Consider the following 139989-nt stretch of genomic DNA (forward strand, 5'->3'; position numbering starts at 1 on the left):
GAGAGTTCAGTGTCAAACATCGTGTGTTTGATTTCATCTCCTCAGTGTCTTTTTTCAGCCGCTGTACGCTGCTTCAGTTCATTTATAAAATGGAAGCACTGACTCAAATGTTCTTTTTTTTCCTCACAGCCAAAACTGCACCATTAAGTGTGCCTGCCTTACAAGCCACTACGAGGGAGCCAGCTCTGCTCAGTCCAAGACTGAGGCAACAGGACTCAAATGTGTGTGTGTGTGTGTGTGAGTGTTTTGTCTACCGAGCGAACGCTCCAGTACGAGTGTGTGTGTGTGTGTGTGTGTGTGACGAGTCAGTGCGGTGTGGATGTGTGAACGTGTCGTCTGGATGAATGTCTGAGGGGAGGATGGGATGAAATTCAGAGAATGGATTTAGATATACCTCAAGACCATCCGGTTATGCTGCTAAATTAAATATGTTTGTTTATGAAAATTGATTAAAAAAATGTCCTTTACACTCGGTTTCTGTGGCTACATTCTTAACATCCATTTAAACTCTTCAAATGTTCAATCTTGTATTTGTTGACTCCACGTGTCCATTAAGACGGCGTCTCCGTCCTTCTCTTTAACAAAACCTCGATCTTAAAAGATGCTGAGTGAAATGTCTGAAGCCCAACAGATCGTATCTGATTCTCACAAACGGCACAACGCAAAAATGAATTTCCACTCGAGGTTCATTGATCCTCTGCCGGCTTCACCATCTATTACAAAAATAAGATAACCGACCTGCTGATAATAATAGCCGATATATATTTTTTAGATTAGATATCTGATAGTTCCAGATTTATTCACCAGTCATATTTTATTTAATTTGAGTTTCATTGTATTTCACAAGCTGTTCACTGTCACCAGCAGAGGGCGCTGTACAAGTATCTTCAGAGTGTCGAGCGGTGACGCACGTTCATGCTTGGGTGGCCATCTTGTCTTTCTGTCGATATATCTGTATCCGATTTTCTCCCTAATATTGGTGTCGACCCCAGATCTCCCTCGGGCCGACAAATGAGGTTTTGTAAGCGATCATTTGTTGAGCTGATGTTAAAAAACGTACTGTTAGCCTAATCCGAGATGTTTTGGTGTTTGAACTAAAGGTGCGTGTTATTTTCCCTTTTTTCCACATGTAGACCTGGTTCAGTTTATTTAACACAGGGCATGTACAACACAAACTGTTGGGTTGGGTTAGTTTTCTATAAAGTTAACATTCAAAAACAAAAAAAATAAAATCAAAATAGAAGCAGTGAAGTGGTCCAACATGAAGGCGAGGAGAGAAATAAAGATGTTCACACGAGTCAAAGACAATCTGAGCCAGGCTCGTTTTAAACTTGACCAACGCCGAGCAATTTAAACTTGTGCAAGCTCGCCCTGATTGGTTCAGACTTGATAACTCAATACAAAAGAGGGCACGTGCTGCATTCAGGTGCTGACAGCCAGCGTGGTCCACTTGTCAGAGTCGGGAAGTCTTCACTGTGATTTCACTTCGGAAAGTCTGAATGTTTTTTTTTTTCAAAAACACATCGTGGATGCTCAGAAGACGGTCAGTGAAATGGAAGTCACCCTCGTAGGATCTTCGTTTTTCAGTCACACCCAGGGTCTTCGGGTCAATTTGACCCGGCTCATGGTCAACCATTCTAAAGAAGTTATAAACCCAAAAAATCCTACTAATCATAGTTCTTCATTACTAACAAGATTACTAACAATTCAATCAACATTTTTTATTTAATTGTGTGTATTTCAGGCGGACAAATGTGGCTTTGTGGCTACCACTCATACACCATTAATAAAGAGCTCCTGAAGTTGAAGTATTTATTGATTCAAGAAAACATATCTATTTGTTTTGAACATAGAAAAAAAAACTTCAGGGTTGAAAAAAACAAGTTAAATGTAGGATTGTTGCAATTCACTAAACTCACAATATGATATTGGGTTCACGATACAATTCTCTCACGATATATTTTACAAAATGAGACTATAGAGAAATGATGAGTGTATCAGAATATTTGCACCGTTTTTGTCTTGTCTGTTCTCATCTCACCTCTTTTATTTTCTGTCTCGCAGAAGCCAAAATGTTTTCACACCTCCCATTTAAAAGACGTTGGTGCGTTTTTCAAAATCCTGCTCTAGAGTTGCTGAAACTCACCATATTATTGTACTTAATTTTTCAGAGTATTTCAATTGCTAAAACACTAAACCCTATTGTCTAAATCCATTGCCTGGACCAGGGGCGTCACTAGGTTTTAAGGACAGGGGAGGCTTAGCCCCCAAGAGATGCACAGGATGTGAGAAAACGTAGCACGCGAACGCATTTCACAAAGACTGAGAAATTAATTATTAGTAATCATAATTTACACAAGCATATATATATATATATATATATATATATATATATATATATATATATATAAAATCATTACTCTCCTTAATATAAACTTTAAAAAGTTAAATAAGTCTTATATGGTGCACCTTGAGTTTCATATTCATATTGAGTTCTATGATATTCAAAGACTGTCTGCATCACCTTCAGACTCACCTTTCCAGTAGAGATCTCTCCCCTCTCACTCCCTGTGCTCCTCTGTCCTGACTCCTACAGGTCAATGGGGTGGTGGAGTGATCATTATTATTATTTGTGTATTTTTATCAATATTATTATTATTGTTGTTATTATCCAGTGATGATAATCATAGTGAATGACCTCAGCTCCTGTTTCAGGTGTGTTTCCATGGATAAAGTGAGAAACACAGCTGATGCTCCAGAAGGAAGGAAATCATCCCAAAGATAGTATATGGTAAAGAGAGTGCACACTTAGCTCTATAAACAACCAGGGCCTTCACAATGCATTTCACACTAACGAGCTAGCTAAGTAGCAGAATTGTTTTAGAGCTGGAAACAACGTGAGACGTGCATACTGTGCAAGCTAGGTTTCTATTTGTTAAACAGGGAGCACTTGGTTCATTACATGGGACTTTCTGCTGTTAGCTGGGGGCTAACTAATTATTACTACCAGCAGAGAAGAATACTTACTTTCTTGAAAAACTTTCTTATATCCATTCTGCATTCACGTCCTTCTCCTAACGCTGCTCTAGTCGCTCTGTGTGTACTTCATCTTACACAAACACGCTGCAGGAGTGCAAGCTAGGTCGCAGGGAAAACGCGGACTGGATTTTCAGTCACGTGGGCGGTCTCTATATGAACAAGTGGAATGGATTGGATAAGGACGCGCTGAAGGGCCTCTCTACCTGACACGATGAAGTGAAGGGAAACTGACAGATTCATGATCATAATGAAGTAAATAATGACAGGTTATATGATAATTTATTTAAGCTCATATTCTGACCACTTTATATTGAATTTGTCAGCACGTTTTATTAAAAAATTAAAATAAAAACACCAAATTATGTAGGGGGGCTTCAATTAGATATAAAATAATACATGCTGTCTTTCATTATGTGCTGTGTTAATTAAAGGCTTGTTAAAGAGGGACACATTTGAAATGTCTCTTCTCTGTATTTTAAAGTTGTGTGTGTGTGTGTGTGTGTGTTTTTTTTAAATGACTTCCTGTCTTGGATAAAAATCCTTTAGAGTCACTGAGAAGGAAAAATGGAGGGAACGTTTTCAGTTTTATAGAAGAAAAGCCCATTAGCTAAATGAAAAATGTATTACAGTTATTTAATCTGTCCTTTTATTCTGTTTTGGATATTCACATGGGCCTCTTTCAGTGTACTTTGAAAGATTTCTGTTCCATGTTGCTTGGATTTGCATTCTTGATAAATAAATAAAAGATATCAAGCGCCGACTAAACAGGAAAAACAGGAACTGAAACATCTTGCCTCCGTCATACGTGTCTGACGTCACACCAGGAAGTGAAATCAAAACACGAGCAGTCAAAGGAAGTTGCATGTTTGCAGTCTTAGCAGTTCGACCGACTGATTTTCTCTGTCACGGCTTGCAGTGATTTATTTCACTTTAAATCTGTTTGTGGTTTTTTTTTTCAACATAAGGAACCAACGGAAGGAAGAAAAATAAGATTAACTGTGAGAATAGACCAATGGTCAGCCAGCTATGAAGAGGTCTATTTTAATCCATAATCGGATTTTATTCTCCTTCAGAAGGGTTTAATCAGCACTTTAATCTTTTTCTTCAAGTCTTTGAGGGAAAAAAAAGCGTACTACCAACACCAGGAAATAATCACTTTATCTGTGATAAGAAACAACCTTTTAAAGACAGTTGTCATGGAGACCAAATTACACGATGGTGGAAACGTAAGTTATTATTATTTTCAAATTAATAAAATAATAAACAACAAAGACATTTAGCCTGTAAAATAAAATTTCTGTATTTCTAAAAAATATACACCAGAAGATCTGGGTATCAGCAGCTGTCCGGTGTTTCGGATCAGAGTGTGACCGTGTCATCTGGTGATTTTCAGCCCAAACTCTGAGGTTATCCTAACAACGTCTGATAAATATAAACAAGTCTTCGAGAATAACTAACATAACTAACCCTATATCAGATTAGTGTTTGTTTGGCATGATGATGGAAAAAGAAGCTTTTATGGGGACTATGGACTCATCCGGGTGACAGTCAAGGATTAACACGGTCACTTTTTTAACCGATACACCGGTTGTTCCTGAACTAAGGTTGTCACCATTTTTAACACTAAGACACTTATAATACCACGTGTTTAAACGATACACTGCCATTTTCTTGACTGAAATGATCGTAAAATCTTCAAACATATTTCCAACCGAAAGCTGTTATTTTGTGACTTTATTCTATAAATATACCAATATTTATTTTATGTATATTTCGATATGAGTGTCTTGGAAGTTTAACCTTCTGTTATTGTTCAAACCCTGATCTGCACAGGTCTCACTTTCTGCCTGAATGATTATGGATCTCGTGCAGTGTTCCTTTAGCGCGCGTGCCGCCTCTCCCCATTTCAGGACACCTGCGCGTGCAGTCGGCAGGTAGCCCCGCAGCCAGGTGAAGGTGAAGCGGTGCGTTAGTTGGAGCAGCATGCGGTCTGATGTGGAGTACAGCCCGGTGGGAGAGGGCCTGGGGATGCGGGACTTCTGGCTGTACGTGTGGCTGCGGAGGGCGGCGGTGATCGCGGCTCATGTCACCGGTCTGGGACTGACCCTCATCATCTCCCTGCTGTCCAGACCCGGAACCAGTGAGTTCTTCTGTTGTGTGTTATAGTCCTTTACGGACAGGCACACATAAGCAGGGCAAAATAAAATGTGTAATAGCCAGATTAACCTCTTCCACTTATCTGTGAACAATTTGAGTCTTAAGAAATCAGAAGAGTTGTCAATTGTAATTTATTCAGTTTGTTTTGTTATGAACAAAATCATAAAGACAGAATATAGTTATAGTTATAACTATGTAACATACTAAGTATTAAATAATCTATATTGTGATTTATTAAGTTAAAAATAAACACATTTAATAAATATAGTTATAACTATGTAAATATTACAGTCAAAGTTGTATACATTATGTTTAAAGGTTATTTTGGTATAGATCATGAAATGGTGAATACATTCTCCTCCAACATGTGTCAAGGTTAAATTTTAGTCTTTTTACGTCTTTAGAGATAAGACAGAGGAAAGAGTCAGAGAGAGAGAGATAGCCACAGGTTGGATTCAAACCCAGCCCGCCCGCTGTAGCCTCCGCTCACACACCGGTGCTAACGGCGTCCCACACTAAATGAACTGATAGTAGAAACTCCTCTCTGTCCCTCATTAGGACCATCCTTATCTCCTCCTCGTGTGTCCATCGTCACATCCTCGACACTTGGTCAGTGTGAGGTTCAGTTCACTCAATAAAAAGAAGGAAGCCACAACACTCACATCTTTTGTTAATGAACATATCAGTTTGGGTTTATTGAAGGTAGCCTCGTTTATTCATCACATGTCGGACCGACTTCGTTTGTCTCCTGAAACATTCTCAGCTCGCTCGGTCTCACTTTGAAGACGCGCACACTGATGTGTAAGAAGGGTCCAGGAGTCGTCTCCATGACAACGCTCAGACCAGCCTTCTAATACCTCTATGATAAAATATTCTGTTAATTTGAAAGTCGTGACAGTCGTCGCTGCTTCCTGTTTGTATGTGAAGAAGTTCAGATCCATTTGGGATCTCTTAAAGATGTATGCACTTTTATTTATAATAAGAATATACCAACACACACACACACACACACACACACACACACACACAACAAAATAATCAATGTTAAAAAACAATCAGAATCAGTTTTAGTACATTTATAAATGTGTCTGTTTTTTGTTCCAGGTCTGTTTTCCTGGCACCCAGTGTGTATGTCCTTTGCAGTAAGTCCACACACACACACACACACACACACACACACACATTTTTAATCAAGTTGATTAAGTTTGATTAAGCTAATTAACTCGTTAATCTGAAATAAAAATGACTCTTTTTCCGAGCGAAGCACTCGAACGTGTGAATTACAGCTTCCCACCTGGGAAGTACGACATTTCAGGGGAGAACGCGAACGCAGCACGACATCACTGAGTGACTGAGAGGCAGCATCATTGTTATTATTGGGAACATCACCATGGTTACCGAACTGTTGATTTAATGTGTTTCTACAGACAGGTCAGCTGGGTCAGAAAACAGCTTTCTCGTATTTCTCTGTTTGAATATGAACTCTCTCTCTCTCTCTCTTTAAGGACACGAGTACATTCAGACGCTCCGCTCTCTGTGTCTCCGTCTTCTTTCCGCTGTAAATAATAGAAGAGCTGAGCGAGGGAAGTGCTAATGCTAACTAGCAGTGTCGGGTATAATGTCACACACACAGACAGCCGGCCGGTCAGTGGGAGCAGCTCTCGGCCTTCTTCCCGTCGTCATGGTGACGCAGCGTGATCCATCAGTCCTCACAGTCGGTCACGCCTCCTCCTGTCAGAAACACGTCTACACTACGAACCCCGAGCGTTTGATTGATGCATCCATTAAGTGTCCACAACAACAGAATCCTATTAATGACTCACTGCTGTATTAAACACACACACACACACACAAACACACACACACACACACACACACACACACACACACTCATTTAAATCATTCATGATTGATGTCAAAGACAGTTCCTGGAAGATAATAAAGAGCAGAATATAAAGACTTTTACTTTGTTAACCATCAAAAGAAATCTGTCGTCTGAAGAGAGCGTCATGTCGCGTTTAGTTGATTTTGCAGCCTCGTCTTTTCTTTCTTTCTTTTTTTTTTTTTTGATCGCCATGGCAGCGGATGCATTTGTAGGCTCACTAAGTTTTCACTCAATCATGAATAGGATGAGTCGCTTTACTTCTCAAAGATCCTCCACTTCATGAACATTATTGAGATATGTCAGGAAGCCCTTGGAGCCCTGGATTCACCCGGCGGTTAAAGTCCCGGGACAGACTGCTCATGACGGACGAACAATGAGGAAGGTTTCTTTAAAATAAATAATTGTGCCAACGTTTAACAAACTAGTCCGACGTGCTGGTGACCTTTCATCAGGGTCGTGTCAGGGAGGGTTACGACATTTTCCACAAGGCTGGTGAACAAGGTTTCACAGGTGTCCAGTCCTTACCAGTAACCAGGATGTTAACCATGTAAGCACATCAAAGTCATGAGCAGTAAAGGACAAACTGACATTCAGAGGAAAGCTTTATTCATCATTCAGACGCCGGACATGAGAGATGAATATTTGAATGTTTGCTCCTAACTGAACTGATGTTGTCTCTGTCCGTCCCTCCTCCTGCAGTACTGTCTCTGCATGACTGAAGGCATCCTCCTCTTCTCCGCCGAAGGCTCCCCATTCTGCTGCAAATCTCGTAAGAATAAAGTCTGTCTCCACTGGTTCTGTCAGGCTCTGGTTCTGATAGCTGCCGCCACCGGGCTGGGCTTCATGGTGGCCAGCAAGAACGTGTCCGAGCTCCCCCACCTGGTCTCCTGGCACAGCCTGCTGGGCGTCAGCACCCTGGCTGCCTCCGTGCTCCAGGCCGCGTTTGGTATCTGCGTGAAGTTCCCCCAGCTGCTGCGTCTCTCCTCGCCGCCGCCGAGGCTGAAGCTGTACCACGCCACCTGCGGCCTGGTGGTCTACCTGCTGGCCACCTTCACCGTGGTGACAGCCATGTTCTCAGACTGGTTCCAGGCCACAGTCAGAGGCGTGGCCTGGTGGGCCTTCCTGCTGCTGCCCCTCTTCCCCGCCCTGGTGGTGATGAACCAGATCACTAACGCCTACCTGCCCCGCAAGAAGATCACCAGCTAGGCAGCACATGGCATGAGGGGCACGGCGGACATATTGGATTCACTCTGTACTCTGAAATCAGAAGATTCAGAGTCCTCCACTAAACCTCTAAAGATGAAATTCAACTTTACCTGCTGCTACACGCGTCAGTTACTGAAGCCAGAGAAGAGCGTCTGAGTGAAGCCATAGACTGAATATGAGAAGTGGGCGTTACCACGGTGACGCCATCCAGTGGCTACTTCGTATTTTTGACGTCGCCATGAGTGATTAAAAAAGTCTCTGTCATCCCCTGAATGATAGCGACAGATATATAAACACAATGTCGACATATTTAAAGCTGATTAAAAAATCTCTTTAGCTTTGGCTTCACTCGTCCGACACTGAGGCTCCGTCCACTTCTTATATACTGTATGTGCTTAAAGCTGACCTCTAGTGGCCAGTAGAAGAACTGCAGCTTTGGCATCTTTTTATGTCTTCATGCTCTGACTGAAGCGAGAAGCACAAGGACTTTTTTAGAGACAGATTTTAAAGGTGGAGATACAATAAGAGATTACTGAGTGATGAAGAGGGTTTTTGTCGATGTAAACAGACCTCTTCTTTGTTTGCACAGATTTAGCCTTTATTTTTGCAGAGGTTAACAGAGGGCTGCTTTTTCTAAACATACAACTTAAGACGAGAATATTTAACATGACTGAACTCTGTCCATCGCTGCTGCATTTTTCTCCTTCTTACAAATGGACTATGAGTTAGCTTGATGCTAACCCTTGCCAGTAACAGGCTTAGCAACTGTGGTCATTTTAATGTACTCACTGAAGTCGTGTCATTGGTCAGAAGTCGGTGGGCTCTGGGCAGAGTTAGTGACACCTGACACTACAGAGTGAATGAAGAGGATGATTGACCGGACCGCCGCCCGCCTTGTTTTAATGCTCTGATATGAGCTGAGCGCCCTCTACTGACCAGACCCAAGATTCAGTATGTCTGCGTTAAATGTCCAGTAAAAATCAGAGTTTTCCTCTCAGCACATGAGGTGAACCTTATCTAATATCTATTTGTTATTGATCATATCAGCTTCTGTCCCTTTGATCCCCCGTTTATTTGGCCTTTTGGCCCCCTGTTCCTTTGGCCCCCTGTCCCTTTGCCCCCCCTGTCCTTTTCGCCCCTCGTCTCTTTGCCCCCCCTGTCCTTTTGCCCCCCCTGTCCTTTTGGCCCCTCGTCTCTTTGCCCCCCCTGTCCTTTTGGCCCCCCGTCTCTTTGCCCCACCTGTCCCTTTGCCCCCCTGTCCTTTTGGCCCCTGTCTCTTTGGCCCCCTGTCCCTTTGCCCCGTCCCCCCGTCTCTTTCGCCCCCCTGTTTCTTTGCCCCCCTGTCTCTTTCGCCCCCCTGTTTCTTTGCCCCCCTGTCTCTTTCGCCCCCTGTCCCTTATGATGCCTGATGCGTCCACATGTGAAACAGGACTCAGCAGGTTCCTGATATCCTGACAGACTACTGAGAGCCGGTTCATGTTTGGAGCCGGTTCATGTTTCTGAGTGTCGTCTCTTCACAGAAATTAAAAAAGCAACGAATAAGACGGACGTGAATAACTTCATGTAGCACCTCTGACTCCTGAGCTGTCAGCGTGGAAGTGACTCTCCGTTCTCTTGTTTTAGCTTCTCCTTTGTGAGATGTGCTACTTGTGTTTTTAAGTTAATGTTCAACTACTTCTGTATCGCATCATCAGAAAAGGACGACTCGCTATCATGTAAACCCCCCCGTCATGTTAGCTTTATAATGGAGCTGGACTGATTAATCAACCAGCCGATATTAACTTATCCAGTGATCTCTGAAATGCATCGATCTTCCTCAATTCATTCACCAGTCAATCAGCATTTCATTGTGTTATTTTTTATTGTGTTACACTCGCAGTTCTAGCGTATCTATTTCTATCACACAGATTCAGCTGATAAATCCGAATCCGATTTATTTTCTTCCAGATATCAATAACGGTATTGGATAAAAACATAAAAACATATGAGTTGGACCCTACTTGATAAATTTCTGGGGATGTATATCTGCAAAATAATGAAATAACAAGATCATCATACTTTTTTTTAATTAGATATCAAACTTCTGTTACAGAAATCTAGAGTCACATTCTTCAGAACGTCAGGTCATCAAACTCTCTCTCTCTCTCCGGATGATAAATAGTTCATGTAAACATAAATGTGTTATGAAATCTGAATTTAGCTGGAGAAGGTTCATCTAAAAACCATCTGACTTTATTTTCAGAAAACAAACTTTAAACATGAGAAACCTGAGGTTACACACGTTTTCTTTCCCCCCCCGACTCATCGTTCAGCGTCTTAAAAAAAACAAACATGAAGCGTCAAATTACAAAAGTGGAAATGATAAATCCCTCAAGACTGAAAGAGTGAAACTCAGCATGAATGGATGAGGTGTGTGTCGACCTCAGAATGTATTTCTCCCCTGATGAAATGTTTTGATTTGTGTGCAGCTTGTTTCTCAGGACTCTGAATGTGTTTATTACATCTGTGTCTACCTGTAATAAACAGAACAAAAGAGAGAGTATTGTTTGACTGAATTATTGTCAGAACTCAGAGCTCCTCTTGAAGCTGTTCGGATGGTTTTGATACGGTGGCTGTGAAGGGAAAAAAAGTACAAGTCCAAGCCGGGCAGCCGTCAAACCAACAGGACTTGAAACAAGACCGACTGGACTCGGTCCCAACATCATTCACTTTGATTTCTTTTCCCCTGATAACAGTCCGTCTAAGAGAGGGACGCGCCCTGCACACACAACGTTTCACATTGAGATTTATTCATGGTCCTGGTCTTGACTCAGTCTCAGTCTTGGTCTTGATCTCGGAGCATTCTGGTCTCGGGTAAAGCTTGGTCTCTGTTAGTGAGGAACAACACTACCATGAGCACTGATTCAAAGAAGGAGGGGGCGGGGAAAACAACTCTTGTCAATGTTATTAATTCATAGACTGCAGTACCTGTTTCAAACACTAGGTGTCAGAGCTACATACTGCTCCTTTAAAAACAAAACAAGTTTCCTCTGCTCTGTGTTTGGTGTCTTTAAACCGACCTTATCTGAACTCAACTCCAACACTCGTTCACCACATTTATTAAAACTGCACATCAGCTCCAGGAGAGAGAAGCTTCAGCACAAACAGTCCAGAGTCTCCGTGGCAGGTTTAGGGTAGAGCGTCGGGTCCTGACGCTTTGTCCTCACAGATGAAGGTGACTGAACTGTTCAGCAGGTCAAACATGTTCACCTCCACCACCTCCGCTGACGACCCGCCTCCTCCTCCTGCCAGAGCCACGAACATCTGCTGGGCAGCTGCCAGCTGTGCCTGCCCCTCAGAGATCCCTGACTCCGCCTCCTCGCTTCCTGATGGATCGGCTGACATCACCTGATTGGACAGAGAGGTCGTGTGTTACTTTTTATGAACCAACCTGCTCTGCTGCTCTCTAATGGAGGAAACCTTTAATGTTGTACCAACACGTCGATCTGGGCTGTTTGTCTGCAGTGACATCACAGATAGGGGCGTGGCCAGCTTGCCCGGATAAAACAGCATTTACTAAACATCTAAAAGAACACACACATTACTTATGATCCATTTACTTCGAACTCGTACGAACGCAACGACGGGACTTTTCCCCCCCGACTTCAAACTGGCAGACAGTCTGAAGTCGCCATAGCAACAGCAGGCATGCCTGTTGAATCTGTCCTCCTCCTCCGATCATGACAGAAACTCTGGCAGAAATATCTGCAGAACCTCCAGCTGACAGGCGATATTTGTTATGATTTAGCTGCTCGTTAGCTTCTGTTTACTGGTGATGCAGGCGAGAGCGAGCGAGAGAGAGCGAGAGAGAGAGAGAGAGAGAGAGAGAGAGAGAGTGTGTATTTGAGCTCTCCCATGGCCGTCTTTATTTATAGGTGTGAAAAGAGCTGAAGTCACCTCCTGCAGTGTGTTCAGTGACGGTGCAGCAGCACTGTGTTGGACCTCTTTCTGAGATCACACACTCACATGTCAGACACACACAGACATCAGGAGTTCACTGCACACGCTCAGTGTGTCTCTGCCTGTTTGATGCAGATTGAAAGGTTTTCAGGGAGGGTCTAACTCCTTGTTAAATCAAGAACGAGAGTTTGATCTGTCACATGTTGGTTAAACAGCAGAGCGGCCGTGAGAAGAGGATTACATGCAGTTCATAAACTCATCGTTAGACATACTGATGTATGTTTTTATGTATTGCAATGTTCAGGTGTGTATGTTCAGGAGATGTGGGAGGGTTTGTGCGACCCTTGAGTATTCAAACAGATACATTGAAGGCGCAGCGAGCAGGAAGCACGGTGGACGGTGTTTCCTGCGTGACTGCAGAGCGTTCGCGGCGCTCCTCACCGTGTGGGAGGTGGAGGCCTGCTCCTCCGTGGCCTCCATGTGGAGGGAGAGCAGGTGCTCCTGCAGCTCCAGCTGGGAGGGGCAGATCAGCGAGCAGAGTGGGCAGCGGTACGCCTCGCTGCTCTGACTGGCGTGTTGGCTGCTGATGTGCTCGTGCAGCTCCTCCTCCCCGCCCAACACGGACGGGCAGTGCGGACATCGCACCGCCGACGCCTCCGAGCCTGCCAGGATAAACACAGCGATTTATTTATGAGGTGATTTTCACTCAGGCGAACATGTAGACGAACAAAGAGAACACGCAGGACATGTTGAATCTTTGAACACGCCGTAACAAACTGCAGTCGTCATCCAGAAATGAGATGGTCACGGTTTAAATCAAAGAGTTGATTAGCACTGACTTTAACACTCTTTAAAGGACGACTTAAACCATTGACATGCTCAAAGGGTTTAATCAACAGTATAACAGCTGTTTCACTTTAACATTTTACAATACTTTAATTTAAAGGTCACAGATTATTATTTATAATTCTCTTCTCCATGTTCGTCTAACTCTAACATGTCTCTATCTGTCCACAAACCCCCCAATGATGAGAAAAGTCCATCCTCTCCGTCTTCAGCCTGCTCCACTTTTCAGAAAATGTGTGCTCAAATAGGCCCTTTGGAGATGTTCCCTGACATGACATCACAAAGGGCAGTAGCCCCTCCCCCAGGTGGGTGACACTCCCACAGCTAGGTGTTTGTTCTGCCCTCTGAGTCTGCCTTTTCACCGTAAACAATAGGACATGGAGCCAGAAAGCACCGAGTACACCCGAGCCCTTCCAGAGAGGGGGCGTGGCCAGACACAGCTCATTTACATATTTAAAGCTACAGACACAGAAACAGCCTGTTCTGAGCAGGGCTGAAATAGAGGGGTTTATAGATATGATCAAATACAGGATCAGAGTGGATTTACAACAACACACTTCACACACATGATGAAGAGGAGCTCTGACACTTATTTAGACTGAAGAGGAGGGGGTCATGTGACCTTTAATGATTTAATTCTACGTCAGCACTGGGAGCTGTTCAAACTGTTTCTCATCGTGAAGAACAAAACAAAGACTTGTTAGAATTTTTTTACAGGAGGATTTCAAATTGAATCTAAATAATTTAATCTCACTTTAGGTTCCTGAAACAAACCTTGAAGTTAAGACTGAGCCAAAGTTTCCCACTTTTTATCGACAGGTTCTGATAAGCGAGCGAGGCGAATCGTTGTGCGCTGCTCTCACCTTGGTGCTCTGCCGCCTGGTGCTTGGCCACGCTGGCAGCGCTGGGGAAGAACTTGAAGCAGACGTCACACTGGACCAGAGTCTTGAGCTGCCGGGTTTGGTTAGCGAACACATCGGGGTGGGTCGTCCTGTTGTGGTACCACAGACCCGACAGTTGCTGTGAAACCAGAGGGACGGGTCAGGTGACACAGCCGGTCTGTTGTGAGGGTCAGGAGGGGAGGGATGTTGCATTTACCAACCTGGTAGGACTTGTTGCAGATGTCACAGCTGAAGGGTTTGGATCCCATGTGTGTGCTCTTGTGTTTTTCCAGCAGGGCCGCGCTGGTGAACACCTTGCTGCAGGTGGAACACTTGTGGTACTCCTTCGGGTGGAAGTCTTGGATGTGCTGGCGATGCTCGTCCAGCGAGGAGAAGCTGAGGCAACACTTCTGACAGTCGTGAGGCTCCGAAAGGTCTGACAGAAAACAAGACAGCGTTAAGGTCATTTTAATTAGCATCCAAACTCAAGCTAGCAATACCTGAAGTGACATTTACGGTCCAAACTACGGGCTCTGTTTTGGTTTTCTCTGCCATCAGTGTGTTTGAAGCTCAGGAGCTCTCGTCCCTGCAGCAGAAGCTGTGATCTCAAGTGGGCGGAGCTCCCCCGCCTTTCACTGTGTCGCCCCCTCATCCATGCACGGCCCGCTCCGACCTCCACAGAGGAAGAGTGGACGACAGGAACGAGAGGAATCCTTCCAGCTAGCTCCCACTATCACATCTATGGTAACGATGAGTATGGTCTCTGATTCCAGGACTCTGACTAAGCTGACTCACATCTTTGATCATGTGCTACGTCATTATACTCTATGTGTGCACAGCTGTGAGTACAGGGTCGATGTGTGGTTTGCTGTTTACTTACTGTGGAAGGTGTGCAGGTGAACGGTGAGTCCGCTGGCCTGGCTGTAGCCTTTGCCACATTCTCGACACACGTAAGGCCGATCGCCGGTGTGTGTCCGCACGTGACGCGTCAGCTCGATGGACTGGGCGAAGGTGGCCTTACAGTACTGACACACGTACATCTTCCCTGAACACACGGGAGGCAGAGCGAGTGAGCACAGAGCGACGTGCCTGAGCGTGATCAGAGGTTTAGAGAGTGTGTGCGTTACCCTCCGAGTGTTTCTTCTTCGTGTGGTAGGCGAGCGCGGCGGCCACGCTGAAGGTCATGTCGCAGTGTTTGCAGCTGAACGGTTTCTCCCCCGTGTGCAGCCTCATGTGGTTCTTCAGAGACGAGTTGGCGCCGAATTTTGCGCCGCAGTCCTCACAGGCGAAGGGTTTCTCGTCAAAGTGCTCGGTGCGCTTGTGGTAGATCATCCCTGAGACACAAGACAGGAAGTAAACACACCAGACTCTTTTATCCAATCAGGATCAGGATCCACAACTTCTACACTGAGGTTTTTAAAAGAAGGCGGGCTTCAGCTTGGACATTTCTCTTCCGTCCAATGAGATCGCTGTGTACTATCTCACCTGACGGGTGAGCGAAGGTCCGTCCGCAGAGCTCACAGGCCACCTTCTTCTTCACTCGTGCGTTGTTACGGTGCGCCTCGGCCCGGTGGCGCTGCAGAGCTCGCTGATTGGGCAGCTTTTTGGGACACTGCGGACACTGCTGCTCACACTCCCGGGACAGCGGGCAGCGCTTCACGTGCGCCAGCATCCGACACTTGTAGGCAAAGGCTTTTTTACACCAGCAGCAGGCGTACGGTTTGGAGGCGGAGGGAGAAGAGGAAGAGGCGGGAGGGGAGGAAGAGGCCTTCTCTTCCTCCTCCGTCTCCTCCTTACTGTTGTCTTCCTCTTCCTCTTCCTCCTGCTCTTCACTTTTGGTGCCGTTCTGCTTCTCTGAAAAATAAAAGAGTCTTCGATCAATCCCACTGATTAACGACCGACGTGGCCAAATAACAGATGGACGATATCCAAGCACAGAGTTAAGCGTTTAGAGCGAGGTTTTCACGGTGCAAGAATTTTAAACTCGGTTACAATTCTTGTCGTCTTTCGTTACCAAGGCGACAAAAACAAAAGTCCCAGGCCCCCAGTATTGTTCCGTTTTACTAAACTGCACAGATACATGAACGCTGCTGAGTCACAGGAGGGTTCTTGGTTACCTCCGCTCTGGTTCTCCTCGGCCTCCTGCAGCAGAGCGAGCAGCGGTGCGGGGAAGGAGGACGGCGCTTCCTGCTGAACGGAGCGCAGCAGCGCGACGAGAGACGCCTCGCTGAGCCGTCCCTCCTTCGCTCCGCTCGTCAGCTTCTCCAACGCTGAGCTCGGCTCGGCCTCCTCGCAGCACTCACACACCACCTGGCAGGAAGTGAAGAAGCACCGCTGTAAGGAGGGAACGACGGCGGCTCAACATCCGGCCATGAAGGTCAGAGAACACTTGAAACATCTCTCGGAGATTCAGGATTTCTCCTGGTGAACATCAAGTCTTGACCTTTAAAGGCCGAGGCTCTACCTGTCTCTGGTCGTCCTGCAGGCTGCTCTGCGCTGCCTGGCTCAGCAGCTCCAGGACAGACGACATGCTGGAGAGGAGCTCGACACGCTGACAGAAGCGATCCAGGAAAGTGAAGGCCGGTCTTCTTTCGGATGTGGCGTCTTCTGTCTGGTTGCTTTTTTCCGCTACATGTTCCGAGGATTTGTCCTCTTCAGGCTCTGAGGAAACAAAGAAACAACGACATGCAGTGAAGTCCTGATTGGTCGACTTTAAACTTGGACGTGCTGAGGACCTTAAACTGACCTGGGGACTCGGGGAGCTCGGCACAGGCTTTCTTACAGGGCGGTTCTGCTGCGTCCTCGTCTTCGCCCTCGCACTCTCTCTCCGCCTTCAGCTCCAGCGTTCCCGGCGTTCCATCGTCCGTGTCGGGCGCAGCCGATCCCTCGTCGTTGGCGCTCTTCATTTTGTTAATCACAGTCAGGCTCGGGGTCTGCGGAGAAGAGGTCGTCGGTTGCTGGCTGACGAGACTCGACAGGACGTTCTTGAAACCGACGGCCACGTCGAACATCTGCAGGCTGTCGGCGGCGGCGACGATGCGGCTCACGTTGTGCTTGCCTATGGGGAGCTTTCCCGTGTAGACCATGTCGAGCAGACAGCTGAACTCCTGCGAGGACACCATGCTGGTGTCGATGGAGATGGTGTCAGAGCTGTCCAGCAGAGACCTGACACACACGAGACAATTCAACCTTCAGGCGTTAAAGTGATGTCATGGCGTGCTCTCACAGATAACGTGTGTGTGTGTGTGTGTGTGTGTGTGTGTGTGTGTGTGTGTGTGTGTGTGTGTGTGTGAGTTAACATGCAGGGGAGTGGACGAGCGTCTGCAGCCCGTTGAAGAGACAACTTCAGCGTTACGGTGATTTTCTGCAGCTGGTAAAGCTGCGAAACACGAGACGGCGATGACACCGATAACGATACAGGCTTTACGTTACGTTTTAATCTGCAGCGACTCACACGGTGCCATGAACGCTCCGTGGACACGTTATAGACCCTGATCTGCCTGTGGAAAGTTGTTGCACTATAACATGGACTCATTTAAAGGTGGAGAGGTCACGCAGCGTTGCTTTATAATCCCCTGAATGCTTGGAATGGAAGGGCGGCGGCGGTAGCGGCGGCGGTACCTGAAGAGCATGCTGGAGGCGGCCAGCACCAGCTTGTGAGCGCGGTGGGGGCTGTCTCCCACCAGGATGGTGCAGTCACAGAAGAGACCCTCCTTCCTCAGCGCCCACAGCTGCTGCATCAGCTGGCTGCTGTAGTTGGGTAACTCCATCATTTTGGCCCCGGCGGACGAGGAGGGCAGAAGGATCTGCTCCTCTCTGTGTGGGGAAGACGTCACGTCAGACTCAGACTGAAACCAGTCACAACACAGAGAATAAAAGCCTCGTCCACTTTCAGACACACAGACAAACGACATGGAGTGTTTCAGTCTTTTCTACGCTTCATTTAAAGGATTAAATCATTTAAATTACTTCGGAGTCACAAAGGTATTTTTGCTCCGTATCAGACTCTTTGTTTTATCTTTAAACGTTAAAAATAGATGATTTATAAAATACACACTCATGTCCATAACCATCAGAGTCTCAGGTCGTGATAGAATCATTTCTTACGGTGAGTAGAGTGTGACGTTAATGCAGTGTGTGTCGACTGTTACCGTGGAAACAGGTGGAAAACAAGACCGTTGTGTTTGTGCTGAGCTCTCGTTGTTTTAATGAACACAAGTGATTAAAAAAAAATGACTCATGTATTTGATGCTCAGGAGACGAAGGAAGACGTAAACAGTCACAACAGTGTGAAGTGTATTTTACATGTGACACAATGTAATATGAACAAGTATGTGAATTATAACTGTGCTGCTGTAACATGTGAACTATTGGTAAAACAACTAGTGTTCTTAGGGTTAGAGCTTGGTTTAACATTAAAGACAATGAAGGGCTTTATTAGGGGTATAAATACTCTATAAATACTAGTGTCTTTCTTTATTCGTGAGAGATCACATTTGGCTGGTGACTCTCCCAGGTGCCATGGCTAACCTGGACTGATGCTGTCTCTTGATTTTGTAAATGAATTTCTTACATTACAAGCAAGTCAGTGTCAGCGGATATTTCTTCATCATCCACACATCATCGTCAAGGACTTGAGAAACTATAGGGGATGCCCTGGAGATCTATGTGTGTCGTAAAGGATTAGAGACAGACATGACAGACGTCAATATGAGAGAAAGATTTGTTTTTTCTCATCATGCACTTCAAGAAAAAGTCCAAATGTGAAGAAATAAACAAGGAGATAAAATCCAAATGTGGTGCATAAAGTCAGAATATTAAGAATAAAAATCAAGTAAACAATCTCGTTTCCACCAAACGGTTCGGTTCAGATGTATTGGCATTTCCACTGTATACATTTGGGAATAGTTCCAAAAGAAGAGGTCCCACTTTTTTGGTACCCTTGTGTCGGGGTACCAAGGGTACCTATAAGACCCTAAAGGATCCTTTGTTTACTGTGTCCCCCTTTTCTTCTTCTCCACTGAACTTAATGAAGCTGACTGGCACTGCTCTGTGTTTGGACTCCGTTTAAGAAATAAGACCCGGGTTTAACGTGCCAAACTGAACCGGACCAGACCGCCTTGATGGAAACAGGCCTAAAAGCGTTGAGATAAAGGTCATAAAATAAAAGTCCAGATTTTCCACAGTTCTGGAATAAACTCAAAATGTTGGAGAGAGTATTTAGAAAATGTATTTTACTTTTTTCAACTTTCTCAAAGTGAACAAAAACAACAGTCCTCGTGCTCTCTGCTGCACCGTTACCATGGTAACGAAACATTGTATTGATGCAGTCACATCTTTACAGTCATACTGCAGGTTTTTAAACCCTCTGGTATCCTGATGAAAGTGAATATCTATTAATAATAAACAGAACATGATAAACATTGATGTTTTAAGCGGACAGCTGACTTTACCGGGAAGCAAACCGAGTGTCTTTAACGGACTCCGGTTTAATGTGAACATGACAAGAAATGCACGGATACAAGTTATTGTGTGCCTCATCATTTCCACACTACCAAACTTTACATCCCATCTTAAATGTTTTTTCCTGCACAATTTAAAAATACTTCAGAGTCCAAACTCAGTCTGCAGGTCATTTACAAGTCTTCTCCCGAGTCTCCTGAACAATAAGGACACTTCACATTAAGTATACATTTAATTCACTTTGTTATCAAAGATTGAAGCCCCAAATATACTGTTTCTTTTAACACATACTGGGATGCATTTCTCGGCGTAACACCGAGTCAAACATGCTATCTGTTAGCTGTGGATGCTAATGTAACCTCTCTGCGGTGACGTCATTTAAATTCAGTGTTTAAATAATAACAGCAGATTATTAGTATAATTATCAGGATAATAATAAAACACTCTGAAGGCTGCACACAACAAGCAGCTTCCGGTCAATGTCTAGTGTTTACCTTGGATTATTCAAACGATCCGTTTCTTTATTTAAACGCCTCTGTCGAACAACTTTGCGCAATAAAGCTTTGGCCCTTTTGAAAATGGAGAGCTTCTTCTTCTTCTTCGATGCGCTTCTTATTTCCTCGACGCAGTGCTGCCCTCTACAGGTCAGGAGGGAGCATAGCAGTTTGTGTTTTTCATTCATTTGACTCAGAGGCTCCAAAACTTATAAATAACCGATTTATGGAGGTCTAGAAACTGAATTTACTGAAATTAATACATTTTAGTATTCATTTAAATTATACAATTAATCCCGTCAACCACAATATATGTATTTAACTCAGGTTATTATTATTATGGTGTAGTATTATTATTAAGATGACCTACATTTTTAAAAAGGTTTATTTGAATAGGGACAGATACAAAAGTGTCTGTCGACACTTGTCCCTCTAGGGCTTTTAGTTAAGAAATAACAATACTGATTAACATGATTAAAAAATAGTTAAAAATAACAATTAACTGAGATAAAATTGGAAAATGAAAAATGGAAGTATGAAGATAATACAGAGAGAGCACAATATAAAACACAGAGAGCAAAGTGTGAGAACTAAACATGAGAGCAAGATTGTTGCTGAATTAGCAAAGTTTTAGTTTTCATCCCCAACATGTGAGAAATAATCCAACAACATATTTTTGTTACGTAGTTACTCATGTTTTGGGCGAGACAAGAATTATTCAGTCTTCTATAATAGCGGCGAGTGCTGTCAGATGGGGCCAATCTGCAAAACTCTGCAGAACCTCTGCTGTGGTTTAAAGTCCATCAACCCTCGCAGGGCAACTAAATGAAAGACTGAGATCAGTAGATTCAACGTACAGTACGGAGCATTTCACGTTTTTGAGAATTAAATTAAAAAATTGCATTTAAAAATATCAGTTTATAATCTCAGGGATTCATTTTAACTCATGAACCTGGTGTTGTAGTCAAGACCACAGTAACCGATACCAGGACATACAAGAGGACCAAGTGCTCAGACTGTGACACCAAGACATGACCAAGACCGACTCAAAACCAAATGCATAACATGGAGAAATTCTTGTGTGCAGCATGTCACTCAGACCGTGACACCGTTGTTGCCACAACCAGGAGACAAAAATCCAACCACAAATGAATTAAAGTTGTGTTGATTTGGAAAGAGGACTTCCTGTCAGTGGTGGTCTTAATTTAAAATCTGGAGTCTGAGAAAATGATTACGACTCCAAATCAAGACTGAGACCTTCAGAAAGCGGTCTAGAGATCGGTTTGAAGAAACAAGACCACTACCAGAGACCATTACGCACCAGAGACCAGAATGCTCCGAGACCGAGTCTATAAATATCAACCGAGTACAAAGACTTTTAATTCTGAGACGAGCGAGCACTCTCCATACCAAGACAGTCAGTTTGAGGTCGTAATAAGAAACAGTGAGGTCAGGCTGCTTTGAAAATAACTTTATTGTCCATAAGAAATAACAGTGAAAAGAACAGGACACACCACCGTCTGCACTCTGCTTCCCACTTCCAACTCTTTGAGGTTTGCTCGGCTGAAACTCCTGCAGGAATCAGCTGACGTACACACTGTGTAGCTATGTATCTCTAAAATGCCACAGGGGGATATGGATATAGACTTGCTGTAGAGGTAATACATGTTCTAACATTTAAGAGCAGTTATATTTGTAATATAGTTACTCGTGCATTCTTTTGACAAACCTGAAATCTGTGCAGACAAAAAAAGCTTCTGCATGATGGAAGGAGAGAACATCGTGTGGCAGTTTTCTCCCGTCATAATTTAAAAAGAACGAAGCATGGGTTCTTGATTCACGTAACTGAAGGCGATCCCTCAGTTAACCAACAGATCCACTTTTCTTACACGACCTTTTTTCCCCCAGGAGTCAGGCAGAAGAAGAAGAAGAAGACACAGCCCCTCAGAATGATTAGGAAGTTTAAATATCAAAGGCCAGCTCACCTTATGGAGAGAAAAAACAGCGGCTTCGCAACAGAGTCACAGTTTTATTAAAGAAAGCCTACTCAGAACGTAAAAATAAAAAAAAATTAAAGCACTTATTTATATATGGACACTTGACAAATTCAAGCTTTTTTTTTTTCTTAAAAATTCCCCATCCCCGTCGTCTGACTTGATCGAGTGTTGCTACAGCACGGCTTCCCTCAGTGCCCGAGAAGACCCGTTCCTGCAAAGAGGGACAAACGACAAGTCAGGACCAAAAACACACAATTATAATAAGAACACAAATCCTTATTAGAGTTTCACATTCATGAACAGCTGCTTTGATTTAGAAAAATATCTGATAATCAGGTTTAGCATTAAAGGAGCAGTACGCAACTCGGACACCTAGTGTTTGAAATGGGTACTGCAGTTTAAATTAAAAACATTGGAGAGCTGTCCTCACTCTCTCTTTCGAGTGGATGGTAGAGTCAAACGGTACAGATACGGGCCAACTGGCTCGTGGCGTGCAGAGAACCGCGACCGGAGCGCTCTGTCTGTAGACGCTGCGCCGCACTGTTAGATCGACGGCCCAGCACAGTTTAATCTCACTCCCTTAACTTTGTGAACGATAAATTTTAAAATGATGTTAACCGGGCTGACGTGTCTACTTTTACAGGAAAAAGTCGCAGAGAAGGTTGGGGGCCGTTGCCAGGGGATACGAATCAGTGTTTGTTTTAGAAAGAGGCATCTTCATTGAGTTGAAAATCGTTGAGAGAAAAAAAATCGCTGTTGTCATCACTGACATTTTTTTCTTTTCTTTCCAGATGTGAGATGTCGCCCCCCGTACGTTCGCCGCCTACAGATCGTGTCACACATCCTGAGATGAATTCAGTGACGATAACGATTTTGAGTTTTTTCAGCCTTAATTTATCTATAAAAAACAAACTACAATAAAATCCTTTCCGGGTGACACGAGTATAGAAGCGCTCACCTTTGAATCCCTCTTCAGGCATTCTCACTGTTAAAGACAGGAAACTGAATTAACATCACGCCACACTTTATATGATGGAGAAGCAGCTGAGATGAAGACGAGACCACGTACCCTGATAGACGTCATCCATCGCAGCGTAATCTGCGATCGGTTCATCGGCCTGGAAGGAGACAGAGCAGGAAGTGCGTTCAGAGTCAGAGAGGGTTGAGGGTTCGAGCGCAGTGATGCCGAGTCAGGCAGTCAAAGCTGCAGGTACCTTTAGACAGATGATGCTCTCGGGGATGACGCCGAGGCTGCCCAGTGTGGCCGAGTCGTCCGTCAGACTTTTTCCATCGATGGAGAGATTCTGGTCAAACGGCGCCACGGAGAAGGCGTGCATAATCTGCAGAATCAGTCACACAGGTTGAAAACACATCGATGAAAAGATGCATCTTTAAAACAGCAGACTGTACAGTTATCTTCTCCCTCACCTGTATTTTCAGCTCTTTGAGTGTCTGATTGGCTGAAACAATCAGTGCTTTCTCTCCTCGGAGTTTCCTGTGCCGGGTGCTTCTTCTGATTCCGCCCACTTTGGTCACGTTTGTCGTCGGATTAGACGACGACGACGACGACGACGCAGCGCTGCCGTCGCTCAGCTTCAGCCGCTTCGTACCGTCTTCTGACTGAGGAAGAGGAAAGCGATCATGTTGACACACGAGAGGACACAATTCCCTGCAGACGACTCCTCCATCTCTCGAGAAATCCAAGTTTGAACTCAAACTAAATGTACTCAAACATGGAGGTCACACTTCTATCAGTTCTCTCTCTCATCCAGGTCTCCACTCCCTCCCGCCCACTTCACCCTCTGCCAATGAAAGACGTCTGATCCAGCCTCTAACTAGACTCCTCTCCTCTGTCGCCCCCTGGTGGTGGAACAACATTCGGTCTGCAGAGTCCCTTTGCACCTTTAAGAAAAAGCTAAAGACCCAGCTCTTTATGAACACCTCAGCACCTGTGTGTCTGTTTGTTTGCCGTTCCTGACCTTGTTTCCTCCTCCTGTAGATCCTCGCTTGATTGGTTCAAACTCTCACTTGGGATTAAAGCGTCTGCTAAGTGATAATCCCCCCTCTTACGAGCTAGTTTAAGGCCTGGTTCACACGGCAGGATAATTACACCGATTTTGTCCCCGATTCTCCCCTTCCTATAATCTTAAGGACGCCCCGATCATCATAAGATAATCTTATAAGATCATCCTGCCGTGTGTGGTGTGTTCAGACCGTTCTCGTCTGGTCAGAAGAATGTCGGGACCGCTCCGATCTCAAATCGGGGATATTCAACATGTTGGATTGTTTTGGCCCGATCTCTCATCATGTTTGTGTTTCCCCCCCCCCGAGGGGAAACGAGCACGAGCCTGTTGAATGTGACGCGTAGCCAATCAGAAAGCGAGGTGACGTAGTGACGAGGAAACACCAGGAGCAAAACAACAACAACTACTCGCCTCCATATCATCATGTATCAAGTACAGCTCATGCTCCCGTCGTCTCCGCTCCTTTGACCGACGCCTCTTTTTAAAACGTGTTTTCAGATAAAAACAGCACAAACGATCCCTGTTACATCCTCTCTGTCCGTTTGTTGACTCTGGAATCACGTTTGATCTCGAGAGGTTTTAGGAGATTTCCCGTCTGATCGGGGGACGTTGGCGAGTGAAATCGGTTGGTGTGTGGTGTGTTGATGTTGCCGTGTGGCCGCACACCACACACTGTACGACCAAAACTGTAAAACTTCTGATTATTTATCGCCATGTGTGTGGTCTCTAAAGTTTGGGAAATCTAAAATCCTGCCGTGTGAACCAGCCTTTAGCTGCAGTGGATGCGAAACAAAGACAGACGACATCTTAAAAAAAGATGCAAACAAAGGACGTGATCAGAAACAAGATGGTGGCACGTTCTTCTGCAGGGAATCTAAAGATGGTTGAGACGTGTAAGAGTCTGAGGCGGGTACACGTCCAGGTTTACAGCTGCAGCGTTGTTCTGGACTCACCTGGCTGAAGTCCGGGTCTCTCTCTCCGTCCGGCTTTGGATGTTCTTCCCTCTCCTCCTCGGCCTCAGAGCTGCTGGCGTTCAGCTCGGGAGCCGCCTCCTTCACCATCTGAAGATGAAAACACAAAGAGTGCGTGTGAACACTGAACGATATTTGTGATTTTAGACCCGATGTTACGGTTTTGTTTCCTACCCTCTTGTCTTCGATCACTTTGCGGATGTAGATGGTGGCCTGCGTGTACTCTCTGAGGTCTCTCTGCTGCTGGAAAAGGAAGCTCTCTCTGCACTCCCAACACAGATCTGAAGAGGAAGAAAAATCACACACACTCCATGGATCTGCACAGGTGAGTTTTTTCTAAGAGCTGCATTTGTGTTTTCAGGAGAGAATCTTTTGCAGTCAGAATTTTTCTTCCGTCTCACTTTGTAAAATAAACCCTGGAAGAATCGTTTCGGGAGCTGAGTGTTTACATACACAGGGAATTTGTCTTAAGTAACGACAAGGCTAAAATAACGAGTACTAAAATTAAAAAATGAGAAAAAAATTATCAATACAATATCATTTAAAATGTGTCAAATATAAAGAATAATAAAAAACATGAAATCTAATCAAAAATATAACAATACATTTTCACATCCCTACAAAATAGGGCCAATATATATCAACAGAGTGCATTTTGATTGACTGCCTCACCAGGCTGAGTGGTGTACTGAGCGGAGGGGCCGCTGGCTGTGGGCTGCTCGAAGCAGTGGATGGAGATCGGCTGGTCCACCATGAAGAGCCTGCTGATCACTTCCCATTCGCTCGGCCAAAGCAGAGCTATACTGTGCAGGACAAACGGCACGACATGAGACCAAACGCAGAGCCAATGCCGTCATGCATCACTTCAGGGTGAAGGCTTTAAGTAAAAGCTGAAAATCCTTTATGAGTTTGATTTGCGTTTCATGAAGAATTAGCGGCCGAGTTCGTCTGACGGTGAAACTTCAACAAGGAGAAACGCTGCAAATTTAAAATCACATGCAAACGTCCTGCGAGCCCCCACAGACCTACAGCACTTCTCTTGTCATGTTTGCATTTACAGCGTTTTCCTTTTGTTGAATTTGTCATGTTTCTATGTCTGCAGAGTTCTTTCAGCGGGCGTGCAGCAAGTTTCCTAACTTCATTTTTGCAGCCTATTTCTCCCGACAGAAACTGTAGATGGACACAAAGCTTCCTCGCTTTAGTACAAGAGGGGACAGTCAAATGCAAATACAGCTGTGTCATGGAAACACAAATTACTGAAAATATTTGGAGGGTAAAAAAACAGATTATTGTTTCGTTAAATCAGCAGAACTCACTGTTGAGCGTCTCCGTTGATCAAAGAGTCGTAGGTAAACATGAAGCCTCCGTGGGGACATAGCAGCAGCGTGTTGCCTACGTTAGACACCGGAGAGCATTTGGTAGGTCTCCTGCAAAACACACACACATTGAAATGTTGGTAAGCCCTGTTCATCATCCTCATCACGAGATATCGGCCAGTTCAGAACGGAAAAAGTCAAACTAAATGCAAACTGGTTCAAATCAAAAGAGTTTTAAAGGTCACATTTTCTCTTCCTCTTCTTTTTTAAATAAGTTTAAATAAGTGTCAGAGCTCCTCTTCATCATGTGTGAAGTGTGTTGTTGTAAATCCACTCTGATCCTGTATTTGATCATGTCTATAAACCCCTCTATTTCAGCCCTGCTCAGAACAGGCTGTTTCTGTGTCTGTAGCTTTAAATATGTAAATGAGCTGTGTCTGGCCACGCCCCCTCTCTGGAAGGGCTCGGGTGTACTCGCTGCTTTCTGGCTCCATGTCCTATTGTTTACGGTGAGAAGGCAGACTCAGAGGGCAGAACAAACACCTAGCTGTGGGAGTGTCACCCACCTGGGGGAGGGGCTACTGCCCTTTGTGATGTCACACATTTTCTGAAAAGTGGATCAGGCAGAAGAAGGGAGACACTGGGGGGTTTGGAGACAGACTAGAGACACCTGTTAGTGTTAGAGAAAATATTTTGGATCGTATGTGACCTTTAGCTGCTTTAACAGACGTCACATATTCATGCTGAACACTTCGGACAGACACGTTATCGAGTGTTTTTAAAACACACGATGAAGCCAAATAAAGTTTTTTAAATCTATATTGGCCTGTACGCTTCACAATCTGTGCACGTCTGAGAAACGTGTTCACTGGAACAAACTTACCTGATGAATTTTCTCCACTCATCCACGAAGAAAAGAGGAACTATGTAAAGAATGTCTGTGCCCTGTGACGAGAAAAAATAAATACAGGATTTAACCCTTTCTTCACCGAGATGACATGAACACTATATGTTCGCTCTATTCCTCCAGAGAGACCGTCGTCCGACACGCTCTCACGCGTACCTGAGGCCACTTTGAGAGCACCGGCCGGTTCTTCTCGTGGAAGAGGTTGAGCAGCTGGTTCTTCTGGTCCTGAGCCATCATCTTACTGACCGCCTCGTTGTCCTTTTCTTCCTGCTCCAAAGTCTGGAGGAGGATAAGTAGTAGAAGAAGTAGAAGTAGAAATAGAAGTAGAAATAGTAGAAGAAGAAGAAGTAGAAGAAGAAGAAGAAGAAGAAGAAATTACTGAAAAGGTCGCCGTACACAACTGCAGAGAAAACTCAAATTGGGAATCGTCACACGGACGGACACTTTAAACTTTTCTCTCTCTGAGAAACAACCACAAACAGCGGTGCGATTTATACTCAAAGGCCTTCCAAAATAAGAATCCTCAGCGTGTTGTCGACTCACCACACACTGCTGACAGGGCTCCTGGTTCTTGGTAAATTCTAACGCTTTGGGGAAGTACTTCCTCAGTTTAGTCCAGACTTCAGATGAAACCAGCTTACGTTCAGTCTCGAGGATGCTCAGGCCGCCTGCAGAAGAAACACAGCAGGGTCAAAAAAAAAGAGGACTATTTCAGGGTTTAAAGAGGGTTAGGATGGATGACTGCACCGTGACCGCAGACGATGTCTTCATTGAAAGTCTTCATGTCATCCTCGTTGCCCTCCGAGAGCTCCGAGCTGAAATCTACGATCAACAAGCTGAAGGTCATTCATCTCCACAAACACGGCAGCTGCTCGCTGTCAGAATAAGACAGGCCGACTCCTCCTACCTTTGCTGTTATTCGTGTGTGGTCCCTGTCCGTTGGTCTGTCCGTTACTGTGTTTGGTTTCCTGTTCGTCCTCCTCCAGCTGATCCAAAGCCAGCTGCCTCCAGCTACGCAGAGACGCCTTACCCACCCAGAAGCCGTCATCGCTGAGAACAGAAAACACGGATGGAGGTGAAGAGGTTTTTAAAACGACCTCGGAGCTCAGGGGACGACTCCCACTGTTCCCGACTCACGAGACAGAGGTGAGACAGGAAAGTCCAGTCCGACATGTGATGATGATGATGATGAAGGTTTGTTTACCTGAGTGTTCGTTTGACCAGGTTGGAGACCTCCTTGAAGTCTTCATTGAGCTGGTTCTTTAGCCGCAGCACTCGGCACCGCTGACTCACACACTCTGTGCACAGAGACGAATCTGAACGAACACACACAAGAAAGAAAAAGACTTTAGTATTGAAGCAGAAGACAAACAAAGCGTATCTGATACCTGCACGGCGACAACAGGCGGAGCATCACGTCTCTTTATCAACCTCACAAATAAACTCTGAGCTGCGTGATCTGCCGTCTCTTCACAGGACGACTAAACTCAACGCTTCTTTGCTCGTCAGCCGTCAGCGTTACCCAGCATGCACGGGGACAAAATCTACCTCTGGTAACTGAGCGCCTGCCTCGAGCATCATGTGACGTTTACAGACAGGAGACGCAGACACTCTGTGATCTGACAGAGAGTCGCACACCGACTTCTCTGTTCGCTTTATTTGTGACAAAGTTTTGAATCAGGATTAACGCCCTCAGCCTCGAGCTCGACTCACCGTCCAGCCTCGGCCCTCCGCCGTAGCGCTCGTACAGAAGCTTTGCCGCCTGCATGGAAACCCTCTTGGAGTCTCCCACCTTGTCTGGGTGCAGCTTGCCGTGAGAGCACAGGAACATGGTGTTGTCGATCTCCTTCGTGGCGGTGGAGTCGTCCAGCCACTTCTTCAACCACTCGAGGGGGATAAATTCATAGGGCTCACCTGAGCATGAAAGAGCGAGGAGACACACTCAGCAGGAAGTCACAACAAAACAAGCTTCCTGTTTGGGTTCATTCTGTTTGCGTGCGTCATCAGGGAATGTTTTTACCGACCGTCTTTTGCAGGTAAAAGCTCGTACAGCTCCTTCACCTCCTCGTGCTTGGCTTTGCCTTTATCCACGCTCTGCTTTCTCATGTCGGCCATCTCGTTGCACCACTCGTCAAATTTGCGGTTGTCTTGGTCCACCAGCCTCTGAAGGAAGGCTGGGAGGAAGAGCGAGGGTAAGACAAACCATCAGACTGTCGGCTAAATGAGCTCTCTTATTTATTAATCTATTAAAATCCTACGACTCACTTGGCACCTCGACGTTGGTCGTTGGCGGAGCTGAGCCCTCCTCTTGTTGGATCTTATACACCAGCATGTAGGCGTTTCTGGAGCAGTGGTAGCCTTTACTGCACTTTGGCTTCCGCGTTTGGGATTTTACCGTCTCAGCTAAAAAATAAAATAAAATAAAGACAAGAGGTGGACGAGAGAAAAACAGTTAAACATCAGAAAAATATTGGACGCAAGTTCAAACATAAAATGTCAGACTCAGCAGTTCTGTAAAAACGGGATAAGGAGCTACGTGTGGCAAAGCAGAATCTCAACAAACTTGTGTTTGCATGGACTTTAGTATCCGGGTTATGAGCCTGATCCGGATTTAGATTAGCTTCGAGACAAAGTGTTTACATGCACACCTGCTGATTCATATCCCTGTATGCATGATCAGTCCCACTACCCCAGTTCCTGATTACTGCATCTTATTTGCGCCTGTGGTGTTAATCTTCTCACCGTCCTTCAGTCACGACCTTTCTGCTGATTTATCACTTGTCGGTGGCTGCGCAGCCGCAGGTAGTCAGCAGTTGCCAGAAGCCGGATCGAGGCGTATACGTGCGTCAGTATCCCGTTTTCTTTCAGAGTTCTTTTGGTGACAAAATCTCATTTCTGAAAATCTGGCGCTCATCCCAGTGTCTGAACGTGATGATTTAACGCACAAACTCAAAGACGGGAGTTTAAAAACAAAATGTATACGCACTCAAATGACAGCTTAGAAAACCTCTGCGTGTTCATCTTATGTTTTGCATTGTGTTGACGGGTGTCAGAGGAACATTACTGACCGTGAGCACCAGGTAGTAATATTCAAAGCACAGTGACTACATGAGCGATTAGTGATGAGCCGCCTGTGAACACGTTCAGCACGACTCACCGATGTCCTCCTCGATGCCGAGCTGAAGCTTCTTGCCTTCCATCTTTTCGATTTCCTCGTCGTTGAATTTGTACCAGTCCCCGGTGCGCGCGTCCTTCACATGCGCGATGTAGTGTCCCGAGTAGGCGCTGATGCCCCGATGGATCAGCACCGCGCTCAGCTCGTACTTATGATCTGCAGAACACAAACAAAAACAGATGTTAATTTTATTTTAAAAGTGTGCTCTGACTGCCATGTAGATTGTGTGTGTGTGTGTGTGTGTGTGTGTGTGTGTGTGTGTGTGTGTGTGTGTGTGTGAGAGATAGAGATTCATGACTTTAGGCACCTTGTAGTCCTTCCATGAAAGGCCCCATTTCCAGCTGCTCAGGAAAACTGATAAAGGTGTTGAGCTTCTTCTTGTGTCCCGTTTGTCTGAAGACGAAGACGAAGACGAAGACGAAGAGAAGAGACAATTAAATCAATAAATTAAAAAGCACCCTGAAAGAGACGTCAGTCCGAGGCACACCTGTCGAAGACGAAGCGCATGAGCTGCAGGTTGAGTGTCGGCGGGAGGCTGTGCAGTCGGATCCTCCGGGTAGCGTTTTGTTTACTCTGACAGGTCTCGCAGAAGTATCTGTTTTCTCCTTCCAGCTTCTCCTCCTGAGAGAGGCACGAGGAAAAGCAAAAGGTTAACCATGAGTCCACCGAGCGGCATAGATTTAGGTAGCCTGCCGCGAAACCGCTTTTTGCACGGCCTATTTTAAAAAAACACGGCCTTGAAATTATTGCACGGCTTGACCTAGGCCGTGCAAATATCTACATTTAATAGACGTGCTTACTACACAGGTTTCTATACGGTGCGCTAAATATCTGATTAGGCTACGTTCTAATTCTGGCAAAGAATATGTTTGCCGAATACCGGTACTGAAAAGCTTAAACCCGATCCTGTTTACGTTTCTACAGCCACCCGTGTCCTATTTGGTAGACGGCGTGTCAGCCAGATGATGATAGCCGCTATGTAAATAGCGTCATATGATAGCATCTAACCGCTGACAGCTAACCGCTAACTAATGAATTCAACAAAAGGAGAAAAACGCTACACAAACAAAACCAACGAAGAAGACATCCAGTAGTTCATCCACTTTGTCATTGGCATGTGACTGTTTATTACAAGAACTCAATCAAGCTTTGTTTCAGAGAAGGCTGTGAGCGGCGAGGAGAAATACACACGTAAACAATCAGCTGTGTTACAGTCAATGCTTTAAACACGGCGGAGTTTTGTTTACCGACGTAACACGGGAAGTGACGATTTTTTCAACCAATCAACGGACTGCAGTGTTTAGCTCCACCTTTTCGGGTCAGCGCCACATTCGAATATGCTGACAGATGATTGACTTATCAAGGTCTAGGGATCTATTATTACTGGATGACACATGTAATATTATGAATTTATTTGTTTGTTGTTTGTTTTTTAAAGAAAGTGCAGATAGAAGCAGTGGGCCAACAAAGGGACAACATGAACCAAGTGAGTCAAATGATGAAGGGGTGTGTCAGGGCAGGGGCTGTACAGTAAATCAACATTATCAAGCTTGGGAAAACTAAAATGTGTAACAATGCATCTTATTGAACAGAATGCACAATTTAGAGACTTATTCAGTTTTCTTCAAAACCAGTGTGTTAGTGAGCACATAACCTCCGCTCCGCCGTGAGTGACACTGAAAAAAATTTGCACCCCCTGTATTTTTTTTTTGCATCCCGTTTTCCCATTTCTGCCTAAATCACTGCCGAGCGGTCCAGCTCGCTTTGTTTGGGTACGATGCGCCTTAACTGGTGTTTCTACTGTCAGAAGTTTGTAATGGACGAAATAACTCATCCCTATCGTCCTCCTTCTTTGCTATCCTCCTGAAGGCTGCGGTGAGACACAGACAGTGTCGCCATGTTTATACATCCTGGGATTTCAAGAGGCTGTAATGTCAGCGTGTAGCATGTACGAGCACGGAGCTGCAGACGTTCTTCTCATTTGTTTAGTTTATGAAGTGACGTCACACTTAAGATGCAGACGCGCCCTCACCACCCAGCTCACACCTCGTCTATCGAGTCAGGGGACGAGTTGGCTGAGGAGCCAGATCAGTGCTAACCGAACCAAACTGTAAACGGACCGCTCGGTAAAAACACAAAAACACACACGAGAGGGCATTCTCAGGTCCGTTATTTTACTTTAGGATGAACAAAAACACGTGGAGGAAATCATGATTCATCAAACTGCACAGATGAATTATGTTCATGTGATGTGAAACGAGGTAAATCCCCACAGCGTTTCATAACAGTTCATTAAGCAAAGCCAGGAAGTGATTCACTCTGCTGTCCGTCCAGTTTTAACACCACTGACGCTGTGTGGCGTGTGGAGGTTACCTTCAGGAACTCTGTGACACACTCGTTGAGGTTCTTGTGGCCCTGGATGTTCAGCTCCAGCTCGTAGAATCGGGACAGCAGCGCAGACGATCGTCCACACTGGTTACAGCTGGGACACAAAAAGAAGAGTCCAAACTGTTTTACACATTTGACCGCAGCCGAACAAGGCTCCTGACGCCTTCACGTTTTAAAAAGTCACACTGTTTGGAAATAAATCAGCTGTGCTGCCAGTCAGAGGGGAAACACTTTTCAAGAAGATATCGGACCTGTTGGCGTCTTTGTAATGACAGCTGGACATTTTATACTAACACAAGGTTTTAAGTAGTGACTGGACTTACACAGTGACGTAGGAGAACTGTCCACAGAACTGCTGCTGGATGACGTTCTGCAGGCTGGGGCTCTTCTGCTTGGACAGCGTGTCCTCCAGCAGAGACATGAAGAGCTTTGAAAACTCCTGAGCATCCTGAAAAGAAACCAAGACTTCACTTTCCTTTCCATTTTCACCATTTCAATATCATTAAGGGCGTCTTGGAGAAAAAAACAGATTTCTCACATATAAAAGTGTGATTTATGTCAAATACAAATGCAGAGCAGTGGCAGTTATAACTTAGAAACTAGCCACTCATCTGCAGGGCGTGATTTACCTGCTGCTGTCCCGTGTCCAGGCCCAGCGCTTTGACCAGCCCTGAAGGGTCGATGTACTTCCTGTTGCTGTTCTGCAGGAGTGCAAACAGATACTGCAGGTGCTCACAGATGGACTGAGGCTCGTAATCTGAAAAAAGACGGAGGCAGTGTATTTTGCATTAATTTGTACACTGAGCACAAGGAGAGAGAGCCTACATGTAACAGGTGGTGACAGTGAAACCAGCAGGTTAGTACCAGTAGCTGTTGGTTCATTCACTCCTTTTTAAATGGTTTAGTAAAAAGGGGAATTTGTCCAAAAAACCCCCCAAAAAAACCCATGAAGAGTGAAACTAGGAAAACAAAATAAAACTCAATATTTGGTTTTGGGGATGTACCGGATTCAGAGTTGTGTTCCTGGGCTCTGGAGTTGTGGCACTGATAAAGGCTCCCTCGCAGCACCAGGTTGTGGAACCACACTTGCAGGAATGTGTTGACATAGCACGTGGCGCCCAGGTTGGTCAGGCCAACAAAAGTGTTCTACGAAGAGAACGGAGACGAAAAACAAGAGAGGCATTTTAGATATAATTCTCCCATCACCGGTCACACACTGATGAATCCGACAGATGCCGTCATTGCTTGGTGGTTTGATCGCCCTGAAAAAGATGTTGATAAGTACATAAAAGAGGTCCTTCAGTCACAGGCCCTCGCCTCCTCTGTCCGATTATCAGAGCGTGCAGTCCACAACAACATGAGCCAAGTCGACATACCTTGTCTCGACGCTCTGAATTTGGGTCGTCGATGTTGTGGAAAGCGTTTTCATCAATCTCCCCGAGCCACGCCTGCTCACCGATACCCACCAAACAGCTGGGATTCCCTTTGCAGTTCCTCCTGCAGAAACAAAGCATGAAGGACACCATGAACACACCAACTTCATGTCATTTTAAAAGGTCACACACGTTGATGTTAACGGATCAGGTTGGATTTAACCCTGCACAGGTTAATGTACAACTTTGAACTTATATTTAAACGTTGTTTTTCAGAGTTAGAGGAGAGAGACATCCTGATGAAACTGTGAGCTTGAACAACAATAAAAGAGCACGTTAACTAGAAATCAGCGAGGATGAGGTTTGAAGAATGAAATCAAAATAAGCAAAAACACAATTCTGTTCAAGAAATTTGAAAAAAATGTTGTTTTTAAAAAGGTGAATGAGGAGACATTTATTGAATTGTGCATTTTTTGTACTCTGTGGTGTTGACACTGGGCAGATGTTTTAGCTGTAAATGTTTAATTAAGACATCTTTAACTATACATCTGACAAATACACTTTGTAATATTGGTGTTTTTATTTATTGTCAGCGTGTTTGATTGAAAAATAAACTAAAGTGAAACAGTCCACTAGTTTTAAACACGTGTTGCTGATATTCTTAAATGATAAATATAAAGACTTAAAGAGGTTTGTTTGGTGTTTTTGTACCTGCAGGCTCCTCTCTTGCAGGCCGGGAGATTGACTCGGTATGCTAGCTCGATGTGTTCCCGTCTGATCTCTTCTGGTTTCACCGACTCCACCCAGCGCCAAGCCGCCTTCTCCAGCTGTAAGCGGGGCGCCATGCTCCTACGAGATCAACAGCCAGAAGGAAGAGTCGTGAAAAAGAAGCAGTGGGGTCCTAAAGGTTAACTCAGCTGTGTCCAGGAATGCTAACATAGTCGGCTAACTGAGGGCTAACATTCCGCTAGCCGCGTCGCGCTAACACACCTAGCCTGCCGCTTATTAGCAGAGTTATTCCTTCACTGTCCTGTTGAACTCATTCGTGTTGAACCCTTAAATCACAGAGTCGCCACAGAAACACACACAGCACTGAAAAACACTTTGGGACGAGAAGCCGTTTTTTGCGCAGTCACATCTGAAGCAACAACTAGCCCCTATGCTAATGCTAACTAGCTAGCCGGCAGCGTTAGCAAGTTTTTCTTTTTTTTTCGCTTCCTGACGCGACGTAACGAATTTATTTTTGTTAAAGTAGAATATTTTTCTAACCTTTCATGCGTACAGCTGCTTCACACCCCCACAAAAAAATATTTTTTATGAATTTTCACATTTTATTCACGATTTATTTTAGATTTAGCGCCCTTACGTCAGTTTATAAATATATTATTTCTTCCGCTCAAAATCAACACGACGTCAACGTGTGACGTCATCGACGTCTCCTTTGTGTTTTTTTGGGACCGGACACGCGCGGAACATGTAAGGTCGCCTTCAGAGACTGTCCGGAAATAACAAGTCAAACTAATCAAACGTTTTTCTATTCATTCATTTTTTTTTTATTTTTTTTTTTACATTTGAATGAACCACACTGCGATTTCTATCTTAAACGTCAATAGGCCTACTCCCCTTATAATTATGGAGGATCAAATAGACTCATTTTGGCTTTTTTATTAAATTAATTTTCTATATATTAAAAACATATTCATTTAAGCACAATAGAATATTAACTTCCACTCAAATCACATACTGATTTAGACTTTCTTTATTGTAATGTTAAATTTGATTGCATCAGCTCATTGTAGTGCAGGATAAAAAAGCAGTATCAGGTATGGTATCAAAGTAAGGTGCAGATATAAATAGATATAAAAACAAAAGCAATGTATGAGATTACTACACAATATATTGCACATTGTTTTATATATGCTATATTGTCTTTTTTACAGACCAATTTAATTCAATTATTTTAAATATTAGTTGTTATTGTAGGCTAATAGTTTTTCAAAATGACATTAAAGGTGCACAAACTGTCCTCAGAGGTAAATTTGGTCCCTGTAACATTGTTTGGAGATAATATTGTACGAAAGAAGTTATGGTGAAAGTGAAACCGTAACTGTCCTGAGGCCTATATGACGAAGCAGGATTTGAGCTTAGCGAGGTAACTTCAGGGTTAACTCTGGGTTTTCAGTCCTACGAGGGTCGATTACTTTTTACCTGGGTATATCACCATGGTAACTGATGCTGAACACCTGACCTGCTCCGGAGCAGGTTATGTTGGAGATAAGAGATCAACCTGTGAAAAGCTCCGCCCACTGACCAATCAGATCTTTAGATGGTGGAGCTCCCGGAGCTGATGGAGAGGAGGGAGGACACTTCATGTGTCCCGCATGATTTTACATTAGACTATAGTCCGTTTAGTTAATGATTATGTTTCACTGATATCCTTAAACAGAGACTGAAGAAAGCGCCGGAACATTTTAGTTTTTAAGATGTACAATTACGAATATTTTCTTGTGGCTTTGAATTGCTATATTAGTTTTAAGTCTAACTGCTAATGCTAACTGAACAGGTTTAACATATAATTATGTTTATTCTTAGTCACATAGGGGCTGCTATATCTTGTTTGGGGGATTTTGTATACAGAGGGGAGGGGGGACAGCGGGTGTGTATTGTAACTAATGTCTTGTGTCCTGCCTGTCTGTATACTGCTACTGGATGCCTTGAATTTCCCTCGGGATCAATAAAGTATCTATCTATCTATCTATCTATCTTGTATTTACATTAAAGTAGAATCTGTCCATGCTGCTCTGTTTGTGATGGTCAGAGCTGCAGTTTACATATAACTTCTAAAACTGTTTTACTCTCCGCTTTAAAGAGTCAGAGCAACACATTCAGATCAGAGAAGAAACAAGTTATTATAGTCAGTTCTAAGGTGAACTAACCATGGGACAAATACAAATATTTTTTCCTTTTTTTTGTTCTTCCTGCATTTATTCCTGCATTCTCTTTGCAGCCTGTTTGTCTTAACGTATTTATATCGTTAATGTAGTTTTTAGTTTTTATAAATTTTATAAATATGATGTGATATATGTAATATAATGCGATCTGCTGACGGCAGACGCGGTGAAGACTGTGATTGGTTAAATGACGCTAACTCCGCCCCTTTTACGTGAACGCGCTCTTGGCAACCCTGGGTTGACGGATCAGGTTGATAACCTGCATCGTAGGACTGATAATCACGATCTCGTATGTCAGGGTTTGTCAAGCCAGATAACCCAAAGAGACCCTGGATATGTTGAACTCGCTTCGTAGAATAGTCCTCTGGTCGCCTTTTAGCTCCAAACAATGTGAATGAATAAAGTTTGTTTATTTACTTCTGAAAATAAAGCATAGAATTATTTCACTTCTCCAACTTTTTCCACAACCAAAAAAAACACAGTGCACCTTTAAGTAACATCTAGGCAGGTTTCTGCATTTATCCTGTTGCTGGACCTGAATAGAGCTTTAACATGTTGTCTGTAAAAAACAAGGCACAACTCACACGCATCACAACTATAGCTGCCAGAATAACAGCTCTCCCCACCAAACCTCACAGAACTCAACAACACGGCCATAACACGCATTGCAATCTCAATAGAACAGGACATCACACACCCACTGAACACTCTCCTCACCCCTCTTCCCCCTGAGCGGAGCTACAGAGCAATGAGGTGCAGAAAGGCTCGCCTCGGGGGGAGCCTGATCCTGGCTGTAATAACGGCCCTGAACTTTTGTTATATTCTCTGTTTTGAACATGTGTGTTCTTTGGTGGGACTTGTCTGTCTGGATAGTAAGTGGTGCTTCCCCGAGGGGACATCAAATTTAATTCATTCATTCATGGTTTAACTTTCTGCTTGAATTTCCCTTGGGATCAATAAAGTATCTATCTATCTATCTATCTATCTTTGTCTTCTTTGTCATCCAGATGTTGCCACATATTGTTTGGGGTATTTCTCTTTGTTGTCACTGTTTTCAGCCGCCCTCTTTTCATGTTTAATTATTGCTACAACCTCTGTAATAATGTGAATACTACATCATCTACCTCCCGTGTAATCTGATGCACACCAGTATTTATCTTTGCACTGTTGTCTTCTTCAAGATCAGTCTTTGTTTTCACGTATCAACACTTTTAATTTGTATGTATACAATCGGCCTGTACATTTTATTTAATGTTTCTTATACTTGAGTACTGTGTGTTTGTGCTCCTTTGTTTACCGTGTCTTTGTTTTTAAGTCTAGTATATCATGGCCAATTAAAATAAATTCTGATATACACCTCACCTGTTTGTCCTTTATGCATCACTTTATTCATTGGATATTAGTGTTTCATACATCTCCTGTTTCTACCTTTATTGCACTTTTGTCATCTTCTTGTATGCATCTCTGTTTACATATTTTGTTAGTCCTCTTACTGTTCACTTATATTAGTCAGCTTAGTTTATCTTATTTAAAATCAAATTAATTGCATACAGTTTAGTTTTAATCTACATTTTTAAAACACCATAAATGACATATTTTACATTTTTAGTTTTCCCTGTTTTTGTTCTCATGTTTCTGTGGGCCTTTAAATTACCCACAGGTCTAACAAATTTGACTTTGATGTTTGCATTAATAATACGTTGTGTTTAATCTCTGCTCTGCACTCACATGCATGGTGTTGGTATAGATTCATCTAAGAAGGACAACTCATGATGAGGTTGTTTAAGTTCAGGTGACTTTATTTGTACCTGTAGGTCGATTTGGTTGCAGGGAGAGTGACATACTTAGACAATACATAAAACATCTAAAGTGCACATGTACGGTACATGGGTAAAAGTGTGCAGGTGCAGAAAGTGTGCAGGTACAAATCTTAGGGCCGAAGCCATCTTGTTTCCATTAGCTGCTGATATAACCAGCTTAGCCGTGCCATCATTACCTTCCCTGCTTTAGCTTGTGTGAGTGAAGCACTTAAAGTTTGGACTGCATGTGGGGGAATCCAAATAGTGCCATTTCCAAGGTTATACTAGTGCTGAAGCAAAATGGAAACAGTTTGCACATCTAAAACTTGTCAGACTTCAGAACATGCTTACACAGAGGTGGTGATCAGCTGAGCAGCTGTCACTGCAGAGACAGGCACATAAACAGTCCTCATTGTTTTGAGAGGCTTAGCTGGAGAGTTATTTGCCATATGTTGAGATGTTCTAGTATGACAGACTGCATGTGTGTGAGCTAATCACACTGGCACTCAGCACGTTTGTTCTCATGCTGTGAACATCTAAATGTATGTTGACACACAGTGAAAAACAGTTTTAAAGCAGACCGACCAAGATTTGAATAAATTCACTTTTCTCTTGTTATCAATTTAATCCCTGCTGGATTTTTTATCTAGATTTCTTTATGGAGACTATGCATCAGATATTTTGACTAAATTGAGTTTAAAGATTATTTCTAGTACTCTTCTAATTGGCTGAGCTGGTTATCCAAAACACCTAAGAGGGTTTTAGACTTAGTAAGTGAGTGAGATTCTATTTAAAGTAACTTTTGGCTCTGTGAGCTTCAAGAAAAGTTTGTTTTTAAATGAAACAAAACGATGATTTGCTAAATTGAAAGTGTTTTTATTAATAACAGATTGCGACACAAGAAGCATCAATCTGCAGCTCAGTTCAAATCAACATCTTCAAATCTGACAGAACTTTCTGGTGTATTTACAATCTGTTGCAAAGAACATGCAAGCCTGGCCCTATGTAATCAGAGGTGCTGCTTGTCACCTGGCAAGGCAGGTCACTGCTTGGGGCCCCTGACCAGTAGGGGCCCCCCCGAGGACTGCCAAACTTTAGACCATAGCCATGACACAAAATGATCAAATTTCACAATAACAGAAGTAAACGTCTCTAAGATGGCAGCCGATGTTGTTGTGCTGCTCGACGCTCCGATCGTCCTGAAACTTAAGTTGGTCACTTAAAGTCCCCGCTGGTGTCAGATTACTTTGAACATAAAGCAAATTAATTATGTGAATTTTACCCCAACAGACTGTAGATTCACCCGTGTATATAATTTGACACAGCTTGATATATTTAATTTGCATAAGGAGATTTTCAAAATAAAAGGCATCTTTTTCAGAGAGCCACTCAGGACCCTTGAGTGTTTTAAATCCACGCTGAATACTTATCTCTGCTTTTAGGATTTCATAACTACACTGTATATTCATATGTCTCGTTTTAACACAGTAGATGTTTTTATTTTCAGATTATTTGAAACTTTTTACTCTGTAAAGCACTTTGGTCTGCCTTGGTTGTTTAAAATGTGCTGTGTTAATAAAGCTGACATGACAAGAAGAGACTCACTTTGTTGTTGAAAGAAAAGATTTTTGCACATATGTCCAGGTGAAATGAAACTCTCAGATACAATACACACAAAAAAAATTAAGAGACATCACAAGAAAGGAAGAGTTTTGTTTTCCCTCATAGTTTAAATCAGCTGTTTTGTGACATGCAGCACTTCAAGTGTCCTTGAATGCAACACGTTGAGTGACTGCTGAGCATGGATGTACAGTATTATAGAAGCTGCTGAGACTAATGAATGGACGAGGCTCCGCCCACCGCTGATCCTGAACCGCTGCGGCTCCCTTGAAGCTGCCAGGTACATGCAAGGATACCTCAGCTCAACCAGCTCTCCACCGCTCCTCAGGTAAAGAACATCAAACTACCTTTATTTTTTAACATGTCGCTCTTTAGTTTCAGACATTATTATTGTTGGCATGTTGAAGCTGTATGAACGTGTTTGTCTTTGTTCAGATGGATTTTCTCTCTTTGTGAGTTTAAGATGTTAAAAAAAGGCTCGACCTCTCCCTCTGCTGCACTCTCCTCTCCTCAGATTATATCCTTCAGGACGACTTCTTAAAAGTCTCATGTTGTGCTATCCTCATATTCATGCATTTAACACTGCAGCAGAGGTGGATATGTTTCTGATTTTGGGATCACTTAAGGGACAAAGACGGCTTAAAAAAACCCCTCAGAAGCAGATTTGTTTATGTACTTAGACTGTTTGATTCAGAGGTGCTTAATTTGAACTTTGTTTCCTTTTCATGTAAACGTCTCACCTATTTTGAAGGGTTTTCAAAACAAATCAATAATTGCCACTGATGGACAATTAATGTTAAAATGGAGACAGTACTGGTAGCCTATTCCATTGAAGGAACTGTACAAGTTGAATATCTGTTGTCTTAAAACTGTGGCAATGGGCAGTGTGTGAAAAAGATGTGAAAAGACATCTTAGTTAAAACCTGTTAATGGGTTTTCCTCCTGTTAGGAAATGGACTGAGGTCACTTGAGAATGTGTCCTGATGATCTTAACTGGCTAAAAACTAAATTAGAGAAAGGTGCCAATGGTTTCCTGAGTCTGTAATGAATGTCATAAATGTTTAAAATCACTTTAAACCTGATGTGGTTTTTTACCTGTCTCTGGACAGCCAGAGTTCATCGACCCGTCAAGGCCAAGATTAGAAAATGACCCAGTTTTGTGTCCTGTTAAAGACTCGCCTGCTAATCTGTTCCCACAGCAGACTCAAGGAAGGAGTACATGAGACGAGAAGGAGGGAGGGAGTGCTGCAGATTAGCTAACACAGGCCTTTAACTCACTAATCCGCTGCTTTTCTGAGTCTTGTGTAACTGATAGGTACAAACGGGCTTTAGCCTGCCGAGCGAGGGCTGACCTCAGTCGTGAACATGCTACTGTTTATGTAACCAGAAGAGGAAGGGAAACGTCTTTAAGGGTACACAGAGGAAAGTGAGGTTCAGAAAACGTTCCCTCTGGGATCACTGGGGTTCAGGCCGTGGCCAGGATTAAAGAAAAGCTGAGACCATCGGACCAGAACGTATAAAATCGACTTCTCTGTTTCCATAAAGTTACACTAACAGTACTGCTCATTACCAATTTCTCTCCAAACAAGTTTTCTGAAGCCTTTTTTTGCACTTTTGAAAACTAGATATGAGACTTTTTAGACCAACAATGTTAGAGGGGAAAAAATAAAATCAGATACCGATATATCAGCCGCCATCTTTCTTAGATCTCTGATGACTTGAAAGCAGCAGATGCTGAGAAACAAATAAGCCAGAACATGTTTTTTCAGATATATTTTTGGGACCTTTTCAGATATGGGACAGGGGAGAGAGGTGAAAATCAGGGAGAGAGAAAGTGTGGGGAATGATCAGGTCAGATTCGAAACCACAGTCTCCGCACATGGGAGGTGTGCACCAAACACTACGCTTCTATTTAACCTTCCTTTAACCAGGAAATCCAATTTTCCAGTGCATCCAGGCTCCGACAGTCAACAGCAGATACAAACAAATACATCATCAAAGACACAAATGACACATTGAAACAGAAAATGTTTGAGCAGATGGTCAGGGAGAGCATCTACAGCCAGATGTTTCCGCCTCCAATCATTACACATCCTCTTAAAAATCATCCAATGAGAGCGGCTCGTTAAGTCTGAGCTTAATATGTGAGTCAGAGGCTGAGATCAGCACTGAACAGGATCTAACAAACCACACGACACATGGCAGAGGCCGGAGGAGCTACATTTTACATACAAAATTGTGTCTTGTCCAAGAAACAATTTGAGACCTGAAATAAAATGAGAAATTAGAAAAAGAAAGGAAATGCTCACTTTAAGACTCTGGAAGTGTGAGGGAAACAACGAGTGCAAGGATAATCACCACATTTAGATCATTCTGCCGCTACTGGAGACTTCCCTCTCATGAAAGACAAATCCGTGATTTAATTGAACCCTTAAAGGGGACTTATTCTCTGCCTTCTTCACCTTTTCAAACAGTCCCCCTGTGCTCGAAATGAAACATCTGTGCTGTGCTTTGGTCCAAATACAACACGAATCAAGCAGCAGAGGAGGTTTGTGAGCCTGTAGAAACCAGCTCTCTCTGAACGCTCCGTTTTGGTGTGTGTCTCTTTAAATGCAATAAGCCCCGCCCCCTGAGTTTTCCCCGTAGACATCACTCCTCTGTAGCGAGAATAAAAATGGCGGACCTGCACTAAAGTTTTGCTCTAGGCTGGAGGTGGAGTCCATGGGTGGAAATCCAAGGGGAGGGGATTTTTATAACCAGAATCCCACTGTGACATCACAAAGAGAGCACATTAGAAACGGAGCATTTTTCTCTGTCAGACTTCTGCAGATGACAAACAAAGGAGTGGAGGGATTTATTTCACGTGTTTTGAGTCTGTAGATACTCAGGCTACCCAAATAGAAGTGGATTTTTATTTCTATACGTCCCCTTTAAGGAATGTTAATCATTTGTCGTGTTTTCCTCAGGAGTCTACGGCAACGTCAGAGCCGAGATGGGGCGGAAAGAGATTATCTGCAGCTGGAAGAAAAGCACGAGTAACATCAAGGATGTGTTTGAGTTCTTGGGGAAGATGGGATCGTAAGTACCGATGATGAAAAGACAGACATGAGAAAGTGTGTGTGTGTGTTTAAGAAGAGAAGGACTTACTCTGCATACAAGTGTCACGTTTTACTGAAGGCCATCTTCAGCTTGGAAGGTTTTCAATAACTTGAAGATAATTGCAAAACAGTGGTGCATTTAGAGACACTCAGTTTGTAATTCCAGACAAAAATGCTCCATGGAGAACAAATTAAGGGAAGAATCTTCTATTGGAAAAGTGAGATTGAAGAATTGATTTCATTATTGAGTTTACTTCAGCACCATTTCCACCAAGCAGCCCGGTTCAGGTCAGCTGTGCCGTCTGATCCTCCGGGTGGCCTTTTGTTTTTCTCTGACAGTTCTCACAGGAGTATTGGTTTTCTTATTCCAGCTCCTCTTTCTGAGAACGACTTCATTTCCACCTAGCGATCCACTTCAGTGTGTTTTGGTACGGTATGCATTATATTGGCATTTCACAGTCAAATTGTGGGAACGGTACCAAAAAAAAAAAAAAAGATCCGTACCATCCTGCTTTTTTAATACCCTTCGTTTATTTAACCAGAAACAAAAACTCATTGAGATTTAAAATCTCTTTTTTTATGAGTGTCCTGGACAAAACAAGCAGCCAACAATACAAACAAAAATAAATCTACAAGTAATTAAAAGACACAAAAAACAGATCTGAGCAGCAAATGTTTGTCAGGTTCGTCCACCAACATATCATGGAGAACATCTACAGCCAGACGTCTCTGCCTTCAAGTCATTTAACTTCCTCTTAAAAACGTCCAACGAGAAAGTTTGTTATGTTTCATCAGCTTCATTTTGTAATTTGTTCCAAGTAAAGGAAGCAGCAAATTTAAACGCCTATTTTTTCCGAGCTCCATTCTGACTTTTGGAACAGACAATAATCCCCTTCTGATGGGGAGCCAAGACTATCGATTCCACCCTGAAGGCTGCTGATTGGCTGAAAAATCGGCACTCGCCAGGCTAATCTGTGGAGAAGAAAGCAAGATCAGGGTTTACTTTACCAAACTGACCCAAACAAGACCGCTTAACAGAACCTATTTTAAGACTGTTGAGGCACACTTTGGACTGTTGTGTCATGGCGTGCGTGTCAAATGTGGTCACACTGTTAGCTGCTGGTGCGGCGCCTTTTCGTCTTTATAGGTGCGAGGAGGATGTCGCGGCAGGAAGTCAAATCAGAGAGAAAAGAGAGCATGAATTGTCTGTAACTTCTGTTTTTTAAGTCAAGCGACGGACTTGAACCCACGTCAGACGCTTCCTATGATCTGAGCTTTTTTGCTTTTTGAAGGTGAAGCATCAGATGTTTAGCACCGTGTGCACCAATACAAAACTTTCCATCATGGCCGATCCCTCGCCTTCCCCTTCCTAAACTGGTTTAAAAGGATTTACATGTCACTCACACAGATTCACGCTCCACATCTCTGCACAACGGGGCGCAGACCTGCCTTTTGATTTTTAGCTCTCATCGTAGGTTACTTATAATCATTCCACACCCCTTCGTGTTCCTGCAGGTTTTACCACCACAACCTTCATGGCCTCATATTGTTCACTTCTCCTGGGCTCCTCACGTCCCTGAAGAAGACGTTTCATGATTTTAATATCTGTATGAAGGAATCGTTAAAAAAGGAAGGCTTGACATTGTGTATATCCTGCCGTCTGTGTTGTTGGAATAAAAACAGAATATTGTCTTATTCAGCTTCAAATTTTACTTTGGGAGATTTTGCAAGAAACGTCAACCTGCCAAAAAAACCCACAACACTGGAAATCAATCCTGAGCGGTGCACTGAGGAGGAGCTCCAGTCACGTTAACTAGCAGTGATTAAAGGCAGCCAGCTGGGCTCCGTCCAGCACGGATCAAAACAAAGCACGGACGCTTCAGAGGCAATTCGGAAAGACTTAGTGGCGCTTATTGAGGAGAGGAGAGTTCCTGAGGATGACTTAACATAGCAGATCGGTTTCCTGGTTGAAAGTGCGACTGTCACTGGTTTAGGCTGGGCTGCGTACCACCACCGTACTGGCCTGCTGTCCCTCCTGGTGATCAGTATCAGGAGCACTGATCAGTGACTTGAATGATTTAGTCAGCTGCACAAAAAGAAGCCCCTGTGCTTTTTAACACATGTATTTATCTTATTTAAGTTCAGAGGGCTGTGACTCAACACGGTGAGGTTAATCGTTTCATTCGCTCGCTGAGATGTTGTTTTGTCAATGGAGCCTCTCACTCTGTCTGTGTAATTCAGTCAGAGCTGATCCTGCTAATCAGGGACGTGACATCTTTAAGTGTTTGGAGACAGTCACACAGTGCTGAAAATGTCCAAACTACATGATGTGATTTAAACTAATCAACAGAAATCTGGGAGGGTCAGTAATCCAGTTTGTATGTCTTTTATCTCGAGTGTGAAATCTGAAAAGATTTTTCTCCTCAAATTGAGAAGATCAGTATGAAGTCAAAGTAATTTGAGGTTTCTCCATCACGTAGAGAAAAGTATTCACCTCAGCTTTATCTCACTGATCAGTCAGTACGATGGCCTGCAAAGTGTGTGTGTGTGTGTGTGTGTGTGTGTGTGTGTGTGTGTGTTAACCGAAGGTGTTGCTTACACAGCCAAAGCTACTTAAAGTTCTCTGTCTTTGACTGGCTGTGAATGTGTGTGTGCATGTGTGCGTGTGCATGAGAAGGTTTCTGGGAACTGACGTCAGTCAGCAGTGAGCGCAGGAACATCCTAGCACCACTTCGTTAAAGGATTAAGAGTCTGACTGTCTATATTGGTGTGTGGGAGTGCTGGATGAAGTGTGTGTGTGTGTGTGTGTGTGTGATATAAGCAGGTACAGGTGTGTGTTAGCACAAGAAACAGACTTATTTACATCTGTTGCTTTACTGTATATAAATGCAGGTCGGTATTCAGTTTTTAAAATCATTTCATGAGCTCGTGTTTGTCACAGGATGCTTCCATTGTTTTTCTGTTCTGCAGAGTTTCAAAATAAAACATAAATCACGCACTTATGATCCATAAAGACTTTTAAATCAGAAAATGTTGTCCTGCTTTTTAAACGATGAATAGCTTGTGAATAATCAGTTTTAACTATAAATGAAATGCAAAGCTTGAGATTAATTTATATTTTATTGAACAAGATTGCAAGATAAAAATAAACGTTTACCAAGGACGAAACAAATTACATAAATTTAGATTAATTTTTTTGAGATGCAAAACACTTTTTACGAGCGCTGAGATGTATCTACGAACTGGCAGGACACTTATACCAGTCACAAACAAATCTGGCTGGAAAGGGAATATACCAAAGGCTGGATCTTTGGATCACCATAAACTCTGTGTCACAAATTTTGTCTTCACGCCAAATCAAAGTAATCTCTCAGGTCACTTCTGCATCTGGTACATTCACTTTCCCACGCTGAGTGTGATGTGCCGCTTGTAAAGGTGTTTCATATCTTGTAAATCTTAAATATAGATTTGTTTTGTCCGTGGGTCAAAATGTTTCCCAGAAGGTCTCAAGCTTTGTAAAAAGGGTTTCACTCGTTGTAACTTTGGTTTGCACTTCCCAGCCACCGTAGATCTCCGTTCAAGATGCTTTTCCAGGACAAAATAAAGTTGCACAACAACACATGTAAGCCGGAGCACTCAGTGAGAGCCTAAAGAAAGACACACTGTGGTGAACCCGAACTAAGACTTCTCTGACCTGCGGAGGTCACACGGTGTTAAAGTGAAGAGTCTTTAACTGAAGGCTGTTTGGGATCAACATCAGTTTAAAAAAAAACACTCATAAGTCATGTATAAAATAAAGCCTGCATTAACAAATATAACACCAGTCTGATAAGAAACTGATGCAGTTCAGATTTTAAACCACGTTGGAGTTTTATTCATCTGAAAGATCAGAGTCTTGATGGTCTCTGCAATTTCTGTTTGTTTCATTTTCACCAGGATTAAAACTCGTTAAGATTAAAGATCGTCCTGTTCGAGACCGGCAGCTGAGACGCAGACAAATAGGATTAAGACACTTAATTATTCAACTTTAAAAGTCGCAAAATGACAAATCTAAACAGCAAGTGTTTGATGAGACACATCAGGGAGAACATCCTGCTCCAAATCACTGAACAGAGTAAAGGGAGCAGCAAACTTCAACCCAGCTCAGTTCTGAGCTCAGAAAAGGTCCTGAGGTCAAAGGTCACAAGTCCCTGTACTCGTCTGACTGATGGAGGTGAGAAGGTCTAAAGGAAGCTTTATAAAACATAAACACCAATCTGTTCCTGAATCTAATTTAAGCATCTCATGAAGTTTATAGTATCCTAGGGACCTAGGCCAACAAGTTAAGATTGAGCAGATACAGATACTCGTGTTTGAGCATCTCTGATACGTCACTATGAAAGCCGACTGATTCCATGTGTCTAACTTTAACGTTGTTGTTGTTGTTGTTGTTTGTGTGCAGGGGGACATTTTCAGACGTGTTCATGGTGAGAGAGAAGAAGACCGGCGAGCTGTACGCCCTGAAATGTCTGAAGAAGAAACATCTCACCCACAGCAATCTGGAAAACGAAATCAATGTCCTGAGAAGGTAAATAAACACACGTACACACACACACACACACACACACACACACACACACACACACAAGACTGGAGAACAGAGGGAAAGGAAATGTGGGAGGAGCCAGTTGGGGATGGCATGCACACGGTCTAATTTAAAGGCCCTGCAGGTGCATAACAGGTGAGGCCGGATTCAAACCCACAACCTCAGCGACAGGACTGCAGCCTCTGTCCACGGGGTGCGCGACATCACCAGAACTCCACAGAAGGACCACCGAGGTTTCAGTTCTCTAGTCGAGCTGCCCAACACGATGTTGAAGCTCTCACATCGGATCGTTTGGAAGCTGAGGGACTCGTCTGTGATCTGTGGTCGTGTAACCGCTGCTGCCTCTTCTCGATGGGTCTATTCTGAGTCTGTTCTGGCTCTCTGTCACATCTCCTGTTGAGCTAAATATATCAAATTAGGAGAGGCTTAATCCCGAGGTGCAGAACAAAGCGGTACAAGAATAGTTCCTGCTGCTCTCGCTGACCTGAACGAGCTGAAGTCATATTTATATCTTAAACTTATTTTTATCCTGGCTGAAGAAATTATTCCTTTATTTGTGTTTTTATTGATCTGATTGGTTGAGACGGCGCTCTCCTCTGTGCCCTGATTGGTGGAACCTCGAGCACTTTTATCATTTTTGTCAGGTTTAAGTCCGTTTTATAATCGTTGTCTGATGTGTCGCCCCTTGTTACATCAACTTTGTAATCGGTCTGTCGTCCTGGATGTCGATCTTGCTCGCTGCAAACAAATCAACCTAAAGGTACAAAAAGGTCACCTGAACCTAAACCTGAACTCAAACCTGAACCTGAACTCAAACCTGAACCTGAACTCAAACCTGAACCTGAACTCAAACCTGAACCTGAACTCAAACCTGAACCTGAACTCAAACCTGAACCTAAACCTGAACTCAAACCTGAACTTAAACCTGAACTCAAACCTGAACTCAAACCTGAACTCAAACCTGAACTTAAACCTGAACTTAAACCTGAACTCAAACCTGAACTCAAACCTCTACCTGAACTCAAACCTCAACCTGAACTCAAACCTCAACCTGAACTCAAACCTGAACCTGAACTCAAACCTGAACCTGAACCTGAACCTGAACCTAAACCTGAACCTGAACCTAAACCTGAACCTAAACCTGAACCTAAACCTGAACCTGAACCTGAGTGAACAGTGATTTAACACAGAAACAGAAAAAACAGAAAATGATCGATGTCTTTGGCGATGAATATCCATCGTGATATCTTGGTACTTTTGGAAGTACGTTAGCAGGATGTGATTCAGAGAGGATTTCTGAGAAGCCGGTCCTGGACTCTGTTGAGATGGAACGGAGGTGACGGAGAGTCGCATCGATCAAACTGAAACTGACAGCGAAGGAGAAAAGTTCAGTTCGATATGGTTGGCGGCCGAAACTGGTTGGTCAACAGCCTAAAGAGCGAACGACCTCACCTGATTCCTCAAACATCTTTATTTCTGTTTCAGGATAAAGCACGAGAACGTGATTGGACTGGAGGATTTCTACGAGAGCCGGACGCACTATTACCTGGTCATGCAACTGTAAGTGTGCTCTTCATCATCAAAAGATCAATATCACACAGTTTGTTTTGTTCGGGCATTATGTGCACGCATCTTTGCAAAATTCAGCTCGGCGTACAATCTGAGATCTGCACTAAATTTAAAATCTCTGAGAGTACGTTTGGAGGTAATGTTGGACGGCACTGATGATTTATGTTGTGTGTTTTTGTGTGTTTTCAGGGTTTCGGGAGGGGAACTGTTTGATCGCATTTTAGACAAGGGGGTTTACACCGAAAAGGACGCCAGCACGGTGATCCGACAGGTGCTGGAGGCCGTCAGCTACCTGCACGAAAACAGCATCGTACACAGAGACCTAAAGGTGACACAGAGAGAAAAACTAAACAAAACGCCTTTAATGTCATTATACAAATGTACAACGAAATGATTTGGCTTCACCTTAAAGTGCACATGCCTAAAAACAATAAACAACAGAAGAAGAATATAAAAAAGTATCTGTAATTAAGGTAAGATGGGCTATGTATGGTAATTCACAGGCAGCAGTCTAGTAAATTATGAATAGATATGCTGCCACAACAATCTGTTTCCTGTATTTAAGAAAAACTGACAAAAACTGACAACGTCAAATTCATCTGCAGAGTTTCTTCACTAAAACATCTCTGTTGAGTTTGTGCATTTTGTGCATCCTAAATAGGAAGATAACAAATAGATATGGGGTGCCTTGGATCGCCGTGGTATCGATATTGTCCGATCGTTTACTGCGGTGTCATATCTGAATTCTGCCATCGTTAGTACCCGAACACTGACTGAATGACTCATGGATATTGTCCTCTCTCTCTCTTTGTGCGTCTGTGGTAGCCTGAGAACCTGCTGTACTACAACACAGATGAGAATGCAAAGATCATGGTCAGTGACTTTGGGCTGTCTAAAACGTTGGAGCACGGCGTGATGTCGACCGCCTGCGGTACACCCGGATATGTCGGTGAGTAAACCCCGGATACGTGTGCATACTTTTACTTTCTCCTGCCTGCAACACCTGATGTCACACTGTAGCTTTAAAGCTTAAAATAAATTCATCTTGAATGTATACTCTAATCACAGAAAGGTGGTTTCATGTGGTTACCATAACAACGGTGCACAGTGCTGCTCTCCATTACGCTCTGTCATGCCGTGCTTGTTGATGTGTTTCGGCAGATTAGCTTGTTGTAACTTTTTTTAACGTTCCTCATTGTGTGTCCTTCTGCAGCCCCTGAGGTTTTGGCCCAGAGACCCTACAGCAAAACAGTCGACTGCTGGTCAATTGGAGTTATCACATACATCCTGTGAGTACTTTTTAAACGCTGGGTAGCAATCGGAGCATCTCCGTCCAATAATCCAAAACTTGATTTAATTTGTCAGTGTGAGGGATTTACGATATGTCTGGGGATTTTTTCCCGCTGAGTTCACTTTGCTGTTTCTGCGTTGCAGGCTCTGCGGCTACCCTCCGTTCTTTGAAGACAACGAGACTCGACTGTTTTCGAAGATCATGAGAGCCGAGTACGCCTTTCATTCACCCTTCTGGGACGACATCTCGGAGTCAGGTGCGACAACATCTGAGATACTTCATCAAAACAAGTGTCAGTCACTTTAAGGCATCGACTCCCTGCTGATTGGCTGTCTTGGTCCGAGTGGTACTAAGATTTGAGAGACTCTCCAACGTTTTAAATTTGGACTGCAGAACCCGTATCAAACGCTAGTGTCTCAGCTACGTATTGCTCCTTTAATGGTGACTATCATCCAACATAATGCCTTGTCTTAGCACCTTGGTGCAAGGTGTTAGTTTGGATTTCGGGATCATAACTAAAGGAGAACTTGCGTGTTGTTGGTGCAACAGGCTGCTGTCATGAAATGTGACCAATGAAGACTCATTACTTTAGCAAACCTCAGCGCACGCTAATTATAGATCAGGATTTGTTATCCTTTCGGCTTAACCTTATTCCAACTTGAATACCTGCTTACATCACCTCACCTCTTAAAGGCAGCCTTAGAGGTTTGACCTGCTTGGATTAGGTCAGATATGGTTACAGAGGATGATAAGAAGGGAAAGTACAGATCCTGCGTGCCTGAGGTATTAGCGTAGCATGGCAGTAAAGACTTCTTAACCTAAAGAGAACATGTAGGATAGATGTCTCCAGAGACCTGAGAAATAATAAAGGACAGAAACACCTCAGGTCTCTTTTCGTGCTGTTTGTGACTGAATGTGTCCGTGCGTAGAGGTCATACTGCTGGATTTCAATCAGTTGTTTCTGTTTGTTTCAACAGCCAAAGACTTCATCAGGAACATGATGGAGAAGAACCCGCAAAAACGCTTCCTGACAGAGCAGGCCCTCAGACACCCCTGGTTAGTATAAGATAAGATGCCCGAGGGGGGAAATTCGGATGTTGAAGCAACAATTTATAAATAAAAAAACTGAAAACAGAATAGAATAGTAACATAAACACAAACGTGAAAAATAGTACGAGTAGATATATACAGAAGATTTTGTGATTAGTGATGATTTAAAGTGACGTGTGTTCAGAGGTAAACAGAAGTATGATATAACAAAGTGTAATAAATACAATATTCAGTAAAATACTGCTGTGCAATGTGTAGAATATAAATAAATATAATAACACTAGTATGATAACAGTATACTATGCATCGTATATAATAAAGATATAAATATAGATCTGTCTTCGTTCCAGCCACCGACACAACAAACCAACACAATCTCTTTCTTCTTCTTTTCTAATTTAACTCGTATTGTTGACTCGTTTGCAGGATTGCTGAAAACGCAGCGAAGGACGTCGACATATATCAGTCGGTCTGTGAACAGCTGGAGAAGAACTTTGCCAAATCAAAGTGGAAGGTATTCAATAGCTTATTATGAGAGCAACTTAGATGTTAAGGTGTCTCTTTCCACATCCAAAACAGGAATGTCTAACGTTGTATTGGCAGCATCGGTACAGTTATCTTTTTTTTTTTGTGAATGACCCAACAGCAAGCGTTCAACGCGGCCTCAGCGATCAGTCACATGAAGAAACTGTCCCAGAGTGATTCCTCACCCTCACCTTGCTCCACGCCCGACATCCTTGACCAGTCGGCCTCCCAGGACGACATCGAGGTGCTGGAAACTTGCTTTGACGAGGTCGACGCCCTGGACCCCAACGGGAATCCTGTGGGACCGCGCAGTGATCTGAGAGACGAGGGCTCGAGAGAGGCCGATTCAGGGAGTGATGATTCTGGGTGAGAACTCACTGCTACAGGTTTTTACTGAGGCTAATTAAAGTTTAAATAACACCGCTGTGATTCAGATGAATAAGGTTCAATGGAGCGGTTGTTGTTTTTGTCTTCTCTGAGAGTTAGCGATCAAATAGTATCCTTGAAAACGTTAGCTATATTCTTTACCCCACATCTTAGTTTAGAATAAATATGAGTATGGACATGTGTTGGTTAAATAGAGAGATTGGTATTATCTGAAAAAAAAAAAAAATCAGTTACATATATGTTACTGAGAAAGAGGTGTGGTCCAAGAATGGCGCCTTGGGGTATCCCACAAATACATATACGGTAACACTTTATATTAAGGTACACCTGTTCACCTTTAATTAGTTGTATAACAAGGCCATGCAGAATAAAGTGTTAATAAAGACTTAATTATAATGCCTAATTAAGAGCCCATATGTTACTAATTTGCACGCTAATAAGCAACTAATTAATGGTGAATAGATGTACCTTAATATGAGGTGTTATCAAATATGCTGCATGTCCCCTGTCACAGGTGGGCTTTTAAACAGTAACAGATTATAATTATTAATAAAAAACATCTTCCAAACATCTGTTTCTTACACACAGTACAACTTTAAGCTTAATTAATCTTATGTCATTATATGTGTCATAATATTAATCGTATTATGTCATTTGAGTTAACCCTGGTTGTGTGCTATGTTGCAGTCTGACTGCTGTGGCTGAGAGTAAGGACCAGCAGCTCCAGTCTGGAGTGTGTTCTGTCATGTGATTGGCTGGCTGACCTGAGATAAACATCATACAGGTAAAGAGACAAACTAAATTTAGACGTCGAATATAAAAATGACATTTTTTTGGTTTTGTTTTTAACGCTCCCTCTCTCGTCTTTTTCAGTTAATCTCGGATTCCCCGGCACTCATCTGTCTTGGTACTGTAAGAAGGCGTTGAAATATCTGCGGCTCAGCTTTTTCATATCCGACCTACGTGGTTGTCCTCTGCACAGAAAAGCCCACCTTGGGTCTACACACACACACAGACTGTCTTTGTGCAGCGAACGCCACGTTTAACAGGAATTCACTTTCTTAAGAAGCGCTGTTCCAAAGATTTAACCCTTTTTTTCCCTCACAATATGCATTGTATATAACAGTGAACATGCTTACACCACCATATATACGCTCCATGTATTTATTTGTAATAGAGTTATCTGACATTGTTAATGTTAAAGCTAATTAAGTCTATTTTGGGATGTTTTTTTGAGATTGTCATGGCCGCACACTGTCATATGTACGCTCTGTTTTAAGATGTTTTATGTTTGTTGACTGCTTGAAACTGTGACATAATCTGGGGGATGGGAATTCTTTCTGTTTGTTCATGAGATTAAACTTTACTGTGAGGTGGGAGACGCTGACAGGCAGCGACAGGGCGCCTGCTGCTGCGTTTTTTTCCCCGTGATGCATCGTGCACACAAGCTGCTCTTTTGTTACCCAACTGAACTCATTAAGTGCCACAATCTGATGTGAAGATGCTGCAACACTGATGTCATGTATGAGTCTGAATTCACACATGTAGTGACAGATATGTGTGTGTGTGGGGGTTTTTTTTGTTTGGGAGGTGGGGTGGGGGGGGATGTGATATATTCTGCAAAAAGTGATTTCCAGCTTTGTGTTGTGTTGTGTGAACATCTGTGACAACGACGCAGGATTCAGGAAGTTTTGACAGGATTTTATTTAAATACTGTGGACTCTGCACAAACGACATAAGCAAATAAATAATGTAACATTCAGCCGCTCTGCACAACTAACAAATAAACATAACCTGGTGCAACATTCACAGTGTGTCGAGTCTTTGACGGGACGTGACAGAGTCCGAAGCCTTTGGTGGTATTTTTCCACATGTAATACTAAATCATAAAAACAACAGAGCAACGATACAACATCTCGAAGTTTGGATCCATATCTAAGGCTGCTTGAGCTGGTGATTCAAAAGGTGCTTTTAATGCTACATAAAGAAAGGAAAACAATTTCATCGTTTTGAATTTGGGATAAGTACGGGAAAAACGATGTTTACAGGAAAATATTTGTGTTCAGACTTTCCTCATTTCTTTGCATTAGCAGGATAGATTTGAAGCCTTTCTGCACATTTATGATTTTTGCAATAATATCAGTTCTATTTCGTTCTTCCTGACCACAAGGGGCAGATCTAAACACTGGGTAATATCAGTCTTGTGCACGCACAGGCTGAGTATTTAATATCAACAAAGTCATGTGACCTGGGGTGTCGCTTGATGTAGCTTACTGTCAGACGGCGTAAGAGACTACGTCACCTTTTAAAGGTTTATAAGGCAACATATTTTTGCTCCCTCTTTTCTTAATGGCACCAGGTACATTCTTGTTGTTTTCACACGTTCACAGGTTGATAACGCTGGTTTCTACATGATAATGACATAACGTACTTTATGTAAAGAGTTGGATTTTCATTTAATCTATTAAGGCTACGTGGGGAAAGAAAAAATAAATCTTTGCACGTTGGTTTTAAATATTCTCTGAAAATCTACAAAGAGACCTGGAAATGTAAATCTGTAAAGTCGAGGAGTTTTGATTTATGTCTCCCTGAACCTTTCTACGACTCAGTCCATGAAAACCGTTTCGCTATTTCTACATTTAAAAACAAACACGAGACAAGAGTTGCAATGTTCCAGAGAAGAGTTATAGCGCTAAAGAAAACACTTTTTTTTTCCAACAGCAGATGTTGTTGAAGGTTGGTGTGAAATGATGATTCATCGACTGACTCTCAGGCCACGCAGGTGCTCAGTTCTTTGGCTCTGTCGTTAAGTTTTGCCAACAGGTCTTTCAGCTTATCTTCCAGTCCTGTGAGGTTTTTTGACTTCTCGATGATCTTGTCCTGCAGGGCCCTCAGGGAATCTGCTTTACCTGGAAAAAAGACAGAGAGAGAGAGAGAGAGAGAGAGAGGGGTCAGTGAGTGACAAAAACCCATTCATGGACTCGTGAGAGTTATGAAATTCAATCAAAGCTTAAAGCTGATCACGATGCACGAGCTAATGCACCTGCAGCTAATGTGGATTTCTGACACACTTCATTATTTAGTTTAAGTAAATGTGTTCATGGCTCTTCATTTCATGTTTTTAACTTTAAATCAGTGTCTCAGTCTGTGATTTTCAACAACTAACGCCAAACAAGAGACGCCTGATAGCGCCCTCTGCTGCTTAAAAAAGATCATAGCAGTATATTTTTTTTCTTCATTGATTTAAATTGCTCCTTATTTTTCATGCTTTTTAATTATTTAGTGTTCACACGCAGCTCAAGAACACCAAGAATTAGTAAGATAAGAAAGAGGGAGATAAAAAGAAACCCTCAAACTGAGAAATCCAAAATAATAAAAACTATTCGACAGAGGGGCAGACAAAAGCAGATTAAGTGGAAATGTGACTCCTGCTGTGTTGAGTTTTTTTGCTGTTTTACCTTCCAGAGAGTCCAAAATGTCGTCCGTTGTGTTGGCCAGAAGTCCTGCGTCATTCTTCAGGTTGGTCAGTTCTTCCGTGACATCTCCAGGCGGAGCGCCGTCTGTCTTGTCCTTGAGACGTCCGAGCTGATCCTCCAACGTCGACAGGTCCTGCAAACACACATTTTCGTTAATCTGTGAAACCTCAAAGGCTTCGACGGCGTGAATTCATCCGACCTTAAAGAAATCATCACGCTACAAAAAGCTGTGATGCATTTTGTTTTAGAGTTTCGGTGGAAAAGATGGAGTCAAACTGGAGTTAGCCCCAAATGGCCCGAGGCGTTCTGAGCATGCTCCACAGTTCCTCGTCGGGTATTGAACCAGAAGTCAAACAGCGTAAATGAGGCACGACGGATGGCGTGCAGCTCATTTGCATCAAAATTGAAATCTGGAGTTTGTGAGAAATGCTCAACCAGTTTGCTGCTTGCTATACTGTTTTCTCGATTGTTTGCTGTGTGACATAACGTGCCAGCAGGTCCAACAATAACGAGCATGAAAAGGTGCATATTGCCACCACTTCCATTGATAGGTCCATTCCCGTTCTGTGACCGGAGGACAGGACAGCAGTCCAATTAAACATCCTAATGGAGCTGTAACTGTAACTCCACGCACACGAGCATGTCAACATACTGAGTGAAGCAGCTTTTTAATTGGCCCAGGTCTTCAGAACTGTCTCCAAACCAACAGGTCTCTCACCTCCTTTCCATCGTCGGCGTCCACCACCGCCTTGTCAGCGTCGTCCTGGGCTTCTTTGGCCTTCTTTCTCGCGTCGTCGAGCAGTTTTTTAATCTCGTCCAGCTGAGGTTTTATCGGCTTTATTTGAGCTTTTATATCGTCCAGTGTCTTCTCTGCTGGAGTCAGCTTGTCCTTAGTCTGCATGAAGAGAAGCACGTTGCAGCTCAGTGAAAGCGATGCAAGCAGAAGGTCACAATGGCATTGAACTGTTTTAAAGTCTTCCTACCTTGGTTATGGTGTCGTTCAGGTTGTCTATGTCGTCCATGCTGTCCTGCAATTTGTCCTCCAGGTCAGAAATGGAGTTCTCCACTGTGCCCAAACCTGACAGCAACCCGTCCACGTCATCCTTCACTCCCTGTGCTGTGTCCCTGTGGATATGAAAAAACATCTTTGAATACGTGTGGCGCTAAAAAGATCCACAGAGCAATCAGACATCAGAGAGGATGGAGGAGGACGGAGCGGCTCGACGATATTCAAGACGCACCGAGGCGTAGAAATCTGAATGCAATGGAAAGAGAGCACACCTGGCATCCTTGGCATCCTCCAGCAGTTTCTTGGCTTTGTCCAGCTGTGGCTGGGCGTCCTGCAACACGGACGTGCTGTCCGGAAGATTGTCCGCCAGATCCTTCAGCTCGTCCTGCTTCCTCTTCAGATCGGCGAAAATCGGAGGAAGTTTGGTTTTCAGGATCCAGTCGCTCACCTCCTTGATGTGTTTCGGGTTGGAGCTTGGGTCTGTGAAGATACACCCAAATGTTCAGGCTTATTTTCTTCAAATAAATCCATAAAAAAAAATTCTAAGAAGTAAACTTTCTTCATTAACCCGTTCTACACTAAAACGGCGTTTACCTGACAGGAAGTCTTTGAGCTCTTGCACGACGTCACGCGTCTCCTGCAAGTCTCCCTCTATGTCGTCTCGGGTCTTTTTCATCTTGTCGGACAGCTTCTCTGACGTTTCTCTCACCTGATTGGTCGTCTCCTGTGCATCCTGGAGCTGTAAAAAAAAAAAGATTGAAAAAGAAATAAGTAAAAGCTGCAGCTGGATGTTTGAAAGCGGTTGAATCAACACGGACGAGAGCGTGTTTTCACCTTCTCTGCAGCGTCGGTGATCTTCTCCGTCAGCTTGTTCAACTTGTCTTTCACGTCTTCGGCGTCGACGTCGGCCTTCTTGCCCAGAGGCAGAGCGCCCACGCACTTCTCGCCCTTCTTGCACGGCGGTGCGCCCTCCGGTGGGCACAAGTCGCCACCCTCACACTTCAGAGGGGTGCACGGCTCTGTGCGGTCACTCCCACACACCTGAAAAGACACAGCCAATGAACACAGGGTTTTTTTTTTTTTTTTTGGTGATTATCTCTGGCACATGGGTTTGTAAGATTTACCTGTTTGGCTACAGGAGTGAGGTCCGGTGAGGAGGCCATGCTCTGGTTCAGTTTGTTCAGGTCTTTGGTGTTGGCTGGCTGCACTTTGTTATACAGATCTTTGGTCTGGTCTCTGTTATCAGCCGACTCCTGCACCGTGTCTTCGGCGTCATCTGCTTTCGTCTCTGCGTCTGTCGACTCGTCGTAGGCGTCCTTGATCACTTTGAATGCGCCTGAACAGGACAGAAAGACTCGACGTAAGTATATTTTACGCTCCTAACAATTCAACATGTCTGTTAGAGGACAATGTTGACAGAATGACAGTGAATCCATGATTCATGTGTGTGACTAATGAGCCTGTGTTGCTGACCTGAATTGTCAGGACTGGTGGTATTGTCTAAGACTTTTTTCTTGTCTCTATATTCCACGTTGAGACGGTCCAGGAGAGCCTTAAGTTGTTCCAGCTCCGAGTCCAAACCAGGAGTTCTGGTCAGGGGGGGAAGGTCTTCATCAATCTTGTCCAACTGGTCCCTGTGAGACAAAAAAAAAAAAAAAAGCTTGTTATGCGTCTGAGAAAAAGAAAGTGGGAATCCATCTTGGAGAAATTAGACGCAAAAATGTCAGAGAAACATTTTTAACAACAATGAAAAGCTTTTCAAACAGGTGATTATTGTGGGGAGATTGAGTGGTCCCTCACCGGAGCTTGTCCAGTTCGGTCAGAGCATCATCGATCTGTTCGGCGCTGACGGGTGGCAGGATTAAGGAGTCCTTGATCTGGTTCAGACTGGTCTCCAGGGCACGGATACGGGACAGATAGTCTGCAGGATCAACCACGGGAGGAAGGGGGAAACCAGGAGAGAGTTTTTCCAAAGCTAAGCTGTAGTTCTTTCGCTGAGCGTCCAAGGTGAAGAAGCAGGAAGGACAGGTGTCACAGGAGGGGAACGAGTCACAGTGTCCTCTGCTGCACGAGTCACAGCGAGTCCCCGTGACGCCCGGCCGACACAGACAGGCTCCCGTCTTCTTGTCGCACATATCTGGAAGGGTTCCTTCAGGGTCGCACTTGCACACTGCGGAGGGAGGGGCAACGAGATCAGCGACCAACGGGAATAAGCCACGAAAATGACGAGCACACAACAAGCGAATTGAGGGATTACGACAACCATTCCCTCTTTCTGTGATGTAAGACGCAACGCTCTGTTTTATGACAATCAATGGAGGAGCGATCGCAGAAGGTTGACTTACCTTGACAGCCGACTAGAGGGTTTCCATACGAGTTGGCAGGACACGAGGTGCATGTTCTGCCTCCAAAGCGCGGCCTGCACTCACACTGACCCGTCACCTGGACAGAAATAAAGCAAAGTGATATCAGGGCTTTTTTTTTTTTTTTTTTTTACTGAGGATGAAAACACAAAATAAATCTGTGCATCAGAAATGTTTCTGTGTCCCCTTTTGTCTAAAACTTACGATGTTGTTTTGATGCTAAAAGCTAAATGCTCATCATTATGAGTGTGATGAGTTTGATGATTGTGTTACTTTCCTATCCCGGCCTTCTTACCTGGTCGCAGGTGCCGCCATAGGAGCGGGTGGGGTCACAGCCGCAGGGCTCACAGGGTCCTGACGGGGACGGCTTCCAGTAGCCTTTTGAGCAAACGTCACAGGTGCGTCCGTGGAAGTGAGGACGGCAGAGACACTGTCCGGTCAACGGGTCACAAGCGTCCGACAACGAGCCGCCTGCAGAACAGGAACACTCTGGAGAGCAAAGGTCACATGCAGGTTAGGAGAAGGTCGTCTTTGTTTTTCAGCAGTAACATAAAGAAGGTTTCATCTCGTAGCTTGGTGATAAAATGCGATTCATGTCCCAAAACATGCAGTCAGAGAGTTGGAGGACTCACTGGAGCAGCCCAGAGGGTTGAATTCACTCAGGCTGTAGTATCCTCTCTTACAGCGGTCACAGCGGGGTCCTTCAACGTTGGCTTTGCACAGGCAGGAGCCGGAGCTGTCGTCACACTGACCCCCGTTTATCGAGCCCTCGGCGCTGCAGATACAACCTGGAGGCAACACGAACATCACACGCTCATCAGACGTTGGATCAACATCAAATCCTTTTTTTTTTTTTGTGCACATTTTAGAAGCTCTCAACGTACGAATGCAGGCGTCGGGGCGGTCCATTCGGCTGCGGGGGTTCGGCTGGTATCCTGGGGCGCACTGGTCGCACTTCGGTCCTGTCGTGTGGTGCAAGCACGCCTCACACACACCTCCACTCCTCCGCCCGCTGGCCTCGTACACGGCCGGGTCGAAGTGACAGCGCTGGGCGTGGTTGTTACACTCACAGCCTAAAGGAGAGAAATCATCATGTATTGTTAGCCATGCATCTCTAAGTGTCGTTATACTTATTATTCTGTTTTGTCACATTTCTTTATTTGGGGATTTATTTTGTTTAAGAGAGCAGTCTGAAGCTGGGGGATAAACGTCACAAACCCCCTCCCACTCGCTCGAGGTGAAGTCTGCTGTGTTTTCTCATCAGGCTCACTTCGACTGTCTTTGGAAAATATACGAAGGAGCAGGCGGGAGAAAAATCGGCTGTTTGTGTTTACACCTGCAGCTCCTCCTGCAGCTATCAGGAGATTTTCAGGAGTTTTGTGTGTGTGTGTGTGTGAAGCTCCTCTGAGTCTTCCCATGAGGTGACGTGACAGCCTCAGGTGTGAGGGGAAGTCTTACGTTGGCAGGCATGAGGGTTGTTCTCCTCCGCGTGTCTCCAGGGCAGATCATTGTAGAGATCAGCACAACGCTCACAGTTCATACCGGCTGTGTTGTGCTGGCAGTCACACTGAGGATTTACCTGCAGAAGACACACATGCTCGTGAATAGAGGTTAAATGCATTCAGATGAAGGACTGTGGGGATAGGTCAGATACGTAACCGCACAATAAATTCAAGGGAGAAGAAAAAGTGCTCCCTGGTTCATGTAGCAGTGACCGCTGTCATCCAGGAAGTATATTTGTTGTGTACATCAGGAAAAAAGGTCAAATAACTTCTCCACAGCTGAATGTGAAACGTCTTGAACACGCGTGTACATACCTGGATACCGTAGCTGTAAGCCTCTGGCAGACATCTGTTGGCGTGTCCGTGGCACATGCAGCTGCCCATCACCCTCATGTCCTTCAGGGCGAAGAACTTACTGAGAGCTCTGCCTGGCAGACGAGGAACATCTCCGAGCTCCAGCAGCTTCACTCTGAGCCCGGTTATCCCTGACACGTCTGTAATGAGAGACAGCCGTCACTCAGACACCGGCTTGTTTCTAATGAGCACTCTCTCAGCATATTTCACGGCCGACATGGCTTACCTTCAATTTTTTGGCTGTTGGGAATTGGTACGTAAGCGTACTGCCGCAGAGGGCTGAACTGGAGCTGAGGAAGAGAAACAAACATGTCGTTTCTGTCTTTCCATCACAGACAGTAGAAAACTGGAGCGACTGAATTGAAGTTGAATTTTTTTTTTTAAACAGAGCTCCTCTTACTGTGTGGTCTTGGTAGGGGTTGTCTCCAGTAGGGGGCAGTGTGTAACAGTAGGTCTGGTCCAGGTCAACAGGACTTGCTGTCGGGATGCCAGGAAAAGAATTCCGACAGTCTTTAGCCAAGTACAGAGTAGGCTGCCACGTTTTGCCCTTGTCCTGAGTCCTCTCTATGACAAAGGCACTGGGACGAGGACCCTGCAGAGAGAGAGAGAGAGAGAGAGAGAGAGAGAGAGAGAGAGAGAGAGAGAGAGAGAGAGAGAGAGAGAGAGAGAGAGAGTTAAATAAATAAAATACTTCAGGTTTAAATGAGTATATATTGCAGGATGTAAGAGATGAGTTGTTTGTCACATTATTAAATCATATTGAAAAAAGAAGATGCATGTGCAGAGTCCTCCAAGCATCCACTGTCATATCTGTATAACAAAGGCATACAAGCAACCATGTCTCACCTTGAAACTGAGCACCAGGTTGTCGAGCTGAAACAGGTTGTCGAGGTCCAACTCGATAGTGACGGGTTCCACCTCTGCAAGACAAAAAAAAAAAGAAAGAAAACATTTATCATTCTCCAAAATAATCTTTGGACTAAGACTCATTGATTTGTTTGATCAGAGAAATACAGCAGTCATTTCAGGAAGATGTCCTTTGTGTATCATGTAGAGAGAGGGCGCTGTTGAGCTCTATTACAGATTACAGGGAGCCTTGATTTTGTGGACAACACAGCTCAGAGGAAGTGTAAAAAAGAATCAAGACGTTTACAGGAATCACAAAGACCAATTCTCCAGATGTACTCTGACTCTTCAACGAGCTGCAGGTCTTGTTTATTCTCCACAGGGAATATTTCACTGATATCTCATACGAGCAGAACGGGACAAATAAATGTTGTTCATGATGAGTCTCGTTCCAGGAACTAACTCTGACAATTTCTGCCAAATGGACAAAATGGACTGTTCTTGACCACTCCAAGTGTCTTTACATGCTGTCATATTCACTCACACTATTGTGCACTGATGGCAAAGGATGCTGTGTAAAGGGCCCATCAGTATATTGACATGTATTTATCCAAGTGTCATTTTTGAGAGTCACTGTCTCTAGTCTGTCTACAAATTCCCTCAGTGATGAGAAAAGTCCATCCTCTCCGTCTTCAGCCTGCTCCACTTTTCAGAAAATGTGTGCTCAAACAGGCCGTTTGGAGATGTTCCCTTCATGACATCACAAAGGGCAGTAGCCCCTCCCCCAAGTGGGTGACACTCCCACAGCTAGGTGTTTGTTCTGCGCTCTGAGTCTGCCTTTTCACCGTAAACAATAGGACATGGAGCCAGAAAGCAGCGAGTACACCCGAGCCCTTCCAGAGAGGGGGCGTGGTCAGACACAGCTCATTTACATATTTAAAGCTACAGACACAGAAACAGCCTGTTCTGAGCAGGGCTGAAATAGAGGGGTTTATAGATATGATCAAATACAGGATCAGAGTGGATTTACAACAACACACTTCACACACATGTTGAAGAGGAGCTCTCAGACTTATTTAACCTGGTTGAAGCGGAGGATCATTTTGTTTCTTTCTGGTTCTTTCTTAGTGTCGTTCTCTTTCTGAACCTTTCTGTCTTTGTATCTCTCCCTACCTTTCTTGGACTGCCACCATCTGTCTTGTCCCGATGTAGCGAGTACATCCTTCAGGGTGTGGGCCAGTGGACCATCTGGGTTCCTGGAGTCGCAGGGGCAACACTTCATCCTCCTCTGTAAAGAGAAAAAAAAACAATCCCAAATCAGGTCTAATGGTACATTTGATTTCATTTACTGGTGTTGATGTGAAGTTACGTCACTGCAGTTTCCTGAAACTGACCATGGACCTAAGGCCAACTTCTAAATCTGTCTCTTTGCCCCGTCTCTGAGTCAGGTAGATAAGCGGACTCACTGGCAGGTTAAAATGATGGACAGAGAGACAAATCAATAATGGTCTGATTATATCTTCAGGGTTGTGAAATGAACACAATTTGATCGAGCTGGTCAACAACACGGGGAACTTTACCCAAATTTCACAAAGACCAAAGTTTGAATCATTTCATGCTTTTATTTAGATTTCATTTTCGTTCAAACAACAGAGCTTGACTTGGAGTTAAAATTCATGGACAAAAACTGCTCCCTCGGGACGCTGTCGGCGCAGCGGCTAGTGCACGCGTCCTATTTATGGAGGTTATAGTCCACAACGCGGGTGGCCTAGATTTAAATCCAACCTGTGGCTACTTTCCCGCACGTCACTCACGTCCCCTCTCTCTCTCTCCCTGGTTTTTGTCTCGATCCACGGTCCTATTTCTCCAATAAAGGCACAAAAAGACCAAAAATAAATCTTGCACAGCTCCAATTTGACCTTTTACACTGAATAAAAAGATTCTAATGAATTTCACTCGTTTGAAAAAAAGAAAGAAATAATAAGGAAATAATCGTGGCCCAAGAATCTGTCGAATCCACTTTAGACTTTATTAATAAATGTGAGCAGATAAAGTCAAACATTTCCCTTATTTTTAGTAATTGAGCTGTTTTTCTTCTACTTAGGCCACCTTGGTTGTTTTTAGAAAGGCGAACGCACCGACAGCTGGTGTGCCCTCTACGCTGGGTCCTCTGGACGTTTCTGCCACCTTGCCACACAGAACCGTGGCTGCTCTCCCATTAGGGGAAAGTTCACTCCAGTTTACTCTTCGACAATTTGGCCTGGAAAAAAGTTTACTTTCCAGCTACGTGTCTCAAACAAGTGACAACCGCCTGGGTGAGAAGAACAGAGCCAGTGTGGAACAAATGCAGTTCTTCAAATGGCCACTTGAGGCTTGCTCAAAAAGCGAGTCAATCCAGATAGAGCCACGAGTTATTTGCAGTTTTTGGTTCCTGCAGGTCTGTAACTTGCACATGCACATATAGAACTTGGCGTTTTGCATGAATGCACACACATGCATATTAGCAGCTGCTATCTACAGTTAGCTTGTTGAAAATGCATGAAGGGACAGTCTCCAAAGTCTGGCAGCCGGACGTCTCAACATCTCCCCTTTTGATGCTGGTGGCACATTTTATTCACCTGACCAGTACTGCCTTCAACAACATACATGCAGCAGGTGCCAGTCAGCCTTTCTCTGTATCCTGGGACTTTCCACTCATCCACCATTAACCCCATGAGACTGTTCTGGTTGGAGACACTGCACGAGATTTTGACGTCCCACTGCAAGTTTCTGATACATCAACCCTAGCTGTTCAGCATGTTTTACAAATATAAAGGACAACATCCATCCTTCACCTCTGTAGCCTTTCATGCAGGTTGAGCAAAGGTATTATTGTTTTGGGACTGAGCACATCCCATCAAAGATGGACGTTGGGTTAAGATTTATTCTGCATCGTGTTCAACCTCTCTGGTGAATTCAGCCTATAGTTGTTTTTTTAAAGGTACACATCAGCATTTTCCAATGTGTGGGCAAGGACGTCCCTCATATTCAGCTTTCTGTTTTGACCCACAAGGACCATTTGGATGAACAACTTCCTGTGCTTTCTTTCTGAGAGATGGTGGATTATCTGACAACTCGCAAGCTTTGAAATTCCACGACAAGAAGGCCAAACGAAGTCTGACGACATTCACAAAAACATCTCATGGATGTCACAGGCCTGAATGAAAAAGTTTGTTTTGTCTTTTCAAACTTTTGGCCGTTTTGTCTTGGAATTTCAAAGATGGCAGCTCCTCAGCTAATCCATAATGTCATGGAAAGGAAGTAACAGAAGTTGTTATGGAGGCAGACAGAAAACGTTTCAGCCTGTTCATGATCCTTCACATTGCATTATGGCGTTGCGGATGCATAAGAGGCTCAGTGTGTGAGCTTCACATACACACACACACCCTCAAACATGCACACACACACACACACAGTGCTGTCCCGACTCGCTCAACCCTACACATGGCCAGCTCGTTCACCCTGTACTCCTCTAACAATACCTCCGACAGCGGGTAAAACGGCCTCCCGGGGGGTGAAACGACCTCCCACTACCACTCTGGCTTGCGTGCATGACAGATTTCATGCACGGCGTGACAGAGCTGAAAGTGTTCCACCTTCATGTCTGTAAGCGCCACTAATCCAAGAGAGACAGAATGCCTTCTTTAGTTCTTTCTTCAACACTGTGGGTACGTCTGTCACAAACTGACATTAAAGCACCGGACTCGACATGTCTTACCATCATTGAGATTGTATAGTAACCATGGTAACCAAAGGTCTGCTCAGTGCAGCACCTCTGTCTGATATTAAAAAAAGAGTTTGTTTGATTATTTGTTACAAAGTCTGGCTCAGTGGTGAAGCATACCAAACAAGATGGGACAGGTTTCTCTGAGCATGCGTTCATCCATGAGTCTTCCTTCTTTATCTCCAGTCATGCATGCGTGTGTGTGTTTGTTTCAATGTGTCAGCTCGGAGATACAGCCGACTGTTCCTGCCCCGCCCTGTCTGGATGAGGTGCGGCCCAGGTAACGGAAGAGAGAAAAACCCAACAAAGCAACAGGGAAAGTGTTGATCACTCGTGGAGAGTTATCTGTTCCCCGAGGCGTCATAAACACAGCGCACCCCGTCAGGAATGAAGATGAAGTAACGTAAACTGAACATTAACTTGCCTGTCTTTCACTGCGGCTTCGCCTCTCTGAGGCTGGATTTGATGTTTTGCACGAGTTAGGTGAGGATCTTAATAAAAAACACTGAACGTTTCAAATGCAGAAGTGAAAAAAGTGAAAGCCATGTTTGCATAAAGTAAAGACGCAGATTTCTCAGCCTTTCTGCAGCTTGCTAAACTGAACACCTGAACCTCGACATCTTTCATCTGAATTCACAACTCACTGTCAAATAAAGATTCTTATATAAAGGTCGAAGTGAGCCGCTAAAGGCAACAGTCCAGCTCTCGACCTTTGCTGCCCTCTTGGACCGTGTTGCACCACCGCTCTGATCATTACACCATGACGTTGCTTAAATTCTGTACAAATCACACACTTTGTATAATATGCATCAAACACTTTTAAAATCAGGATGCAGATGCAGCAAGCCTCCTTCACACACACAATTTAACCTCTTGCAAAGTGGAAACTGGGGAGCCTCAGCCCCTCCAGACGTGGAGGTCAGAGCGCTGAGAGAAAGGACCTGAGACGTCCAAAAACAATGGAGAGGACTCCGTCACACAGGCAGAATCCAAAGAAATACTGGAGCACATACATCACTAACGGAAAATTCATTAGAGTTGAAAGTGTCTTGCACGAGAATGTACTTTCCTGTACTTTCTTTGGATTCTGGATGTGTGAAAGAATCCTCTTAACTATTTTTGAGAGCATCTGGCTTCTATCTGTCGAGAACCAGAGACACACACACACACACACACACACACACACACACACACACACACGTGTCTGTGGAGATTATAAAGTGTCAAATTTGTGAAAATCTAAAAAGAATGAAAGTAAAGAAAATCCAATAAAGTTATGAAGATCCTTTATTTGACCAGGAAATCAAACTCTTGCTTACTTGCTTCACTTGAGTTCATTTCAAAATCAGCGTTAAAGTCCAGTCAGGGGAGGTTTTTTTTTTTTTTTTTTTGCTGAGCAGACAGATGGTTTGCTGGCTTTTTCAATCACTGGTCAAAGAGTACAGTTGCAACACGAGGCTCTGGCCCTTAAACCAGACAGTTTCATAAATTGATAGTGCAGCCAAAATGCCCACAGTAACGTGTGCATCTGTCCTTTCTACACGACCTCTGCACACCTCCCTGCCCGATGGTGCAAAGCCTCACGTACAGACCCATGCGTGGTCCGGCTGCACACAGCTGGCTGAGGCGGTCACTCTGTGTGAACTCCGATCCGCCTGATATGAGATTTTATGAGCCAATATCAATAAAAAATGCTGATTTGCTGTCTGTTGCCTTATGAACTGGACTTTGAATCCAGGTGTTAACTCATCCACGTCTCCTCCACCTCTCTTAGATTACATAAGCTTACATCTTATGTTTTTTCTTGCCACGCTATGACAGATTAAGCTGAGCTCTTGTAATATAGCCATCAGTAAGGTCCTTTACCTGCTTTTTGTAAACATAACAATGAGCATGGTCTGGTTACCTGCTCTTTTGTTAATGTTAACAGACAAACAGTAAGGTCCTTTACCTGCTTTTGTAAAGTGTCTCGAGATAACGCCTGTTATGAATTGACGCTATATAAATAAAGATTGATTGATTGATCTTGTTCTGGTTTCAGAGGCTCTTCTTCTTCGTTTTAACCTGCAGTGATGAAACACCTCCACATGTTAGTTTATTGTCCTACCTGTTGGTACGGGGTGCAGTAGACCTCGGAGCCTGTGAGGCCGCAGGTGGAGGAGGAGTGGAGCCGGTCAGCTCTGCCCAGGAGCAGGTCATTGGAGGGGGGGTAACAAGCCCCCCGAGAGCAGTCCGTCTGGGCCTGTGATGCTGCAGCGATGGCTGCAAAGAGGAAGGGAGCACAATGAGAACACAATCACTTATTAAGAGCATCAATATCCTTTTTCAGGCTAAAACTCAACAACAACTTTTTTTTTTTTTCTAACTTTACTGAGTTCAGCTCCCTTCAGGAAGATCTGTACTCAAGGCTGGAAAAAACATCCAAAAGGTCTTTCTTCAGGTAAGACTTAGTCAAAGATGGGGGGCACACCCTTTAGATATGTGTGTATTTGTTCATCAGTAGTCTGAGGAAGGTTTCCTGTTCTCACCTGAAGAAGACCAGTTTGATCCTGACATGACTGACTGAATAAACTCTGTCATGTGCGCGAGTGCGTCTCCTTATTACAGTGTAATTACCCTTTTCTAAACGAGCTAATACCATGGACTTCTTCTATTCACAGCATGCAGCCGTTCAAACTTGCCTCCACTTCAGCCCAATACCTCTGACACAATAGTGCAGAGTGAAAAAAAAAAAAAAAAAATCTCCCTGTGCGTCACAAACAGACAATGATTATAAAAGATTTCACATTTTGTCCCTCAAAGTCAAACTATACAACAGGAAGCCACGTGTTACCTGAGGGAGCTTTCTTTGCGTACGCAGATCGTAATGATAAAAAAACTAAATGTGTTTTTAGACCAAACAGTTCTGGGGACTTTTTAAAACAGTTCCCTGAACGCTGCACACCACACCAGCACATTCACACCACCATGGTGCCAGATATTATTTCGCTTTCTTTACCTTTTGGTGTTCTTTTGGATCCAACACTAAATAAAGGAAGTGAGTGTGTTTTGATTTTTAATCTGTAAAGCGCCGCAGACACAAACCTTGTTGCAGTCGTGTATATGTATGTGTATTTTATATACTGTTTTTATGTGAAGCACAAATCTCACTGAAGGATTTAAAGTATAAAATGTCAAATCTTTTTCTGTAAATGGATCTCGTCAACATCGTCAGTCCCAACGAACATGATGCTTCTTCATCTTTGGATTTAACCCTTTCTAAACAGGCGGAGCAATGACAGAGTTTCCCTTCATGATTTGGGCAGGAAACGTTTTCATCCCTCACAATAATGGAGAACGAAAAAGAAATGCAACCATCCCATAATCGTCAGTCGAGAAAAAGATCAGATTTGAGCGTCCCATTTCAACATTAAGACCTGCTGTATTCTCATGTAGAGACAGTAGGGATGCCTCACACCGAGTCAGAGCAACGCATCGATATGGAATCAAAAGACTGACAATTCAAAGCTCTGCTGCTTTGCACTTCTTGGTTTCTTTGTTTGAAAAAATCCCAGCGTTCACTGTTAATCCACACAGAAGCAAAGCACGCAGGGTGGGAACGCTGTGAATGAGTAACTCCTTCCAAGGTGGTCAAAACGTGTACGATCACGACCAGGGGAGCCGAGAGCGCTTAGTTTCTCTTCGCAGTAGTGATCATAAAGCTGCATACTTCATGATTTAGGCTCTGAATGACGAGGTGTGGGAAGTTTGTCTTCGTTTAGAGCGCGAGTGAAAGATAAAGAAGTGAATCTTACCAGCCAGGAGTAAAAGTATTCTCATGTTGTGTTCCTCTGCTGCAAAGATCAGAAAAAAAAGACAAATAATCAGAAACAGAGTCGGGTACAATCCGAGCCGGGTGATGGATGGTCGACGTGAGACTCACCTGGAAGTGTGTGATCCTATCAGCTCTGTTATCTGAGTAATTAATGTGTGTGTGGCTGCCTGCCGGCTGCTTTATAACCACCGACTCACCTGAACGGTGTGATACAGCGTGTGTCAGAGTCACACCCTTCAGCTCCACGCCTTTCACGTCATGAATCAACACGAGCTCACACACACACACACACACACACACACACACACACACACACACACACACACACACACACACACACACACACAGAAAACCAAGGTGCTACAAACAAACACATTTAATAAGAGCTAATACAGTCCAAATACAAAACTAGAGCTGAGCTCAAATCGCTCCATCCTGTGAATGGATGGATGAGGTCACTTCACACAGCAGCCTCGAACCATCAGTGTGTGAATGTGTGTGACCTGCGGAGCCATTTGTGGCCCTCGACTTCATTGGAAGAATCAGAAGATTTTGGCCCGAGGCCTCATTCAGATTGACAGACTTTGTTAGTGAGGGCTGAAAAATATGACTGAAATAAAATATAGAATAGTATTTTTCTTTATATTTTTAACAGCTTTAATCATTTTCCAATTTTTTCAACTATAATTCTTTTGCAAACAAGCGGACTGTTAACCAGTTAAAAACCTGAGCTAAATACAGAAAAAGCTTTTACTAAAAATTAACCACGTCACTAACTTGATTCTGAGAAAGACTAATAATAAAAAAAAAACCTGAAAAAGACAAAAAAATTCAAATATTTGATGTTTTTTTATTGAAGTGTTTCTTTTGTGAAACTTTTGATTCTGATCTAGTTTCTCACTTACTAATTGTGTATTTATGTTTTTTTAACAGGTTCAAATACAAAAAAAGGTTTCTTACAATATTATTTAGAAGAGAAAAACAAACAAAAAACAAACTGTGGCCCGAGAGCGATTCTAACACAACAACTTTTGCCTGCGAGAAGAAAAGTTTGGACAAAACTGATTTACAGCTACAAAGTCTGCAATTAAAAGAGCCTAACCAACGAATTGCCCACCTGGACAGTGTTCGGTGGTCTTTTCCATGAACAAAACGTCACATTCCTGGGCTCTAAACACACACACACACACACACACACACACACACACACTACATGCCCTGCAGGCAGTGTTTCAGGGCTGTGTGTAACTCTGCCTCGTCGTCCTCATCGTCACCTCTGCAGGAGAATCAGCAGCCTGAGGGCCGGCTGAGAACACACCTTGTGTTTTTCTCCGCTCTCCGCAGACACACTGACTAAGTCCAAGTACAGGGTGTGTCTCCTGACTCACCTGGCACACACGCATACAGAGACGTCTATGTTCATACGGCCGCAGACAAGCACCGTCCTGCCTCCGATAGCTGCAGATTGCATGTGATACGTTTCCTCTCTTCTTAACACTGGCCTTTACAGCTGAGTAAACGACACACTACAAAGCTCGTTTTAAATGCCATGAGCCACATTTTGGTTGCTGGTAACCAGATATTACAACACCTGAGTGATGAGTTTTCTCCTTCCAGACATGGACGAGGTGTGTGATGAACCTTTCTGGAGTAAAATGATTAGTTAGGAGGAGCGGTGTCATGGTTTGGTTTTGTCTCTGTGTTTCTTCTAGTTTTAGTTTTCATTCTGTCCTTAGTGTTACTTGTTTCCTAGTGTTGATTGTTTCCCTCGTGTGCTTTAATGTTTCATAGTCTTGTGTTTACTTTAGTCTTGAGTGTGTTTCCCTGTGTCCTCCTATGTTGCCTGTTAGTTTATTTCCTGTCTTGTGTTTTAAGTCTAGTCTTTAGTGTTTCCTGTTTTATTTTGTAGATCTGGTTTTGGTGGTGTCAGTGTTGGGTTTTACTTTGTACTTGTCCTCAGTGTTCTGGTCTTGTGTTCTTTGTTCCTTGTGTTTCCCGCCTTTGTGATTACCCCTTGTCTATTTAGTCTCTGTGTTTGCCTCAGTTTCTTGTCGGTTCATTGTCTTTTGTATGTCATTGTGTCTTTGGTTGCTGCTTCTCCCTGCTCTCTGTGTTTTCTCCTCCTGGTTTTTGGATTTTTGTTTTTTTGCTCGAGTTGCCTTTCAGAACGTTTTGGATTTATTAATTCAGTAAGTTTTTGTTTTGTCTTTTGTTAATAAATTTTTATTCTGCACTTGGGTCCTCCTCCCTGTTTCCTACCTGCTAACACGTGACAAGCGGACGACAATACCTTTCCCCCTTTCTGTTTTTGTCTGTTCAGGAGAGCTTTAATGTCAGGTAAGAAATAAAGAAAAGAAAAAAAAAACTCCAAATACTTTAAAACTATGATGAGAATCCATCTCCCAACATTGGGAGAGAAAACAGACAAACAGCAGAGACGCTGCTGGTCAGGCAGGGCGAGTATCTGGACCCCTGAAGTGGAGAGACACTTGAATAGCATACCTTTCACTGTGTGTGTGTGTGTGTGTGTGTGTGTGTGTGTTCGTGTGGGTGTGTGTGTGTTCTTCTGGTTGCCTCAACAGGCTGAGAGGAGCTGGAGTTGAGGAGGTTACGAACCATGACAACGCGCCAACCTGTCAATTATGTCAGCTACTCACCTTACCATGGAAAGCACGTAACATTTTCACAATCACAACAGAGCCGTTTAAAAAAATGAAATAATAATCACCCCATCTACAGTGTGTCCCTGTGATCACAAGAACTAATCAGAACCTTTTTTTTTTTTAACCAGGCTTTCAACGTTTTAATTTATGCTGAAAAAACTGCTTTTTTTCGTCTTTGGTGTGTGTGTGTGTGTGTGTGTGTGTGTGTGTGTGTGTGTGTGTGTGTGTGTGTGTAGGTGTGTGTGTGTATGACTTCCTGTGTTCCTGGAGCGAGCCTCTAGTGGACGCTCGACAAACTGCAGGATTTTGCACTTCAACCCTGGCTTCATAGTTTCAACACCGGAGGTATCAAAGTGATCCCAGAAAGATAATCGTAAAAATGTCAAGCGATAGATTGTGGAGAGGCGAAGAACAGAGAAACAAAATAGAGCCAAAACAAACCTCCTAAACTAAATAACGCACATATGAGGAGCTAAACTATGGCTGACAAGAGGCTCATTGTCATTGGAGGACATCCGGGTGGCCCTGCTGAGGTGTAATAGAAGCCCAGGTTGCACTGATCGTGGCCTCTTCAGCTCGTCAGTAACGTTGGGTCCACAGATGATCAGCTCCATGCAGCTATGTGTGCTACGCCCTGCCACAAGTGTGCTCCTGCTCCCTGAAAATAAAATCTTTAAAGACAACTTTACAGCCCGCACCGTCACCTCAGAAACTACATACAGATTGCTTTTGTTAAAGGTTGCTGATCAAATATAAACTTAAGATTTGGTAATTAGCTAAATTTCAATTTCAGGATCAATAAAGTTTTTCTTATCTTACATGCGGAAGAATACTGTCAATGCAAAAAACTAGAGTTTTTTTTGTAGTATTTATTTGCCTTGTCCTCTCAGGTTACACAGGCTTAATGCACGTTTTTAAATTGCCCTTTTTACTAAACAAACAACATTTTTCTTGAAAACAAAAACTGATATATTACCTTTAACAGCTCGACTGTCATATTTTTAAATGCACAGCGTTGCCTTGACAACTCCTGGCAACAGATTTCCTTAAAAGCATCACTGAGCTTGTTAAGGACCCTGCAAACAGGAAGTGACATCATCAGATGCCAAACACTGACTGTTAAAAGTTATTAAAGAAATGTCTTATTTACTTACGCTGCAAAGCCAACATGCACAGAGTCTAAGATCACATGACCTACAGTGTTTATTCTGTGAATATAAAACCCACCGCTGATGCTTTCATTCTTTTTTTTTTTTTTAAGGATGATTTTGGACTCACTTTTTAGGCTGCGTAAATAATGACCTCATTACATTTACAGACGTGACTTTTTCCCCAGCAGGAAACAAACACTTAGTGAGCGCACGTGATAAATATCAGCCAGAGGTTGTGGGTTCCCCCCCCCCCCCTCCAGCTCCTTCTAACCAAACAGTGAGATGACAAACATGAGATTTTCAAATGCTTCTACATTAACCTAGTTTCCTTAAAGAGCACAAGTTCTGTTTAAAAGGTATATTAATCTTTCTATCTTTCTGTCAATATAGCGTTTATTAATTTATATATTAGTTTATTCACTTATTCAAATGAACATTAAAGAGGAATTTATTTTGTTCTCTGAGTGAAACTGCACTGTCTGGCCTGAATCCTCAGGAGGATTGCTCAGCTCTTATCGGGGTCTAAACCTTTGCAAAGGACAGAGAACGACGAAGCACACACAGAGGGTGAAATGCGTGCAAAGCGTACGCAAACTGCACAGCCAATCAGACAACGTCCTGAGGTGCGCCACGAATCATGAATCTCCAAAGCTGTCAACGACTCGACACTTTTCACATCTGTGGAAGCCGGTCCCCTCCGACCTCATCGTCTTTATGTCGAGCAAACTGCACGTATCGCAACCAGACTACTTTCAATTCAATTCAAAAACAGACGTAGATGATGTAAACAGACATGCAGTAGACTATTGAAACAGACTATTTGAAGGCCTGTTAACGACAGCGTATTCAGGTGTCTTGTGCATGTTTAGGCACAACTGCAGTCTGTGCAAAAATTCAAAGGCTGCTTCAGCTACATAAAGTAGCCGGGCCGTGCTGGGGCAATGGGAGAAACACCATTCTCCCTGTAGAAAGTTTTTGTACCTTTAGATGGACTTTCAAACGACTACTTCAAGGCGTCAAAACATTCAAATTTTTTGCTTTAAATCTGAAATCAACACAACCATTCATGGATCTCTGCAATGAGAAAGTCTGTCGTAGATCCCAACAACATCATGGAGGGAATGTAATGTGGATCGTTCTTCTATAAGATTATAAAAAAGCTTGCTCTGAGATTTTGTTAGAAATCTTTTACTGTATATTTGCTATTTCAGAGCTGAAATGATGATAACGGTCAAAACACACGTGCGTTTCAGAGAACAGATGAATCATGTTCTGTTGTTTTCCTGTTTGGTTCACGGCCAGTGATTCAGAACGTGAGTGTGCTACGTGTCGTGTGTGAGGATAGCGCTCTGTTCTGAGCCGCTCGTCTGCCCTCTGACCACACCTCTCAGAGGAAGTGTTGCAGCAGCAGACAGGCTGCAGGGTGACGGGTTTTTCACAACCTTTCCCCCAGTTTTAAGATTTACATAGACTCCATCACTCAAACACAAAAACACCACAGTCACCTGCATGGCTTTAATCCAGCAGCACTAACAATGTACCAACCTGGACACAAACACAGGGACAGCAAATGTTTATTCCACTTCTTTTTTTAGCCTCCTGATAACGTCTTTACCTTTCACCCAATAATGTGAAAATGACTCTGATTAGCCTTTTCCTTCACAGGAAGTATACGGTGAGTAAAACGTGATCAACATGTGGTAGAGTCCAACCATGCTGCTCTGAAACGCAGCCTCTCACCTGCCCCTCCCCCCTTTGCTCATCAATCAGGTCGGCATATTTAATGCACCTGAGTGCCTGAGATCAGCCTGGCAGTTGTTTGGAAGGGTTCCTGGTGAGTAGGGTGGCTTGGTTTTACTTTACACTTTACTAGTGTTTTTATTAATGGTTTCTTTCTTCTTTTTTAGGTGTTTTAACTGCTGTTGTTTTGCCCTGTTTTGCCCTGTTTTGCCTGTTTTGCCTCAGTTTTGGTTTATTCCTTTTTTTGTGATTAGTGTTTTAATATATCTAGTAAATTTGATTTTGACTATTTTAGTTTGTATTAAAATAAACAATTATTTTAATTCACTTATTAGTATTTGGTCCTTGTGTTTAGTTTTCCCTCCCTACAGCTTCGGTTCAACCTACATTTTGTTTCCTTTTGATTTACTATAATAAATACCTTTTTTTATATTTTGGTAAAACGACTCTGCCTCTTCAGTTTTTTCGAACTTATGTGTCTTTAATTTTCCTGTTTTGGTTTCCATATTTGTGTATCTCCTGGGGTGCAAGTCCCCAGGTGGCGTTGTCCGTAGTTTATTTTATTGTTTCAGAGAAAATCCAAACAATCCCCACGCCCGCCCTGTCACAAACATATGAGAAGATGTTAAAGTTCCCTTCTGTGAAGCTGCGACGACACCTGTTTTAAAAGAAAACCTTCAATAAGAGAGATAATGAAACGAGAGCCGTTTCATTTTAATAAAAACACAGTAAGCCTCCCATGTTCTCTACATGTGATCCCATGCAGACCCTTAGATGTGTGTATGGAAGCAGGGCCGGTTGATCCATATAGCCAAACATCTGGTAAAGGGACTGTGGATGAAAGCAAGTCTTTAAGTTAACTTGCGTACATTTAAGTGGTTAGTGTACACTATCCCTCCTTAAATAAATAAATACAATTAGGACTTCAGAATCTGATGATCTGAAGTCTCTGTCCGCAGAGTCTTACTGTACTGATGGACGCAGATTCACCGGCTGGTCTCGGCAAATTGAAATGGATTCTCTTTTAATGATCCACTGCAGAACATATGGATGAATGTAAACAGCCAAATTCGTCTCTCTGAATTCACCCGGTTGTTTCTTCGAATAGCACCCAAGTATTTTCTCCGCAGCAAATCTAACTGAGCTGATGGGAGAAGGCAGCAGGATATTATCAGGAGAATTCACCTTGAGCCAATAGGAAGAGTTGGCGAGCAGTTCTCCTGGAAATTTCAGGAGTGCATGTGGAAAACGGCTTAAATGTTCCTCCATCAGACGACATGAGCTTAACTTCCAACGTGACAATCCATCGTTGTACCCTGCTTCACCTTCATATAACAAATACAAAAAGAGCGTCATATGTAGAGCACGGAGAACACCCAAACCAAAGAAATTTAAGATTTTTGGTTTAGTCCGATACCAGCTTAGCATCAGTTTAATAAACATCCAAGTCTCTGTGTGCAGAAAAAACAGGTGAGAAACACATACATAACATCAGCTGCTGGATTTAGCCCCCACACATTCTGTAGTCTGATGATTACATTATTCATAATGAAGCATTCTGGTTTTCATTAGTGGACACATCCTTAACCTTTTAGTCAGAACTTGTGTTTGGCACTTTCACCTTTGCTAACTTCTTTCATAAGATTAAAAAAAAACAGTTGTAAAATATAAGCCTGAAACTGTATTATTTAGATTTTCAATTGTAATTTATTTTTTAAAGTGATTGGGGGAACCGGAGCAAACCCGGAGTAAAACCCTCAAGTACAATGATGGACTCACCATTGCTGTGAAGCCGCAGTGTAAACCCCTGAGCAGCTGTGCACAATGGTAAACACTGAGGATGTTACTGACAGCAGACAGTTTGACTTGTGTGCCTTCAATTTACATGTGGCTTTTACTGACACAACTAAATGGAGGGCATCAGCAGTCCAAATGTCTACTCTGAGAACTCAGCATGTGTGCACTGATTTGTTGGTGCCCAGATGGGTAGAAGGGAAAAGCCATACTGCCAAGATCAAGGCTGGGAATCCTGTTTGGGAAGTGGGGCAGGTGAAAATATTTAGTCTTCTGTTGGGCTCCCACAGCAGCATGAAAAGGGTTTGGTAAAAGCCCGTCCCAGTGCTGAAAAGAACCTGCCAACAGCACTCTTCCTTGGTTTCTTGGGATTCTTGAGGGCCTTCAGATGTATTTCCAGATGCGTTACGACAGCATCATCAAAAGATTCCACATCATGTAATGCTGCACTCTGCGTCATTTCTTTGGAGCCAAACTCCGCGTTGACGTCTTTCAACACAGACTTGCTGAATTTCTCGATGTCAGTGATGTCGCAGACATCAGAAATGTCACACTCAGCAATCACCCTTCCAATCAGACGTATGATTATGTTGATTGTCGTAAGGGACCGTCTGGTTTTCTGTGGGCATTGCTTGTAGAACCTCATGGTCAGAGATTTGACAATCTCCAAGGTCGTAACATGTTCAGGAGGTGGGTCATCGCTTGATGCTGAACTGACTTCACTGGTCAAATTTTCAGAGTTTGTTGAAAGAGCTTTAACTGGTGCAGGACGGTTGCAAGAGACCATTGTAGGCTCTTTTACAACATTTGTAGAGTCTTTTATGATCACTATAGGCTCAGTTACAACTGGTACAGGTTTTTTTAAGACAGATGTAAGCTCTTTTACGACCGATGCAAGGTCTTCTACGACTGATACAAACTCTTCTGCAACCGATTTAAACTCTTCTACAAATGATGTAGGCTCTTCTACAACTGATGTAAACTCTTCTACAACCGATGCAAGCTGTTCTACAATCATTGTAAACCCTTCTGCAACTGATGTAGGCTCTTCCACAGCTGATGTAGGCTCTTCTACAACCCTTGTAGGCTCTTCTATGACCGATGCAGGCTTTTTGAAGAACGATGTAAGTATTTCTACGACACATGTAAGCTGTTCTACGACCGATGAAAGCTCTTCTATGACCGATGTAAACTCTATTGTGACCAATGTAGGCTCTTTTACAACAGATGTCAGATCTTCTACAACCCACTGAAGCTGTTCTGCGACTGTAAGCATATCTATGACTGGTGTATGCTCTATAAACAATGGTTTGATTGCTGGGGTCAGCGTTGTTGTGGTCAGGTTTTCTTTGTTGTTTCGTACACCAGACACTTCATCAGCTTCATCATCTTTCATGACCCTAGCGGACTCTGAACTCACAACAGAGTTGCTGTCCTTCAACTGAAACGCATTCTTCACTTCTTGAATAAATCTTTCAAATTGATTTGTGACAGCGTTTTGGAGTTTTTCTTTGGTAGCTGGTTGTTCATTATTGCTGGCTTCTTCTGGCTGAGAAATTTTACCCTTAGCCAGATCTGTGAGCTTCGTTGTTTCAGCCTCGAATGGATCTCTGACTGGGGACTCTCGAAACATTGCTAGGACGGTTTTCAAGATGTCTGCAGAGATTGTCTGCATGACATCAGTATACACGTCGGCCAGAGCAGCTTCTGCTGCTGAATCCCAGGTCCCTTCAGCTAACATGTTCCACTGAGCTGCAGGGATCATTTCAAATCGTTTGTTGATCAGGGGCCGAAGAGATTCTGATGTGACCAGGATACTCTTGTCCATCTTGATGTCAGATTGGTTCCTTTTACACAAATCTCCTAAAGGTTTCTGAGTTCTGTCTCTAACTGTGAGTAAGAACTGTCCTCTTGAGCTCCAGAATCGAAAGTGAAAACTGAAATGTGACTTTAAGAAGTAACAGGTCTTATTCCATAAAACTATGATGATGTCAGAGATCAAAGCGCATCTGCTAAACTATGATGATGTCATCAAGGCTTTTCATGTGACATGGAATAGAAGGTTAGGATCAAAGGAAGTTCCACAGCATCATCAAACCACACACACACACACACACACACACACACACACACACACACACTTTATACTATATATACTGTACATTTCATTAAGTTACGCCAAATACGCAAAACCTTAACAAAGACAAACTTAAGTAGATAAACCCAGGAATGTAAACAGGAAAAATATACATAATCTGAGACTGTAATGAGCTTTTCCAGTCTCTGAAAAATGCTCGAGAATAATAAAATATTAAAAAATCCTCAAATATGGCAGTTAATGTGTTTTTGTGCTCTGAGTCTTATCATCCTGATTCGTCTTCCTTAACGGTTTTAATTCAAAGTTCAAACTCCCAGTAATCCTTGGCCTTAGATACAAACTGGCTGCTGATTGCTACACACGCCTGAATGGAGATTTATGAAGGACATTTGCGACAGCGTTGAATGTGCAATGAGCACAAACTCAACTTGGTCAAAGGTTCTGGCTCCCCGCCGGAGGTTGAGACCGGCCTCCGTGCTGCATGAATATTCAGCGTGTGGGAGGAGAGAGGGGGGATATAAATGAGCGCAGCTCCCAGTGAGAGTGTGAGCTGCTACAAACTGACGAGTAAAGAGAACCTTTGAAAGGAACAAACTGCTTCACAGTAAGTCCTCTTTTTACATTTTTCAGACACAGACATTTCAGACTCGACTCGTTTTTTTAAAGTGTTTTTGCTCCTTAAGATGCATGGAGTCCATTAAAGCAGACAAATGCATGACACGTTTTTTTTTTTTCAGTATTTTGCCTCAAATCTCAAAGCTGATTGGCTGATTAATCAAATGGCTGCAACTGCAATAACCAGAACCTAAACCTGTAGTGATTTGTTGTTTTGCATGTTTTAAAGGATTTCTTCCTTAAATGTCTCTTTTTGTTTAAAGACTTTAATATAATTTATGTTTTGTCTTTCTTTCTGAAGGTCTTTCTAGTCCACCAAAGCGTTTGAGCTGAAGCAGAACTGGTGGAAATGGCGACCCTGCAGGAGCTGATACCCTTTGCCAAAGAGATGCTGAGTCAGAAACCCAGCCGGGGTCTGCTGAAGGTCTACCTGGTGGGCTCTGCGTTTGCCGTGCTGGGGACGGTCATCGGCCTGGTGGAGACCGTGTGTCATCCTTTCTGCTCTGACGAGCCGATGGACGCAGAGATGCTCCTCATGTTAGCCAGGGAGAGGAGAACTGTTGAGGCCGACATACAGCACAAAGTGGAGGGAAAGGAGGAGGCAGCGAAGGAGGAGGAGGAGGAGGAGAAGGCTTTGGAAAATGGTGCAACAACCCAGAGCGAGACTCTCTCAAAGATTCCCAAACTCAGCCAAAGGAGCCTTTCCAACAGACTGCACGCCTCCTAAAGCCAACGGGGTCGAAAAAGACTTGAGATATTTATTAGGAAACTGCTGCTGCTGCAGCACTGGGTTGTGCAACACAGTCTGAAGCTTTAAAGACTGCTAAATGCACAATGACCACCATCCAATGCTGTTTTTTTTTATGATGCCTTTATGTTCTGTGGGGAAGGCTTTCTATAATGTCTTTAAGCACAAATCACAGTGTACATTGTTCTCCAGGCTCTATATCTTTAAAGCACTGAAACCACTCAGATAACATATAATCTGTAAGAACGGTGTACTCAAAATGTTCTTGTAGCTGCACAGGGATCCTAGAAAAGAGACCTGAGCACACAGTCCAATCGGAAAAGGAGAGTCTTCGACGTTGGGTACAGCTGTTGTCAGATTTTCTTTTTTTTTTTTTAAAAAGAGACAGAGAAATGTCTCCATATTCATCCATGGAGAAGAAGAAAGAAAAAAGTGGGAAACAGCAGACCGTCCAAGAGGTTCAATTTGATTCACTTGACATGAAATCTTTCTGTCAGGAGTTCACGAGGCAGGTACCTGAACGCTGCTGGGTGTGAAGAGTCTGCCAGACAGAGGCAAGCTGCTGTGTAGCGCCCCCTTGTGTCTGGTGTATGAATATGTCGTGTTTAAGCAGAGGAACGTTGTTGTAAATATTCTGATGAGCAGAAGCTGTAAATATTCACTTTTTCATACTAATAAAGATCCATTTATGTATTAAGTGTGGCATGCATGTTGATTAACTCCTTCAGACAGATGCAGAATGAAACTGGGCTGCCTTCAGTATTATTGGACCTGTGACAAAGTGAAGCACGTTTACACACACACACGAGAGCATGTGCACACTGGGAGTGTAGATGTACATGTTGTTAATGCACAAAAGAAAACACATTTAAGAAGGTGTAAATTCCTATTCAGAGATGGAAATCATGGAGAGAGAGAGAGAGAGAGAGAGAGAGAGAGAGAGAGAGAGATTGCGGGAACGACATGTGGAAAATGAGTCACAGGTTGGATTCAACCCCAGATTACGCCTGCCAAGAGGATTAGCCTCTGAACATGGGGGGTGCCAATAATCGCTAGGCTACTGGTGGAAAAGAATAAGTAAGAGGGTCTATATGATGCTTTATGATTTATAATGTACAGGTACACATATGTCACACGCGTGCACACACACCTTGGTGTCCAGAAGGAGCCATACTAAGCTGGTTTCTGTGTGTCTACCAAAGTTATAATAGTATTTGGATTTTTGTCTCCGTTCAGCCAAGCTTGGACGTCTCTTTTAGTGTTCAAGTGTGCAACTCATAGCCTCGATAAATAAAGATCTTTTAAGATTCCCCTTCTCAGGGTATGGATGCGCCCCGAGTACAGAGACCAAAGTCCTGTAAGCGAGTGGGAGGGGTTCGTCGGCTCCTGCAGGATAAGATACTGATTCCCTTTGCTTGATCCTGCATGTGCCTGTGTGTGAGTGATGAGCTCAGAAGACTAGAAAATAGAGGTGAAGTCCTCTGACATGTTAAGAGGCGCAGGTATGTTAAATCCTCCGAGTGTTGTTGGTATGGAGGAGGTTTAAATATTCAAAGAGCTTTCTAGTTATTGTTAAAGATACTTTGCGTTGCATGTAGGGACACCAAATTGCAATTTCTACACTAGAGGGGCCAACCAAGAGAGCACTTCTGCCCCCTAGTGGAGATTGATGTGAAACATTTTCCTTCAACAGAAGGTTGAATCAGTTGGAGTAAGAATGCACTTTCAAATACATCACACTTAAACTTCCTTGTGTAAGCAGTGAAGTTTGCACAGTTCACCTGTGATCGTGTCGACTGTTTTCCCGAGGCCTCCTGGTGTTTTGATGGATAACTGCAGGATTTATGGAGTCACAGGACGGTTCAGCTGAGTCACCCACAGATCCTGCAGCATGGCTCAGTGAGATAGTGACAGTAGGACAAAGCAGCCTGGCGTGTGAACACATGAGTGGGAGGCCAACACGACCTTGAGTCAACATGATACTCTTTGGGCTAAGAATAGTTTAATAGATGGCCTATGTGAAGGCTGAATTGTTTACCGCTTATCCTTATCGACACTGACGACCCAAACTGGCTGAGGTAACTGTGAGGGATCCAGCAGGAGAATAAAACCCTTCAGCTGGTCATCTTTGTTGTCAACAGCTGTTTGCAGGAAGCGAGACTGGATCCTGGTCCAATCTGAGAGGCATCATTCTTTTTCATGAATAGCTTTTGTTTCCGGGGCTCTGTCTTCCATAAACTGGTGTTACTTCTTATATCAATGAAGCAGACATATCTCACTAAAACACATCAAGAATAATCGTCCATCATTCACGCAGCTGAACGGTCGCCGTTTGACGAAAGTCTGGCAAACTGTTGAACTCTCCAGGCTTAACTAGGGTCAAAAGGTCACTAACAGAACGAAAACAACGGATTGACAAAAGGCCTGGCAGAGTGCTTTTCTCTTTCAAAGAAACTGGGATTTGGTTTGAAAGGTTGCTAGCGGAGACAAGAGGCAACACACACTGTGAAGATGCAGACTCTTTGCCAAATCCTTCCCAGAGCCAATCAACCATCCAGAGCAGCCTGCTGACAAAACAACAGGCTGCTGTGAGCTGCAGACATGGATGTGATTACATCCTGGTCTGAGCTGTGAGCTTTAAGTCTAATTTATACTTCTGCGTCACGTGGACACCGTAGTTACGCGGTCGACGTGGACGCCTATGCAGACCCTACGCAGTGGCCCTTCTTGCACCTCCAAAAAATCCTAACCACACGTTGCGCCGACATAAACCGCAAGGACTGTGATTGGTCCGCTCAGAACGTCATTTCCGGCAGTTACTTTTCCGGTCACCATGGAAATATCAAAAGGCTGTAAAGCCTACGGTGAAGAATATCGGCCCATTGGCATTGGAAAGTGCATTTTTTCATCCAGATTCCTCAGTGAGCTAACAAGTGTGTTAAATTCAACCGTTTTCAGCCTCGATTGGTTTAGTTGTTGGACAGACCACTTCCGCAAACGCCTCCTTCGCCGCCACTGCCCCCTAGCGGCTTGGCGGTGGATTGCAGACCAACGCGTTCCCTCGACGCAGAACTATGAATGCTCAACAACGGCGTCGGGTCTACGCCGAGCGTATAGTATAAACTAGGCTTTAGAAGCAGCATGTGTGAAAAAGAGAGGTTAAGTTGTTTTTCAGCCAGTGAAAAATGTGCCTCTCTAAAAGATAACGATGGGCTGTGACAAGTATGAGAACATTATGTGAAAAGTTTTGATTAAGCTTCATAAAATTTCCCATTAAATTTTAAAAACACTTCAAATTAAGGCGACACAATTCACCACTAACATGTTGCTCGTTTGCATGCTAATTAGTAGCATACTGGCTGCTTACTGGTCATCATAGTTAATGACATATTAGCTTTAGACTATGTTGCATTACAGTTATCTTCATCCATGTTTAACAAATACTACCAGTCCAGGGTGGCTCCATCCCCCCTGAGACCCTGAACGGGACATGGAGAAGATGGATGGATGGATTAATGGATGAATGACAAGATAGATTGAGTGATGGAGGGATTAATGAATGAATGGTTGAATGGATGAAGGGATGGACTGATAGATGTACTGTGAAATGCTCATCAAATGTAAGCTAACAGTTAAAAGTCTTGCTCGCAGGAGCATCCATCTGCAGCTCTGACCTTCTCCACACGTTGAAGCACATGCCTTTTCTCTGTGCGTGTAGCTTGAGTAAACGTATACAGACATGCTGTGTGTGTGATGGGTGTTCAGCTGCATGCGTTTTCCCGTACAGTCCGGGAAGAAAGCAGGACAGATAAAGTAGTCTACATGCTTTAATGTGCTGCAGCCTGGCAACCTGAAACACACGGTTTATTTAAGCATATGGCCTTGATTCCTTCTAAAGACACAGATTGGGGAAAGGTTATGTAGCCACTTCATCCAGATCACGTCAAAAAGAAAGTTTGCCTGGTGGACACATGGAACACATGGTTGCTACTCACATCGAGCATCAATCTGGGTGAAAGCAGGAGAAGACAGGGGGATTGAATCTACTGTACTGTCTGTATGAAGCCTGGGAACAAGCAGAGGATTCTGCTGGAAATACGAAAAACCTCGATTCATGGCAGAGATGTGTTGTTTACCAAATGTATGTATGCAGACCCACCTTCAATAACATGCATTTCAGTTTCCATGGAAATTGTCTTAAGATCTTGTAAGCAATCTACAAATCAATGGCTTTGATCAGGATGGTTGAGAACCTGGACCAGTACATACACATTTCCAACCCTCATCCACCTCCACTGGATTAAATCCTCTTTTCACCTCAGTACCTCTTTGACCCGAACACCACTTCCTGGAACCTCCAGCACTCAGGCACAGGCTTTCCATCCCAAACACCAGACTCCCTACCAGAGCATTCAGCATCATCGCACTCACCTGCCAGAACTTCCTCCCATCAAACAACAGGATGCACATTTTAGGACACATTTAAGCATCATATGTTCACCCCAGCCTACAAAACTCACAACTGCCTCCCCATTAGAGTCCCATTCTTTGTTACATGTCTTAGCCTCGTTCTTTTCTTTTTGTCTGGGATGGAAATCAATCGAAATAAATCTGTCCAATAATTTCACTGGGGTTAATTGAAATGGGAGGAAACCTTCCAAAAAGAAAGGATCAAGTTCTCAAACAAACAAAAAAACAACAACAACAAAACAACCCATATGAAAAAAACAGACTTTACATCCAGTTTACTGGTCACGATGAGCTTCAGAATCAAACAAACTTTATAGATGCGATATTGTGAAAGGGCCGAGAACGCTGCCCTGCGGTACACCAGTAATGGGACAAAAAAAGAGCTCTTTTTCTCAGTTTTAGGTTTGAAAAAACCCATACAGCTGAACATATAAAACATTAAGTGTTTCAGTATTAAATGGGAAAAAATGCAAATTAAATACTAAAAAGCCAAGTTTTACAGGAGCTACTACTAGTTGTCTTATAAGTATGCACCAACGTCTCTCTGTCGGTTTCATTTTCAATGTTTTTATTTTATTCATTTATTTTTTTACCTTTACTGTTTAAAATTAACTCCACATCATCACTTCAAACCCTTTTATTTAGAAGCCCCAGGTTGGACTTGAACCGAGGCTACCCGCTTTGAGGGCTACAGCCTCCACACATGGGGCAGCAACCGAACCGCTCGACTTTCAGCGCCACAGACTTCTCTTATAATTTGTGAAATATTTACTTTGATACATGCAAAGAGGTAAAAGACCCCTGAAACAATAAATACTGTTTAAGGCTGTCAATAAAAGTCTTTCTTAAATGCTTACAAGCTCACAATACCAAAACTACAAAACATCTGAATGTCTCCTTTAAAAATGTTCACACACAGCACGCCCAGAATGGAAACTAAATATGGTATAAAATCTCTACTGCGACAATAACAGCAGCTACAGAGCTGTATTTACACATTGTTTAATGAACTGTTCATAAAAACAAAGAAATCGCTGATTTACATTCAACTGTTTGAAAAAGAACAAAAAAACAATAATGTATTCCATATTGACGCATTTAGTGTTGTAGAGCAGGCCAAGACATCTAGGTCTCGAACCCGAGTCAAGACCAAGACCAAAAATATCACTTAACAATCATCCACTTGAGTTTGGGGGCCGTGTCACTCATTCAGACTGTAACAGAGGAAGGTTGTGGCTGTAAGCGGGGGATACAAATCAGACTACAAATGAATTGAAGTTATTGGTTGTTTTGGCATTGTGACTCTGGGCTTTCTCTTCGATCTTGGTGAGTAACTTGTCTTTTAATTTGTCGATTGCATGGAGGATAACTGACTCGCCAGTGAAGCCAGCTGGCTTGTTAGCCAGTGAGCTAGTGCTAGCCTCATTCGTCTCCTTGCTCATTTCCTGTTGTCCAAGTATCAAAAGTGCCTGTAGGCTTATCACTGGTTAGTTAAATAAGCACTTATTCTTCACCTGACATTAGAAAAAGTTTGATTAAGTTGGTAAATACAGCAACTCAGGTGAGGAGCTCAGCAAAGCTTCACGTTTTGCTGGAATTGGCTGTTTTAGAAAGAGGCGTAGACTTTTACCTTTACTGTTAAAAATCAACTCCACATCATCACTTCAAACCCTTTTATTTAGAAGCCCCAGGTCTGATCACAGTAGTAACATAAAAAAGTAGCCTGTCAATGGGGGTCTTGACTGGTTTTGATTCATAATCTGTAGCACACTCTGAGACTGCAACAAGGCCGAGATAAAATGCTTTAGATTCTCTGAAGACTGAGACCTTCAAAAAGTGGTCTCAAGGCCTATTGTGAGTACCAAAACACCAGCAAACAACCATATCTGCTGAGGTTTTACCTTAAACCTGGAGGAAATGCTAGTAAAGGGACGTTCCCACCTTGATCGGTCTACACGGATGAGTTGTGGGGGTTAGTAGGGTCCTGTGTCTGTTGAAGGTGGCCATACTGTTTTGTTGCAGTGATAACTAAGGGCCCGTCTATTTATACTGCATTATTCATCCATATTAATAATCTTATTTCTAAATTGGTTGTAGTGTTTTATACATTTGTATATTTTTGATAAGGCATTTACTGGACTGCTCCAACAGTATTTCATAGTACTTGTACAGCGACGATAAAGATATCTTATCTTATCTTAAGGTTATGTAACTTACAGTATCAGCAGGGCATCCAGGGGCCGAACAGGGTCGAGGGGTCTTCTTCACTCAGAGCTTCTCTTTCATTGGAGCACACGTTTCCTCTGTTACTCATTACTTCTGTACAATCCTCCTTTTGAACTCAATGTTTACAGAAATACAGTGAAAAAGCATCAGCTGATTTTATAATGATCCTTGTGTACATGATTTACTAAAGCACAACAATTAAAGCAGTTATTGTAATGATGTTCCTCCTGGACAAATCATGTTGAGACTGGATGGAAATATTTGTTTTTAAACTAATTGAAGGTGAAAAAAATAATGTTTTCTGTGTTTGAACGCTTGCAGGCAACTGTAAGGAAAAAAGAAGTTTAAGGAGACATTTCAACTCTTTGTGTCTCATCTTCAAAACGTCACGTTGGTTTATATTTGGAACAACAGAGACTGCTGGGAGGACAGTTGAAGGAATTTCTCACACTGAGAGCAGCTGTTGTCACCAGGTGGGCGAATCTGAGCCTGTCGACTCAGCATGTGTCCGAGGAACACTTTTGGTCAACGCTGTAGACCTGGTGTGTTCTGCACTCGACTGCATGGCTGAACGCTTACTTTTTAGAAGCTGAACGATGTCTTACAAACGTCAATGATGAAAAACTCCTGAAACAAAATCCCTTTTTTATTAGAGTTTTCAATCCTCATGAGCAGCCTCTTTTAAAGATGCATTGTTGGGCTTTTTATGCCTTTACTCACGGATAGTGGATAGAGGCAGAAACCAGAGAGGGAGAAAGAGAGGAGCTGTATGGATGAACGTAAACAGCCAAATTCGTCACTCTGAATTCACCTGGTGTGTCTTTGAAAAGCCCCCCCTAGTATTTCACCTTGAGCCAATAGGAAGAGCTGGCGAGCAGTTCTCCTGGAAATTTCAGGAGTGCATGTGGAAAACGGCTTAAATGTTCCTCCATCAGATGAGCTTAACTTCCAACGTGACAATCCATCGTTGTACCCTGCTTCACCTTCATATAACAAATACAAAAAGAGCGTCATATGTAGAGCACGGAGAACACCCAAACCAAAGAAAATGAAGATTTTTGGTTTAGTCTGATCCCAGCTTAGCATCAGTCTCTGTGTGCAGAAACAGACCAACCTGTCAGAACCTCTCTAAACTGGCGCCATGGTAACATTTTCTTCAGAGCTGTTGGCGTTTGGAGCAGTGGCTGCCGGGGTTCCGTTGACCGGCGTGTGTGGTGTGACTTTTGCCAGTCGGTGCTTCTTGCCGCGTATGCAGCTTTGAACGCAGAGCTGGCAGGAGGAGCAGGGGACGTTGCAGCAGGGTAAGAAGCGGCAGATGCTGACGCGCCACAGGAACCAGCCGGGCGACCAGCAGCACCAACAGAGCACCATGCAGCCTGCCACCACGCCGAGCAGGATGTAGAGGACCAGCAGGGTCAACGAAGCAGGAGAGTCTGGGGATATAAAGGGCGAAAAATAGAATTCTCTCCAAAACAATTGAGAAACACGTTAACATCAGCTGCTTGATTTAACCCGCACAAATTCTGTAGTCTGATGATTAAATTATTCATAATGAAGCATTCTGATTTTCATTCGTGGACTGATGGATAAAAGTTGACTGTTTTATCCTTTTCCTAAATGTTGTAAATAGAAATCTGACTCCTTTAAATGATTACCTCGAATCTCTCTGCGCATTTTTCTGATGGGACGAGAGGAATGACTGGAGGCGTCTCTTTCTAACCAAATTATGCATTTGAGAATGTGCGGTTTCCTAACTCCAATTGGGGCATCTTTCCTAATTATGCATCTCCTGATGTTTGGTTCCCCTTCTCTCATTGGTGCATCATACTCCTGCATCCTTTCTCCAATCTGTAGGGGAAGACACTTCCTACCTGGTTTGTTTCTTATCTTAACCTGACATCTAGTCTAGTAACCAATTCTTTTTAAGGAGAAGACAATTTAGGTGATTAAGTATCAAGGCTCACTCAACCTATATAAAGTGGGTAAGTGATTAACTGGTCAGGGCTTTAAACTAAACCTATGTTTGAATTGGTGAGTGATTGACTGAAGGGCCACATGAAACACATGTTGGAATGTGCACTCACTCCTGCAAGCCCTCTTCACCCAAACACCTTTATACACTGAAAAGTCAGACAATTAGATTAACACACACAAACCGAGAATAAAACATGATAAAATAACTGGTATGATATTAACGTAAGCAAAAATCATTCATACTGTGGACCGGGTGATGAAACCTCATCTGATTTATTCAACAACACTTTATTGCAGTGAACACATTGAGTACAAGCAGAAAGAGGCCTATTATTCTATCAGGACATATCCTTAACCTTTTAGTCAGCACTTGTGTTTGGCACTTTCACCTTTGCTAAATGAAGCTTAGCGAAAGTTCAGTAAGGAAGACTTTAAGTGATCCACAATCAGGTTTCTCAGTCACCCTTTTCACGCTATCTCATTTCCGCTGTCATTCTCGAGCTGTCAGTTTGGGCCGTCCGTGGGTTAATCAGCTGTTCTGTCACCGGAGCTTATCTAACCAATGGCGCAGCGTTCCTCCTTCGTTTTCCGCCTATCATCGTTCAGCTCTCCTTTTAAATATGATCCTTTTTCTTCCCTAGTTCTTTCATGCTGGCTTCGTGCGCCCCTCCACCTCCCCATCACCGCCATCTTCAGAAGCAGAGTCAACTCCCATCAATTCTTCTCCAACTCGGCCTCATCAAATCATCAGTCCTCCACCACCAGGGTCTGGACTCCATGGGGGGATCTATCCTAATGACGAGCAGGACTTCATCACTAAATCGCATCTTCCACCCCAGAGAGTCCAAGCGCCAAAACATTCTGTCAAATCTCATTCTGTCAATCACTTTTTCACTGTAATAAATTCATTCTTAATATCACTTGTCTCTCCTGATTGAACTTCTTTCAAAAGATAAAAAAACAGTTGTAAAATATAAGCCTGAAACTGTATTATTTAGATTTTCAATTGTAATTTATTTTTTAAAGTGATTGGGGGAACCGGAGCAAACCCGGAGTAAAACCCTCAAGTACAATGATGGACTCACCATTGCTGTGAAGCCGCAGTGTAAACCCCTGAGCAGCTGTGCACAATGGTAAACACTGAGGATGTTACTGACAGCAGACAGTTTGACTTGTGTGCCTTCAATTTACATGTGGCTTTTACTGACACAACTAAATGGAGGGCATCAGCAGTCCAAATGTCTACTCTGAGAACTCAGCATGTGTGCACTGATTTGTTGGTGCCCAGATGGGTAGAAGGGAAAAGCCATACTGCCAAGATCAAGGCTGGGAATCCTGTTTGGGAAGTGGGGCAGGTGAAAATAATTAGTCTTCTGTTGGGCTCCCACAGCAGCATGAAAAGGGTTTGGTAAAAGCCCGTCCCAGTGCTGAAAAGAACCTGCCAACAGCACTCTTCCTTGGTTTCTTTGGGTTCTTGAGGGCCTTCAGATGTATTTCCAGATGCGTTACGACAGCATCATCAAAAGTACTCCGCGTCCAGTATACGTACATAGACTCTTTCTTGATGTCTTTCCAAACAGACTTGCAGAATCCCTCTATGTCAGTGATGTCGCAGACATCAGAAACATTGCACTCAGCAAGCACCTTTTCAGTCAGAAGCATGATCATGAGGACTGTGTTGGTCCAGTCTTTCAGTAGGGCTTTCCCGTAGAACCTCATGATCAGAGATTTGACAATATGATTGGTCGTAATATATTCAAGGGGTGAGTATTTGATTGACTCTAAACTGGCTTCATCTGTAAATTTTTCAGCGTTTGTTGAAACCAATGTAAGGTCTTTTACGACTGATGTAAGCTCTTCTATGAATGATGTAAACTTTACTACGAATGATGTGGGCTCTTCTTCGTCCGATGTAAGCTGTTCTACGACAGATAAAAAGTGTTCTATGACCGATGTAGGCTCTTCTACAACTGATGTAGGCTTTTCTACAACTGATGTAAGGAATTCTACCACACATGTAAGCTGTTCTACGACCAATGGAAGTTCTTCGAATAGAAAAGTAAACTCTTCTTTGACTGATGTAGGATCTTTTTTGACCGATGTAAGCTGTTCTATGACTGTAAGTGTTTTTGTGACTACTGTACGCTCTCTGAACAGTGGTTTAATTGCTAGTTTCAGCGTTGTTGTGGTCAGGTCTTTTTTGTTGTTTCGTACACCAGACACTTCATCAGCTTCATCATCTTTCATGACCCTAGCGGACTCTGAACTCACAACAGAGTTGCTGTCCTTCAACTGAAACGCATTCTTCACTTCTTGAATAAATCTTTCAAATTGATTTGTGACAGCGTTTTGGAGTTTTTCTTTGGTAGCTGGTTGTTCATTATTGCTGGCTTCTTCTGGCTGAGAAATTTTACCCTTAGCCAGATCTGTGAGCTTCGTTGTTTCAGCCTTGAACATTGATGCAACGAATTCAAAGATGTCTGCAGAGACTGTCTGCATGACATCAATATACACATCGACCAGAGCAGCTTCTGCTGCTGAATCCCAGGTCCCTTCAGCTAACATGTTCCACTGAGCTGCAGGGATCATTTCAAATCGTTTGTTAATCAGGGGCCGAAGAGATTCTGATGTGACCAGGATACTCTTGTCCATCTTGATGTCAGATTGGTTCCTTTTACACAAATCTTCTCCTAAAGGTTTCTGAGTTCTGTCTCTAACTGTGATTAAGAACTGTCCGCTTGAGCTCCAGAATCGAAAGTGAAAAGAATAAATGTTCATTGAGACCAGATCGATCTTGGGGTTCTTTTTTTTTAATAGATCTTGACACTCATTATTTTCACTCTTTGGTATTAGAAAAATTCCACAACACACCGTTTTAAGTTTGCGTAAAAACTTCAAAATTCACAAGTGGGAGTCTGAGCTAGTAGTTTATCTCGTCTAACAAAACGTCAACATCTCTTAAGCTTGTGTTACCCACAGAGCTTATTTCAGGCATCTAACCACAAACCATGAGCTGTACTTGCTACATGTTGATATGGAGGTGAGTAGTTGTTGTTTTTCTCCCGGTGTTTTCTCTACTATGTCACCTCGCTTTCTGATTGGCTACGCGTCACATTCAACAGGCTCGTGCTCGTTTCCCCTCGGGGGGGAAACACCACACATGATGAGAGATCGGGCCAAAACAATCCAACATGTTGAATATCCCCGATTTGAGATCAGAGCGGTCCCGACATTCTTCTGACCAGACGGGAGCGGTCTGAACACACCACACACGACAAGATGATCTTATAAGATTATCTTATGATGATCGGGGCGTCCTTAAGATTATAGGAAGGGGAGAATCAGGGACAAAATCGGTGTAATTATCCTGCTGTGTGAACCAGGCTTAAGGGGGCAAATGACGTTTTGTTCGTGTTAGGATATTTTTTAACAAGCTAATGCACATATTTTATATTAATGTTTTGCTCAAACATTAGGCTACGCCCTGGCCACCCCTCTGGACATGCCCCTGGTCTGCCTGATATTAAATCTTACTAGGACATTGCCTCAGCTAAGTTTGCTTTACCTGGCGCCCTCACTGCTTTGCCTTTCTACTGTCCAAATAAGAGAAGTCCATCCAAGTGCTTCACTCATTGTAATATTTTACAACATCCTTCTCAGACAAGCAGTGGCTCTGGACAGAGTGTGAGCAGTGGTGCTCAATAACTTACATCAAAAAGGAACAGTCTGGATGATAAATCCACATACCTCAAACAGTATGGAGTTAAGGTCTTTATTACATGCGAGATTGAGAGCGTTTTGAGAACGAGAAGACAAGTGTTTTGAGAGAAAAAAAAGAGTGAAAATAATTTCAAAAAAAAATATTTGAGTTAAAAAAGTATTTTGAGAGATTTTTTTAATCTCAGAAATTAAAATTAAATAAACAACAAATAACTTTTTTTTGTCTCAAATATCATTTTTTGCTCTCAGTGTGATATCTTTTTCTCTCATTTTTTTTCTCTCTCTGATCATTTATTTTCTCGCATGTAATTAAGACTAACTAAAACTAGACTAGACTAAAAAAGCTAACACCATAAAACAGTCACACGTGAAAATGTGAGTCCCTCTACATTGTTGACTCTCCTGCTTGACTCAGTACGTACACAGAGGAAAGGTTAAAGGTCCATGGTGGTGTTACTGTCCTTTCACACCACAAAGTGACAAAGTCAAATTATGATTTCTTTGCTTTATGATGCCTATGGACATCCGTTCATCCAGCCTAACGTGCCTCACTGTCTCCGGGCAGACCAGGCTACATTCAAATAGACCTCTTCTAATAAACATTTGGCCCTTTGCACAGCAGGTGAATGTGAATCCTCTTCTTCTTCCACTTCGAGCTAAGCAGTCAGAACAGGAGAAATGCTGTTTTCTTAGAGGAAACTTGGCTGACTGTGAAAAGCAATCAGACTCTGGCAGTCTGTTTGCAGCTCTGACTCTGGAATAGAGACGGATAACTGAAAGGGCTGCTCTCCCCCGTGAGAATCCATCAACTTTTATTGGTTTACGAGTCTTTAGCTTAAATGAACAACTCAATGGTCCCCTCCATTAGTTTAAAGTCTGCTCATCACTTTGAACCCAAAATGGACCCTTAGTTATCCCAAGCGAGCGACTGCAGGGTGAGAGCGCTGTGTTTCACACATGGATGGATTCCTGCAGCTGCTTTCAACAAGTCGTATCAAACTAGCTAGATGTCAAAGCGAGCACTCACCTGTGACAGACTCGTGACTGGGAGCGCTGTCAGGCATGCCACAGTTCATATGTGAAGCAATCGGCACCGTGGGTGGAGTCACCACAGGAGGGTGTGGGGTTGCTATGGCTGGTGGAGGTTCAGGAGGTAAAAGCTGACCTGCTGAAGAAGAAAATAACATTTGGGTCAACAAATAATGAAGTGATAGGAGATTACTTTTCCTTCTACGTTTGAACACAGACTCAAACTTCAGGAAAAGGAACAAATCTTTGTATCAGCACTGAACTGACCTTTACAGCCTGTAGTCAGGTTCTCCTCCAGGTCACTCCCATCCCCGCAGTTGTCGATGCCTTTTTCATCACACACCAGACCGAGAGGGATACACTTGCCGTTCCTGCAGGTGAAATAAGGCTCGCTGCTGCACTCTGATTGGTTAAAACCTGCAAAGAATAACAAATGAATGATAGGACAGCAGAATAAGAATAATACAGATCAGCTGATAAAAAGTCTCAGTGCAGTTTTCTGTAGATAAAAGCATGAAAGGTCTAGTTCTCCGATACGCTCTTAAACATTTTATCTCTTACATTCTTGCAGTTGTTAACCGGTCTCCGTTGTGTACTAAAACAGATAATGAACATCAGTGAAGTGAAGTGACATGTTCATGTTCTTCTCACCGAGTCTGAAGGAGGTGAAGTCGCCCACAAAGTCCACTCTGGGCTGAGTGCCCCGGGTAACCAGTCTCAGGGTTAGGTAGTTTCCTGTGGACAGGACGGGTCGGGGCGGACTCTTCCCGCAGAGAGGAGGCCCGAGGGGGGGCGAGTTCCTATCCCGTCCGTCGTAGAACTGAACGTACGAGCCGGCGTGACACGGATCCCCCGAGCTTTCACCTGAGGTGGGCTCAAGTCTGGGGTTTAAAGGGGCGGAGCCACGAGGGGACTCTGGGAAGATAGGGGCGGGGCTCATAGGGGCAACTCGTAGCAAGCTGTACACCAGGAAGAAGCGGAAGTGGAACTGGACCTTGTCTTTGGGCGAGCTGGCTTGCATGGTGAGGTGGCAGTCGGTCCCCATGGTAACAAAGTAGTACTTCTTCGACTCCTGGTGAGAGTTGACGATCATGCCGTCACCTCGGATCGTCTGACCACAGAAGTCCACCACGTTCACTGATGAGGGAAAGACAAACAGAGAACGTCTGTATGAAAACGGCTGAACTAGACAAACCTCCGACTATTTGGAATGCTGGTCCTGTGGATTTGATGATTTCTAACACATCGCTTTCAAATAATCTGCTCCTCAAGAAGCCTGATGTTCTGTGAATCATTTGAATCAGGTGTGTTCTGAGACATGCTGGGGGTCCGCTTGAATCAGGACCAGGACTGAGTAACGCTTTAAGGGAACAGGCTAATGAGCCAAGACTTACCATGTTGCTTATTAGCATGCTAACGGGTAGCATTCTGGCTGCTAGCTACCTTGTTCTGCATGAGCATAGCCTAAAGCTAAGAGGCCGTTAGCTAAGAGTTTGCCCTCCTAATGACTGCTTATTGATCATCACTCAGGAAGTTATTAAAGGTGAGTTATGATGCTTTAGCTTACTTCTGTCTTATAAATCCAAACTAAGCAACACACACGAGATCTCAGAGAACTCGGAGTTAGTGAACTTGTCTTTATCGTAAAGTTATTCATTCAGGATGAATCCTACAAATGATCCCAAAACCCCTCGGTTTAAAAAGCTCTGATGAATGAGACCTTCTCTGTGTGTTTCCTGATGACCTGGGTCACATCTGTGTTAACCAGCCGTGAAGAGCACGATGATTGTTCGAGAAGAAGCCGAAACTCGCCACAAGCAGGACCCGGACACATGGGTGGAAAGATCCGGCATTAGCATCCCCCGTCCCGGCTGCCCACCAACCCCCTGCCTCCGGGCTGCGTGCCAAATAATGAGAAAATTTACGACCACCCCTGGAGTTTATTAGCTCGGTTTCCACGGGAGACAACCAGGTCTTCCCGCTCTGACCTCCAGGAATGTCCTAAAGCCTCCGGAGCCCCTGTTGGTGGGAAACGGTTCAGCCCCTCTGCACTGAGTCAGAAGATACAAAACCTCAGGGGACAACAACCAAAACACGGGTGACCAGAGGACACAGAGTCGCCTGTAAAGATTAGTGCAGGCCGAAAAGTCAACTCCTTTCAAACAGGATGGCTGTGAAAGGATTTGATTAGAGTCAGAGAGGAGTGAGGCTCCGGGGTGACACACTGCACTGTCTCTGAGATAGCATTGTGTGGAAAAGGGCAGCAGCCTCACTGTACATGCATATGTCCTCCTCACACGCTTCCATTATATCACTGTAGGCTGAGCAGACGTGCTTTATGTGCTGCACAGCGGAGAGACACAGACGCCCGCCGTCCAGCTGGGACATAAGGGAGGACTGTTGTATCAGACTAAGCAGCTAAATGGACTCTGCAGGTCACACCTACACATTCACACACTGATCCCATTCATATATATTCAGACGCCATGAAGCGTAAACTCCTGTCGCTGCAGGAGCTGGGGATCGAACCCCCGACGTTCTGGTTAAGAGACGACCACTGAGTGCACCAGAAGCGCACGCCCACTACAGGGTCAGCAACTTAGCATATACGCTTACTGCTCAGGCCTCCACTGCAAGCTGCCTGAGAGTCACTGTGATTACATTTTCTCTTTTCTTGCGTCTATGTCCAGGTCCTTTATAATCACACGTTCTAATAGCGCCAGATCGCTGAATTTCGTCCACTCCCAAACTCACCTGCACGCTGCCATTGGCTGGTGGAGACCAGTTTAATGTCTTATTTTGGCTTGACGCCACATTTCTTTTTATCTTTTTTATTAAAAATATTCCAGATGTAATCTTCTCTGTGATTTGTTGTTTTACTGATCTTTCATCCTTCACTGATCCTGATGCTTTTGATGCCTTATGTGAAGCACTCGGAAGAGCCTCGCTGCCAACACGTGACGTTCAAATAAACTGTTATAATTCTTCTGTAAATAAATCTGCAAGTTGAACAACATGACAACGAATAAAACGGGAAGTAAAAACAGTTTGTAACTTGTCTTTTTCCAAACAGCCCAGAGCAGTTTGTACTTTCATGATTGTTCATTCCTCATTGAACTGCTACAGAGTTAAGTTGAACTCGCAGCATGTTGTAAATGTAGTTACACAGATTACTATAATAACTATTGTCATTAGTTACTGAAATTTGAGGTGAGAACTTTTTTTTTCCAAACATAAAAGTAAAAAATAAAGCGTACATTTTATGTCATAAACATTTGATTGGGGAGTTTGCTCTGATGTGTATAATTAGCACAGATTAGAGGAGAGAGATGGTTTATTTTGACACCATAGTCCTGCACTAAAGCTTGTTTGCAGAATAGTTAGCATTAGCATTGGGTCTTGTTGTCTCGTGACATTTACACAGACTGCAGCTACATTATCCAGCTCAATCCCTATCCAGAACTTTTTCAGCTGTTTAAGTTTTTATTTGCTGTGTGTGTGTGTGTGTGTGTGTGTGTGTGTGTGTTGATATTCTGCGCATTCTTAGCATAGACGGATTATGACGTATTCATATCAGCGCTGGCTTTTCTTTATTTCTCTGCTTCTAGTTGAGGGGCCCATCATGATAAAGTGGCTCATATTCAGAACATTCCTTCTGCTACTGACATCGATTACTGAGCCCGATGATGATGCAACATTGAAAGTAACAGTGACTTCTCACAGAAGCTCTGGCTGAGAGGCCCCCTGAGCCCTGGGGCCCCGGACCCGTGCAGTGATCCACTTAAATTGTTATTAATGATATGGCCACACAATGGTAAACATACACAGTAAGGTGATTAATAAGCGTTTAATTAAAACAATTAACCTTATAAACATATTCTTGTGTATGTATGCAGAGGGAAGAAAATAAAGCCTGCTAAAACGGTTTGAAATTAGATAACAAAAAATGTATGCTGCAGTTGGTATTGACTTATAAATGTTTAATTCTTTATTATAATCTTTATTTTATTATTATGTTTGTATGCACTGATACAAATAGCTGTTTCAATAACTCAGACTTTAAAATGGAAGAATAAGTGTGAAACATGTTATTAGATGAAAAGTATAACAGTTCACAAATGCTCCGTCTGTACTTGATCATGTTGAATTATTTCAGTGAGGAGTAAAAAAAAAAAAAAAAATCTCTAATTTGATATGTAAATTAAGTGACTGCGATTAAATTGAAGTGAAATCAAAAAGTGTGACACGATGCTCTCCCTCTCACGGATCAGACTCAGAGTGGTCTCCAGTGCGCGTGCGGGTCTTACCAGTATCGATTGGCAAACTGTGGAGAGTCCTGAAGCAGAGCAGGAGGAGCAGAAGAAGCCTGCAGCTCTGCACCTGCACGTCCATCCTGCAGGCTGAGGCACAAAGTCAGAGAGGAGACATCACAGGGTTTCTAACTTCACAAACAGGAAACATTTCTGTCAAAGAAGGAGAGAGAGCTGCAGCATGAACAAGTCGCTCTGCTCTCCATCATTAAAAAAACTCTTCTCCTCCTAACCGTACCCATCCGTTCACGTGTTCACCGTCTCCATGACAACGACCAACCAATCAGCAAAGGTTATAAAAAAACAACAAAAAACAACAGAAAAAACAAAAGCGTCCCCACTTCTACTTTATCTGGTTTAAAGACCAAAATAATCGATCCCAGAAAATGAGGACGTTGTTTTCAGTTCATGACTGCCTCTGTCACAAATGTCAAATAAATAAATAAAAACATTTAATAACGTGATTTAACCAATACAACTTTTCTCTGCATGGCATTTTAATCGATATTCTGAACTAGTTAAATAATATTTCTGAAAAGGATATATATATATATATATATATATATATATATATATATATATATATATATATATATATATATAAACATCAGGACATCAAAATGCGAGGAAAACAAGACATTTTAATAGTTTACAGAGTAACCCTGGAGCTCCTCAAACCTGCGTCCTTTTGGTTTTTCTTCTTCCTGACATTTATTAAGACCAGTCAACGTATGTGCAATTTGCTCATTTAAAAACTTTTTTTTTTTTTTATTTGTATTTTGTCTGGGGTTTTTTGTCCCTTGTTTCCCTCTTGTGGCTGCTGTATGAATTGAGCCTGTCTTTTTTTTTGTTCAAACAGGTGATATTTGGCAGGTTACCTCACCTTATCTCCTCCCACATTTACATGAAGAAGATCCTTTGGATGGAAACGTTGCAGTGTTTTAAACTTCTTCCGTCCTGCACATACATGTAGGCTAAATATCTGAATGTGCACACTAGCTTTTTTCTCTCAATATTGTTTCTAGGCTTGTGATTCATGCCACATTGTGCATACTGAAATCAGTACTGCAAATAATAGTGTTCAAGCAGTGTGACAGAAATTAATATGTTCAGTTTGATTCTGATTTAAATAGGTCCACCCAGGCTCCTCATCCTCAGCACCTCCAACAAGTTTTCATATTTCTGTGGAGTAAACATTGCACTCAGTTTTTCCTGAACTAACACGCTGCTGCCTGCGCACTATGCTGTCTGCTGCCCTCCTCTGGCTAAATCAAGAATTACAACTCGACTGTACTGCAATTCCTGATCTGAATATTCTACTTCTTTCTCCATTCCTCTTTTCAGTCTTGTCATTGTGGGTTAAAAGGCTTCAGGAGACTAATGGAAGACAAATACAAATGTCATAGAACAAACAAAGCTGTTAGGAAGACAACAGGGATTTTTAGTGGCAGGTTGGTGAATCTGCCCTGAAAGGAAAGATCCTGGTGATGAGTGAAGTAAAGCTGAAGAGTTTCTCAAGTTGAGGAGAAAAAGCTGAATGAAGAATATTATCTTAGACTTTGTTCAAATTAAGGCATGCATGGTGAGACCTTCTGAATCTGGTTTACTGAACCGTTTCCTCTGGTCCTTTGGGATTTGAACCTTGGTGTCTTTATGGTTTTAGACATTCACCTTGAAAAAAATTATCCCAGTAAGAAGTGTTCAAACTTTTTTTTAATATTACAAAAAGTTTTTTTTTTTTTTTTTTAAACAAATCAAAGTCAGAGAACATTTGAAGGATACAGATCGGTTAGAAGCAGAATCACTCTGAGAAGAATATGTACAAATATACTACATGATCAGTTAGTGTCTGTACTGTACAGCATGAGGACCATGTGGTCTAGTGTTGGAGGGAAAACTGTCGTCTGTACAAACACTGCTCATGTCCGTGCAGACAGGATGCAAACACAAACAGCGAGCATGAACACTGAAACTGAAGCAAAACCAATCAGCAGCTTTGGAGCCGTTCGACAGGCAGGCGAGTATTCAGCTCAGCGTGTTATTTCAATGAGCTGGTGTTTTATCATCAGCATGTCTGTGGTCACTTTCATCGACTGGGATTAACAGAACTGAATTTACAACACGTCCTGATAGATTCTGTACCGCCAAAATAAGAGAGCGACTGAATTAAAATATAATAATTAAAAACATGATGCGCTCCATTCGATGTCGGAAAGAGTTGACCCCTGAAGAAACGCCCCAGCGACATCAATCCCAGTTCTGAGTAAATGGAGCGCACTACACGCCTACCCAAAGACTGCAGCTGTTTTCAAAGAGGTGTAGAGGTTGTTGAAAGGCATTCTGGGAGATGAAGTAAGCAGGTTGAGGGAACGCTCGAGTTTAAAGAAACAAAACAATCTCAAACATCAATATTAAACTTTTTCTGCCTGTTATATTCCATGGATGATTTATTCATCTGAACATATGTCTGGGTTTTGGCAGTGTCACGCTCGGTGTTCTCCGGGATATCTCTTCAGACACTCCAATCATGAGTGAAATCAAACGGAAAGCAATAAAAATGGAAAAATCAAAGTAAAAATTTAACACTAATTTAGCGTTCTGAACGAGCACCAGAATCACATCACATTGTTAAAAGGATGAAAAACAGCTCCATATTTTGTTATCAATAAAAAGTATTTAAAACCAAATATTCTCCGAAAGTTTTTTGAATTTTTCTGATGAAAGTTACAGAATATTTCGGACAAATTATTGAACATTTTCCACAAAAACTTCCTGAAACTGTCACGAAAATCTTTCAACTTTAACTCAATGAAAAAAGCTTCTGAAAATTTCTGCCAGAAGTTAGTTTAAAATAGAATAGAGTTTTTTCAAAATGTTAATTTGTTAGATTCAATCTGTGTGCGTGGTTTTAGGAGATCAGGCCCCGTGGCGTCCACCTGGCGTTTCTCCGTGCAGAGAAGCGCTGGCTGTGCTGACTCCATCCATAACACTCAGAGGATCAGCGTTAACGGCTCGGCTGTGGATATCATCAATGAACCAGCGTGCCCACTTTGGTCATCACGAGCGACTGGAATGAAAATAACAACAGGGAGGCCGTGTGGTAAAAACGCTTCGTCATGCTTGCTGACGTGTTTCTGTCGTTGTGATAAATGTGCGCTCTGAAACGCTGCTCTTCTTCTGTCGTTAAGGCACCGACTGGGGTTTGGTCCTTTAGAGTCCGACACTGTTCTGCTGCTGGAGCTCGGCAGCTGAGAAAATATCACTGAGGATAAAACACACTGATTTTACACACCTCGTGTCCCTGAATGTTCAGAACGGGCTGCATGTGCGAACACGACACGTCAAAACGTTCACCACCACTTTATCTTTTCCCAGTCAGTGAAGCGGCGTGTGAACGCAGCAGCAGATACAGTGAAAATGTTCAATAATATAGAAGTGATGTTAGCATGACAAGCTGTCATTGGATCTGGATTCTTGATCTTTTAAAAATGTGGCCTCCCCTCCTCGTACGACAGATCAAGCCTCCAGCTGTTACAACAGGAACTCTGGAAAACTAAAGGACAGGCTTCATGGAAATGTAGAGATGTGAATGATGAGTAAATGCGTGTTTTGGAGCCGGTCTGGACCCTGACACGGCGGCGTGCTGTAATCTGGCCTCCTCGGGGCGGTCTGTGTGGTGGTTGTGCTTGGTAGTCTTCATACCAGGTTAAACGCGGACATTACCGTGGGCGTGGTGGGAGGCGTTTGCTTGGTGATTGTTCTAATGGCTGCCGTTCATGATGTGGTTGTGCAGCAGGTCCTGTTCGTGGTTGTGCAGGGTGGCGTCCGCCGCCTCGTCCCTCAGCCGAGCGTTCTTCCTGATCTCCTCCAGGGAGTAGTCCTTCACCAGGCTGCCGTTCTCAAACACGGTGACCAGCAGGTCCTGAAACACACACACATACACACACACGCTTAACGCAGATTGACAAAGACCTCATAGCCAATGAGAAGCTTCAAGTCACTGCTCCGAGCCTTAAACAGCCAATGAGAGCACTGACCCGACCTTTCAACGCCAACAGATGAAGAACATTAACACAGCGCCCTCTGCTGGATCAAAGAGCCTGACTGCTGGAAAGCTGGAAGCAGTTTCTTTGTTTGTTAAAGGCACACAGGCTTGGACAGTGCGTCAGCTGCACTTTTATGGATGATTTCTGGAATAACTCTGTAACTTCGGATTGTTACCTTCTGTGCGCTCGCCGTGCGTGCGGGTCGAGGACGGCACAGACAGGATAGAAAAGCGAGCTGCGGGTACTCACCTCCTCGGGCTTGCCTGCTCCTCTCTCGATGGTCTCTAAGAAGCCGTTAGAGTTTCTCCTCAGGGATAAGCGACCTCTCTTTGAACCCTTGGATGGGTCGGTCACCGGCTGCTTGTACACGTCCGTCTGAAACAAACATTTACTGAAGACTTCATGTGGCACTAAAGTCCTGTTTAGGGACTGTTGTGTATTAAAGTGTCGTGCTCGTCTTTTGAGTGCTGATCTGAGAAACACTCAGAAGCTGGAAACTATTCACTCCAAACACACTGATATTTATCACATCATTATTACATCCCTCTCCTCTGACACTCCACAGCACAGAATCCCTTTTCAAATCCTATTCTTGTCCCCATGGTTCGGCTCCTGACCCGACCCCTCAGGTCAGCAGGTGGAGGTCTTTTAGGCGTAGCCAGATTTAGATCAAAGTCCGGAGAGGGGTCATTGGGTCACTGTGCTCCTTTCTGCCCTCAAGCACAACATGTTGTACTCTTAACTTAAACCTAAAGAGAATTACTCCTCCTACTATGTCTGTGTGTTTTTCTATCCACCTGCAGCTCTTTGCTCTCTTTAAAGTCGATCCTCGCTCTCGGCTCTTACACTTCACCGTCGAGGGACAAACAAAGCTCGTGCAGCCTCTCTGGTCTTTTCGTTTGTTACTCCACTTGACTCTTCATGTTTTGGACGAGCAGAGAGCTTCCACTCACCCCTTTTCCGTTGCTCTCCACGTAGCTGCACTTGAAGGCGCAGCTGAGCGTGTCTCTGTTGAGCTTCTGGAGCAGAGCGCTGCCGCAGCCGAAGAGGACGTTCTCTGCGCTCCATCCTTCATCGCTCAGCTTCTCCAGGATCTAAGACGAGAAACGGGACGAATGAGTGACACTGACGCACAAAAACAAGTGAAGAGGAATCATCATGAAGCTCACTCTCCTCACCTCGTCCACCGAGCAGAGGTCGATCCCGTCTCCTTGAATTATCCGCAGATAAGGTGGCAGCACCTTGAATCCCACAGAGTTCAGAGAGCTGCCGAAACACTCCTCCAAAATCTTCAGGACCTACAAGAGGAAGACGTGTGATTCACACTCAAACGTGTCGACACCAGGAGTGTTAAGTCTTTTAAAAGCTCGGTTCGTTCTTATTACATTTTTTAATAAAGAGCCATCAAGGGACGGACGCTTCAAAGATCTGGTACATGCGGCGCGCAACATATCCGCTAGGCCGTCGGGCACGTACATGCTCAGTGACTTTCCACTCGAGTGACAATCACGTCTGCGTTGAAGATCTTTTCCTCGAGTGTTTAATGACTGAATTTGAGGGATTAATGCGATACCTGTGAATATATACATCTATCTCTCAAGTCCAACACAGCTAACAAAGATATCGGTATCAGAGTTGATGTTTCTTCCCAAAACAAATTGTTATCATCTAAGGATGCATTTAAATCATAGCAAAAAGAACTGTGACAGCGCCCAGTTTTACCTCAATCAGAGTCTCTGCAGGGTCTCCAGAGTCCGGCCTGATGACCAGACATGAATCCTGGCTGCGCTCCACGACTCGCTCCTTCAGCTTGTCTCCCCAGATGTGTTTGCAGGCGTTAAAGATGTCGTAGCTGTCGCTGACCACCGACACTGGGCCCGAGGAGAACTGGTCCAGGAGCTGTTCGAACGCCTCCTTCTCCCTGTTCCTCCCCCAGGAGATGATGGTGCTGCACGACACGGAGGAGGGAACAATAGCTGACATATCTGAAGAGCCGACCGGTGAACCTGTCGCAGCTCCATCACAACTCAAGCATCCACGTTAGCTCCTCAGCGTCTTTTATCATTTAATGGCGGTTACGGTCAGAACAGGAATTAGATTGGTTTTTATTTCCAAGGACATTCACACATACGAGGACTCTGACTTGATGTTTAGGTGAAAATCAATGTGAAACACTGTAACACAGACGCGTGTGAACGTCTGACGGCTCTATGTCTTTACGATGCATTCGTTCAGGTCTCACACGCAGCCCATCGACACTGCTTCAAGAAATGAAGGAGTGCAGGGCATGTGAGGAGGGATTTAACAGGTTTAAGAGTGTGTGTGTGTGTGTGTGTGTGTGTGTGTGTTTGTGTTACCTGTGCTCTGCTGCTGGAATGGAAAAGCCAGCCATCGGGCAGCTGTAGTAGCGCTGAGCCATCAGCAGCCCAGCGACAGTGTCAGTGCTGCAGAAGTTAACCAGGTGAGCGGCTCCACCTAAAGCTGCAGACTGCAGGTCAGAGGAGAGAGAAAGCAGGAGTCATCTATACGTCTGCAAAATCCAACCTGCTTCATCGGGTGCTGACGGTTTGGATGGTTTAATGACAGACATTAAAGAGGAGGTCCAGTCTACATGAAGCCTCCATGAGCACAAACAGGATGTCGTCTGACAGGAAGGTTCCACTCCTCATTCTTGGAGTCAGAGAGGAGGTTTGGTTCTGCTCGGCTTGTTACGGCTGATCACAGCGCCTGAGGCCGGGGATCACCGTCATTAAAGCCCGCTGGCAAACATTTTACCAACACTTCTGACAAGTGACTGAAACGTTTGTCTTCTATGGGTCGTCCATCCGGCCTGAGCGGAGCTGATAATGAGGCGTTGGCTTACGAATCTGTCAGTGACAGAGAAGAGTCACTCTGAGTGTTAAAGACGTGTTTGTGTCAGCACTAGAGAAACTCTCGATACAAAGAAAACCACGTTATCTTCACCTTTCTTACAAGCTGCTGCTCCATCTTTCAACAAATGTTCAAATCAACCTCTGAGGCAAAAGTCAGAACATGAAGCTCTCTTTGATGGTGGATGGACCATTTCTGCTTTTCAACCTCTAATCAGAGTGAACACAGCTGAGTCAGTGCTTATGTTTAGACTGCTGGTTGGATATTTACGCTCCAGCTTCAATCTGAATGTGGTGGAGGAGTAATGGAGGGGACAAAGTGACCTCCCCTCTGTGCAGTCTTCAGACAGCTAACTCTGCTCCATCATAGTTCAGAGTGAGCTTTTATTCACACTCTCCTCTATTCACATGTACATCCCAGGCAGAAATGTGTAACAGACAGACGAGCAGCTCTGCTTCCTCCTCCTCCTCCTCAGTGATGATGGTCTGTAAAAAGAGGGGGGAGGAGAGTGTTCCTACCTCCTGTGAGGAGACGCCTCTGTAGCCAAAGTCGTGAAGTTTCAGGTCCAGGCCCTCCAGGCTCCCTGACGTGGCCTTCAGGTGCTTCGCTAAGATCTTCTTAAACTCCCTGGATATGGTGGCGACTGTGATGGGATACCACATCTGGACCAGCATAGTCTGCAGCCATCAGAGGGAGGGGGGGGATAAAGAGGAGGGCGTTTTAGTCTCACTTTGGATTAGAACTCATTGTGTGAATCCACACAGGTTGCTGTGATGGCGTGCCTGCTCCTCTGCATGGTCGAATGAAACCTGAGACACACTGACCTGGAAGCTGAGATGGATAAAAGACAAAGTCTTTGCACAGTCAAACGTTCTGCAGTGACACCAGGGGACCTTCATGTCACGACTGAGCTCTGTTAATGTGAGTGTGTGTTGATTTAAAGAGTTGAGGCTTTACCTCGATGTAGTTGGTGAGCCAGTAGAAGTCTGGGTCTGTGTTTTCGACAGTGAAGAGTACGTTCCCTCTCGGGATGATCCTCCCCTCGGGGACAGCTTTGATCCGTACAGGCAGACGGCCGTCGTGTTTCTGTCACGGTGAGCGGGCACATTGACTCTGAGTCACGTGTGTCAGAATGAATGCATGAATGCAGACAGGGTGACGGAGGAGCACGCTTACCTCCAACACTTTCCTCCAGCCTTCTTCATCGAACACCGACTGTTTGAAGTGCATGTGGTAGAAGAGCTTGGCTTCCTGAATCTTCTCCTCGGTCACCACCTGGCCTTTAGGGGAAACATGAGAAACATGTGGACGCCTTCTCAATCTCATGAAAACAACATCAGTGAGAAGAGATCTCCAGAACACAAACGAGTCATGAAGCAGATAAAAGAATAAAATGGACGACTGCAGGTCATGAAATAATCAGTGAGACATGGTGAAGCGTCCAGGGCTTCCTTCCCTCTGGGCTTCTGATGGATCAAACTGCTTTCCTATCACAGCTTTGAGGAGCAGTGTGCGTCCAGTTTAAAGGAAAGATTTTAGTGGCCTTTTAAAAGGTCTCATATTCTTCTTTTTCTGGATTTATTTGCTCTTCAGTGTTATCGGGTGTCTTCTGCATGTTTAGACACATCTCTGTGCAAAAATTCAAAGTCCATGGAGATGCGTCTTCTCCTATGTCCTCCTGTTCGCAGTAGCTGCACGCCCCCCACGCCCCCCCCCCCCCCCCCCATTGAAAATGTGTGGAGTGACATCACAAGACAAAGACGTCACTGATCCAGGCCCATCGGCTCGTTGGAGCGAGCACACGCTCCCCTGGGACTGACTGTAGCGTTCCCAATATGGGAAAAGAGGCGGGACATATCTGAGAACAAAGTTGAACGAGAGAGCGTACCTGTGAGATACTTCTTGAGCAGATACTGCAGGCCGAAGAAGACCACCTCGCTGAACTGGGAGCCTTTCTTACGTCGGCACTCGAAGTAGGAGTAGAGCTTGTTGACGTTGGGAGGATACTGTTTGTAGTGTGTGATCTGGAAGAGAAGACGCAGTGTGCAGAGTCACAAAGAGTTCAACAGAGTCTCATTTCAACATGTTATAAAAGAAACAAGCTTTAATCACTCTAACTGTGGGCACTGTTTACTCTTCCATTTGTAATCTCCCCACAGAAGGCCGGTTTGTGTTTGAGCAGGATGAAATCAAAGCCCAGTAAGCACACTAATAAGCTGAAAACCCCGAGGATTGTCCTCAACGTGATGCCTGTGTGTGTACAGTAAACATGACGGCTTAAAGCACAAGACGCTTCTTTGTGTTTCCCCTCGCAGTAATGGAATAATCAGCAGCAACAAGCGCTCCCAAATCTCTCCGAGAGGAATTCACTCCACATTCTTCTTCTCCTCGTCCTGCCGTCTGTTTGAAGATCTCTCTCCCGGTTCTTTCCCTTCACACTGCCAGGCAGGGAACACTGGCTGAGCGGATGAACAACACATGTACTGATGCTGAAGGCCACATGTTGCTAACGCGTGCGAGGGGCGGAGCATGGGTTACAGGTCACTGCAAGGTGGTCGAGCTTACAGTCTGACCCGAGACCTCTCATCCTGGCTCCGCCCTCACCGCGCTCTCCACACACTCGTCTGTGTCTCTCTCTTCGCTCCGTTGGTGCCGAGGGGGAGGAGCCTACATAAAAGTTGGGAAAACGGGTTTGAGGCACGCTGCACGCCGGTTTCTCCTCCGCTTGACGTCATCGTGCGACACTGTCACTTGAGTTTTTACGATCGTAGACGTAACCAGACGAGTGTTGGTGCTAACGTTGCTAACTGGACTCTTTTCACGCTCACAGTTACTCTCTCACTATGATGATGAGCAGAGACGCCTGGTTGAACCAGGAAGGTCACCGCGGCCTCGTACAACACACCGATGACACAAACGTGATCGGACTTCGGCTTCACCCGCCTACACGGGGACTAAGGTGACGTCCTGGCTCTCGCGCCCCGGTTGGAGAGGCGGGGCCAGGAGGGGTTTCCCCACAGAGCGCTTCTCCTTTTCTTTAATGAAGTATTTTGGATCGTGTTCTTTCGGAGGATGACTCGTTATAAATCCTGACCCTTCGACAGCCTCTTTCAAATCATTGCTCTCTTCATTTATTACTCCATCGTTATCACGCTCATGAACCGGGGAAGCAATCAAAAGGTGATTATGTTGAGGGCGGCGCCTCGTGTTCAGAGTTCATCCTGCACGCAGACTTTCCCTCCCCTCTGTCCTCATTGTTCACTTTACTGCAGAGCTTCCGAGGCTGGAGCTGTTTGGACACGGTGCGCTGAGACAATCCAACATTACCTGACGACGTGCGTGTAAGCGTGTCACGCAGCAGTAGGTGAAACGGAGAACAGTCAGTCCTTCTCCTGGAGTTGTTCTTGGAAGAGCTTTGGTGCAAACTCACCAGTTTTCTTATGAGGATTGCGTAAACCGCCTCCAGCAGAGCAAAGCGTTCTGGTGCATACCAAAGTGTAGCCTGTTAATAAACGCATCTGATCGCTGATCTACATCAACAATGAAATTACGTTTTAAAAATATTTATAAAAGTTGATCATTCGACCGCTAAAAGATGGCGTTTCACGGGTACGCCAGAACAGCGAAGAAGAGCATATTGAAAAACGACCTGTGACTTCATCCCCTTCGCTGTCCACGAGTGAGAGGCTGAGGAGAGTGAACCGACATCCTGAGAGGTTGTGACATAACGACCACGAGGAAAAGTCACAACACTCCACAGATGTTTCTAAAGTCTCCCCTGATTGGTTAATGAAATAACAAGAAACAGAACAAACCCATGTAAAGATCAGGAATGCATCACTAATTTCATTTTTATCTTCACTGCAGAAGAAACAGGAGCGATCTGAGAGAAAGGCAGAAACACACCTTCAGCATCTGATCTGTAACATCACTGATAACTAATCCCTCAGGATCAATACAGTCTCCATCTATCTATCTAATCCGTTCTATCATTAAGGCACGGAGGCTTCAATCTTCTCAAGGCTCACTGCACCTTCCCTTACATCCTGTCATTTTCAGTATCCTACGTCGGAGCTGATCCTAACACGCCACACACAGATCAGGAGTGAGAAGCGTGAGCTGTGTGCAAACAAACAAACGGCCTGATTGTGGTATTAACACGCCGCATACTCAACACATCCAGGACGCCGTGATGTAATGAGAGTGAACGTGGGGGGGGGACAAATCAAACCTCAGCAAGTTCCTGGTGAACTTTGCAGCCACATGGCTCACGCAGGTGGACGTGCGAGGCAGGACACGGGTGTTAATCATTACACCCAGTTATGCAATCGACAAGTCCAGCTGAAAACAAAACACAAGGCGGGGTAATCAGCAGCCACCTTTTTATGAATATCAAGCCGAGAGATAAAAGCACACTGTGCTGTTTGTTATGGAACCGTGCTGACAGACTCCATGGTCTCAACGGAGGCACAGAAATTAACATGTTTCCCCCTCATGTGAGAGCAAATATCACCGAGCGGGGCCACATGAGGTCGCTGGATTCATGAGCGAGGTGAATCCTGAAAGCGCACATAGGTGATTAAACCGGTCTATCGTATTAGCACGCCGACGCTCGTTAATAAAGTCTTTGCATTTGGAGGCGAGTGGACGAGAGCGTGAAGGACGCTTTACTGCCTCGCTTTAATAAAAGTGAGCAGGGACAGACAGATACGGGATTCTTTGAGGATATTGGGGAGAGAAATAAATCAGATCCGGAGATATCGGCGGAGAGCTTTCTTAGCTCTGTTTCGACGTGAACACTGTGGAAGAGATTTAGAATGGAGACACGACGGTGACTCGACTGGAACCAGACTCTGGATGCTCGCCCGTCACTTCTTCAAACTCTGCAGAGTGATGAAGCTTGTTGTAAGCCATAAAGCGCCCCCTACAGGTGAAAGAGAACTGCCACTGTAAAACAACAACAACACAAATAAATAAATCCAGTAATACACCTGCGATAAAATTAGCTGATATGATAATCCTAATATCGGCCGTCGGGCTCTATAAATGAGGAAATGAAAGAGTCTCCTGTCTGAGAGTGAAATGCAGAAACTTCTGGAGCGGATGACAGAGGTGATAAATAAGCTGCGGTACTTGAAGAAGGTTTCACAGAGCGGCGCTTTAAACCCGATAACCTTCCCCCCCCACAGAGTGAGCGTTCATGTGAGCTCACCACAATGCACAACATCACTTTGTATTATGTGAATGTGATGACGGGCATGTTGGAGGAATCCACTTGGCCGAGCTTCTGCTGTGGACCCGTTTTCATTCAGGGGAGCGAGAGAGTAGAAAGGCCGCCCTGCCCGTCATCGTGCAGACCTTTGCCATTTGGCAGCAGTGCAAACCTTTTAATGACATCTGACATTTAGCCCCCCCGCCCCAACCCGACCTGCCAGCTGACTCACCACCGGGTTTAAGTTTCATACTTCCCTGAAATGAAACTGAAAGCTGGAGACACGATGACTTAGAAGAGGGTGTGTGCGCTACATGACGAGGCAGTGAATCACCATGGCTTGGTTTACTGAAGGGGGGAACCTTGGAGGTCTTGGGACTCAATGACTCCACTGAATAAAGTTTTCTTTGGCTTTGCACGCTGAGTGTCTCCCCCCTCACAATAAGAAAAATGGTCTGGAGCTGGAGAGGTGCTAGTTCACTTACCTTGCTTTGCCCTTAAGCAAGGCACCTACCCCGGCTACCAGCTCACAAGCCTTCATGTAATTTATTACAATAAGTTATAATGGATTTATTTATTCCATTATAACTACTTTCCTGTTTTCACCTTTTGCATTTGTGAAGCACTTTGCAGCTAATTATTTTTATAAGTGCTTTATAAATAAAGACTGCCTTACTTATTCACTTACTCTGCATTTCACCCAGGTGTAAAGCTTATTTTATCCTTAATAATAGAACAAACAAAAAAAATCCTTAGAAATGCGTAGAGATTTTTTTAAGGTTTGGTAAAATCGAAACTTAAGATTGAATCAGCAGCTCGTTTCCCTCCTGAGATGTTAAAGTTTAATGAAATATGTCCAGGCGGGACTCTACCTGTAGTGGCCTTCTTCTTTTCTTTAAAACTAAACAGTAGTGTGGACTGAAATAAGAACGGTTAATCACACATTTAAGTGAAATCAGCTGGATGTTGTGCTACTTTCAGTTTCTACTACAAGGTTGAAGCTCAGTCACAACATTGTGACCTTAAACGCAACACGGCTAACGTTATATTTCAGTTGAACGACCGTTGGAGCAAACTGTTTGACCTTATACCAATTACATGAAGCTATATTTTTTTAATTTCTATATTTCACAGGAAAATGAAAGAGAAACGAAAGGAGGGAAGAGTACACTCACCTTGTAGGAATCCGTAGCGAGCAAAATATTAAAATCCTGCGCTGCCATTGTTGATGTGGATGAATGAATTCAGGCTCCGTCTCCTCCTGACTTCAAAATAAAATAAAATAAAAACAGAGACCAGTCAACGCAGTAAATATAAACCCTGGACGTCGACTCTCAGTGTTTTAACCTCGTAACTTAACCTCCAGCGGACTCAAATTCACACACAGACTGGTGAAACAGTCACTTTGTAGGTTGGGGGGGTGGCTGTTGTAAAAGGGGGCGGGGCCACACGTACGTCCTCGCACGGCCTCTCGTACGTCATGCTGCGTTCAGGGACATACAGGAATATCCAGTGGCAAAAAAAAAGAAAAGTTTGCGCCTTATTTCAAACTAAGCTACTTTATTGATGTCATCCCATAATAATAATAATAATAATAATAATAATAATAATAATAATAATAATACAAACAAATACAGGCTCGTTAAATGTACTTGTTAGTGAAACATTCAGACATCTGTGTAGCTATCCCTTCTCCCACTGGTATTCATTTAGATAAAAATGTGATGATTATATTCGTTGTAAAATTATTAAAATATTTTGGTGTAATTTATTTTACAAGATAGAGACTACTTTTTAAAAAGTGTCAAAGTAGTTTAACCAGTGAAAATGTTGGCTCTTGATTAACTAGTGAATATTTTGGATCTTACTAGTAAACAAGTAAAATGTGTAATTGAACCACTAGTGATGATATTTGGGTCTTACTAACTAGTAAATGTTTTAAAACTCATTAGTTAACTAGTAAGGTTAAAAACTGTATAACAAGTTTAACTATAGAGGACAGTTTTATCCTTATTAGGATTGTTAACATGTAAACATTTTGATTAAGGTGTTGTCATGAGACAAGTAAAATGTATGTTGCTTTTCTCTATTGTTTTTATTTGTATTTTTTAATAGCCTAAGCTTTCAGTGTTGTTGTTGTTATTTTAATCTTGCAAACTCTAGGCCGTATTTATTTTACAAAGATCGTAAACAATACATCATTATTCAACCTTGGATCATTTTAAACAACCATATTTGCGAGCAGATAACATTATTCTATTAAATGCAGCAATAACAACCATTAAATACTCTAAAAACCACAGGGGCCCTGAAGGCCTCTAAACTGATGAGCCCTCTGTTTTATTTTGTCTGTCTTTGTTCATAAATCTACCAAAGTGACATTGTTCATGTGTGCAATAAACTTCATTAAAAACTTTGTGTTTATGAACAATATCCTGCATCTATTTGAATCAATCAGTTTAAAAGTTGTTTTTTTTAAAGGTTTTTGGAGAAAGGTCAAAGGAACATAAAGGTCAGCTTTGTGACTTCTGTCTTTTTTCAGACTGTTTCAGAAAACATTAAATCATCTCCAAATGTCGACTCAAGATTCAATACTAAAACACTTAACGCTGAAACTCTTGTTTTTTCAGATCACTGCATAAACAATGGGTTTGCAGGATCACTTTTGCACACTAAAGCTTGATATTTTAGGGATTTTTTTTTTTACCATCCTGCTGTTGGAAATGTCAACTATGAAGCAGAGACACATTTTGACCATGTCTGCTTTGTGTGCTATTGTTTATCTGTGGTGTCTGATTCTACACTCTTAACTGTGGGAGCATCATGAGCGAGCAAGCTGCTAATCTTCTCCTAAAACTGAGTTCTTTAAAATCTAAAGCAGAAAACAATGCGGGTGACTTGAATTTTATTCTTTAAAAAAACATACAAAGATAAAGTGAGAGGTTTTACAGTAAGATAAGAGTAGTTTTAGGTTTAAAAAAACCCCCACAAAAACAAAATCAAAGAAACACAACACAACTTTAAACTTGGCCGTGACAAAAGAAATGAAAAAAAAAATATTTGAGGTAGATGAAGCTAAGTTATGAATCCCGTAACATATTTGAAGAACGAGCCCCATGTTTTATGAAAAAAAGGGCCGTGTTTATTGGTGTTTATATGGACGTCAATATCCTGGTTATGAGCTGTACGGAGAAACCTGGTTATTCATATTTGCATGATACATGCTAGTATCCTGGTTTCTGTTTACAGCATCTGTGCAGGCGCCTGGGTTTTTTTTTTTTTTTTACAACCCAAACTTCTGCAGTTTTAAAATCCCATTAAAAATGACACCACCGTAGCTTCTGGTTTTTCTGATTCTAGTAAACTTTGCATTAAATGATTTCATTATCAAAAGACAAAACTCGTCAGACGCTCTCGTAGCTGCCGTCGTGTTGGTTTTGCTGATACGTCACTTAAGTGAGGCCGCTCAGGTAGTCGACAGCTGGCAGAATCTATAAGGAATGTAGACCAAACATCCCACAGTATCCTTTATTTCTTTTGTTTGAAATGAAGTTTCTCAAAATCAGGATATGGTTTTATCCTGGTGTCTGAAATCCGGATAGGATGTTTTCAAAATAGACTGCATGGTTTACACGCACAAACATAAAAACAGGACTGGCCTATTTTAAAAAAAAGGGTCAATGTGAACAGTTTAAACAAAGACAATCAAGGTCACCTCTTTTGTACTACCTCGTCATCTGATGGTGCAACAACAACCTACTTTTTTCATCTGTTTGTCCTCTGCGAGCTCAGAGAACTCCTGAACAACACGGGGTTCAATGACTTGAAGTAGCACCATAAAGGGAAAGGACGGCGCTTAGTTTGGCAGAGTGTCACATGGGATTGTTGCTTCGTCATGTCTTCGGCTGATTTCTTTGACGATTACTGGACCGGGTTTCAGTTGATGCCCTCCAAAACAAATAAAACTCTGATCAAAAATACTGCTCAGTAAAAGAGAACAAGTGACCAGCTGTCGGTCTCCAGCCTATTTCACCACTATCAACTATCACTGTTGGCTGAGAGCTCATCTACTGTCCAGGTAGCGTTAGCAGGATTGACCACTGTAGACTTGAAAACAGACTGTGTCTTATCTTCAAGATTTTATGATATTGAGAAATAATCAAAGACTGTAAATAAAGAGGGATGAAGTTCATTGATGTCACCCATTGGTTACTGAATTCTGCCTCAACCTACAGTATCTCATGTTCAACCTATCAGCGACCAAAGAGCTCAGGCGGGCTTTAAGCCTCCTGAGAAAATCAAAACAAGCGACTATAGGTTTGTACGTTACTTCTGGGTTTCTGCAGCCAGCCTCAAGTGGACAGTCGAGGAAGTGCACGATTTGGCCCTTCTGCATTGGCTTCATTTTTTGCCGCTTGGAAATAATCCTTCTTGTCACTGATGGTCTGACTCGTGTGTGTAGATCATAAAGGCATCAGTATTTCAGTCTGTTTTGTGCCTCTTGGTTAACGGAGCGTCGAAGACAATCAGATTAATCAAAAGTGCACGTCTGGGGTTTCATCAATGCATGTTGTTTATTATAAAAGTATACATCAACACTCTTGTGTTATCATACATGAACAAAGCCATGTCCACATGAACCCTCACAATGACTGTTGAGCAGCCAGAGGACAGGTCGGTTAGAGGCATCCCGTCCATGGTAGAGAAAAGCCCCTCAAACTAAACTTAAAGGACAAAAAAGAAAGACACTGTCTAGTGACGTTGCTCACCTTCGTAACCTAGCAACACAGAGTATGTCTTAAAGGTACATTCCACTATTTCAGCTGTCACAATAAGCAGTTAAAAACTCCTTTAAAGCACTGGCATTGCACGACTGGAGTAGAAGTAACCTGTATTATGTTATCTGAAACAATGGTCCTCTCTCAGCATGTTGTGATGGGTGTTTATATCTTTTTATTGCTTGAATTGTGACTCACATGTGTAGCCTATCAGGTGTGCACTGTGTAAACAGTATAACCATACTTTTGGAAGCCACGCCGTTTGCAAATGTTTGCACGCAGTTATCAAGGTGTGTAACCAAAATGGCATGGTCGACTTTTACATAAATGAGCAGAGAGATAGATTTTATTGTAATCATGAATTCGTTTGTAAGGCTTTTATTGTGAAAGCTTTGATTCCGGTGTGATCATCAGGTGGTCGTTCACTCACTGTGTTCAAACTGATCTGGGAGCAGCCGGAGGTCTGCTTTCAACGCCCGGAGCCCTGCCTCCTCCTCCTCCTCCTCTTCCTCCAGGCAGCAGAGCATCAACACATCAACGCTTCCTCCTGTCTACTCCCCCTGCGACCCCTCCCCCTTTATATCTCTTCTCATCACAAATCCCTCCTATGTGCCACTGACTGGCTTGGAAAACACGCAAACAGTCAGAGACTCTCAACACTTTATTTTTTTTTACTCTCTGATATTGACTCGTCTGTCGGCAGGTTTTTTTTCCTTCCCTGGAAAGCAACAGTCTGCTCCACTCCTCAGTCAGGTTTCTGCGTCCCCCCCTCCACCCCCCACCCCCCGGATCTCTCCCTTTGAGGCTTACCGGCATCTTCTTCTACTTTTTTTTTTTTTTTTTTTTTTTTTACATTTCGCATTAACAGCAGGTGCAGCCTCCATCCGCGCCTCGGCAACATGTTGGACCCGTCTTCCAGTGAGGAGGAAGGGGATGAGATCCTGGAGGTGGAGCGCAAAGAAGTGGCGGCCCCGAAGAGCGTCGCAGGAGCCCGGCCATCACCGGGCCGTGCCACCGCCGCCGCCGCCGTCACCGACGGCCACAGCAGCGGCGCAGGGCTTCAGCCCCGGGGCCGCGGGAGTGGCGCTGGTCGACCCTCCAGCCCCAGCCCTTCGGTCGGCAGCGACAAAGAGAAAGAGGACCTGGAGAAGATGCAGAGAGAGGAAGAGGAGAAGAAAAAGAGACTCCAGCTGTATGTTTTTGTGATGCGCTGCATCGCGTATCCGTTTAACGCAAAGCAACCTACTGACATGGCCAGGAGGCAGCAGAAGGTAAGATCAGAGTGAACAAGAGGGGAAACTTCAAACAGAAAAACTAGGTGTTCAATCATTATTTTCTCCTGAAACGCATCACTACGATGCATGACACCAACTGTTGCTTCCACAGTCGCATCATGGAGTCCGCCTGTTCAACAATGAAAAAAATCACTCAGACTACGAGGCGTGTGTGTGTGTGTGTGTGTGTGTGTGAGAGAGAGAGAGAGAGAGACATATCCGCTCATATTTATTTGTATTTTTAAATCATATGAGGATTAAACTTTTAGTGTAACAGGTAGCGCACCGTCTGTGATGCTGGAGGCACAGCCTGCGTAATAGTTGCACTAACGTACCGCGAGCGAGTACGACATTGACATTTCTTTATGAATGAAAATGATTTCTTCCAATAGGCTACAAGGTAATTATAATGACAAACCTCCACAGTCCTAGAAATGGTTTTAGAAACAACGCTCTCTAAAGACAGACAGGCTGGCAACACAAGGAAAGGCTGTAAGGGATGACGAGAGAGAGAGAGAGAGAGAGGGAGAGGGAGAGAGAGAGAGAGAGAGAGAGAGAGAGGGAGAGAGAGGGAGAGAGGGAGAGAGAGAGAGAGAGAGAGTGCATCTTCTTGTTCCCACCCATTGTAGTAGCTCTTGCATATGAGAATTGCCTCTAGGTGTAGAAGCATCGGTGGTCCCCCTCCTCCTGCTCTTCCCAAGCTGAGCTCTCATAAGAGAGAGAGAGAGAGAGAGAGAGAGAGATAGAGAGAGAGAGAGAGAGAGAGAGAGAGAGAGAGAGTGAGAGAGAGAGAGAGAGAGTGAGATCATCCACACCGACACACCTTCAGTGTCATGAGTTACATCCTCTGTCTGGGTGGGAGTCCTACATATTAAGATTTGAACCTCGTGAAGAAAATAATGTTTGGACATCCACTATAACCAACTGAAGGTATAGGATTGGGTTTCATTAAAGCCTGCTGTGAAACATTACATATTTCATGATGCACTTAACTGTTTGGAGTACTGGCAGACCCCTGTTGATCAGTCCTGCTCTGAAGGCAGGGCATGGCTGTTTATCACATGTTCTTTGTTGTATAGTCATGATTAGGGACGGCTGCTAAGACCTTACTTTCTTAAACTGTTTTCACTTATATACACTCCTGAAAATATCTACATCATTTCAGAAGGACTGCACCGGAAATCCTCCTCCTGTGGTTGTTCACACATGCACCTCATAGCGGGAGACTATCCCCGTCGAACAGGAGGAGGGGGGTGGCCTCCTGTCAGGAGGCAAGACTTAACGTTAAAAAAAAAAGGAGAAGAACTCCACCGATGTGGGAGACAAAGCAACAGAGTCCGCCTTTACTGAGCTGTACATCAACGCTATCTGTAGGTTTGACAGAACTTACAATGTGGATAAAGGAGTGGAGGCTGCTGCCATGCACTGTGACTTATTGTGCTGAAGGCTGAGGATGAGTTTAGTATTGTTGACTGCTTCTTGGTTTATATCACTGAAACATGAATAAAGACGTCTCCATGATAAAAAAAAAAACAGAAGACAGGGAAACATAAAGTCTGAAGTCAGGGGAAATGAATCGTCCATGTTGAGTTTACACTTGAAGCTGGGAAGAAAGTCGAGAAATTTTACAATAGCACGGTGCATATGACAAATCCTATCACTGCACTTTACACACATATAATGATCCATTCATCTCTTTAAAGAATGAAAACAAAACAGAACTTGCTGCACAGTGAAGCATCATGTCAGTTCACCTCGCACCTCCTTCATAGAAGAAAAAATTGTACAACATTTTACAAGTGCGTGTTGTACACTGGATTTGACGATGTGTCCTTTTGTTTTTAATACTCATTAATCTGTTTAATGGTGTTTTCCTTTAGCTTTCTTTAACCACAAGGGATTCAAGGTTACACTTTTGTATAGGCCTCGGTTTATTTTTCTCCAAACAGGACAAATGTTGAAGATATTTCAACTTTCATTCAGGAGCAAAAACCAGCCTTTAAATCTGAAAGGAATAGTTTTCCATTTATTGTAATAATTATCGATATAGACTGATATGAACATTTTTTATCTTGACTTTTTTGTTATATTGCTCAGCTCTATTTTTTTTAGTGGATTAAGGCGCACACCTTTCTGTACAGGTAGCAAGTCGGAACATCAGTGTGTGAAAACATATTTAGAAGAAGCTCGCTGCCTTGTCTCTCATTTTCTTTGGTACATAATCCTGATGTTCAGTCAGGACCACTTTGTCAAAATGGAAACTTGACACAATTATTTGTATTTGGCGGTATGGCTCTGTGAGGGATCTCCCTGCCCTTCCATGTGCTTATGTGGAAAGCAATAGGCAGGAACAGCACTCATCCCTGCCCTTCCACGTGCATACAAGGAACGCTATAAAGCAGGAAGATAAGCAGCAAACCCAAACAGAGCAAGCATCAACGACAAGCTGACATTCATTAATGCATGCAGAGGCAGGCGAGAGCAGTTAAAATAGGCGGCATAAGAACTATTTGTCCAATAGGATGCTTTCAGCTTGTGATCAGCTGTTACGGTTTGAGTGAGATCAGCTGATGTGAACTCTGGCATGATAATACAGTGAGACTCTGTGGCCTACTCGCATGAGGCTCAATTTTTTTTAATATTCAGGTGGTGTCCGACACATCGGAGTTGTTCCAAATGTTTCAATTAAAGCACCAGTTAGAAAGGAGAAGCGAACCCTAAACGACCCTGGGATCAGAACGCCCTCCATTTAGATTCAAACGTCCTTTCCTGGTTTCATCATGAATTATTATTTTGTTGTTTTATTGCATTGCATTGATCAGCTTTTAAGGCAAGCCTAGCCCCCTGTCCCTGTGTGCACATCGTATAGGTTTTTTCTTGTTTGTATGCAGTGGTCTTACATTAGTGAATGACTCAACATGTAAACATCTGTAGCTGTATCAGGAGCAAAACAACACCATGTAGATTGTCAGGTCGAGCTTAGCCTCATGTTTTTTTTTACACAAAGGGCACCTGAGGGAGACGATCAACAGTGCAGTGCTCAGTAAAGCTCTTGTTGTTTTTCTGTGTGTGTCAACATGATATTCAAACCTCATCAGGTTACACTTTCTCTGTTCAGTGTCCCCCATGAGATCCTGCTTTACTCTGGGGCGTGCATGATGAAAGACACTCTGCTTTCACCAGCGCTTTCAAGCATGAAGTGGCATTTCTGTTTTTCTTTCATTTCTCTGAACAGACAGTGAAGGGCAACTTACAGTTTGATCCTACTCGTGTTATATTGAACTGTGATAGTTGGTGAAGTCTGTAGTGTATTCAAGTTTACATATTATGCTATATACTTATACTTCACCATCTTTCTCTAACTCTAACATGTGTCTCTGTCTACAAACCCCCCAATGATGAGAAGAGTCTATCCTCTCCGTCTTCTGTCTGCTCCACTTTTCAGAAAATGTGTGCTCAAACAGACTGTTTGGAGATTTTCCCTTCATGACATCACAAAGGGCAGTAGCCCCTCCCCCAGGTGGGTGACACTCCCACAGCTAGGTGTTTGTTCTGCCCTCTGAGTCTGCCTTCTCACCGTAAACAATAGGACATGGAGCGAGAAAGCACCGAGTTCACCCGAGCCCTTCCAGAGAGGGGGCGTGGCCAGACACAGCTCATTTACATATTTAAAGCTACAGACACAGAAACAGCCTGTTCTGAGCAGGGCTGAGATAGAGGGGTTTATAGACATGATCAAATACAGGATCAGAGTGGATTTACAACAACACACTTCACACACACATGTTGAAGAGGAGCTCTAAGACTTATTTACACTTGATGAAGAGGAGGAGAATATGTGACTTTTAAACAGAACACAAGTGGAACCAAAACAATGCAAAAGAAAAAAAAACATCTCCTGATTTTAACATAAAAATAAACATATTGTCTGTACCTTTAGGATTAATGTGTTTTGGGCCTTCCAGATAGGACGCAGCATGTGAGCAGAAGGGGAGAGCACATGACCAAAAAGCGACACCGTCTGTTGCTAGGTAACCGAAACGAGTTGTCGTGAAAATAGCTATTATTTTGGACATGCAGTATGTTTGTTTCTGTCCACTATCTATTCGTCCACTATTGGGTCAGACAGCGGCACGTCAAGCTCTTTTATATTTACTACTTTCCACTTGTTTGCTCAGTAATTGTTACTGTAATGTGTTTACTTTTTCACAATAAGAAAACAAACAGCAAGATAGTATATCTTATATCTGTCTTAGAAAAAGCACACTTTGTGCAAAAACAACAGTTAAGAAATAAGAAGAATGAAGTGGAAGTTTGCTCGTTACCTTTCAGTGTGAACGTGAAGTGAACATTTTATACACGACCTAACAGGATTTCCTAATGAAGCGAGAAGTGTCAGGGTGCTGTTTCTGCATGCTGTGGACTTGTTTCTGCAGGTGTTGTTGAAGAATTAAAAGCAAGATCCAGGAGTGCTTTTTGCCAAATATATTCAGGAGTTTGAAGGTACATCAGATCAAACCGTTCAGCGGTTCATAATAGTATGGCTGTGTGGCGACTGCAGGGACAGATCAGCGGTGGCTGAAAGGCTGAAAATTGGAGCTGTGAGCTCTCAGTGATGTTGTTACCTTCACCGCATGGCGTGTGTGCTTGCAGGTTTATGATTTGTGTTTTGCAGCACTAGATGAGCTTTTTATTTTTTCCCATTTCTTGCTTCAGTGGCGACCCTGACTGTGCCAAAGAAGGGGTCATTTTGTAAAAAGATTGAGGGGCTTTTTTTTTTTTTAGTTAATCCAACATAATAAACCGTGCAGGATTGGAACCGTCCAATAATGTTATTTTTTCACCTACAAGGCTGGTATGAGCAGGTGATCAGGAGTCATGGATTATTACCTGATATACATGTTCTTCTCAAACCAATTATTTAACATACCGTAAATTCCGTACTATTGAGCGCACCTGGATATAAGCCGCACCGGCTAAAAATAAGTAAATAAATGTATTTGTACATATATAAGCCGCACTTGATTATAAGCCGCAGGTGTCCACGCTATAACAAGAGCTATTTACACAGACGTAGGCTACCGGTAACATCCGCAAATACTGTAGCGTCCGTACGGACGTTAAAGGACGACGAGAGCGTTCAAATAATAACTTAATAACCCGATCACTGTCGGCCGTGACCACGCCGTTTACAGCAGAGAACAACACATAACTTGCCGTAACAATCCAACTCTCTCCCCCAGCGTTCTCTCATACAGCCACTCAACACGTTCTCGCTGGTGCATTCACTGACTCTCCACATAATCGGAATTATGAACACATTATCAACTACTGACTTTACAACATGAACCGTTACAATACGAAGCCTAGCCGACGGTGTCTGTAACACGGCTGATGAAAAAGATGACCGTAATATATTTCACAAGAAAAAGTCCATCCATTCACTGCCTCAGAATGACTTCATTACTCACTTCCTCAGTCTCTGTTGTCGCTGTCAGTGTCATCTTAACGTGCAGCAGCTCTGTTAGCTTCTTTGACAGCCAGGTCGATCGCCTTTAACTTGAAAGCTGCATCATATGCATTTCTCCGTGTGTTTTCCATGATGAGGGTGCGTGCATGAAGCGCAAAATGACTGATATTAAGATCCGACGTGATGAAGTCAAATGTTTTTGCGGCAGAAGCTCATTGTCCCCCAAGAAAAATCCATGCATTAGCCGCACCGGAGTAGAAGCCGCAGTGCTCGAAGTGTGAGAAAAAAGTAGCGGCTTATAGTCCGGAATTTACGGTACATGTCACTGTACAAACAGGAGAAGGATTTATCACAATGGACAACATGGAAATGTGATGTGACAGAAGGTCTTTGGTGCTTGGACTCAATGGGGGGGGGGGGGGGGGGGGGGGGGGGGGGGGGGGGGAAGGGGGGGGAATGGAGTCCAGACCCTGGTGCTGGTGAAGCTGAGACCCGTTGAGACCTGATGGGTGAAGAAGTGATGTGTGATGATGGGCGTGTGAAGGGTCGGTGGAGGGACGCACTAAACATCGTCATGGAGGAGCTGAAGGTGGAGAAAGAATCAGATTGAAAAGAGGAGCAGGAACACTGTGCCATTGGTTAGATGAACACCAGCTGATTATCCAATGACGGCCCCAGGAAATGACAGCGAGGGATGATAGAGATAGACCAGATCGGGAAAGCTGATAAAAAGTCTTCCTGACTGAAGTTACGCTTAAGCTTCATGTCATGGATTTCTTCTCGAGCAGGGGCGTGGAGGTCCGGCTTCCTCAGACTGTTAAGACGTCTCCCTGCTCCAACGCAGCTGGATCCAATGAGCGATCGTTATCAGGCTTCTGCAGAGCTTCATGATTGGTTTAAAGCAGATGTTTTGGAGCAGGGAGACGTCTAAAAGTCTCAGGTATCTGAGACCCTCGAGGACTGGAGTCCGACACCCCTGTAGCACCCCAGCAGCAGGAAGATGCTTTACAATGGCTGAGCTTGATTTTTAAACATATTAGTCAAATATTTTTTAAATAATACTCCAAGTAAGATTCCAAATCTATCATTTATTAGCATGATAGAAAAGGATCAATTAATTTATTATGTGAGCATCACTGTTTGCACGCTGGAGGCAAAAAGGTGAAAACACAAAGGTTCAATTAAAAAAGCAGTCAATCAATTTTCTACGTCATCCATTTGGGATAATATGCCGTAGGGAATTCTCCTTTTGTATTCCTCATGATCCTGTTGTCCACACTTCCTCGGAAGGCCGCTGCCTCCAAACCTTCGAGAAGCTGAATCAGAAGATGAAGTGAAAGTGATGCCGTACTGATTTGTTCACGTTACAGCTTACTTTCAATCAGGTTTCAGGCTGCAGAGAAGATGAAAGACAAACCGCACATCACCAGCAACACGAGTTTAAAAGTCAACAATGAGGCGGCGTGCATGTTGTCGAATAAGTGACTGCATCGTCTCCTCCCTGCTGCTTGTTCTGTCGCTTCAGTCACTGAATCACAATTTATTCTCACGCCTATTCCCGTCTCGCTGCGACGCTTGCCTCAAAAGCATCTGTCTGCTTAAGTGCCACTTTCATACGAGTGTGCTCAAGAAATAACAACTATCTTCACCGCGGTTGTCCATCACCTGTCTTTACTTCAATGACTGCTCTGAGCACGTCACACATTACTCATCAGCAGCGTTTGTTTCATTTATCGAACCCAGTAGAAAATGACTGATCCTCTCATGAGAAGGAAACAAGAGACGATGAAAGGACAAGCACGTCGTCTCTCATCAGCTCAAACACCTGCTGAAGCCCCCGAGAAGAACGCCGCTGCGTTCAGCCACAAAGGCAGCATCAGTCTGTGTGTTCACACATGGACAGAAAGTCTCATTTGACACCGTGTGTTTAGATCACACTCTGGAGCTCATACGGCGTCTTCAAACGGTCAGCTGGGTGGTGGGTGGTACTGCTCCGGGCTCGAGATGCTGTGGGCTGTAAAAGAGGATGAAGCTATTCCTTATTTCATCTTCAAACCTGTCTGGTGAGGATTTAGTTCATTTTTGTGTTTAGGTGTTTTTTTTTTAAGCATGTATTGCCGTCAGGTTGTGACACAAAACAGGAAACAATGAAAACAAACAAAATCAGAAATCAGTCAGATTTGTGCGCAACTGAAGAAGCAACAAAACATGGGAAAAGCAACCTCACTAAAGAAACGTATCTGCTGCACTCAAACTCCAACTCACTGCTTCATCTGGTCGTTTAACTCGAGGACGGAAAATTGACGGTCTGCTCTTCCAAAAATAGAAATCGTGCGTTCTTTCTCTCCCAGGACGCTGCTCTGCTGACGTTAGCGTTCCCTCGCCCGCTTGTTGTCGTCGGCTGTTTTCACAAAAAGTAACGAGTGCTTTTAAACGTCTGAAATTGTAACAGCGTTATCGAATCCGGAAAGTAGCTCACTCTCTTCTAGTTAGCACAAACAGGAGTGTGAGTTACAGCGCCAACATCCTGGTCTATCAGTGTGTTGAGTCCGGGCTCGTCTGTTAGCATGAGCTGCTATTATCCATTTCACAGCAAGACTCCTGTTTTAATGCAAAACTGTGAATTATCTCCTATAAAGTTTCTAATTTTTACGTTTTTATATTCTTATCTTTTTAACTCTGCTCGTAAGGTGACCTTGGGTTTTTTGAAAGGCGGCCATAAATAAAATGTATTATCGTTATTATTCTTGTTGGCGGTGGATTACGGTCCGCTACGATCACAACACGCACAAGAAATAAGAAAATGGAAGTAAATGCTCCGTTCACCATCGGCGCCAGGCAGATAGCGAAGCTAACGAAGCTAACGAAGGAAGCGGAGCAGGATAACGATGCATTGCACAAATTGTGGGGAAAGAGCTACGAAAAGTTACGGACAACGTTTTACAGAGATTGCACAAACTTCCTGATGTTGACCGGGTCACTTCCTGCCTTTGGTACGTTCTTGTCGTCTAACACGAGCAGAGGAAACTAACGTTGAATGACGGTCATCCTGTGTGTGTGTGTGTGTGCGTTTAATGTGTGTGGCGTCGCTGCTGTGCTGACGTCGCCCGCTTGTTTTCACAAAAAGTAATGAGTCTGTAAATGTAACAGCGTTATTAAATCTGAAAAGTCGTCTATTAGTTAACAAGATACCACAAACAATGATAAGGCAGGACTCATCTCTCCTCTCCATCTCTCTCGTCTGTCAGAGCAGCGATCGCGGTTCTTAATTAGACGAGCATAGATTCATAGTTCAATGCCTCCTGGTTCTCTTTTGTTTTTAATTACGTTTTCTTTTCTCTCCTAATCAGGCCGGGGGGGGGGGGGGGGGGGGGGGGGGGGGGGGGGGGGGGGGGGATGAGGAAGCCCAGGTGAGACCCTCCACGCAGTAACACAATAAGGCCATCTGCCTGCTGCGTGTCTGCACCGCCGTGTCTGAGCTGCCTCCCTCTCCTCCCTCCTGTCTCCATGCGCTCGTGTCAGTCCTCACAAACAAGCAGGAAATGTCTATCTGATCATGTACGAGCTCTTATCTGCACGAGTTCATACAGAATGTGTTTAAGAAGTAAACACACTGGGCTTTATCGTACGCCCGGCTCGCAGCACAGGTGTCTTTCTTATTTTCCTCCTGACGCTGCCGTCGCTGTAAAGCCCAGAGCTCACCTTGTTTAAATAGCAGATGAACTCGTGTTAGCACCCAGGTGTGTGTGTGTGTGTGTGTGTGTGTCTTAAAAGGAGGTGTGGTGAGGCGTAAAGCTGGCGTTTGTCTTTCTTGAGAACGCAGAACACGCCCGCTCGCACCCTTACACCTTAAAGCTGCTCTAAAGTCTGCACAGCGGTGAAGCTCTGAGAGCACGTTACACACCTGCGTGTACACTTCATGCTCCGGGTGTCAGCGCAGTGCGCTGCGTCAGGAACAAAAACAAGTTGACAAGTCGAGAGAATGGCGACAGAAAAAGAGAGAGAGGAGGATACTCACGACTCGGGAAGTGGTTCCTAAAGTCTGGGTTTGGACCCCCTGAGGAGGTGGTCACGAGACACTGAGGAGGTGGTCATGTGAATTCTTCCAAAACAAATGTCGTCTTCTCTAATGTCGGTGTTTAGATCGGCCTAAGATGTTTAACCCCCTCATGGACTGTGTGTGTGTGTGTGTGTGGGTTTGGGGGTCTTTGGGGACCACTGGACTAGGCCACCTAACACCATGTCATGAAGTCCTTTAGAACATGTCAGAAAGTTCCTTTTAATAAAATTTTGCAATAAAACCCCCCCCCAAAAAAAGAAAGTTCCTTTTAAAATAGTCAAAACCATAAAAACAGACATGAAAGTCTATTTTACAAAACCTTGAGAAAGATTTAGAACAATCCCCCATTTTCTCTCCTTCAAGAGTCACTGTCACCAAGGCGATAATAATAGTGACAATAAAAGTGTAAGAAGTGTAAATCCATGTCGTGTTCTTTTTGAACCCTTCGACGCCGAGATTTTTCCCAGAACACAAACTGTTTTTCTGCCTCTGTTTTCAGTATCGGTGGTGAGAAGGAAAACCTTTTTGAATTGTGCCATCAAAGCCCAGCAGCGCTGTGTGCGTGCGTGCGTGTGTGTGCGTGTGTGTGTGCGTGTGTGTGTGTGTGTGTGTGTGTGTGGTGTTTCAAACAGATCAATAGTGAATACATTATTCATGAGGACAGCATGTAGGCTGCAAACGATGATGAAAGCCTTGTCAGTTTGCCTGTTGTGTTCATGTAGACGCACACACACACACACACACACACACACACACTTATTGCTAGTATGTGAGATGTTCATCAACCTCTGAAGGGCAGCAGGCCAATTAGCACCGAGAGGCCCGATCCTTTAAAACACACAACCAGAGTTTTATTCACGAACTCTCCATTATTATTATTATTTTTTTTTCTTCTGAGTACCATTTTTTAATTCCAAGTAGCGTCACATCAACGCTTCGAGAGTCTTATAAATATTTAATATTCGTGACACTCACCCCTGTTTGAGTGTGACTTGATAATTAGCATTGTTGTTGGGCACGTGTCGAGGTTTAAAACCTTCGTGTTACAAATGCACACAGACAGATTTCTGTTTTTCAATCAGAGACTTTATCACCCAGCGCTGCACGCTGGTGCTGCAGGGGTTAGCGCTCTCCTCCCACAGCGGGGAGGTTGCTGGTTCGAATCCCCGTCTGTCAGCAGCCTCTCTGTGTGCAGTCTGCATGTTCTCCCCGTGCATGGCGTTGGTTCTCTCCGTCTTCCTCCCGCAGTCCAATCACATAGGTTACCTGGGTGTCTGACCCCGCCTCTCGCCCAATGACAGCCTCCACAGATTACATAATTCCAAAGTATGCAGACAGAATAGTAAGAGAATAATCCTGTGTTATTATGAGCTGAAGCTGATGAGATGTAACAACCCTGGTATTTTTACCACTTGGCACAGCAGAGATGTACAGAGGAGGCTCTGAGCGTCTCCGTGTATTCATAGAAAGCACAACAAAAGACGTGTTACTTGGACCGGACGGAAATAGTAACAAAGCTGGCGTTCCTGATGCAGCCACAACTTTACACTTCCCCAGATGGCAGAAAGAGGCGCAGATCTCCTGAGTTTAGAAGCCATCCATAGAAAATAGTATAAAAATGGCTCATCTACAGTGTGGCACAGGACACGCCTCCTCCTGCAGCATGTTCACCACACACAGGCGCTCTCGTTGCCGCCGTCGTCTTTGTTTTTCGCTGATTTGTCACCTGTGCAGGTCGCTAGCATACACGCTGTTAAATCTGAGATACTCAAGTCCATGATCACGCACTCAAACTCCTATAAGAGTGAGGACAGGTGTTATTCTCTGCTGCATGTGTCAGCACAAGTGGTCACATTTTTCACCTGGAAAAATGTAATATGGGGTAAGGGGGTAAAATGTTTTGAAAACGTTTCCCTTTTTACGTCCTGCATCCTCCTGATTTGAACACAACATGTCCATGTTTTTCAGATATGTTCAGAGGAGTCCAAAAAAAACAAAAAAAACCCCAAAACGAATGGATGCAGAGTCCGATTTCCCAGCTGTCTGCACTTCTCTTTACTGATGACTCCTTGGAATAATCCCTGATCTGTCAGCGGCAGATTACTGGAGTCTAAATCAAAAGCTCTACACTTTGTCTCCCACATCAGCAGCTCCACAAACTCAGCACACAAACACCAAGTTAAAGCCGCTGAAAAAGGAGAAGTACAATTTTTCCTTTGGCTCGTGAGGAGATGTTGGCTTGGGTTCAGTTTCTGACAGAATGATTTACCAGCAGCTGATCCCGAGCCAGTGATGAGTGGGCGGTGTGTTTTTGAAGCTGTCTGAATATAACGTCCAAACCTTCTCAATCACAATGTCAGGGCTCGTTTAGGACGAGTGTGAAGATTTAGTTTCACATCCTCCATTGTAAAGTCTTCTTTTTTTTCTTTTTGCCATATTCTGGTGTGTCTCTGTGTGTGTGTGTGTGTGTGTGTGTGTCTGCTGTAAGGATTTGCCATCGTTCTGTTTCCATGTGAAAGCCGTGTGTGTGTGTGTGTGTGTGTGTGCGTGTGTGTAAATGTGTGAATAGCAGCTCCCGATGAGCACTTTCTCAATCCTTTGTCGGTCTGCTGTGCAGTGTGTAATCTGGGATTAGCGTCCATTTGATGTTATGTCATCAGCAGGGAGATGGAGCGTGCACCCTGCTGCAGAAGGGATTTCATAATGATAATAACAATGATGATAATAATAATAATTATAATAATCATTTGTGTTGCATCTTTTGAACGGATTCTTCACAGCAGAATAAATCATAAAGAAACGAGATAAAGACTTTTAAACATTATGATCAGAAAAAACTAAAAGAATATGCAGGATGATGTTTTATATCATCGCACATCACAGAATTAAAGGTTCATTTAGAGCCCAGTTATGGTTTCGTGAGTTTGGCGCCCTCTGAAGGTCTCTGAGCTTTATGTGACGTAGGATTCAAAATTTGAGACGACTTTTTGAAACGTCTCGTCTCAGAATTGAAAGTGAGAGAAACGCCCCCTGCAGGCCAGAAAAGATTTTAATGACCAATTAATGTCTCGGTGTTGTCTCGTTCTCGGCGCGCTCTGATCAAGCTGTTTCTCGAAGCTCTCGCCACCTTGTAAAACGTTCCTGCCGTGTCCGCGTGGATCTGGTGTTTGGGAACGCTCACGGAGAGGATCGATCAAACAAACAGCGTGACTGAACTTTGGACTTTAATATCTGAGGAACGTTTCCTGGTGACTCTCTTTGTTTGTTCATCAAAGATTAGACTGTGGATTATCAGCCACACACACACTGATCTGAACCACCATCACGTCAGCTCAATCCAAAAAACATGCGTCTCATAATCCTGTTTCCAGAATGATTCACGCGTGTGGTTTGTCCACCTCCCTTTTTACTGCATCTGTCTGATGTGGACTCTTTATTTTCAGAGTGATGAAGAAGCCCTCTTGTTATGGTGCTCAGACGCTGAGGGCGGCGGCGGCTCAGCTGGTGGAGTCGGTCGTCTCTCTAAACCCGAAGGTTGGGTTTAAAGTTGCTCCCGCTGTTTGTCGGCGGCGTTGTCTGACCGTGTATAAATGCACACAGCAGCCTCGGCTAGCAGTGTGTGAATGTTGCAGGTGATGACGAGAGCGCTGAGAGGAGACAGATTATTCCGCCTCAGACTCAAAGAGGAACTGTTGAGCCGAAGAACGCAGACGAGACCATTTTCATCGATCAACACGTCGCCAACAATCACTCAGAATGTTTTATTTATTTTTTATTATTTTTATAGAAACACTTGAACGAGACGTCTGAGTGGGAGCTAGCCCAGACTGTGTGCTTTTATTTAAAATGATTTATAGCGATTTGTGCTGAGTGAAAATGCCTTTCAGAAACAATCAGGGTCACTCAGCGGAGGAACGCCGGGCGAGAACAAGTCTTGATTCTGAATGAAAGACAAATATCAGGACAGCTATACTGCCAATGTTGTCTGACAAATTGAATCTGAAGCTGAAACGCTCGCTGCTCTCCGTCTGTAATCTGTGAACGCCGTGCAGCAGCAACGCTGGCTGCAGCAATCACCAACACGAACATAGCATCTGCACGCACACGCACACGCACACACACATGCACACACCGAGACAAGCATCTGTTTACACGCTGAGACACATCTCACTCACACACACACACACACACATAGACAGCAGTGTTATCTCAGATTTCGATAGCTCCCAGATGGCCGCCGTAGCAACTGTGGTCGTCATCCACTCACAGCGGACGCTCCTCTGACACACTGCGCTGCTGTACGTCAGTCTGAAGTCAGACAAGAACGAGTTTGTGTCAGTGACGAGCGTGAAAGAGCCCAAAAACAAAACATAATGAAAAATAATCAAAAAAAATGCTTCTTTTGATTACTTTTGTTGGGATCAATAATTGTGGGGTCGAGCCTGGTGTATGGAGGCGTCAGTCCTCTTCAGCGTACAGCCCCTGGTTCAAGTCTGACCTTCAGCTCTTTACCTGCATGCCCACTGTCATGGTTTGGTTTATGTTTCCTAGTCTCATGTTTACTTTAGTCTTTAGTGTGTTTCCTTGTGTCCTCCTGTAAGTTTATTTCCTGTTTTATTTTGTAACATCTGGTTTAGGTTGTGTTTTCAGTGTCAGGTTTGACTTTGTACTTGTCCTCAGTGTTCTGCTCTTCTGTTCTTTGTTCTCTGTGTTTCCCTCCTGTCTTGATGACTCTGATTGTCCTCACCTGTCTCATTAGTCTCACCTGTGTCTGATTACCTGTCTATTCAGTCTCAGTGTTTTCTCACCTTCTTGTCGGTTCATTGTCTTTCGTCTCGACTACAAGTTGGATGTGTCCCCGTGTTCTCTGCTCCCTGGATTTACCGTCTTTCTCGTTGGATTTATTTGAGTACGTTTTTGTTTTTTGCCTTTTCGTTTCATAAATATTTAGTTTTACCTGCGGTTGGGTCCTCCTCCCTGTTTTCTGCCTGTAAACCCGTGACGCCCACGCTATCCACTGTCCTGTCCAAAGACGAGCTAAACGCCGCCGAAGAAACCTGAAATAATGTTAACGACACAACCAATGAGTTTTTATAACCTCGATGTACTGCGTGTAGAAAACTGGATTGAGACTGAGCAGGGGATGCTGCTAATGAATCTGTCAAAGTATGACCTTGTCTCACCAATAAGCCGGTCTGCCTGCTTGTTCCTGCTGGAGACCAGACAGCAGGATAAACAGGTATATCTGAAGCTCAGATCTGCATCAATGAAAACACAAAAGGTTGTTTTTCTTTGTCCTCGTAGCTCTCAAATCGATGCTGTCGTTCTTCTCTGCTTCTTGCTGATATAAGGACCTGTAGCTGCTCTGAGGGCTGTTTGTTTAACATCTTTCAACCTATCAGAGAGGAGCTGGAGACGTCAAAAAATGTACTCCTTACTCCTCTTGTTTGGATTTTAGAAGAATAAGTTTAAATCTCTAAAAAGGTGCATAGTTGACCTGACTGAAGCGGCTGTTTGTCACAAGGCTTAAAACCCGCCTCAGCTCTCGGCCTGTCAGGTTTACTGAAAGTGATGAATATGAGTCCTTATAAGACATACTGTGTTGTCCACAGTATCAGTTTAGCAGAAATAAAGTAGATGTCTCGATACTTGTTCCTTTGCTGTTTAGTCATTTGACGCTGACAGATGCAGGCTGCCTATTAAGAAAGAGGTAACAAAGGTTATTGTTAAGAGATTTTTCAGGAAGTCATTTAAAAAAAACAAAACGAAATCAGAGCAAGGCTCCCAGGTTACAGCTCCACCAGCCTCCAATGACACAGCAGTGGAAGCTTCTTCTTCACCTCTCACACAGACTCCTTCTTCCTTTCCATTGCCTCTCCTCTCGCCCTCTTTAAATCTCTTTTATTCCATCTTCTAATTATTTACCTCCGTTCCCCTTCAGGCCCCACGCGTCCTTATTATCCTCCAGTGCTCTCTTTGTCCCTCTCTCATTTTCATGTCTCCCTGGAGTGGCGTCGGCGTCAGAGCGTCACATTATACCAGATGTCTCCTAACATGCACAAGTGGAGTGGAAATGTGTTTCCAGCAAAGAGCATCCAGAGACCTGTGTTGTTCTCTGAAGAGGGGAATGTTCTTGTGTGAAGAAATGGAGTACTTAATGGTACCGCTGCCTTTTTGGCCACTTGATGATGAAACATGTGACTTCAGTATCTCGGGGCGGTAGTCGCTTAGCATGTAGGGACTTGGGTTGGGAACTGGATGGTCAACGATTGTGGACCGAGGCTGGAGTGGTGCTAGATCACTTCCTGAGCACTGCTGAGGTGTCACTGAGGTGTTGTTGCCTCGCTCAATGGCGTTCAAAACACATTCAAACAAAATGTATCTTTTTTTTTTTTTTTGCACATGTTTGTTTTCACTGTGTATATGTATCACAAGCGTTTACTTTTACCTTCAACATGCACAGCAGAAGCTGGGTGCAATCCAGGTTTAAAGCTTTGAGAGGGTCTAATCAGCATCTCTTGAACCTGCTAAATAAGCTTGTTGACTCTAAACATCCGCTCGATTTATATACTGTATAATCACTTCACAGTTTTTACACTGTGAAGTAGAAATGATTGGAGTCATTTGTTATTTTTCTTTTATAAAAGCACTCCAAAGCTATTCTGTCATCAGTCCAGGGAAACATATTCTGCATGTTAAACGGAGGAGCTGCTGAGCATTATATAGTGTTAATGTATTGTTTACATCACTTGGCATCCTGTGAAAGCTCCCAGCTCTCTGAAGCCATATGTCATGTATGGAGAGAGCTCAACGGTATGTGATTTCTTTCCACAGCGTGAGTGTGAAGAACGATCATGAGCCAAGCATGTGCACGGTATCCAATTCAAAGGCCTGAGAGAATTCCTTGTCGTCTCGATGGAATGTAAGAGTCAGAGATAATCACTCCCATGATTCCCCACCATGGGGATTGAGCGCACCCTGGTGGTAGATTTTAAATACGGTGCATTTTGAAGGTCACGTATTCTCTTCCTCTTCATCAAGCGAGTCTCAGAGCTCCCTAAAACATGTGATTTTTTTGTGTGCTAAATCCACTCTAATCCTGTATTTGATCATGTCGATAAACCCCTCTATTTCAGCCCTGCTCAGAACAGGCTGTTTCTGTGTCTGTAGCTTTAAATATGTAAATGAGCTGTGTCTGACCACGCCCCCTCTCTGGAAGGACTCGGGTGTACTCTGTGCTTTCTCGCTCTGTGTTCTATTGTTTACGGTGAGAAGGCAGACTCAGAGGGCAGAACAAACACCTAGCTGTGGGAGTGTCACCCACCTGGGGGAGGGGCTACTGCCCTTTGTGATGTCATGAAGGGAAAATCTCCAAATGGCCTGTTAAGACCTTTTCTGAAAAGTGGAGCAGGCAGAAGTCGGAGTGGATGGACTTTTCTCATCATGGGGGGGGGCACTATTCAAAAATAGGACTAAAACAGGATTGGGGAAATTTTATGATCTCATAGTTTTGAAAGATGAAAGTTTCCTTTCTAATTTAGATTAGTTCAGTTGCAAAGTCATAGCAATTATGTTGATGCACCACTCTAACGTCTTTCTCTCCTGTGTATGTTCATCCCTCCTTCAGATCAGTAAGCAGCAGCTGCAGACGGTCAAGGAGCGTTTCCAGGCCTTCCTCAGTGGAGACACACAGATCGTGGCCGACGAAGCTTTCATCAACGCAGTCCAGAGCTACTATGATGTGAGTCGATTATTTCTACATGGATATACAGTATATCGTTCTGCTACCAGTGAACTCACAACCTAAGGCTTATTTAAGTTAAAGGGATACTTCACCCATTTACATGAAGCTGTGTATCATTAGAAACATTGTAGTAGTGTTGAATGGTCGTGAATCCAGCCCTCATTTTGCCCTGAGACGAGAAAAATGTGTTTTTCTTTGCTTGAAAGTTTTCTTCATGTGATGCAAAAAGCGTCATATTGCATATTGCTACCATGTTTCTAATGATACAAAGCTTCATGCAAATGGGTGAAGTATCCCTTTAAATCGCTTCTATGAGGGAGAAGATGGAGTCCTGCTGGCTGTGTTGTTGTCAGAGCTGTGTTTACATGGATGGCCGGCTCCTCCCCTTGTGTATAAAAGCTGTTTGAGTCAAGGACTAGAGAGAAGAAGGACTCACTGATTATTTGGATGATCACGGAAGAGTTTTAAGATGACGCTCATTCTGTGTCAGTTTACATGAAGCTACGAGCTAACTAAAGAACGCTAACATTTGCATGCTAACACAACAATGCAGGAGACAAGTGATAACAACTCGAGCAAAAGGCAATTTTGTCCGCTGCTTGTGCCTAATAGTGTTTAATTATAGTGTGCTCCATTTAATAACACTGAGTTTGTTTTGGTTTCATGCTGGTGGCATCTACTGGAAACACAAATCCATCATGAGTGGATATTCTTTCTTTGAGACTTCTCAAATGCATCATATGTTTTATATTTCTTAGACATTAAAGGTAATGAAAGTTACATAAATTGTGCTCTTGATACTATATCTTGGTTTTAATTTTGGATCAAACAGATAACCTATTCTGCAGAAACAACCTTCTGCAGCCAGATGGTGTCTCGTCTGCTGCCGGCGTCTTTTCACCACATTTGGCACAGAACATATGTTACATAACAATGTCATCAATGAGAGTGCAAAGTAATGACATTAAAGACTGAAGATTAAGCTTTCTGTTGCAAAAACAGACTGTTTTTTTAATGGTTTTTTTATATTATATCAATTTAAACAGGATTCCTACTGCCTGAACATTGTTGGCCTGTTTTACACATGTGACCAAATGTAAGCGAACATCTTTATAACTTTATAGCTTTCAGTTCAGAAAAATAAATGCTCCGGCTTCTTCATTGTTTTTTAATGAGACTGAATATAACATGATTATATATAAATGATCACTGGAGGACTAACTCCACATGCCCTGAGCTTTGCTGAACCTTGTGGAAATAATGTTTTCTCTGCATAATCCGTTAAAGAAGCGATATGTAACTCTGACTCCTAGTGGTTAAAATGGGTACTGCAGTCCAATTTCAAAACATTACAGAGAGCTGGCTCCGCCCCCTCCTCTCTAGACTGGATGCTCACGCAGATCAGCATGTGGTGAACACTGTAGCTTCAGTGTTTAGCCAGCTCTGCATGGGTCTGTAAAGCTTTCTGCGTTCTAACCTCTCTCCATGTTTCAAAAGCATCTCCTACATTGATCCTAGTTTGAGCAGCTTTCTGCTGCTGGAGCTTATTAGAAACATGCAGAGGCTTTTTAGCTCGGGTACAATCACTTCTATCTGAAGCAGTTCCACTGCCCGCTTCCATCGCTGCAACACCTGTTGACCTGATAACTGCTCTCATATCTGGCAAACCCAGGGGCGTCCAAAACGGCCTTCAAAGCCCCGCCTACCTTCTCTGGTCCAATCAAATCCAGAGCATTCAGGAGCAGAATCTAAAGTTAGAAGGAGGACATACTGGCTGCTGCATTGTTGTCAGAGAAGCTTCAACACAGCAGGTTTCCTTCATGTCTGATCCTGTAAGGTTACTTTAATAAGTTCAGTAGATATCTTGCAGATTAGTTTTTTTTGTTTGACAGGATATTTTATTTCTATATCAATATCTATAAAAACAAATTTCTTGAATATATATTCCAAGTCTCTAATCTGTCCATCTGATGGCTGTTATAAACCTAAGTTTAATTTAGATAGATGGAAAGTAATTTTGAGTCTCCTAACGTCTAATATGAAACCTGTTATAGCAGGGAAAGTAATAATGGGGTCAGGAGAGGTGAACCTCAGCAGAGAAAACTTGTCTCTGTTCCGATAAATGATTGCGAGCTTGCACTGAGCTCCTCGGGGCAGTGTTAATAACGTTCTTTCAGTCGGAGGGCTTGATCTACTGGGAAATAAAATGTGAAGAATGAAAATCCTTTTCTGCATCTTTTATACTCTAAGAATCACGCTGTTCGGTTACAGTTTGACATTTGACGTCAAGTCCCGAGGGGCTGGTTTGGAGAACCAGGACCGAGAGGGTCCGGGGTCCAGTGATCATACAGGCTGAACTGGCTACGAGTCATTATGAAAGACAGCCAAACAGGCCGCCTCCTCCCCGTGTACATACTCACTGACTATTTGAATGACATGTAAGTGTGTTTTGAGGATGCACAGTGCTGCAGTGGTTTGCGCTCGTTCCTGGTTTGAACCCCCGTCTGACAGGAGCCTCTCTGTGTGGTTGTAACCAGGTTGTAACCCTGCCTCTCGCCCAATGACAGGTTTGGTAGAGGAGGTCCAACCTTTGCTCCTTCATAAAACACCGTTTGAACCCCACTGCCCCAAGAAAGTCTCGAGGCGATGTTCATGAAATGAAAGTTCATGAAAAGAAAAAAGGTGAAAAAGCGAGAATGCAAAAAAGGAAAGGGGTAAATACTGACATGCCCAAATGCTAACCTTGATTCTCTTTGATTTTAATAACTGAGCTGGAAGTCTTCAGTCTAATCATCATTCTACCCAGACATGCCAAACAAGCTCTATTCAACCCTCACAGAAGCTGCACATTTCATGCTGAAGGCAAGGCAGCTTTGTTGATACATCACCTCTAACCACAGAGGCAATGCAAACAGGTTGACACAGCACAGAGACATTTAAAACCAATCACATTAACAAAAACAAATCCACGACCCAAAAGAATCATTGCAATTAAAACACATAAATCATAGAATAAAGTTATAGTGCAGTTAAATGAAGTCGCCCCTGAATCTGAATAATGACATGCAAAATGCAGAGTGAACCCCAGACTTTGAGTTTACATTTAAACTAGACATGTTTTTAAAAAGCTAATCAAAGAATAAGACTTACTGAAGGACACTTAGAGATTAGAGGGTGGTGTGTGTGTGTGTGTGTGTGTGTGTGTGTGTGTGTGTGTGTGTGTGTGTGTGTGTGTGTGTGTGTGTGTGTGTGTGTGTGTGTGTGTGTGTGTGTGTGTGTGTGTGTGTGTGTGTGTGTGTGTGTGTGTGTGTGTGTGTGTGTGTGTGTGTGTGTGTGTGTGTGTGTGTGTGTGTGTGTGTGTGTGTGTGTGTGTGTGTGTGTGTGTGTGTGTGTGTGTGTGTGTGTGTGTGTGTGTGTGTGTGTTGCTGACACATTGACTGGCAGCTCCCTATCAGTTAATCTGGCAGCACAAGCTAGCTGAATGAGAACAGTGTGATATTTAACAGATGAAGCCGGCGGAGCAGGTTACCCAATTCAATTAAACCCTGAAGCTCTCAGCTCGGCTTAAGCTGCAGGCTCCACCTGACGAAGGCAGATAGACACACGGCGAGGCGGAGAGACAGGAATAGACAGATAGAGAGGGACAAGAGACAAAGGGTTTAAAACAGAAGCTTGACAGGTTCAACAGGAGGTGACAGGTATTTACCGCCCATCAATCACCAGCTTGTTTTGGAGACTTTCAAAAAAGAGATCAGAAATGCAAACATGTCAGCACGATCACCTAAAATCTTTTCTGTCTCGAGTTATTAAAAACAACCACTTACCTTTTCAGATTGTTTGACCATGCACACCGACTAGGTTTGTTTTTAAACATCTGTGTTTGAGATTTCTAAATATAATTGACGTACATAGAATTTTAAGTTTTTGAGCATTGAAAAATTGCATTTTAAAACATTAAAATAAGTTTAAATTCATTATAACACATGAGCCAGGTGTTGTCATCAAGGCCACAGTAACCAAGACCAAGTCAAACCTGTGATAAGACCAAGACTAAGACCAATACATACCTGAGTAAAGTTACCTGTTCTTTAAGAAAGGGGCGTTTCCCTTCTAATCACAGTGTGGAAAAATAGCCTTTCAGTGGTGGTCTTGACGAGTCCTGATTTAAAGTCCGTCCAGTCTGAGACAAGACCGAGTAAAAATGATCTTGATTTCAAGGTGAGACCAAGACCAACCTCGAGTACTACAGCACTACATAAACCTCACTGTCAGAAGGTTTCTGCAGAGCAGAGATGACATTTATTTTTTGCAACGCTGTGCAAACCTTCACCAGCACCGCTATCAGTTTCTGCACTGCCAATTCTGAGGCCATGGTTCTCTGCCAAAACGAGTGGACTGCCCCCCCCCCCCCCCCCCCGGCCGTGGAGTGAGTCCTCGAGTTCACGCATCTCAGGCTCTTGTTCACGAGTTGAGGGTGAAATGGATCGTGAGATTGACAGGCTGCTTTGGTTCAGCGGCCGCCGTGTTGGATCGTCGTGGTCAACAGGGAGCTGAGCCGGAAGGCAAAACAATCGATAAACCAGTCAGTCCGCGTTCCAACCTTCACCTGTGGTCATGAGCTTTGGGTAGTGACTGAAACCTGGGAACGCCACGGGACCCCACAGGAGGTTCTGGAAAACGCTGCTGGGGAGAGGGATGCTGGGGCGACTAGCTTAGCCTTAACCTGGCCCCGGATAAGCGGAGCGAAGGATTATGGATGGACAGAGGGATGAATGTGCAAACCTTGAACTATGAACCTCCATTATAAAGCAGCTAAAGCACAACATCTGAGCATATACATAAAAACTGACGTGGATGAGACAAACCATGAGCTCATTCTGGGTTTGTATACTTTAAAAAAAAGTCCCCATCATGAATCCCTTAGTTCTTATTGAGCCTTTATGGCAGTGATGTAAAGTGGCACACGAAGCTGCTGTTAGCCGCCAGCTAGTCACAAATATTATTTTTACACTCGTGCACAATATGAATAGTAAGAATCAGGTAAATTTTAGCGCTGAGATTTGCAGCGTCCTTCTTCAAACTTACAATTTGTCATGTATTGTCTAACCGGCTGCAGGTCTTCCTGAAGAGTGACCGTGTGTCCAAGATGGTGCAGAGCGGCGGCTGCTCGGCCAGCGACTCCAGGGAGGTTTTTAAGAAACACATAGAGAAGCGTGTGCGCAGCCTGCCGGAGATCGACGGCCTGAGCAAAGAGACGGTGCTGAGCTCCTGGATAGCGAAGTTTGACACCATCTACCGCGGCGAAGAGGATCCCAGGAAACACCAGCAGAGAATGACGGCCAGCGCCGCCTCCGAGCTCATCCTCAGCAAGGACCAGCTGTACGAGATGTTCCAGCAGATCCTCGGCATCAAGAAGTTTGAGCACCAGCTCCTCTACAACGCCTGCCAGGTCAGTCCACCGGTGCATTTGGTCGGTTTTTGAATTTTAGAAATCATGAGCGAAGCATCTGCCCGTCTTTCCCTGTGAGTTCTTTGTCTGACATTATGCCAAGTTCTAATGTCTGTGGGGGAACTTGAGTTTTTAATTAATCAAATGCCACTGATGGGAATATTATACTTAGGTCAAAATTGTTGCCATGGTAACAGTGCGTTTTCTGGGAGGGGCTGTCTATTTGTCCAAAGGAGGAGACAATAACAACCCCTTCCACTGTTTGCTCACACAGCCACACTGTGGGTTGATGTTGTTGGGTAGATTATCTGTGATCCTGACTGGACTTTGGTGGGGTCTTTTCTAGCTCGGCGCTGCGTGAGCTAAAGGGGTCATTTAAAAAAAAAAAAAAAAAGCTCCCAGCATATAAAAAATGAGATTCTCTGGATTTCGAAAGGCGCCTGTGGAGGTTATACGAGAAAGAAGCCAGGTATAAATTTAACTT

At 43.7% G+C, this 139989-nt stretch overlaps 10 protein-coding genes across 25 annotated transcripts in view; 5 read left to right on the plus strand and 5 right to left on the minus strand.

Annotated features, from left to right (window-relative positions):
• Positions 1-492, plus strand: part of atxn7l2a (ataxin 7-like 2a) — a 12208-nt gene extending 11716 nt beyond the window's left edge. Inside the window, exon 10 of the mRNA XM_079341884.1 lies at positions 130-492. Within this exon, the coding sequence (XP_079198010.1) occupies positions 130-147 (18 nt within the window). The 3' untranslated portion in view covers positions 148-492. The remainder of the gene's footprint in view (positions 1-129) is intronic.
• Positions 493-3836: 3344 nt separating this feature from the next.
• Positions 3837-8627, plus strand: cyb561d1 (cytochrome b561 family, member D1). Of its 2 annotated transcripts, none has more exons than XM_079341933.1 (4): positions 3837-4265; positions 4912-5179; positions 6301-6338; positions 7781-8627. In XM_079341933.1, the coding sequence occupies exons 2-4, from the start codon at positions 5023-5025 to the stop codon at positions 8285-8287; spliced, it is 702 nt and encodes a 233-aa protein (XP_079198059.1). In that variant the 5' UTR covers positions 3837-4265; positions 4912-5022; the 3' UTR covers positions 8288-8627. The 2 variants fall into 2 exon arrangements, with proteins under 2 accessions (XP_079198059.1, XP_079198058.1); XM_079341932.1 differs by having other exon boundaries at positions 3838-4265; positions 4873-5179.
• Positions 8628-10579: 1952 nt separating this feature from the next.
• zbtb40 (zinc finger and BTB domain containing 40) lies at positions 10580-20012 on the minus strand. The gene is made up of 12 exons (XM_079342406.1): positions 19911-20012; positions 17575-17769; positions 16700-17118; positions 16418-16614; positions 16071-16263; positions 15439-15897; positions 15081-15287; positions 14834-14998; positions 14175-14389; positions 13936-14092; positions 12668-12888; positions 10580-11674 (listed from the first exon to the last, which is right to left on the minus strand). Exons 2-12 carry the CDS (start codon positions 17724-17726, stop codon positions 11456-11458), a joined length of 2604 nt encoding a protein of 867 aa, XP_079198532.1. The 5' UTR covers positions 17727-17769; positions 19911-20012; the 3' UTR covers positions 10580-11455.
• A 1907-nt stretch (positions 20013-21919) lies between these two features.
• Positions 21920-35530, minus strand: usp48 (ubiquitin specific peptidase 48). Of its 4 annotated transcripts, none has more exons than XM_079341448.1 (28): positions 35428-35530; positions 34773-34910; positions 34065-34185; positions 33693-33834; positions 33318-33445; positions 33012-33136; positions 32674-32782; positions 30788-30921; positions 30608-30693; positions 30283-30456; positions 29391-29528; positions 29150-29299; positions 28839-29039; positions 28330-28441; positions 28033-28175; positions 27873-27947; positions 27669-27793; positions 27282-27404; positions 27102-27163; positions 26219-26329; positions 25575-25705; positions 25077-25183; positions 24885-24992; positions 23336-23527; positions 23122-23247; positions 22977-23025; positions 22866-22892; positions 21920-22118 (listed from the first exon to the last, which is right to left on the minus strand). In XM_079341448.1, exons 2-28 carry the CDS (start codon positions 34904-34906, stop codon positions 22096-22098), a joined length of 3156 nt encoding a protein of 1051 aa, XP_079197574.1. In that variant the 5' UTR covers positions 34907-34910; positions 35428-35530; the 3' UTR covers positions 21920-22095. The 4 variants fall into 4 exon arrangements, with proteins under 4 accessions (XP_079197574.1, XP_079197572.1, XP_079197573.1 ...); XM_079341446.1 differs by having other exon boundaries at positions 35331-35510; XM_079341447.1 differs by lacking the exon at positions 35428-35530 and adding an exon at positions 35052-35271.
• Positions 35531-40719: 5189 nt separating this feature from the next.
• Positions 40720-54745, plus strand: LOC306822716 (calcium/calmodulin-dependent protein kinase type 1D-like). The gene is made up of 13 exons (XM_079341892.1): positions 40720-40759; positions 43398-43509; positions 47971-48096; positions 49600-49674; positions 49873-50011; positions 50509-50632; positions 50897-50972; positions 51118-51230; positions 51952-52030; positions 52451-52538; positions 52671-52915; positions 53624-53720; positions 53810-54745. The coding sequence occupies exons 2-12, from the start codon at positions 43424-43426 to the stop codon at positions 53685-53687; spliced, it is 1215 nt and encodes a 404-aa protein (XP_079198018.1). The 5' UTR covers positions 40720-40759; positions 43398-43423; the 3' UTR covers positions 53688-53720; positions 53810-54745.
• On the minus strand, positions 54617-70624 carry lamb3 (laminin subunit beta 3). Of its 3 annotated transcripts, none has more exons than XM_079341875.1 (23): positions 70261-70624; positions 70044-70082; positions 68357-68511; positions 63660-63774; positions 62487-62560; positions 62041-62232; positions 61867-61930; positions 61602-61780; positions 61243-61363; positions 60669-60857; positions 60417-60572; positions 60080-60273; positions 59767-59863; positions 59222-59591; positions 58895-59055; positions 58546-58757; positions 58256-58462; positions 58016-58160; positions 57694-57901; positions 57396-57537; positions 57131-57307; positions 56395-56545; positions 54617-55845 (listed from the first exon to the last, which is right to left on the minus strand). In XM_079341875.1, exons 2-23 carry the CDS (start codon positions 70066-70068, stop codon positions 55706-55708), a joined length of 3474 nt encoding a protein of 1157 aa, XP_079198001.1. In that variant the 5' UTR covers positions 70069-70082; positions 70261-70624; the 3' UTR covers positions 54617-55705. The 3 variants fall into 3 exon arrangements, with proteins under 3 accessions (XP_079198001.1, XP_079198000.1, XP_079197999.1); XM_079341874.1 differs by having other exon boundaries at positions 70172-70624; XM_079341873.1 differs by having other exon boundaries at positions 70044-70624.
• A 4122-nt stretch (positions 70625-74746) lies between these two features.
• g0s2 (G0/G1 switch 2) lies at positions 74747-81569 on the plus strand. 2 transcript variants are annotated; one of them, XM_079340894.1, is made up of 3 exons: positions 74747-75582; positions 76240-76460; positions 80426-81569. In XM_079340894.1, the coding sequence occupies exon 3, from the start codon at positions 80474-80476 to the stop codon at positions 80849-80851; it is 378 nt and encodes a 125-aa protein (XP_079197020.1). In that variant the 5' UTR covers positions 74747-75582; positions 76240-76460; positions 80426-80473; the 3' UTR covers positions 80852-81569. The 2 variants fall into 2 exon arrangements, with proteins under 2 accessions (XP_079197020.1, XP_079197019.1); XM_079340893.1 differs by lacking the exons at positions 74747-75582; positions 76240-76460 and adding exons at positions 76941-78932; positions 78966-80113.
• ldlrad2 (low density lipoprotein receptor class A domain containing 2) lies at positions 76469-98868 on the minus strand. 7 transcript variants are annotated; one of them, XR_013778853.1, is made up of 7 exons: positions 98599-98868; positions 94943-95428; positions 94559-94708; positions 94290-94430; positions 88683-89001; positions 76803-76942; positions 76469-76652 (listed from the first exon to the last, which is right to left on the minus strand). XR_013778853.1 is itself a non-coding variant. In XM_079340892.1 (6 exons), the coding sequence occupies exons 1-5, from the start codon at positions 98681-98683 to the stop codon at positions 88697-88699; spliced, it is 1167 nt and encodes a 388-aa protein (XP_079197018.1). In that variant the 5' UTR covers positions 98684-98868; the 3' UTR covers positions 76469-76942; positions 88683-88696. The 7 variants fall into 7 exon arrangements, 3 of the variants coding, with proteins under 3 accessions (XP_079197018.1, XP_079197017.1, XP_079197016.1); XM_079340892.1 differs by having other exon boundaries at positions 76469-76942; XR_013778854.1 differs by lacking the exons at positions 76469-76652; positions 76803-76942 and adding an exon at positions 88153-88192 and having other exon boundaries at positions 88289-89001.
• Positions 98869-100296: 1428 nt separating this feature from the next.
• nampt2 (nicotinamide phosphoribosyltransferase 2) lies at positions 100297-112179 on the minus strand. The gene is made up of 11 exons (XM_079341820.1): positions 111906-112179; positions 107407-107542; positions 106695-106798; positions 106476-106604; positions 106037-106195; positions 105005-105135; positions 104370-104595; positions 103826-103945; positions 103601-103741; positions 102897-103022; positions 100297-102523 (listed from the first exon to the last, which is right to left on the minus strand). Exons 1-11 carry the CDS (start codon positions 111951-111953, stop codon positions 102362-102364), a joined length of 1482 nt encoding a protein of 493 aa, XP_079197946.1. The 5' UTR covers positions 111954-112179; the 3' UTR covers positions 100297-102361.
• Positions 112180-115995: 3816 nt separating this feature from the next.
• Positions 115996-139989, plus strand: part of cadpsa (Ca2+-dependent activator protein for secretion a) — a 130249-nt gene continuing 106255 nt past the window's right edge. For all 3 annotated transcript variants that reach the window (XM_079341817.1, XM_079341818.1, XM_079341819.1), the window contains exons 1-3: positions 115996-116779; positions 133940-134053; positions 139173-139505. In XM_079341817.1, coding sequence (XP_079197943.1) covers positions 116408-116779; positions 133940-134053; positions 139173-139505 — 819 coding nt within the window. In that variant the 5' untranslated portion in view covers positions 115996-116407. The remainder of the gene's footprint in view (positions 116780-133939; positions 134054-139172; positions 139506-139989) is intronic.

The sequence above is a fragment of the Symphodus melops genome (assembly GCF_947650265.1).
Source record: "Symphodus melops genome assembly, chromosome: 4".
NCBI lineage: Eukaryota > Metazoa > Chordata > Actinopteri > Labriformes > Labridae > Symphodus > Symphodus melops.

What these genes read in the sequence shown, in the direction of transcription:
- nampt2 (XM_079341820.1), bottom strand. Translation starts at nt 111,953, where the DNA reads ATGGCAGCGCAGGATTTTAATATTTTGCTCGCTACGGATTCCTACAAG. An exon ending in TCGCTACGGATTCCTACAAG is followed by an intron (nt 107,543 to 111,905) that starts GTGAGTGTACTC and finishes CTTCTCTTCCAG; the next exon opens with ATCACACACTACAAACAGTA. An exon ending in ATTCCAGCAGCAGAGCACAG is followed by an intron (nt 104,596 to 105,004) that starts GTAACACAAACA and finishes CGTGTCGTGCAG; the next exon opens with CACCATCATCTCCTGGGGGA.
- LOC306822716 (XM_079341892.1), top strand. Translation starts at nt 43,424, where the DNA reads ATGGGGCGGAAAGAGATTATCTGCAGCTGGAAGAAAAGCACGAGTAAC. An exon ending in CGGTACACCCGGATATGTCG is followed by an intron (nt 50,633 to 50,896) that starts GTGAGTAAACCC and finishes GTCCTTCTGCAG; the next exon opens with CCCCTGAGGTTTTGGCCCAG. An exon ending in TCAGGGAGTGATGATTCTGG is followed by an intron (nt 52,916 to 53,623) that starts GTGAGAACTCAC and finishes GCTATGTTGCAG; the next exon opens with TCTGACTGCTGTGGCTGAGA.
- usp48 (XM_079341448.1), bottom strand. Translation starts at nt 34,906, where the DNA reads ATGGCGCCCCGCTTACAGCTGGAGAAGGCGGCTTGGCGCTGGGTGGAG. An exon ending in TGCAAGAGAGGAGCCTGCAG is followed by an intron (nt 34,186 to 34,772) that starts GTACAAAAACAC and finishes TTGTTTCTGCAG; the next exon opens with GAGGAACTGCAAAGGGAATC. An exon ending in GAGTGGAGAAAATTCATCAG is followed by an intron (nt 26,330 to 27,101) that starts GTAAGTTTGTTC and finishes TGTGTTTTGCAG; the next exon opens with GAGACCTACCAAATGCTCTC.
- g0s2 (XM_079340894.1), top strand. Translation starts at nt 80,474, where the DNA reads ATGGCGACCCTGCAGGAGCTGATACCCTTTGCCAAAGAGATGCTGAGT.
- cyb561d1 (XM_079341933.1), top strand. Translation starts at nt 5,023, where the DNA reads ATGCGGTCTGATGTGGAGTACAGCCCGGTGGGAGAGGGCCTGGGGATG. An exon ending in GCTGTCCAGACCCGGAACCA is followed by an intron (nt 5,180 to 6,300) that starts GTGAGTTCTTCT and finishes TTTTTGTTCCAG; the next exon opens with GTCTGTTTTCCTGGCACCCA. An exon ending in CAGTGTGTATGTCCTTTGCA is followed by an intron (nt 6,339 to 7,780) that starts GTAAGTCCACAC and finishes CTCCTCCTGCAG; the next exon opens with TACTGTCTCTGCATGACTGA.
- ldlrad2 (XM_079340892.1), bottom strand. Translation starts at nt 98,683, where the DNA reads ATGGACGTGCAGGTGCAGAGCTGCAGGCTTCTTCTGCTCCTCCTGCTC. An exon ending in CAGTTTGCCAATCGATACTG is followed by an intron (nt 95,429 to 98,598) that starts GTAAGACCCGCA and finishes TTCCCTCATCAG; the next exon opens with TGAACGTGGTGGACTTCTGT. An exon ending in CCTGACTACAGGCTGTAAAG is followed by an intron (nt 94,431 to 94,558) that starts GTCAGTTCAGTG and finishes TTTCTTCTTCAG; the next exon opens with CAGGTCAGCTTTTACCTCCT.
- zbtb40 (XM_079342406.1), bottom strand. Translation starts at nt 17,726, where the DNA reads ATGATGGAGTTACCCAACTACAGCAGCCAGCTGATGCAGCAGCTGTGG. An exon ending in CCAGGCGGCAGAGCACCAAG is followed by an intron (nt 12,889 to 13,935) that starts GTGAGAGCAGCG and finishes TTATCCTGGCAG; the next exon opens with GCTCGGAGGCGTCGGCGGTG. An exon ending in AGGCCTCCACCTCCCACACG is followed by an intron (nt 11,675 to 12,667) that starts GTGAGGAGCGCC and finishes CTGTCCAATCAG; the next exon opens with GTGATGTCAGCCGATCCATC.
- lamb3 (XM_079341875.1), bottom strand. Translation starts at nt 70,068, where the DNA reads ATGAGAATACTTTTACTCCTGGCTG. An exon ending in CTTACAGCTACGGTATCCAG is followed by an intron (nt 61,364 to 61,601) that starts GTATGTACACGC and finishes TGTCTTCTGCAG; the next exon opens with GTAAATCCTCAGTGTGACTG. An exon ending in CCCTCTAGTCGGCTGTCAAG is followed by an intron (nt 59,592 to 59,766) that starts GTAAGTCAACCT and finishes CTCCCTCCGCAG; the next exon opens with TGTGCAAGTGCGACCCTGAA.